The sequence below is a fragment of the Melanostigma gelatinosum genome (genome assembly GCF_949748355.1).
Source record: "Melanostigma gelatinosum genome assembly, chromosome: 15".
NCBI lineage: Eukaryota > Metazoa > Chordata > Actinopteri > Perciformes > Zoarcidae > Melanostigma > Melanostigma gelatinosum.
The window spans coordinates 15619263-15730085 of NC_136648.1; the positions used below are offsets into that span (position 1 = coordinate 15619263).

A 110823-nucleotide genomic window follows, 5' to 3' on the forward strand; every position below is an offset into this window, starting at 1 on the left:
TTGGCGAGATCTATTTATATTTATTCCTACATCACTAAAGGAAATGCTTTGTTTAAAAAGCAGGCTGCATTTGGTACATACTTGGCATTTTTCTGTTCATGCATTACTTCTAATAGGATCAGTAACTACTGGTTCCAGTAAGTCCAGGGCCATGTCATGCTCAATGGCTGCAATATGTCCATAACTAATGTGTTTCTTCCTCCTCCTTTTGCTGTGTGACGAAAGAAGTTCACTCAGTTCAGGTTGGAACCCTCTTCCTATGAGGTAACAGCTGAGTTTAAAGGTCTTACGTTGATTACACTTTGGATATTGCGCTTGTTTCATGAATGCAAAACTCGTGCGACTTCTAATAGTCATGCATATGAACACACGTCTTCAGAAGCTCAGGTAAAAAGGGTGACATGTTTCATGTGACATTAGCAACCCACAAGAGACTCTGTGGCGTAGACCTTATATCCTGGATAGTTGTGTAGAGACATCCAGTTCACTCACTTAAATACTCTGTTTGGTCATCTCACTGTGTGAAATGGAATCAGACAGTGGGAGATGCTTTTTAAGGATTGTTTGCGGAAGGCGATGCCATCGCACATTATCGGAGTGACACACGGAAAAACTCCAGTGCAGCCTGAAATAACCAGCCGTCACTCGACAGACAGACAGACAAACAAATGTAGGAAGCAGAGGACAGAAACGAGAAAAGACAAAGAGAGAGGGCGCGAGACACGCATGGCAAGCACAGTCATTTACCTCGCAATCATTCTTTTTATGAAGGCAGCCATTGTTTATGAATACATTAGGAAATGTTACCCTGTAATTAGTCCGTTCCACATGACTGGATGAGTCCAAACAAAGAGGACAGCATCTCACATATCACAGACAAATGGCTACACCCGCACTCTGTTATTACAGCTCTGAAGCGAGCAGGCATGAATTACACCTTCGCTCCGCGATGTCAAGTGTCTCGTTCATTTGCATCCCGTGCATGTGCGCTCGGGCAAAATCTGGCACAACGCCGTCTTGCCACCACTTCGGTTTTCTTGTTGCTGTGGGGGAACATCGGCCAGTTCGACACATGTGGCCAGAGGTTAATAAGTCGAATGGCCTCAAAGTGTGTGTGTGTGTGTGTGTAATGAAATGTCTGTCGGTATTATAAATGGGTTTGTGTACCTATGTCCATTGTGTGTGTGTCTGTGCACAATTCGTCAGAGGCAGTTAGTGTGTGTGTGTGTGTGTGTGTGTGTGTGCGTAAGTTTATGTGTCTGTCTGTGTCTCACATGTGGCCATAGGTCGCCAGTGCTGCTGGAGAAACTGATTGGCCCTCCACTGTCTGGTGCGGAGATCATATAATTAACGCTCAGTAAAGCCACAGAACAGCCATGTTTTCTCCAGCCTGCCTTCCATTGAAGTTTTATGGGCTCTGACCATGAAAGGCTTTCTAATGAGCAGCAGGATGCTGGGGGGGGGGGAAGTGGGGGAGACCGGAGAGATTAAAAGAGGGGAGGCAGAATGGTATAGCAAAGGGAGAGGAGAGTATGGGGTGAGAGGCCGTACAACTCAGCAACTGTCAGTTTAGTGTACACATGCAGCAATTGTGTGGGGCGTGATGAGGTTTTCTGGTGAAAATGACATTGCTTCTATAAATACTTCAGATGTTTTACCACTCAGGCAAAAACACTCACACTCGAAGCAGAACGATGGAAGAAAATGTCAACATAACACAGGCCTATCTTTCTCAATGTTGCATTAACTTCACCACACATCGGTGGGCTTATGCACACTACAAATGTGTATGTTTAATAATAATTAAATAACAATTGAAAAAGTCTGCTCTTCCTGCACCGGTTTGGTCACAACAGCAGGCCTTCACATGCAGCGACTCGTGTTGCTCTGGACTGCAGCAGTGACAGCCTCTGCTGTTGGGTAAGTATTTGTAAGCCTAACTTTTAAATTGCTGTGCAAATTAAAATGTGTGATCTGATGACAGCTATTACTGCCCCTCCTTTTGATTGCCTCCATCGCAGCTGTCTTCCATGTTGGTATTCACAGAGTGACTCCCACCGGCACAGAGTTGTTACAAATGTCGATCCACAGAGACGTAATTATGACTCCCACTGCTCCTCTTGGCAAGACCGCTCTGCATAGCGGGTTGAGGCAGAGGCCACTGGTTAAGGTTATGCATTGATCTAGAAGGTCAGGAGAGTCACATAATGTGCAAACAAAACACATTTGGCCCACTTTTGCCTGCAGCCTGAACATAGCCTTTCAATATAATCAGTGTGACTTATTAAACCAATTCTGCAACAGAAGAATTAACGCTTTGATTACTGTGTGTCTATCCTTTGAAGGCCTCAGGAGATGTACGTAAACTCAAATTTTACCCATCATCAGTCGGATGTTTTCCAGGTGAAAATATTCACAAGACAAACTCAGCAGGATTGCAACACTCAAATGTAGCACGAGCTGATTAATTGCTGATTGCGCCGATTCACTGCTGTTCAAACTAGAGATCTCAGTGTTTCCTAAATGTATCTCTGTTGCTGTGCAATGATTTGGAAACCTGCTGCTGTATTAAACATTGTTACAGCGAACATTACACTTTTTCCCAAGCCGCTGGAATGGCTTTATCGTGAAGCAGCTACAGGAAACGTTGAAGGACTGGAAACCTATGGTTGAATACCAATGAATCCACATCTAGATTTGGACAATGTAGGTGCAGATGCGAACAAATTGAGGCGACAGCAAAAGCTTTTACGATGTCATTCTTGTCATATACTGTAAAGCTATTTGACATGAGGGCATTCTGCCTGCTCAGCTATGTTTCCATGTGATTTCTCATACATACTGTATATGGAGACATGCAATCTCATCCCTCTATTGAAACTCATGTAACCATATGACAATGGAGCAGAAGGATTTCTAGCATGTTAATAGCGTGGCATTGAAACGTAAAAGTACAGAGTGCTCCCACCCATCAAACTCACGAGTACAGTTGTATGAAGGCATTAATGACTCAAAGAACAGGGTACAGCCAGATCTGATAGAAGACACACACACACACACACACACACACACACACACACAGTGACGCAGGGAGGGAGCAGCAGGATTGGCCAGCTTACAAGGCCCACTGCCGGGCATCAGCAGGGTTTCCATGTAAATATCAGTGTGCCGTTTCAAGATGTAATCAGCCTTTAGAGGGAGATCATTGTGTCCTCTGCCTAAATCCAGTCTTATCCGGGGCTCTTACAGATAGCATTGATTCTGCCTCTTTTTCTGGGTTTTAATGTCAACCATTAGCCTGAGATCAGCACATTCACCGGAGTGCTCGAGTGTGTACACATTCCTCACCGGGTCCATCTATTCCCCTTCTCGTTTATTGTCTCTTTTTCTTCCGTCCGTTTCGTTACTATTTTCCCTCTTGTGCACGCACTCTCTTCTTTCTCCCTCTTCCCCCCCCCCTCATGAGAACATATGGACATGCCTTCATTGCTACTGTTCGAACGCAGTCATGCGTAAAACTTCCAATTCAGAGTTGTTTTTTAACGACTGCCTTCTCTTCTTGCCTGTCCCTGCCTGTTTGCCGTTTCAAGATGATACATCTTCCCTTGATCCCTTTTACCCAGTGTCTGTCTGTGCAAACACAGCCTCCACAAAGAGCAGATCTGCATATCTCCACACGCATAGCCCTCCCCAGCTGCCAGAGACAGATGATGACAGAAAAAGGCGACATTTTGATGGTTGCTGCGAAAGGGAAGACAGATATTATTGTCGAGAGAAATGAGAAATAGCGAGGGAAATTGGGGGGGAGCTTATGAGGCAAGATAAGGAGGGAGAGAATATGATGATGAATGACATAGGGAGCATGGCAGAGAAGTGCGTTTGGGGGGGGGGGGGAAGTAGCAGGGAGGGATTATTCATTCAAAGTGGAAACCATCCTTGAAATCTTGGGGTCGTTCTTGCAAGCAGGTGCGGTCGTGGATGAGAAACGCCCCATGTGGTGAGTTGCGTTGTCCTTTTGTATGTCTCTGTGGGCATCCTGGCGCCTTTTCTGTTGAGCATTCGGCGTACATTCCAGTCTTCTCCGAGCATGGGCGCAGGAGGAGAAGAAGACATCTAAAGGTACATCTTACAATATATTGAAATCCCAAAACACCCCAAACTACTTCCTAAATGAAGAGGAAGAGAGGAGTGCATGAAATCTAATTAAGACACAACTTAAATCTGAATGATGGCCAGTGTTTTATTATTTATTAATCTACAGTAGCTTATGTAATCACTGATATATCCTGCATGTAGACTTATCAAGGCTGACCTTTAACCTCATCTCTGTCTCTCACATACAATGGTGGACCGTACCCTTCCAGCGGTGGAGTCTCCTCATTCCTGCACCAACTTCATCCAACTACTCTGTCCATTTGCCCGCATGCTGTTCTCATATAAATACCCCCCCCCCCCCTCTATTTGTCATATGTCTTAGAGGATAAATGAACCACTCTCCCCGTCAGCCTCTTGCTGTGAAAACTCATAAACTCATGGGAAGCGATGACAAAACCGAAAGACCTCTCATGACCGACTCTCATGCCGGTAATTGTTTGCTGAGCACCAGTAAGTACAGCCATATAATCATTACAATCATGTGGTAAGTTCCATGTCCTGTGCTATAAAAATAATACGTTTGGTGGAAAATATTTCCCTGAGAGGAACCTTGACTGTGACCTTGGTATTATAACAGGAATTAAAACACTTAAACTGGCCTCGAGTCGAATCTGAATTTGTACGCACGCGAGTGGTCCGGAGTCAACTAGCCTCAACTTTCTCCAGCTTTTTTTTCAGTCTGGTTCTGAGGCCGATTGTCCTCCAGATTGGCAGCGTCTCCCTTCGAGTGGACCTTGGAAACAGCGGGAGGCCACGTCTCCGTGTGGTTCTCAGCCCCCTATGAGGCGACGTTCATTATTTTCCCACTGGCACTTTAGAATATCCACACATTCCTTCCACATTCCTCAGCCCTCCCCTGTACAGAGGCACTTTCATCACATTACTCCTCCTCCTCACACTTCTCCAATTTGTTTTTAATGAGAGAGACGGTATAAAAAGTGTAACGCATCAGCGCTGACTCCGTTTGATCACCAGACACCAATACATTAAGTGACTCTGAGTATTAATTCTTAGCGCTGATATAAACTGCCAGCTTTCACAAGCTGTTACAAACAAACCCACTTTTGAGAGCTGCCCAGCTTTGGTATACTGACATGTTTTTTTGGTCTGAAGCCTTTTCCATCTCAGATCAGAGTGAAGCTGCTAAATGGGGAATTTACGGATGGTTCTCTCGGCACTCCTCTCATATGGCGCTGTAAACTGGATTATAAAACAAATCATGCTTGTAAATCTGTCGGCGAAGAAACAGTCCGTCTTCGGTCGGGTTTCCGAATAAAGCTGTAATGCCGTGCGTACATTTCCTGCAATGCAAAGTGGGAAAATGGCACGCTGCGTGCTCATTGATGTATAAGACCCTCTTGATGGTGCATTATTTACAGCAGCAAATGTAACAAGGGTGTGCGTAGCATGTACGTGTAACGATAAGTGGTGCATGTTTTACAAGGTGCCTGTACCACTGTAACACACTGATGTCAGGTATTCAGATGACAAATGCAAAGAAAGAAAAGGAGCGAGGCGGAGAGAGAGTTGGAAAGGTGGAATGGCACCCAAGGGAGCCATGGGACATTCACACCAGTGCTCATCCATCTCCAGGACATGAGGAAAGAGGCTGTCTGTAGCATGCCAAACAGAGGGAGCCTGACAAAGAATTCACCATGAGATGCTGGCCAGCCTTGAACATGTGTGACACACACACACACACACACACACCAATGCAGACCGCAGCAGTCTAATTGGAATGGGGGCTCATACTAGTGGGGCCACATTTCTCCCCGGCTGGGCATTGTCATGTGGCGACATAGTTAATCTGTTTTCCTAACAGGCAGACTTTCACGGTGACTAACGTCCGGGCCCCTCTGCATAGCCGCATTAAGACGCAATACCTTCTAATGACAACTCGTGCTCACCCAGCACTTGTGTTTCTTTCGCGGGCCAGGAAATAACTTTGAGGTCTTTTGTGTGCAATGTGTATGACTGTTTGTGCCATGTGCACGTTGCATACATCTGTTGGTCTAATATAAAGACCAATATGCAGGTTTATTTGTCTGTTGCTCACCGTCTCTCTCTCTCTTGCCATAGCATCATCACTGTGGTAGCTTAGTCAAGTGAAAAGTAGACTCGAATGGATGACGACAGACAGACATGTCATTGTGGACGTTATGTGGTCAGAAAGTCTTACTAATAAATGTAGTAATATGAAATCAGACAAGTGCAATGCGGTTCCTTGTGGCAGGAAACATAACTACACAGCGAGTATGAACAGACTGGGCAAAAATGGAAAGCGTTTTTTTTACTTCTGCAAACAACCTATGCGGAGCTGGCGAATGAGGAGACATTACTGGCTTCGCTACTGTCGTATCCTCTACAGTGGAAAGATACAGGGTATGTGTAACGTTTTATATTCTGCTTCATCCAAGTTGCTTTCTTTCTTCTCTCTCTTGCATGAGTCATGGTCAGGGACACATAGGAGTACAGTGTCTGGTAGGCAGCAAAGTCCAGAATACCTCATCACCTTTGGGGCTCCTTAGAGCGGTTAGAAAAGGATCCGTGCCAGACGTCCAGTCCTCTGGCTGGCGGTGTGGAGGTTCATGTCTGCAGGATAAATTGTGCAAACCTTTACAATTGTTGGTATGCATGGATGTTTTGTCCTGCACATGCCTGCTTCTGTTTATATGCCAGTCGTCAGTCAGCAACAAAATGTTGTGCATTGCCCCCACATTTGTTTTCCAGAAAGAAAATGACAACAACCTTATGGTAGCTGACAGGAGAGTAACACCTCCCAACACTGTTTACCTGCCCTCTGCTAGCAGCAGTGCATGATGGGAAACAGATCTGACAAGTGAGGCCAATCAGTGAGTAGGAGGAATCCAGCACAAGTTCTTGTGTTAGAGATTTGATTTGTGACACTGTTGCTGAGGCTCCTCTTGATGGTTGAATATGTGTTTAATTGGACCGAATTAGTCAGCTCAAGAGCTCATTGAGCAAAATGCTAATTGGCCGACGGAGCAGGGTGACAGAGGGAGAATTGGCAGTGACAGCTTGTGTTATCCTGTTGTTGGGGCATGGGGAGCTCTGCGCAGAGGGGAAAGGATACAATTGACAACTGGAAACTCAAGACGGAGAGCTGTGGTTAATAGGAGCCGCAGGTCCCCCTTCGTTTCCCCTTCGTTTCCCCTCTACCTCACCCAATTGTTCATCTTTGAAAAGCTATTTCCAGTGCCTCCCTCCTCCTGGTTCAAGCATGTCTCTCTGATCCCCAGGCTGAAAAGGTAAGACAATCCGGAGGGGGGGGGGGGGGGGGGGGGGGGTTGATCCTGCACTGCTGTCACCCTGCTACCGCACAATCAGGTTGACTTCAGGGAAGATCTGTTAGAAAGTGCAGTCATTCATCTTGAGGCATTTTACACGGTGTGCGTTGCAACTGATCTCTCTGAATGTGTGAATTAGCATTAGATCTACTCCTTACCAATGAAAACAAAATGTCAGTGTGTGTGTGTGTGTGTGTGAGGGTGTATAAGAGTAGACTTGGCCAAGCCAGTGGGACAGAAGCGCTGATGTGTGCTATACCGTTTAAAATAGCCCAGACAGACAGCTGAGCAGCTGTGACCTCAGGTCGCCGGAACTCTGTTACACTCAGTGACCACACTGCTCCTTGCAATGTGTGTGTGTGTGTGTGTGTGTGAAGGTGTGTGTGTGTGTGTGTGTGTGTGTATGTCTGTACCTACAGTAGGATACACTAAATCAGTGGTTCTCAACTGGTGGGACCCGTTTTCAGTGGGTCGCGGGCCTTTCCCTATAAAAAAACAAAAAAAAACAAAAAAAAACTATTATTTTGAAGGGGATTTTTTATGCAGCGGAGTGCCGTCTATTCACACTCCTGAACAATATTTGTTGTTAATGCCTTGTAATGCTCATATCAGCAGAGGATAAACTGAAAACTATACCTCTGTCAAATGACACAAGTTGGCGAATTGAAGACATGTCGGATGACATCAAACAACAGACCACAGCTCGAATTTAGGCAAGTGGTCATTTTGCATTACAAATGGACGAATCTACAGACACAACAAACAAGGCAGTTTTACTCGTTTACGTGAAACATGTGTGGGACGGGGACTGACAGGAACAATTTATCTGCAAGAGAGCGCCCTACTACTACGACTGCAGAGGACATTTCCAGCTCAGGTTCAAACTGCACCATCTTTTCATTAAATACATTTGAGAAGTTGAAAATGTTCCACGATTTGGGTCGCGGCTTGTCATTAAGGGGTGATGGTGGGTCCCGCAGCCAGACCAGTTGCGAAGCACTGCACTAAATCATTCATACCCTTTTGCCCATCACACTGTCTTTAGAAAGCTAACTTCAGAGAGAAGGAACGGATAAAAGTCATTTTCTGACTAATTCACTGTCAGTGTCTGAGTTTCATCCCATTATTCCATATTTTAAATTCATCCATGGCTTTCCGCGTCAGCCACTGGAGGTTATTAAAGGACGACAGGCGGCTTTGTTGTTTTTTTTCAGGCGGGGACAATGCAGTCCAATTACAGTTCAGGCAAAGAGAAGGCACGATATCCTTGGACTGGGCACTCTCCCTGCTCTCGTCTGCAGCCAGCCAGACACTCAGTTTCACAGCAACAAGCATGAAATAGGCAAGGATCAAGTACAGACTGCGTGCAATTGGAAGAGTGGAACTGTGGGACGGGGTGTGTGTGTGAATGAGCTCACCGGTGTGTCTTTGTGATGATTCTGGTGTTCGCAAAAGTGTATGTGTGTGTGTGGGAGAGACAAAAGAGAGTGAGAGGGAGCTCATGGACATTGTGTGCTTTAGCCAGGAAAGTGCTATTAGTTATGTGCTCCCAGGCTGATGGCTAAAACAGTGGGAGGTGTGGTGAGACTCGGAGGGCCACTGTCGCCTGAAACATTGCCATCAAATGCTTTTATAATCACTGTGGAGGGGAAAAAAAGACCAGTGTTACCCTGAAGACCAATTGTAAGCTATACTGCAAAAGAAATGTTGCTTCTGTCCCATTGTATGGCTTTATGACGCCTCTGGCTTTGCCTGGTGATGCTAAAAGAATCCATCAAACGTGACATACACCTACTTTACTCCATAACGTCACTTTATTTGAATCTCATTGTGGGCATTCTAGCAGTTTGTGCACCACCCCGCCAACTTGTTTCTGCTCTCACTCACAGTGGCTCTCTTCGCGCTTGCTTTGTGTCTAAATGTGTCCAACAGTAGCTGAGCTGGGCTAACAGTGATGCTAGCACTGCAGCTGACAGCACAGAGTAATTCAGGGAAATTATAGCCCATGAATAGACAAAGTCCCCCTCCCCCCCCCCCCCTACAGGAGCAGCCAACAGGTCAGCGAGCAAACGGTCACTGTCGACACTGCTGTCATCACGGCTGACTGTCCTTTCCAGCAGCAAACCTTTTCCTGTCTTCTGCACTCTCCCCTCCGCGTATATTCCTGGTACAAACACGGACCGATATGTTTAGCAAGAGGCTTCCTGGATGCAAATAGAGAAGGTCAGACTGAGACGGCTTGCCCTGCCTACCCCCTCATAACTCGCAGTCCAGTGTGGTCAATGAAACAGTGGTGTGTTCTCAGGGACAGGAAGCAATGTAATCATAGTTACTAGGTATTGGTTTTGAAGTAGCTCAACATTTTGGGAAGATATAATACTCACCTTTTTTGAGTGTTACATGACTCTCATGTCTGTGAGCGATCTATGGAGCAGAGGGCCAGGAGGCGATTAGCTTAGCATACGGACTGGAGGCAGAGTGAAACAGATATAGAACAAAAATACACTTTGTAGTATCATCCAATGCTGCAGGCAAATTGAATTTGTTCCTCAAATCAGATTTATCAGACAGACTGTCGGCACTGGTATCTGCAAGTGATGAGATCAGATTTATGTGTCAAGACATTGCCAACCTATCCCCATGGGTTGCTAACGTTGGTGTCAGTAACTACGTAACTTCGCTGGTGACGCGTCTTTTCAACGCGAAAGCATCTGTCCTCTCGTGCTGTGATATGGCGGTGCAGGACTCCTCTGTCGCACCGGACAAAAGTCAGCGATGGAGCCGACTGTTAGCACGACATCTTTAAGAGCCTTCACACCTACAGCTGTCAATCAAGCACAGTCTGTGCAAGCCCACACAGTCCTAGGAAGAGGACTATTCATGAAAAATAAGTACGTGCGATAGGTGTGCGGGGCCTTTATGAACATATTCTCCAAGCAGTCTGCTGTGACGGATACTCTATAAAGGAGAGGCAATCGAGACAAGCAAAAAAAAAGCAGAGCTCAGCTATCGTACTGATCCAAAAGAGAGGAAATGAGACACAAAACAAATGGCGAGTGACTTAAAATATGTACATTTATACACATGCGAGGGTAAAGGACCGTAAGTGATCGGTGGGTGCAATGAACGACAGTCATGAACAGAACGTACATGGAGGAAATCATATGAACTAAACAAATGTGGTTACAGAACACATGGTGTGACACAGTAAACAGCTAAAATCTCCATTCTCCATTCACTGCAACGCTTTAATGTATAATTGTATGTACGGTATATGCAAGTAGTTAAGCGGGTCATCCTTCTTCCACTTTTAGGCAGAGCCAATGGTGAGTTACTTTTCAACAGGGAGAGGAAGACTTGTTTACAATGCAGGCTTGTTAATGGAAGAGGTATTTCACTGCACATGCAAGTGTATAGACCTATTCAGCTTCGATACTGCTTCTGCATTTTAGGCATAATCAGGTTTAATACCGTGTCTGCATAGCATCGACCAAACATTCAAAATCATTCACACAGGTACTTTTCCACACCAGTACATAAACCATCCTCATCTACACGAGAGAGACAACAGGTATACAGAGGAAGCCATTGTAGCAGTTGCACAGTTTCTTTGTTGAACTTCCCCATGAGGAATCATTTAAAACAAAGAAGGATTTGCTTTTATTCTGATGGAATTCAAAGGAATGGTCTGCTTAAGAGTGAGTGAAGAGACATTCGAGCTTATTTGGCAAAATGTATGACAAATTCATGAAAAGGGACTACTATAAGGGCGACCACTATACTGGACAATAGATGCAACCAACTTTGTAAAAAAAAACATTCGACATGTCTTTGTGTGTGTGTGTTGAATTGTATTTGAATCTGCTTTCCTTATGATTTCAAGCACCAAGCCATCATTTGAGTTTGGAAGATAAAAACCTGATGTCCCGTAAGATGTACTGAAAAAGGCTTTTGAGAGTTTTTGAGGCTTCCCGGAGAAAGGCCTGACCCTACCATAATAATTATGATAACTTGGTCGGTCATACATGCATTAATGTGCAATTCAACGAGCAAACACACAAAACTGGATGCACAATAAACATTAGTAAAATCAACAATGTACAGGCTTTGTTCAAACACCCAAAATGTGTCCATTTATGTCAATGGCTTCAATTGGAAAAATGTGCATTCCCGCTTTATTTTTTTGACAGAAATTAAATCTCTATACTTTTCTTTATATGTAGTATGGAGCAGACAAGTACATAGCAAAGGGAAAAGAAAAGATAACGCCATTCAGCTCAATCAGTTAAGAGCTTTTTGTTGAATCAGAACCTCATACACTCCATCAAATCTTTCCACTTATATACAGTTACATACCATAGACACCTAGTTTCTCTGCACAATGTGTTCAGCCATGCCAGTGCTCTACCTGTGAACTCATTACATTCTAATCCCCGCCAGGGTACACAGTCATTAGAGTACATCAAATCTGCTGTTCTGGGCCAGGCACCTGGGATCGATCTATCAATCTATCATGCATTCCTTAATCCTCGAAAAGAAAATGAGTAGAGTTTTCAAACGAGCTGAATTCTTCTGCACGACTGGCAAATGGTGCAGTGGCCATGATGAGTCTTTTTTTTTTGTTTTTTGTTTGGCCTCAAAGGATAAGTAAAAGCCAACCGCAGAAAAAGAGGATGGCTGTGTTTGTACTGTTCATGGGTAAACGTGTACGTGAGTCTGTAAATTTGTCAGCGCTTTTAAGTAAAGGTCCCGTTCTAAGCCACAAAGGGTATGCTTGTGTGCGAGCGGTGGGGGCTGCACTGGTGTCTGTATACGCAAACGTCTAGCACCGAAACAGCCTAGAAGAAGCGGCCTAATCTTTGTAGGTGAGCGTGCATAAGATTAGCTTCTGAAAACCACCACATTGGTGATGCTGCAAGACAACAGGTTCCTGCGAGAGCCCCCCCCCCCCTCCCCCGTCCACAGTCTCCTACAACGTTGTCCCTCTTCTCTTCCACGCCTTGTCTTGCTTGCCAGTTCATTTTGTCCAGCATTACCATCCAATCCAAGTACATTGAGGACAGGAGTAAGGATGCCATGCTGGATATGTAAATGATATGAGTGTCTCTGTGCATGTGTGTGGTTCCTAGAAAGGGGGGCAGTGGGGGATTCACGGAGGGTGCGCTATCATCAGAATAGGGTCCACCGCAGGCAAAGTGCAGCAAAGAGCAGTGCAAGGCTCCAGGGCCGTGCCCAGCTGGCGGACGGCGAGCCCCCTATCACCTTCACTGAGGGGGGCTTGGGAGGGTTCTCATGTGGGCTGTCACTGCCGGGCTGTCTCCCAATGGACTTTCCTTCACTCGAGACGTCTGTATGAGCTGTAAGTGACAGGAAGAGGGGAAGAGAGAAGCAGACAGAGATGAATGGTTTGGCTCATCAATGTAATCATGATAATCCTCTTTAATGTTCAGAGTCCTTTGGGCATGTAAAACTGTAAGGGGCTTATCATCATCCAATCACCATTCCCACCATCTCATCTCGAGGGTTTTCAAAAACAATCAGACATGAACAATTATCTACGATTATGTCTGTTACATTTCAAAGAGTTCATTTTGCAAATCAGAAGAAGCACAGCTGTGGGCGTTTTGAGTCGAAAGCGCCAATAATGTATTTTGAAGAGTGCTTCGAAATGTTTTAAAAACGCATTTACAGTGCCACATCATTGCTGTTCAGCAACCAATGCACGTTTATATCTGTTCGACCAAGTTATACACAGCAAACACGTGCCGCCATGGGACACGGCGAAATAAAACCTGAACTCCCACCGGCGTCATCATCATCACACACATGTCATGATGGAGGGCCGACTGGGTGTCTAATCTCCAGCAGCAGATGGCGGACAGCCCGAACTGTGTCATTACTGCCAATCAGAGATAAATCAGGGTGATGAGGGCAGGGCGGATATTAAGCACTCATTCCAATCACAGTCCCCGCAAACACACACATGGAGTTACACACACAAATGCTTTTTCTGCTGACATCGGGTGAAATCTGTTCCTTAAAGTGGACCTCACTCATGTCTCTACACCCCACTGCTCTCCCAGCCTCTCTCGAACTTCATCATCACCCTGGCACTGAACGCAACTCGTCCCTCTCTTTATCTCACTTCCCTGTGGGGTGTGGCATTGTCTTGATGTCTCTAAAATCCAAAAGAAAATGACTCCTTCTGCTCATTACCCATCCTTCTTCCCACTCCTCTTCACAGGATCCCAGCCGGACCCAGCCCTGCCCAGCTATATACATCAATGAGACAGATTAGCACCCTCAGCACAGCAAAGTGCACCGCACACTCTCCGTTGCCAATAAAGTTGACCTGCATGACTACAACCTCACAAGTGTCGTACATGTAATGTGAGCCCCATGTGTCGGATTTACAGGCTCTCGCTGCAGGACTTGTGTGAGTTCCTCGAGAGGGACGGGATGAAATACAGAAAGAATCAAATCGAGACAGAGGTGAACGACAACGTGGCCGTGTGTTATGATTGCTAGTTATCGCTAGTACGGACAGTGCCAAAGCCCAGTGTCAAAAAAACCTCTCTTTAAGTTGCTACTGTCACAAAAACAGGCCAAGTTGTGTGTAAAACCGTTCTGTTTGGAATGCAGTTGTCCAATTAAACAGCTTCTCCCGTGTGGTGACTTAACAGCCAGGTGTGTGTGTGAAGTTGTCAGATATTACAACCATATCAAAAATATAAACCATGAAAATGTATAGCAGTCCACGCAAGAATTTTGAACACCTAACTAAATCCCTTCTTCACCAACATCGAAGTACAACATGTATTGCTCTTTCAAAGCTGTCACCCGATAAGATTCTTTTTTTTCTTTCACACCTGGCATGATCATAACGTGTAATTCTAGGAATACATTCGTCTGTAAAAACGCACATCAGCCCATCCCAACTGTGCTCTTGGGTTTGCATGCGTGCATGTGTATGCCTGTGTGAACAGGGCTAGGCAGGGCTCTAGACAGAGGAGTGCGTTCCGAGCCAATGGTTGTTGTTGTTCCGTAGACAATAGACAAAGACATCATTTATCCCAAATCAGACTGCTGTTGTTGTTTCAATGGAAATTGGCTGCATCTCATCTGGGAGATGTCAGAAAACAGCATTTGAATGGGCCAACACAACACCAACGCTACCCGACTGCAGGCTAACCAACTGGCTAATTAATGAAGCAGGTCTTTGCCAGAACAGCCAATCACGGCATAGACGACGGCACTGACAACTTGTTTTACATTTTTAAGTTCATATAAAGGTAGGTCTTGTGGAATGCTTTGTGATCTTTGAAAATAAATTGGATGCCATAAAGTGAATTTACAACACTGACAGTCGACACCCATTAAACTAATCATCCAACGAGGTCCGTTTTATGGCAAAGTCAAACGAGATAATTGTGTAGAGTGCTGCCAGCTGGGAGGGGCATAAAAGAGAAGAAATAAAAGAGATATCTGTGCAATTTACTTTATGTCTCAGTTACTTTCAAATGCCAATACATTCATTAATAAACCAAAGCTCACAGAACACCACACCCTAAAGAAGTACTCCACAATGAGATGGGGGAGAATACACTTTAAGATATATTTATTTAGAACATGTAGGTAATGCAAGAATGCATTGTGTCATATTTATCTTGGAAAAATAACTTTAAAATAACAACATCTTAAAAAGGTTCTCTATACGACATAGGGAGCTGTAATCCGAACTTCTGTGTGCTTTGTCAACGTAGCCGATTCAGCCGTGCAAACATTTTAGTGCTTTTGAGTCCCAATGAGTTTTGTTTTTCAAGAGTTTTTGCCATATCACCGAGCAATAGTTGAAAATAATGGGATTGTTAAAGTTATAAAATGGAACATTAGAATCAGTAGAAACTTGACTGAAAGAGTATGGTATTGTATTAAGTCTTAAGTATTTTTAACTTAAGTTATTAAGTTATTTTTAACTTAAGTATTAAGTTAGGAGGTACAAAGAAATGAAAAATCAGAAGGGCAGGAGGATCATGGAATGCGATGTTGTTGTCACAATGAGACAATGTTAGCAGTTAAGCCGTGCTTCATAAACTGGCTCTTGTGTAAATCCCCCAAATATGGTGGTGGTGGTGGGAGGGGGGGAACAGAGGGTGGGAGGGAGTCAAAGATGACGGAGAGGGTTCGAGGAGGAAAACAGTTAGTTTGCCTTTTCAGTGTGAGGATGAAGATCCATCGTCACTTAAAGTAGATCGAGGCAGATGGAATCATTCACCCCGGGCCACGTCAAGGCTATGCGATGGCACATCAACATGCTTCTCCCATAATAACAACAACAACAGTCACTGACATATGTTCCCCCACCAGTTAAAGACAAATGCGATTTGATTGGTAAAAAAAAAGCTTTATAACAGGAGAGAAATAGTGACAGAGATAAACAGGGTGCCCGAAAGCTGAGAGACAAACCGAAACCGGGGTGCTAAAAGGTCTGTCAATACGACAGACCTTGACGTCTGTGAAGTGTGTAAATATGTGTGCGTGGGCCCTATTCTCGTACAAAGAATGGATTGTGGTCTCATTTACCATTAAAGCCTGCAGCGAGCAGGGTCAAGGAGAGGAAGCGGATGGGGGATCATGTGACTATGGACGTCTGAACATCCAATCTGATATATATATAAACTGCAGTAACTACACTTACAGCACAAACACAGCTCAACCCCGGCCTGTACATTGTTAAAGAGGGATGTTCTGTCTTCTGACACCTCGTTGACCTCAGTGTTGGCCGTGAGTGTGAGAAATGGCTCTCAGTGTCCTCTGCCACTAATGCCTCTCCAGATGGGCAGATTGTGTGTTTGGTGGAGCCTCCATTTCCCATTGGCCAAGGAGCAACAACAGCTGCTTCTAACAAGCCTGTCAGTGCAGTGAAGACGAGGTGGACCTCGGGCTCTGGACAAGATGGAGGGATGGGAGGGGAGTGAGAGAGGAAGGGAGGAACAAGGGTTGGAAGGTGGGTGGGAGGAATCACGAACGGCGTTGGCCATCGCATCTTTGGAAGAATTCGGAGTGACAGAAAATAGCATGAAGGTTATTTGGGCAACTTGTCAGTTTTCTACTGCTACTCTCCTCCCTCTCCCTCTCTCCTTCCTTCTCTCTTCTCTTCTGTGTTTCTCTTGGTTAGCCAGCACACTGCTGCCGCACAGATTAAACTGTCAAACCAATGCAAAGGGAGGAAGCAAACAATCCTCCCTCTGTCTTCAACTGATAGGATTTAATCTCTCTTTTCCTCAACATGTCATACATGCTGAAGACAATAATATACGCGCACACAAACGCACACAATATACATGCAGGCACAAAAGCATACTTATACGCTCATTGGGAGGAGCAGTACAGGGGCAAAGAGTTTATTTCGACGAGTTAACCCAGGAAACTGTAAGCTTGCATGGGACTCTTGGGTTGAACACTGGCTGCAGAGCTGTAATCCAGTGAGGAATGCTGCTACTGTATAGTGGGGCTTAACAAGTTGACACACTATCTACACTACACTATACAGTCATTACAAACATAAATCTGTGGTCCACTCAAGTCAATTGACAATACAAAGAATCAAGATTATCCTCATTACATACAAAGCTCTTCACAACCCTAAACCCCTTTATACCTTTCAGACCTTCTGCACGGACACGCTCCCATCCGCAACCACAGATCCGCCGACGCCAACCTCCTTACCCCCCTACTCTGTCCAAGCATCGGACCTGGGGGGACAGGACATTCTCCATTGCTGCCCCCCCCCCCTCTGGAACTCTCTCCCACAACACCTCAAACATTCTCCGTCACTCGCCACTTTCAAAACTGCACTTAAAACTCACCTATTCAAATCTGCTTTTAACCTGTGATGCTAGTTATGTTTGTTTTTGTGCTGTTCCTTTCTGCTTTATCATCTCTTTTGTTTGTTTTGTAATTGCTTTTATTGTTTCTGTTTTCACCATGTAAAGTGCCTTTGAGTACCTTTTAAAGCGCCATACTATTAAAATGTTTTATTATCATTGTGTTAATTTCTTTTCTATTTCACTGACTCAAAATCGGCCCAGAACTGTGACTCCGTTTAATTAACATACTGCTGTCCAGTGTGACTTGACCACCCACATACATTCGGTGAATAGAAGACTTTGTCCTGTTTATCATATGCCTGAAAGCACCGGTGGCAGTTTTCACTCTTCTGGCTGCTTTGTACAATTACAGAGACGGTCAGAAAGGTGGAGGTTTGATTTATGGCACATCGAGGGAGTGTGGTGTAGGTCAGTAACTTCCTCCGCATTCTCATTCTCACCATCTTCCTCTCTCCCTGCCTTCACCTTCAGGGTCTTCTCCCTGCTAAGCGGTTGATGGGAGACCGGAGCGGGGGGGGGGGGGGGGGTTTGGGGGGGTTGTAAAGCAGCTCAGGGGCCTGCGTTTTGACAAGGATTTGCCTCGCAGCGATGTTTCAATAAGTGAGAAGTGACATTTTCTTTCTTTTTACCACTCACGCAGGCAGACACGTAAATGTGAGCATGCACATGTAGGCACAAAAAGATTTACTCATGCCCATGGTGCATGCACATACACTGACGGACGTGCTGTTTGAAATTAGCAGCGAGACGTTATGTGATTGGCGAGTCGGCCCTCTCCACATTGTGCGCTTGGTTCCGGCATGACTTCAAGACTTGTGTGCATGAGCAACTGTTCCTCCCCTGTGACAGCTCTGCCAAGCGGCTGAATTATGACACTGTTGATTTGCTAGATCAATCCTTATTTGCTGCAAAACTAGATCTTTATGCAATATCCAATATGTCTGTGAAGCGCAGGAGCCAGCTCACCGTTTTCTCAAACGCAGGGAAGTCAGTAGAAATGATTTCTACCATTACTCTCTGTCATTAACAGGGACAGAGCAATTTTCCTCTGATCCAACCTGATGTGTGACCTTTGCCAGATATTTGCTACCTGCCATCCATCCCTTTGAGAGCAAGAGGCTCTCTGTTTCCCAAATGGAAGACAGAGAGAAGACACAGATACAAGCACATATTTCAAAGACATTGTAAAGGTTTATGATCGTAGATTTTCCCCGAACAATTTCATACACTTATGCCACTTTGTGTAGATACAGTAAGCTGTGTTGCTGGCCCTCATCTGGGCTTTAAGGAGTTATACAATACTGATACATAGAGGACTTAAACAGGGGCCATTCTTACTCCTTGGTTGAGCGCTATAATCTTTTTCCGACAACACAAGACTTGAATGCATGAGGAGTCCTATGCACACCAAGGCTATACAAGTCCCTTCTTATTCTTTGGTAAAGCCGGCATTACAAGGACACAGAGCTATCAGTCAGCCTCCAATCAGACCTTTGGACACCAATAAAAGGCCGATGCCGCTCTTGGAGGCTATGGATCATGGGTGTCCATACATTGTTTGGTGTTTGGTAGAGCTGGAGAATGCTAAAAACCCTTCTGGGTCACTTTGTTTATTTTAAGTCTCCCACACACTCACAGACATTCACCTTTCTAAGCAGTCTCTCAACATTTCCTTATCTCCTTTCACACATACCTTCTCACAAAGAGGGGTAAGGTTGGAGGGTGGGGAGAAAGGGAGGATGCATTCACACAGTTCATTACTAGCCATCCATCTCTGTGCTGTTTTTGTCCACGACTCGCTCTTTATGTGGTGCCATGTCAGACAGGGGCTCCTTGCCCCGTCAAACTAATCTCCCTATTGCGTATTCAGAGAAACACACACACACACACACAAACTAATTTCTCTGGGAACTGTCCCTCTGGTTCACAGGCAACCTATATAGGGCTTGGTACAGGGTCTCCAATGGGCCACTCATGGGGTTAAAAGGAGCAAAAATACAGGGGCACCAGTAGGGTACACATTAGCCTGCAGCTAACCTGGCAACGGGCATAGCAGCATGGCAACTCCAGAGCAGGGATAAGTGCAATGGAATCTGCCCAGTGCGATTCTTGGCTGTGCTAGACTATTAAGCTCCTTGGCAAGATTAAGATTTACTCCCCTATAGACACACAAAAACACATACACGCAGAAACAAATAGGCGAAAGAGGCCCTGGGAGGACAGTGACCTCCACCAGTCAATGTGACAAGAGTCTCAAGATGGAGGGGGAATCCTGAGGAGAAAAGCAGCCTCTATGCAAGAGAGCAAGCTGAAGGCCCAGTACAAACCCCAAAGTCTGACACACAGGATGTACCACTTTCCCCCAGCACAACACTGATTTTGGACGGTAGCCTATATGCGCTCGGTCGCACACAAACACACACACTTAACACTGCACCTGCGTGCACTCGAACACCAGATGCTTCATCGCATCGGCAGTTGTCAGGTCGTCCTTGCAGACAGAGAAGCGTGAAAGACGCAGAGACAAACTCGCGTTCACACTCTTTTGCGCACACACACACACTTCATAGCTATCCATTATAGTCAACGGGAAGCGCACATAGCAGTCAAGAGACGCTGTCACCGTGTGTGTCTCCTGACGTAGCATTTCACACATGGATCCCTCCGCTGCCTGCTGGAATCAGCCAAGCAGTACAGAAGTCTCGAGCTGGATGCTTTCCCCCGTTTCTCTCTATGATATTGTGTGCGGTCTTGCCTTGAGCAATCAAGAATCCAATGACACGTTCAAACCCATTGAGGGCTTGCTGTTGATGTTCAAGTGACACTTAAGGCCGTAACGGCGGAAGTAGGGAAAAGAGGCTTTAGTGTGCGTAAACTGTCTTTTACGCACTGCCCACACGAAAAAGTAAAATGCAGAGAACGGAATGCAGTCTTGTGTTGCTCCATGTGACTAGCCTCCTCTGAATTAAACTGATCTAAGTGATACTTGCCTTTTCAACTTCAAAGTCAGAAATCTGTGTGGGATAGGGAAAAAAAGTTGTGATGTTATAAATGTTTGATTTCGAGGGGGCGAGTCAAATACTTTGATGTAATCTCATGGTTGCGTAACCGACTGCAGTTTCAGAATCGAATTGCTCAGAACGATGCATAAGTGTATACATCTTCTGTCAGTGGCCCATCCCGTCTGATCTGTAATCAGCTGAAGCAGTGAAAGGTCAGCCCCCTTCCAGTCCTCCGGCCTGACAGTCTGTCCCAGGTTCAGCTCTAATTGCCACATCAATTATGGATAAGGGAGAGGGGCTTTGTCTCTCTCAACACTGGTCAATAGGATAGGCCTTTAATGAAGTGACTTGTCCTGCATGCATAGCGCTTTGATGCATACACACATATATATATATACGGCCGCACACAGACTCACACTGCAGGTAGTCGATGCTAAAAATTGGCTCATTGCTACCAACCTCCATTATCTGACCATTCGTGCAATGCTAATGCACCTCTGCTATCTGAAACAGATACTCTGATCGAGGGTTTTCTTTAAAACCAAAGTTTGCTTCTTTTTAGTTTGAGATCGAAGTACCTGTCTGGGAAAATCCCTCCCCAACTCCTTCCATGCGCTCTCTCCTAGTCTGTATTTCCCCCTGCATACCAGGCTGAGCTGAGACAAAGAGGATCAGACTCATCCCTGCTTATCCTTCTACTGTATTTTTCAATATCAGTGGAATGTCTGCCTTTATTTGCTCAGTGCTGTGTTACAGAAGGAATGTCAGTTTCTGTGTTAGTAGCCAGGGCTGGGCTCCAGGCGAGTCAAGAAAGTCAAGCGGATCACTCACGCAACTAGGCTCCCACTCCCATCCTCCCACCCATCCCCCATCCCATCCCCAGCAGAGAAGCCCAGATACGGACATTAATGAAGCCCAAATAACACAGGGCCATCACTGAGTCGCTCAGCTGTCGGTCTGCCTGTTTAAATATTTCCAAAATGAATTGAGTACTGATTAAATCAGTCCCAATGACAACCCAAAGATTTGGTCGAAGCCTGACTGGGGGCCCAGGGTGGAAGGGTGGTGTGCAAAAGTGTTTTGTACACAATAACAAGTCATAGCCATTGAATTTGCAGCTTTTAATAAAGAACACTTTATGAGTCTGGACACGATCTTTAAAATGCCATTTACTGCTTGGAAACCTCCACATGTTGTAAGGATTTCTTGTTATATTAGTGAACAACAGCTACTTCTGTGCTCGTGTAGTTAAGACTTTTATGTGGCTACAGTATCAGACCACTGAGTCTCCAGCATTCCTTGCTCCTTTGCTGGTAAACTTCATAGCAACCATACAAAATCCATTTTCACTAACATCCGAGGCAGTAACTCCCACCGCTTCCTTTAGTTTATAACCTGTTGCCACACCAGAGATCCTTAATGTTTCCAAACGCCCCAAAGGTGTGCTGGAGACGTTCAATCATAAAGGCCTCACTGATACTGCTTAGAAAGGAAGTGATGATGCTGGCTAATGAGAACCACTCTCCTCTGATGACCACGCGCCTAGGGAGCCCTTCAAGCTAATATGCTCTCAAAGTGCCATAAAAACCACAGGGCAGAAAATGCCAAGTAAGGAAGAAAAAAAGTAGATCACTGAAAAGAAAGGTAGAAGATGATATAAAACGGGATGGATGTGCGCAGCAGGAAAAGGGAGACGGTTGATCACAATTGCGGATATGTACAATAAAAATGTGCTGTACAGTGATTATAATAAAACAGAATATCTTGTTGGGTACTTTAAGTGCTAACAAATGGGTTTGGGCACATATTAGTCTAAAGGATTACACCTCTATTACTTCTGTTTGGAGAATGTCTTTCCCTATATTAATTTCATAGGGAACGATAATGAAATTTCTCTAAATCATTCACAGATTCTGTCAAGACACGTGTTGAGAAAATTACGCAACGTCACACAGGACAAATAGATGACTCTGCATATCCGAGTGAAAATGTGACTCACTCCTCCCACATCCATCCGCAAACCAGACCATCTTCCTGTCCAGCAAAGCCGTCTCTGATCCTCTTGTTCCTTCTTCTCCAACCCTACGCTGACCTTGAGCTCCAGATGAAAGGCTGAGGGAAATGGCAGTCCTAATGGTAATATCCGCACCGGGACAAAGCCGATACATCTGCTGGCCAGCCGGCCTCTATGCACGCCAGTCCCAAGGGGACACGGCTCAGTCCAGGACCTAGGATGGGAAGATCAAGGGGTTGGGATTGGTTCGACCCAACTTGGCAGGGTACACAAGCACCAAATCCCCGACCCACCCTCTTAACTCCTGTCTCTCACGGTAGATTGAATCATAGGTCTGTATGTTGCAATCGTCCTCTCTGAACCGAAGCCCTAAACATCACATTCTCGTGTTAGCCGTACTTCCAGGCCTCTTGTTACATCTTGTACTGTAAAATCCCATCATAATGCTCTATGGTATTACCCCCTCCATTGTCGTAACTGTCTCAAACATTTTCTTTCACCTCTACCTCTCACCCCGTGTCCTCTCTCAGACCCCAATTTCGCTGCACATCACCCTTAATCTCCGCTCGTCTCTCCGTCATGCAAGTTTTCGCACATGAAAGGCAGGTGTGTGTTGTGTCCAGGGCAACAGCAGGCTGTAGCGGGCTTGGGGCCGATCCAGTGTAATCCGGTTAACGCTGGTGTAGGTTGGCCATATCCTGCCCAAGCAGCCGTGCATTTCAGGAATGCTCTTCCCCAGACAGGGTGAACAGCTGCCGCACACCTTTATTCCCTTTTCGGCTTTGGAGAGAAGTTCTCTCCGGCCCTTTGACATTCGGGTGCAAGGCAAGGTTCATTATCTATACAATACTATGAACAGCCAAGTGGTAGAATGGAGTTCTCTACAGGAGTGTTTTATACAACTGTGCATAGCAGAATATAAACTGCATATTACAATGGACATTGATAGATGGGGAGAGCAGATTTTGCACCGGTGCCCTTCAGCCTTAAATTCAAAATCTGCTGATTGGAGCCTTCTTATGCCATAGAATCCCACTTCTTTAAATGTCTTTGAATGTATGTGTGTGTGTCTGTGTGTGCGCACGAAGAGTATGTAGAGGAGAAATTCACAACTTACATTACACTCCATTTTCTTAGAGAAACATTCCACAAAACTAGCAGCTGTGAATTTAAAATAGCATTCAGTTTACTTTCCCTTGGGGTCAGGTTTACACACATTTGTCCGTCTGCGCAGGAATAACAGAAGAACACTGATCGACTGGCGAATCCTTCCCTCTTGTCATATCTAGACGATTATGTTCTTTGACAGGATGGCAAAGCACAACAATCATCGCTAGTGGCTTCCTGCTAATGGAGAGGTTTGGCCACTTGAGTGAAGAGTGTGTGAGCAACGCCGGAGGTGTCTTCACTTTCTTGATGAGCTCACGAGTGTGCCTGACAGATGGTGTTTGTTACCAAAAGAGAGCTGTACTTTCGTGGCTGTGTGATTCACACTTCTTCGCAGCGCATCCCTCCGGCTCAATGGCAGGAAGTGTTTAGCCATGCATTTACGTCTCTTCCTCCTCTTGTGTTCGTGACTCCTCACACCTTTGTCAGGCAGATTGCCTCAACAAGCAGCACTAACAATACAGGAGGAGTAGCAGTGCCGAATGCTTTTAAATCTCCCACGTTTCATTCGTAACTCTTTCCTGATCCGAAAGGTTTCACAAAAACCAAAAGCAAACTTTTACTATGTATTCGCTTTCAGTAACAGAAAATAAAACAACATCTCTTCTCTTTGATCTGTTTTCTCAGATAAAAGGCCAGATAAAAGGCCAGAAGAGAAAAGACTGCGCCTACTCTGCCAGATACTCAGATAAGGCTGCTGGGCTCACGGAAGCAGACAGACAGAAATAAAGCACTGATCTACCTTTTGATGCACAGACGTTTGGAGTCTCCTCTCTCTCCCTAATGGAGAGATAGTGGTATAAAGTGCCACTGTGGGTCTTTTAGAGATTAATACGTTAATGAGCTAGCTACAAATGAATAGCTCCTTTGGAAGGAGCAGCCTTAAGTGTTCCCGGGCTAATAGAGTTAATAAGCCATAGTCACGCCACAAAATGCAGTTAGTGCACAGAGTACACAAACATGTCTTCAGGCAAGAGGAGCAGGATTTGAACCGTGATCAAACAGGCATGAATGACATCATGCAATCTGACAGCTAATTGGAGTATTTGGAAAATAATGGGACTTTTACAACTCTTGTCTGGAGTTTTTTGCCCATTTGTGATCCCTTATTTAGCCGGACAGTGTCAAATATTAACAATGTGCTCATTTTCCATACGGTTGCCTACTTAGGTACTGTGCGTATGTAGAAGCCTTTGCATTGTTAAACATGCTTTCAGTATGCAGGAGGCTACACGCATGCATCCTATCTCCTTAGTAAGACTCGCAGAAGTTCCATCACATCTGAGTGATGATGGAGACACGAGCGTCTGTTCTCTGCTGATTAGCGCTGTTCATTAGTTCGGTAATGAAGTCTCTCTGAGCACAACAGTGGGTGGTCATGCCCCCTTTTAACATGGACCTTGGGAGCTCCGCCACAGCTAAACAGAAGCAAACAAGTACACAGACAGATGGGAGGTAAAGTATGCCTCTTGGCCCGATGACTCATTTCAGCCTCACTCAGCTAATGAATTCCAATTTACAGTCAAAGTTGATGTTTGGATAATCAATAACAGTTTAACCAATATTTGCAAAGTCATAAGAGAATGAGAGACATTTGGATTCGTTTTTTTTAAAGATGACTTCCCCTTCAATATAATGTAAATCCCATTGAGATGCCAGTTAGAGAAAACAAAGGAGTGTGTGAGTACAGCATGTGACTGAAAAATGGAATATAGAATGCTTATTACCATCGTCGTTATCTACCAGAAACCTTTGGAAATTGCAGCAGCCGAGTTCAAAAAGCCAGCCTTGGCTGGTGTAAATGAATTACATGCCAAGCGTGAACCAGGCAGCACAGGACAAGTGTTGCCCAGCTCATGGCATCCGTCAGAGAAGTGAATGACTGTCTATAGTCAGTGTTGTCTAATACTAAGGCCAATACAGTCATTTGTCTTTATAGATCCCAATAAGACAATCACACCTTTCCAAGAAGCATGAATTTGTTACTTGATGACAAATATTCTTTTGGAGGCTAAAGGACAGTTGTGCAGGCGACGGGGCTCACCAGGATATGGATTTATACTTTGAGCACAGACGAATGGGTTTTGTTCTGTAAATCGCAGACAGTGGTCTTGATTGATTATCCCCTGCTGTTGGGATACTGCTGCTGCTGTCAGAGCTCTAAGAAAGGCTGGTATGTTTTATCCACATCACAACAAGGAGCAGGGCAGAAAGGACCTGTTCAGAGCTGTGTGGAACAAGGAATGTAATGGCTATTGATTGGTGTATTAGCTACATTGTGGTGTGGATAGCCTTCTCGCTACCCTTTGGTAAAACTAGACCTGTAGTTTTAAGATATGCTGACTGAGTATTATTTTTTCACATTCGTACATTTGCAGTAGCTAATACCTCATCATAGGATTCTAGTTATTGGTTCCAAAACAGTTTAAATCATTTGCATTGTCTGTTGCTGTTTCTAATTTACTTTTAGTACTAAATTCCACTGCAAGTAGTCAAGTAAAACTGCATCTGGCATAATGCATGTTACATAAGTCAAATGTAGATTTCATATTTAGCCTGTTACAAGTGAAATGAATACGTAACACAGGATTAGAACTTGAAAAATGTTCATTTCACAAGTGTTGAAAATATGGCCAAAGAAAGGCTGTTAAAAATGTTCATCGACGTACACCAATACCTTTTGAGTCTGGTGATCAATACTCACAATGGCGAACATTTCCAAAATGTTTTCTTTGACAGTAGTCAAAATGACAGTTAAATGATGGAGCAGGGATTAGTTGATGCTGTGACACAAGTAACTCAAGAAGGATAAATGGTTTGTCGGTATGTGAAAAAGCTGTCTGATGTCTTTTGGATCTTTTTATTTTGGGGCATTTCTACCTTTTATTTTGATAACCGAGAGTGGAAATGTGAGAAAAACAGCACTAATGACATGCAAAAGAGGTTCTCGACCAAATTCCAAATGGGGTCGTGATTACATGGTCTTAAACACTCAGGCCAATCGTATTAAATCGGGTAATCATCAAAAGGCACCTCAGTTAGCCCTCTGTGGAAAATGTGCTTGTGTGCATTTGTGTTGGATTGAGTAAACACGGTACATGCTACGCGTGGAGAGACTGCTGAATCAGTATCTGGCATTTCTGCAGTCTTGCAGAGTAATTGGGGAAGCCAAAGAGGCTCGGTTTACTCCAGGTGGGATCTTATCACCGGGCCACTCTTTATTGCGGCTGCCTGTCTGCTTGCTTGGACATGTAAAAATGTCATAACTCTCATAGCGAGCTGGGCACCTGCTGCTATTGTATGCATGTATGTGTGCATATTTGCTCCTTCAGGTTGCTCCCTACTCCCTCCATGCGAGCAAGACAAATGCTTCACAGCCAACAACTTTGTTTAATTGTGTAAGTGTAAAAAACAACATGATAATTAGGGATGATTAACAAGAAGCTTCTGCAGGAGATCAGATCATTCTCATTAAAGCCGACACAAGCCCCAAAACCTCCTCACTGCCTGTGTGTGTGTGCTTGAACAGCTGTCTTTGTGAGGACCAATTTGAGTTTTAGACCTTTAGAGTGAGGACATTCTCGGAAAGGGATGACATTTTGGCTGGTCCTCACTTTGGGACAGACCTTCAATGGGCTGTTTGTGGGTTCAGGTTAGAATTTACGTTTAGGTTAGGGTTAAGGTAGGGGGCTAGGGAATCCGTTATTCCAATACGTGTCCTTACAAAGATAGAAGTACAAGGCTGGTGTGGTTGTATGTGTGTGTGTGTGTTTGCCCCCTGAACTAAACTGGCTTGTTGCTCCTGAGGATCTTTGGAACCTCATGTGCCACAACCTTTGCTGTAGCCTCAAGGGGACACAGTGGGCGAGGATGGCAGTGTGAAAATGTGTTCCAAAGTATACTTCCTCTGCCATGTAGGAGGGTGCATAAAAGAGTGACCTTTGTGGGAAACAATTCAATGCATACTGAGCTAGAGAAAAGAGATACTGCCTTGTAAGAGGCAGTCCTTGGTGATACATCGCACAAAGGCAGGTGATTGAAGGTAGATCACAATTAAAATAATAACGGAGATACGATAAAGCATCACAAAGATTGGTGTTGACATCATGTGGAACGTGGGCGATAAAAAAAGGGTAGGGTTCTTATGAGCAAAGTAAAGGAATCATCAGTTTTGCCAACAATATGTGAAAATGTGAGTGTTTGTGCATGCGGACGTGGGCAAGTATTACTTACAGGTCTGGTCTTGACCGTCTCCTGAGGCTTGACATCCATCTTCATCATCACAGTCTGTGGTGCTGCCCTCCTCTATTTCCCCACTGCCCAGCTCATCCCAGGCCTCCACCTGGCCCAGTTTTGGAAACCTCTCCTGGGTCTCCTGAACCGCAAAACACAGCAATAGGAGGTTTATCACACACTGGTTAACACTGAATGTCCATTTGGCTGTGTTTACAGCACTGGTCTTCAAGACTTCTTCAGTTATCAGATATAACTCTGTAGGTCACACAGACAAACTGAAATGCAAATGTGAAATACATTTGCATAGCAAGTTATAGATCTGGCCAGGTGTTTCCCAGTGGAACGTTATGGCTCTGTATGTATGTGTGTGTCCTGCTCTGAAATATCAATCCCTGTAAATGTCAGCAAGGGCCCAACAGATGGTGGTGTGTGGAGCAGTGTACAGTGACGACCCTGGGTGGGAAGATGAAGCTTTGCATTTAATTACAAGCCATTTTAAGAGGAGCATTGATTACAAGGTTGAAAAAGAGTTTTTATACTTTACTTGCCGAAGTTTACGGGAAAACAAATAAATTACACAATACTGTAACACGGGTCACCTTTTCGGTGTGCGGTTTATTTGAATGGCAATTACAATGTCTTTTCACTTCACTCGTGCATTTAACTTTCTCCACCTGCAGCGTGGAGGACCACTCCTTATGATGTTCGCCCCTCTCAGCATGGGCCCAACTAATTGGACCACCTGCAGGTCTTTCCTGCAGTCAAGGTGGTCTTTGTTCCATCGCACCATGTTGGACAAGAAGCTCGCGTTGACTCAACAACAAATGATCCTTTTGGAGCATGAGGCTAAGGAAGTGGCGTGAATACCAGATTTGTAGAATATGTGGAACTGTAGAGATACGTGCGCACACACAAACACTGTTAAACATTCATGAGAAAGCTGACCAGATCAATCCTGGTACACAGCTGACCTTCATGTGGAGGCAGCAACCACTAAAGGCATGTTGAGAGGTGGGAAGGCTAACATACTTTCCTTTGAGTTAAATGTGAACACCAGCATGCCAACATGCTCACAATGACAATAGTAACATGCTGATGTTCAGCTGTTATCATGTTTACCTTGTTAAATATCGTAGTTTAGCACCTAAACCTTTATTAAATAGCACTAACAGCCGAAGCTGATGGGATTATGCCATTAGTTTTGCCAGTGTTTGGTCATAAACTGAGGTATTGGACGAATTTGAATTTTGACCAGATTTTTCCTGCGCAAAATGAAAGGTGAGGGGAGCACCGAAGTTAGGATACATCATCTGGGGACCATAAATATCTGTACCTGTATGTCATGGCAATCCATCCAATATTTGTCATGAAATTTCAAACAAACCCAAAGATATCCTCCACTTGGTGGTACGAGAGGAAAAGTTAGGGGATCACCAAAGGTACAAAGGGTGATCCTCTGAGAACCAAGAACATGTGTACAAAAGACCATGGTGATTCATTCAGTCGTTGATGAGATACTTCACTCTAGACCTTTCTTGGAGAGAATATTTGATAAAATATAAACCCAGACAGTCAAGGCCTTAAACTGACAAGTAGAAATAACGAGGATTCCACACAGAACATGGCCAGTGTTGGCGTATGAATGTTTGATTGTCAGTGGTAATTCTGGAGCACTTCAACTGGTGTCAAAGTCATCAGAAAAGCTTTCATGAATATATTTGTATTCTTTCTGTCATCCTTACCAGAGCAGCGATAACCATTATCTGCAAGCGAGAGGAGACGAGACGGATCCTGACACAAGCGGGTACTTTTGTAACTCATTACTACATCAGTCGCGCATTCCGGTTTTAGTTAATGTGAAAGCGCCCCCTCTCTCACACTCAGGCCTGAGTGAGTGAAATAAGTGCTACTGTGAAATGAATCTTGTACAACCATAACAGAAGGCCGGGCTTAATGAAACTGGAGAGGGCCTTTTAGTGGAAGCAGCTAAAACATATTACTTTTGCTCACCGCAACAAAAAAGGGAAAGAAAAGCCATTGACAATAGCAGGAGAGCTCAGTTTTCATAGATGGACAGTTAGGTACAAGAGGATTACTTAGAAGGAATGAGAACAATATTACATGCTGGTTACAGCAGTGCATTTTATAGTTATGGATTGGCTCACATTACAACCTGTTGACAGGCTCTTTGTGTGGCCTGCACTTGCTCTGCCTGTTTTCAAGCTGCAATGTGATCTGTGTTAAAAGAAGGATACAACTTTGGTTTGGGGACACATTAGGAGATACACTAAAAATCCTCGCTTTGTGAATTATATGAAGTGCAACGAGTAATGTGCAAAAAAAAGGTGATCTAAAATGTAAGTATCCATTCACTGCATCAATCCAAATATTTTAGCAGAAGCCTGCAAGGGAAAGATAAGTAATAATGGAGGATAGACAGCAAGAGAGAAAACATCTTCCTTGGTTCTGAACAGCAACCATGATAAGCCCATTGACCTTTTTTATTGTGTAAAGCAACTAAATATATGCAATGAGTTGAGGAGGAAATGCTCTGCTGAACAGCACAATGTGTGTACTCACACCATCCAGATAACCGTTTGGGGTATTGAGCTAATAACCGTGCCGTTCAGGGGACGTTTAACACAATGCTGCTTGGCCCAGCTGTCCTTAAAGCATGTTAATTAGAGAAGGAATCAATTAAGGCGTCGTCGCTGTGGAAACCACACTCGGGTCGTTGTGGAATTGTTGGATGGCTGCTGTCCAATGCAGCCTGTTTTGACTATATCAGGACTGCAAAACTGCCAGAGATTTTTTTTTGTTATTTCTCTCTGTTCAAAATTTCAACTCTACTGTGGTCTTTTCAGAAGTAACACACAGGAAACTTATTAACTGTGGTATTCCCACAGCATAGTGAAGAAGCAAATGTCTAATTTGTCTATGAGCTAAAGGAAGAGAGATAGGCTACATGTATATTGTTACATATATTCCAATATGAGTTCTTAAACAGTGTTGAATGCATAATGTGCAGTGAATATTCTCTCTCCCACATGCTTTTTGATTGACTGTTGCTGCACTGAGGACTAACTCTGGGTTTCAATGAGTTCCTTGACTGTGTTTCTCTCATTGACTTTTTTTCCCCCTCAGTTTTCTATCTTCTTCAGAGTATAAGCAGGATATACATTCAATGCTGAGCTGTGCAAGTTAATTTCAAATATAAAATGCAATGTATGAAAGGTCAATGTGAAGAAGTGGGCAGAATATTTTAATAAAAGCAGACGTCTCCTGTGCCTTTAACCCTCCAGGGACAGATGTCTTCGTTCTCACATGCCGCTGCCTTCTCTCACTCTGTCATGTAAAACAATGCTCACTATCACTAGGCTGCTGAATTAGATAGAGCTTTGCTGTATCAGAACAGGCGATTGATAGAGAGAACAAGCTTTAGAATAAAATAAACGTGTAAGCTCTTAAAGGGGAACTGCGTCCATTTTCTAAATTCATACATGTTATTCTAAGACAGTCCAAAAATATTACGAAACATGAACAACTCTCTCCCGAATCCAAAAACGTGGGGGCTTAAACTCAAATTTGTGATATCGTCAAGACTGGAATGGCCCCATAGAGAATTAATTGGGAGAGATGACAGTGAGAGCACCCAGGGGGGATGTTCTGAGTATATGGGTACATTTTCTATTTCACAACTGAGAAAACTACAGCAGTATAAAGCTCATTTGGTAATATAACGTTGCATTGTGGGATATTTAATGCTCCAGTGGTTGCATACTGGAATATTTCAACGGATATAGTATGCTAATCATGTTATATATGTCTCATACTGAGGTTTCTGACAGTTAGTATGTTAGTATGGAATTTGGGACACAACCACAGTATATGAAGCAGCTCCAGACTCTATACTTGATCACATCACAAGTTTGAGACGAACATCTCTGTCATGAGAGTAGCTCATGCTCACAAATATTGATTTAACTTTCTTCAGTATTGGAAATAACATATTGGAATTCTTAATTTAGGTGGTTTTCCCCTTTAAAGGCTAATTAAGCTATTTCCTTAGTTTTTAGAAAACCGCTCTGAACTTAACTTAGTTGAAGAGTAATAAGTTCTTTCAAATATGATGTACGCGGGTGAACTATATTTTACCTGTTTAATTGATGTCTTCATCATCCCAAAAGACCTGTTTCTGCTGTTACATGTAGAGTAAGTCGAGTGGAAGAGAGTTGATTTTATGACACACTGTTTGTCCTCCTGAATAAATATCATTGGCAGGTGTGAAGTGAGACACAGAAATCTGACATTTCAGATCATCCAAACATTTTGTATCCACTAACAACACGAGAACTGAATCAAGAGCAATGAGGGGAATGTGTGGGAGTGTTGCAACTTCGGCTCAACTTCTAACTAAGGTTGGCAACTGCACGTGCCAGGTAAAACAAACAAGATAGTGACAGACTGACAAGAAGGAAAGAAAGACAGACCAAAGCAGAGAAGGGGGGGATATAAAAAAGGAGTAATACTAAACTCGGACCGGAAGACTGAGCTTGTAGTTGTGCAAACAGGTGAGATGGCTGAGGGTGGAAGAGATGAACAAAAAACAAGATGCCAGCCTTTGCTTTCATATTACCCTGGAACCCAAAGACAAATCAGTCATTCCAATAAGGCTTTGAATAAAATCCCCCAAATCATGAAATATTTGCCAGTTCTCCTCTCACCCTGCCAACTCATTCCTCTCTCTCTTTCACTTCAAAAGCATTCTTCGGTTATAGGATGATGGGGCAGATTTGAGAGCATCACAAGCTGAATTCCTGCATGTATTTGAGTCCCTGCTGGTCACACGGAAATCAGTACTGCCAGTAGAAACCAATCACCTTCTGAAAGAGCTTGGAAAAGAGACAAGGCTGAAAGACCGTGTGTGTGTGTGCAGCTTAACTAGGAAGCTATTGTGGAGGCACATTCCAGTTTTATGTGGAAACAGAAAATCTGATTATGAAATATAAAAATGTGAAATGTGGTCAGCAGGGATGAAATATGAATATTGCAACTGTCGCAGCCGTTGCGTAAGCGTGTCTGTGCCCGCGTCTGTGCATGTGCATTATGTGGGATACTGCTGTCAAACTAGTGAACTGGGATCGTAAGTCACAACCTTTGTGTGTAACAGTATCACCTCATTGAGGCCAGTCCTGGTAAAACTGCATATGTGGACGGGGGAAAAAGGAGATGGGAAGGAAAGCCTGAAACGTGACAGCAGCAAAGTCTAAAGGTCTGCTGAAGGAAGTCCTCCCTACTTTTAAATCAACATTCTCTCCATTCTCTCACATACTGTACAGGCTCATAATGCTTATGTGTCAAAGCAAACATCAGCCGAGAGACAGAGTAAGCATGAACTGTATCTATTTGTGTCAGTATGCGTCCCTGGCTTCAGAGGCAGTAGCTGCAATTCTCTGCACATTGCCGACTGCCTGACCAGGAAAAGGCGAGTGTAATTCCTGAGGATGGGTGTGACGGTGTGTGAGAGAGAGAGAGAGAGAGAGAGAGAGAGAGACTTCCAGGAAAAGGGACAGGCAGCAAACAAAAGTATCTGTAGATAACAGCGCTGCTCAGCCATCCATATCTGCTGATTCTGGAACAGATATGATGTATTGTTTGTGTGGATTAATAGTGGACGTCATGGCCAACCAGTTTCCAGACGGTTCTTAATTATATACACTTTGACTGGAAGATTGAGTAAGTTTGGGACTGGACACGAATAGTAGTTTTGGAGTCTGGACTGCAAGCAACAAACCTGCATTGCCATCCAAAACATGGAAAAGGGAACTGATTCAAAAGTGAATTTAAAATCAAAGGCGTAACAAGTGAGCCAAGTGCTTTTTTGTCCTTTCCTATGGTCAAAGACGAAGCCAATAAAAACCCTTCAACCAAAGCTGACGGACAGATCTTTTGCCTTGTTGCCTTTTAGATCCATATTCCTCTGTAGACGACGAAAATATGAAGTTTAGTTCTCAACAGATCACTGACCACCACCAACCCACAAACACACAGACTTCATTCAGTTATCCTATTCAGACAACATGTAAGCTCATTAACATATGCTAACTATTAACATATGTGTAGACACACGCAATCTATGACCACATGCACCTCTGCCAAGGCCACACAAACCTAACACGTCTCAACATTTCTGAGTTCACTTAATAATAACATGTACCATCAAAATCTGCCAGATCTTGGGGTATAATGACAGAATGGCAATGTAATGTTTGGTTACAATTGCAGGTTGGACATCATTTAAAGGAGTGTTGAAAGAAACTGTTTGAAATGTATGACTATTTGTTTAAGCAGAAATGTTCGTGGATGAAGGCTGCAGAGATTTGTCTTGAACCAAGGAATGCAGTAAAACTCTGCTTCTTCATCTCAAAAACAAAAACAGTGGCCATATGGTTGTGTTTTCAGTAACAAAAAACAGTTCTGACTAGTTTCGTTTTTTGTTGGCCAATGACCTAAATTTTAATTGGATTTCATGAAATCTGTATGAAATCTGGGAATCTGCTTGTACTTTCTGAAAATAAACGATGACATTTCCCACGAGCTCTGAGTAATTCTTTGACGTTTTTACAGATAACGGCAGAAGTCTCACGCCCCTGCACTGCAAGGTCGTGCAAGTCGATTCTCTTGCTAACGGTTCGTGACACTTTTTTGGCGATGAACTCATGCAACACTCAATCACAGCAACACACTGTGGCATTGGGCTGCCACACCCTGCTCCTGTCAGGCACCGACTCAGGCAGATAGTGTTTGAGTTATGTAGGCTACGTGTGAATAAACTTTAGCTTGACAGATATGTCGTTTAAATAGTTTGACAGTTTGAGTGACATCAGCAGTTTTCTCAGAGCATGTTCCAACAGCTACCTAGCTGCTAAAGACTGTGTTGTGTGAGATGTGAGGGTAAACAGATAGTGAAGACTGCTGCCACTGTGTTGCTAGGAAGCAAAAGCCTTTTCCAGACTTCCAGCTGGGCTACAGAAGTCCTTCTAAGGCAGCAGGAGATTGATCCATCCATCCATTCATCCATCCATCCATCCATGCATCCATCCATCCATGCATCCATCCATTCAACCATCCATCCATCCATTCATCTATCTGTCTATCCATCCATTCATCCATCCATCAGTCCATACATTCATCCATCCATCCGTCCGTCCATCTATCCATCCATTCCTCTATCCGTCTATTCATCCATCCATCTGTCCGTCCATCCATTCATCTATCTGTCTATCCATCCATCCATCCATTCATCTATCCGTCTATCCATCCATCCATCTGTCCGTCCATCCATTCATCTATCCGTCTATCCATCCATCCATCTATCCATTCATCTATCTGTCTATCCATCCATTCATCCATCCGTCTATCCATCCATCCGTCCGCCCATCCATCTATCCATCCATTCATCTATCCGTCTATCCATCCATCTCTCCGTCCGTCCATCCATTCATCTATCTGTCTGTCCATCCATTCATCTATCCGTCTATCCATCCATCTATCCACCCATCCATCCATCCATTCGTCCATCCATCCGTCCATTCATCCATCCATATATCCATTCATCCATCCATCCATCCGTCCGTCCATCCATTCATCTCTCCGTCTATCCATCCATCCATCTGTCCGTCCATCCATTCATCTATCCGTCTATCCAGCCATCCATCTATCCATTCATCTATCCGTCTATCCATCCATCTATCCATCCATTCATCTGTCCGTCTATCCATCCATCTATCCGTCCGTCCATCCATTCATCTATCTGTCTGTCCATCCATCTATCCGTCCGTCCATCCATTCATCTATCTGTCTGTCCATCCATCCATTCATCTATCCGTCTATCCATCCATCTATCGACCCATCCATCCATCCATTCATCCATCCATCCGTCCATTCATCCATCCATCCGTCCATTCATCCATCCAGCCGTCCATTCATTAATCCATGTCTGTCAATCTGTCAATCTATCGGAAACTGGACAAAAAATAAGTGTTTTCAGATTGACTGTGATACATACAGTACAGTTACTTGTTATAAAGGGTACGGTTAAGAAGTCACAGTGAGTAAAATGTTTGATTCGTGGAAATTTTGTTATTTCAACATACACTAAAAAAGTTAAAGAATGTATATGACAGACACTTACGGTAGTTGTGTAAAAAGAAATATAACTTCTGAGAAGTGCTTTCATATTTATACAATATTGGTGAAGGTTTTTCAAGAATTCAACTGAAATTGAATTGAATTGAATCAAACTGGGAGTTTTAGAATAAAAGGTAATTCATTTCAGGAACTCAGTGCCGATGTACAGCTCTAACTGAAAACTTTAACAAATGCACATCATATCACATTGAAAAGTGGGGATTTCCATAATCGTGTGCCAGTAATAGCAATGGGTCCACGACAAGAATCACTGTCTGCATGGAACTGACACCCATTGGGAGAGTAAATATGACCCAATGTGGAAAAACAGTTCACTGTATTTTTATGAGCTTTGCATCTAATTATGACGGTAATGTTATGCTGAAGTTAAGAGTCTGGGTTCACAAAGTCTGGTTGCCAAGCTAACAGAGAGACCTGGGCGGTGAGACTTGTTGCTGTATCGTTGCCACAGCACCAGCAAAGAGCAGCAGAGCTCCTGTGAAGGCCAGCTCCACCGTCTTCTTCAAGTGGAAAGAATCTGTCCCCTCCCTGTGACAGGCTGCCAGCTCAGCCCGAGCTCTTTCTTCATCCCTGGACTCCACTAACTCTCTAAAGCTCAAACACTTTCTGACTGCTGCAGGCATTGCTAAAAACATAAAAGACACATTCTGTGAAGGCATGCAGAAGTCACAAAACCAACTTTTTGGTTTCTCATACTTTTCAGGAGGGAACATAAAACATGTATTTTGTTTGTGGTCTTCTAAAGAGCATGCACAAACCGTCCTCACTAACTCATTCTGAGTCGCGGCAGTAGCCGATGGATCCGAGGATCGACTGGATCCGCAGAGGGGATGTGCTGAGTGTGTGTTAAACACGAGTAAGGCGTCTGTGATGTGGAACCTGGCCGGGCCACTGGCCAAACCAGACAGCAAAGCCGCAATCGATCTCATCAATCACACATACAACTGGCCTCGCTCTGGTGGATTTTTTATGCTCGAGTCTTTTCCGACTCTCCATCCACCACAGCTTTCACCATTTCTTACAATGCTGTCTGCGCGTATGTGCGTGTGTAAGTCCGACAGAAAAATTGAGACGAAAAACAAAGCGTGTGAATGAGTGTCCAGGTTCTCCTGCACTGCGTGTTGCCACCGACTTTTCATTTACCGGAGTGCAAATTGACAAATGATCTGGCCTCAGTACTCGCATGGAAACAGACAGACCATTGTGAAAAAGATCCCCACCCAAAAACAGCTGGACGGATGGCCGGGAATCAAAAATCCACTCTGAAACATTTATTGTCCACATTAGTAATATTTACAGGCAGCGCGAAGGAGAGCGAGAAAGAGGATAGTCAGAGGAGATACACAGGGCAGGAACATAACTTGGGCCTACTCACTTAATGGACCGTTTTATAGGAGGTCAAGAGATTAGGCTTGTCCTGTGTGCTTTTTTTTGTGTGCTAATACCAGCTTTTATATATTGGATTCTACATGGTGATGTGTTGATCCAAAAGTGTAACTGCGTAGGATTCTTCTTCCACTTTGAAAAACCTGCCTACCACATGTTGTGGATGTCTGTGAATCAAACGGTATAGTGCATATAACACACACACATTTGCAGCTCTGAGTGCTTTAAGCATTCAGATTTAAGACACCCATGCCATGGGTAGATGAGGGGTTTGTGATACATCAGCAGCAGTTTCCCAATCCTCTTAGTGCCACAGTGCTCTGGGTCTAACTACTCTCCACGAGGTAAAAATATACCCGTCTTAACCTCACTAATCCTGGAAATGGAGGTTATTCAAAGTTGGGAAAAAACTCAGATTAGGGATTCATTGAAATACCTGCAATAGCTTTAAAGTAAAAAAGTAAATTCAATGAATCCAGTGTGTGTATTACTTTAAGCGAAAACAACAATCCAAACTAGCTCCAAGGATGAAAGAACAAACATCCAGAGACACATAATAGTACTTCTAACACTGACATAAAATTCAAAACTTAACCTCAAATAGATCCATTCGTATTAGTCTTCACTACTTCAAAGGAATAACTTCTCAAAGATGTCCTCGACGTGAACGTCTACAACTCAAAGTGATTTTCGCAAGGATAAAGGTACAGCAACACACACAGACAACCAACATGAACAACCGTTGAGACGTCAGTGTTCAACGGTGTCCATGGGATAACAATGTTCCTTCCTGTTAAGCTTTTTCTTGCAGCCAAGGTCAGGTTTTGTGGCGGGTTGCCCGACTTTGAAATAGTCTTGCAGTTTAATAACAACGGATCAGATGTTCAGCAGTGGGCGACGGTTGAAGGTTTTGCTGATTAAAGCATTGAGATTTAAGACACCCATGCCATGGGTAGATGAGCACTTTACCGCTACCTCAACGGCCGCTAAGATTTCAAGCGTGCGAAATAGGCAGAGCCAGGCCGGCTTTGTATATTTGCTGGTATTGCTCCATACTCCCAGTCCCCCCTTCATCTACCTACTGTGTGCAATGCACTTCTCAAGAATCAGAGGGAATAGATGTGCAGCATTGCAACAATGAGGGGTATTTTCTGGTCCACTAAGCCAAAAACTGCTACTCTCATTAATCCACAGAGTGATTGCTAATTAATAATTGTCATCCACTTGTCAATATTGTTTAAGCTTAACATAACCAACACATTATGTCCACAATCACTGAGCTAAGTCAGTGCCAAGTTATGGAGTCTGCACAGACAAACGTAAACTGTATGGATCAATGCTTTATATCCGTAAACTGCTCCCTCTTGATTGAACTGCAATTAACTTTACAGCCTAAAAGCACCAAGGGCATCCAATAAAGTTTGCATTTTGGAGAGGGAACCAGATGGGCTTGCCAAATTCAATCTGAATAGGAACTTCTTTTGTGAACTGACTCGCCCACTTGGAAGAGTCTTATATCACGGTCCTGTCTCCAAACATCTGTTGAGGGCTCTGGAGCGAGGATAAAGAGAGCCGGGGACAAGTGATGACCTTGTTTGCTCGAAAAAAGTAGACCACAAGACAGGTGACATCATTGTGCTGATATTTGCTTTGCGGCTTGTATTGAGGCATTTTTAACAGGATTGTGATTTCCACCCACTTCAATAATGTTAAAATAACAATTATCGAACTGAATATCTGACTAAAGGCCAGGAGGGAAAGAGAGACAGAGATAGAGAGAGATCATGACATTTAGATTTTAACAACTGGTCAGTTAAAAAGTAGTTTAAAGAAGAGGCAGTTAAACCTGAGGCAGGCTTTTTTGAGACAGAATGGTATTATCCCATCACAGGTGTTGGCGAAGGATCTAATACCTAAACAAAACCACTTTGATTGATGTGAATCATTTTGGACAGGATTAGTAGTTGTCACAGGTGATTTCCAAGAGTTAAAATGTTTAAATTCAGAAATTAACTAGATTTTAAAAGGTGCTCAATACGAAATACCGAGCATATCTGTTGCCTCCACACCACTCTTAATGTGGCGATGGCTGAGCTGGTGGCTTGCAGCTAACAGGGCTAACAGCGCTAACAGTGGTAATCTGAGGGGAAACCAGAGGGTTGGTCAGTGGGGCACTTTCACGTGCACTAACATGCACTATGAGGCACGCGAGGTGGCCGAAATGGGGAGTGACTTCATCCTCTCCGCATTACTCTAATATATCTTTACATTATAAACAGTTTTTTGATGCTATATTGATGCTCTGAATATCTATAAAGAGAACCTTTAAGCAAACTTCTTGCAAAGAAAGTGTGTGCATGTAGATGCGTGCGCACACGCACGACTAAATATATCCCCGCGCTTGGTTTAACTGTTCTGGATGTACCTTGGAAAGCCTGCCACATTATGCAGTTAAACACTCTGTGATCCTTCGCTCTTATCTGGCACAAACACAAAGCTCAGCCAAGCTCTGCTGCCTGGTCTAGAATCAAGGTAGGCCTTTCAACCCAGTAAATGTCAACGGGACACCCGCTCGACACTGCATAGTTACCATGACAACAGGACAGCCTGACACCTGACAGCCACCGCACCGCGCACATAATGGGGTGTTGTGGTCGGACAGAAATGATCTTGAGCTGTCAGTGGCAGACAGGTGGACAGGCTGGCTGGGAGATATACACGTGAGATACGAGGCACGCGTAAACGGAGATGGAAAGTAAATGAATGGGTGTGCGAGTAAAGATGGAAGGGGATAAAGGAGGAAGTAACGATAAAGAATTATCATGACGTACGGTGGAAGATTAGCAAAACGGAAAAGTGGCAATGACGTTTTCTGGTTGTATTAAACACTTTAGCAATCAAATAGGTACATTAAGGGGAAATACAGGGGAAAGAAAGAAGGATAAAGAGATGCCCGGTGTACTATCTGTGGACAATTTTTGGGGCAACAAAAGGGGCACACAGGCAGAGGGGAACCGAATCCTGGTCCGTTTGTCTCCTCTAATGGCCTCTAGGGACTGTGTGAAATGGCCCTTTTCTTCCTGGTCCTTTTCAGCCCTAAACCCCATCTACATGACAAACAGTGTCACTTTGAAGCTGCTTGTGTCATCTCTGCCTATCTGTCACTCATTCCTGACCTTTTGCTCCCGCCTCACATCTTTCTTTTTCTTTTTTGTCTTTCCACAGCAAATCGCTTTTTTTGTTTTGTTTTGACACCGATTCCCTTTCACCCTTTATCCTTTTCATTTATCTTTGATATCTTCCTCCAGCGCTCAAAGTCTTTGGATTTAAGAAAAATGGCAATGTCATTTCAGCACTTCTGTCAGTAAGTTATATTGTTTGAGGCATGCTAATGAGACAAAGCCCCCATCATTTAAGACTTCAGCGCTTTTGACGACATACTACTTTGGTTGACTAATCATTTTTGACCTGGTGTCACTTTTAATACTGGAAACAATTGTTCTCATACAAATAAAGACTCTTGACGTTTTATTAATCTGACTGACTCTTGTTGCTGACATATACAGTAATTGTAGCAAGCCCCCTTGGCATTAGGTGATGTATCAGATTATGTATGACATGGATGACTTCAGAAGCCTGTATTCTTTACATGAATATACATATGTGTACAAAAGTACATGCTACATATTTAAATGTGTTGATGAGATATGTCTTCATGCTGTGCAATGGCCATCCTACCTGGTTGAAGAGCTCCAACCTCTCCTTGACCTCAGCCAGTGTAGGGTTTGGGCTGCGAACTTTGACCTCCGGGTTTTGCCTCTGGGCGTGTAGACCATTTCCTACAACTCTGCCAGTATAGCTGTGAGAAAAAGAGAGGAGGGAGTCACATGTTTATAGACAAAAATGGGTGTCAAATAGATATCCAGCTAGTTGTCGTAAGACTGAAAAGAAGTGGTTACTTGACAAAACACCAGCCATGTTCTGATGTTTTTTTGCTTTATTCCACTTGTTAACAGGCAGTAGTGTATGTTTTTGGTATTGTGGGATTCTTTATTGTTGTAACAAAGTATAGTTCTACTATATCGAGGACCACAGTGGAAACTACAGAGCCATGCCAGGAGCGCAGACCTCCGCCAAGGTCAATCGGCTCCAAAATGTAGTGGGTTGTAGTGGGAAGAACCCATTCTTCTTTGGCTCATGAAAATTGGGCCAGTCATTTTTCCTTAATCCTGCTGACAAACAGACAAACACACCAACAAACCGAACCAAAAACATAACCTCCTTGGCGGAGGTAATATATCTTGGACTTTGCGTGAGTTATGCTTGAAAAATGAGATGAGATTTCCTGTCAAATAAACTAAACTAAAACCAAATGTTTCTGTTTGGTTTACAGTTTAGTTTATCGTGAAGTGAATGTCTGCATTTACAAACTTGCCAAATGTACCGCGGCATTTCCACAACATCAACTCAAAACCATTAGCGCCTCATCTGTCAAAGGCGAAACAGAGAACATGTTGCACGGAAAACATTAAAAGCTCCATTATGCAATCATTTTCGCATCAAATGTGGTCAAAAGACCTTTGATGCAGCTTTTATGTTCCTGTGTGATTGAAAACATTTCAAATAAAAATATGACTGAGCACGGCCTAGTAAAAATGAAATTGAGACACATGGTGAGCTGGACCCCTTTAATCCGTGCCATGCTCCGTGGGCCTGCAGCGCGGCGGGGATTATAGCTGTTGATTTTGTCAGAGCTGTTGTTGAGCTGATGTCAGTGAGGCTAACACTTCCAGCAGCTGAACCGACGTAGCGGGGGAGACTTTTAATTTAGTACAAAGGACAGAAAAGTTGTTTTTGGCTGAAATATAAAAGTATCATCACACATCAAGCTCCGGAATGAATTGATTTGAGGTTTTATAGTTTTTCCGGTAAAATGGTTTCAACCATGGAATGGATTACATTGCTGTTTATTGTTTTGAATTGATATTTGAAGAAACGGTACAGTCAGATCCAGCTTTGTGTTTATAGAAATAACACACACACACACACACACACACACTCACATAATCACTCACAGACACCGAGCCATCGTCACTTATTTCAAGCTTTCAGAAATTCGGCACACATTTGTATTATTTATTTATACTATTCTCTCTGTTAAAGACCATTGAAAAGTACCACCATCAATCAAAAGTTAATAATAAAATAACGGGACGAGTAGGTCCCCCCCATCGTCATTATATTATTATCTATATTAATAACAGAATTATATGTTGACGCTAATCTTCCACAAGATGAATATTGATTGATTCTTCCACAGGCAGTACAAGGCTGATGAAGTGATTATGGACGGTGTCAGCGAATGTGTGTATGTGGACGTCTTTACGGGCATGTGCGTGTATTCGTATGTGGTTGTGCATGCACACACTTATGCATCAGCATTGTGAATATGAGCGGAGGTAATCATAAAAGTGCTGAACTTGACAATCTCTTGGCTTGTGATCTAAGCAATGTCTCAATGAGGTCTGTGTTCCCTCCACTTTGCTGAAACGGCACTTTACCGATCGGGCCCATACAAATGCAAAAATGTCTCTCTTAACCCTCTGCTGGTTCACATAACTTTACATCCCCTTCTTGTTGATTTCCTTCAAATTGCTTCTTTCTCTTTAGTGTATTTGCAAAGTGGATACCCCCCTTAACCCTTCCTCGAGCCTAACACACACACACACACACACACACAAACCGTTGTCTGCTTTGACGACAATTGAAGCTCTTAATTGCCAGAGGCTCTGAATCTTCTCTTGTCAAGATGGGAACAATCGATAGCTTTCGGACTTTCAACTTCCCCCTCACTGACAAAAATGATAAACTGACGAATCAAACGGCTCCCCGAACAGTGGGTGGAAATGTGGGGGCCTGTGTGTGTTAGGCAGCATATGCGTGTCTGTCTCCAGGCTTGGCTCGGGATAACAGTGTTGGCGTGGAAATGAGCTCATCAGATGGGATGCTAATGAAAGGGAAGTGTCAGGGCGAGCTTGGCAGCGTGTTAGCAGGCCTGGAACGTTTCACCGCAGGCTATGTTTGATATCATGTAGGGGACGGGACGACTGACACGGCACGACATCCCGCAGCAGATTACCTTGATAGACGGACAATCAATGCCGCTAATATCTGGGACGTATCTGGAGCAGACATCTGATGCTATGATAAGATTCCAGCCAATGGCAATAACGTCCTGTTTCAAAATAGTTCTCATTATAGTCTCCTGTCCGAATTAATTAAAGTGTGACTGTGAACATAGAGCTAGAAGACGGTGTAAGAAGAAGAAAAAAAAAGACTGCGGGAGCTGAATGATGTCTCTGTGAATAACAGCTTTCTGCGATCAACAGTCCGTACTCTCCTCTGGCGGTCTCAAATGTTCAACCTCAACAAACATTCAAACCGACTACCTACACATGCATGAGCGTCTGACTCATGGCTCTCTGACTCCTTTCTATGGAATTTACTCATTCCCCTGTGAATGGCCAATTGATGCACTGTCCTGAAGGCAGCTTTTGTCTGTTCTCGTCTTTCTCTCCGCCCGGAGCGCAGACCGGCGGCGACCACCACTCCCCGACGCTGACCCCAAACTGAACTGTTGTAATCTTTCAAAGGCCTGCAGGAATGCTCGTGAGGCTGTGAGGCAGAGAAGCAAAGAAGGCAATATTCATCTTTCAAGGTATACAGGGAGATAACAAAAGAATAAAAAAAAACATGCATGTATTTTTGAGTGCATTCATGTGCCTGAACTGTCCGGTGTATATGGTGTAAACAAAGCGAGGATATAACATTTCAAGATTGTTTATTACGTGTGGTATAGAGAAGGTTGGTCGTAGCCAGAGTGAGGGCTTGTAGATTGGCCTTGGGTTAAGAAGATTCTGGTTGTCTTTCATCGGTGCTCAGTTCTAACTGGAAGGTTTAACGAGCCCACTCACCAGGGATTCAATTAGCTCGATGTTTTCTTCTCTCTGTTTTCTCTCAGGTAAGGTCTCATCTTGCCATACATTGCTTTTTTTCTTTTCTGTGAAACTCATTACAGCTCTCTGCGCTCTCATGGCTTGTTCACATTTCCCTTTGAAACAAACACAACAACAAACACTCGACTAAATATTTCTCATCCAGCTGAACCTTTTCAGTGTACATTAGTTTTTCCTTTCGTTTAACCTACAGCACCATGATCACTGGAGACAATAATCATAAACATACAGCAGGTAGGCCTGTTGGTTTGTATAATATCTAATTTCTTAATTGCATTCATACCACAAGCTGTCAGCAGAGACCTTTGCCAGGATCCCAATGGTTAATGAGATTATGCGCTCGTATCTGGCAGGGAAGCGAACTGGTTGTACATCATCTCTGAGATGATTAAAGGCAGTTCTGTTGATGTTTTGGATGCGCTTTTAAAATTCGCATCTGGATTAAAAAGCTCACACCAAGGTTACATGGCGCGCTCGGGGGCTTGACATTGTGTGCCAGGAATTTCAAATGCACTGTTTATCCTTTGCTTCTGTAATTAGAATCAATACTCATCTCGTACCAGCTCAAAAACAGCAGCACATTTCATGAAATCCTCAAGTTCATTAGATTCCTTATCGACCGCCCGGTGCGGTGTTTCGATAGGATAATATCATTGAGTAATACAGACATATACTGAGCAATTATTGAGAATCATCTCTGAAGCAAGTCAAATAAATCTTGCAGACACTTATATTATTTCCCATTGGCAGAATGTACAGTGAAGACTGAACAGTGAAGACAGTGAAGGCATTACAATTAAAAAGCATGATTTTTAATACAGAGGCCTTCTGTGCCATGTAACTGAACTACCACTGACTGACAATACAAGCCTTACTTCTTAACAACGTAATCTTCAATTCATTCAGTGCAGTACTGAATGATTGATATTTGTTTGACGAATTGGACTAAAGTGTGTTCTGCACATCCTAAACATAAGACCTGAGGCATCATTGGAGGTCACATATCCACATGTAAATTGATTTAGATAAACGATTCCTCTGGAACAAACATCAGGCTGAATCACAGCAAACTGAGGAGAGCACACGTGTCAATGAGTCATGATGAAGAGGAGATGAGATTGCTTTCATCTGAGTGTGTGTGTGTGTATTTTTGTGGCGGAAGGCGGTGCCATTCCAGCTGCGGAGGGCATTGGATTAGAGCTGGTGGGGCTGCTGTCAGGGTACACAGCAAATTGATGGTTCATCATGATTAATAAAGCCTCTCCCCAGCCTGTTGTGGATACAAGATTGAACATGTGTTGAGTCCTGGGATTATTAATAAGTATTGGGGCATGCCAGCTGTAGCTTTTTATCTTCAAGGCTTTGGTTCTCTTTGTGACATCTTTCGTGACATTTCTTTTTTTGCTGCTTTCACAAAGATGATTTCACATTCGAGCAGAGTCACCGTTACACTTTTGATGTCTGATCTAGCAAAGTGGCAATTAACACAACACCATCATTACACATGCAACTGAAAGAGTTCAGATTCTCGCTCTGCAGCTCTTTCACTTAAAACACGCAGCAATAAAGTAGCAATAAAATGTACCCGTATCTTTATTTAAGCTAATACTCATGTCACATATCCACAGTGGTAGATTCCATATCTTTATGTCTGTTGCTGATTGGATTTCAGATGTCTACGTAAGATGAAAACACTCTACTCACCATAACGCTTCGCTCATGGAATTGTAAAATGTAGCATTACAACGTTCTCTTCCTGGAAGGAGAGGAGCCGAAGTCACGAGTGACTCCGGTAGTGAGAGCAAGGGCTGAGTAGATGTCTGCACTTTACGAGCGGGGCTTGGACATGTCGAAATACTCTGAACAGGAGGTTTTGTTCTGAAAGGCCAGTCTGTTCTCACACACTGTGTGACATTAGCAGTCACTGTACCAACACTGCGCTTGTGAACGTGCAATTAGTCAAAAGCCGCTTCGCGAACGCTTAATCAACATGACATATGTGCACATGTGCAAACACGTTTGAATGTTTCGCAAGCCGGTGCCTTTTAGTGCAATGTGAAAACACACACACACACACACACACACGGCGCACTCAGACTTACCACAAACCCTTGTGGTAGGCCTGAGTTTATCGTAGGTTCCCAACGATAAACACAGTGAAAATAAATATTTCAAACATCGAGCTATATACAAAATGAAGCACCAGCAAGATCTTTGGCCGTTCTTATATAGACGATGTGTAAACTGCAGTATGAGGTGAAGCGTGCTGTGCTTTAAAGACAACTTTATTGGAGAGGAAATACTCAAGTCATAAAATGTGCAAGGAGAAACGGCAACAGATCGCGAGAGTGCATCTGCAGGGCAGGCAAAGCTCTAAACAGTGTGCTTTTCTTTCTATGCTCTATTTCTCTCCTTTCCCTCCCCTCCACCTATTATTTTGTGTCTCTCAAACTCCAACCGAGAGGCCACGTCTTCGGGTCAAGTCATCTCTCTTCTTCCCCTTGGTTTCTGTGCCCACTACCGCACTCTCTCTTTGTTCTCGTTGCCGTCTTTTGTAACCCAGCTGGTAACCACATGAACACGCTGAGCGCCACCAGTAGCTGCAGCCACATGGAAGTCTCAGCAGTACCTGAGCCATGCAGACTTGGCTTCATTTTTACTCTGTTCACAACAGCTCTGTGTTTTTCCCTCTCTGTGTCTGCCTCCTTCTATCTTTTGACCTCACCTCTTGTTCGTGCCAGCTGACAGCGTGGGGATTTGGAAAATAAACAGTTCTATGGCCGGTATTGTCCCGCTGAGACAATGCGACCTACCGGATGATGAGAAACACTGCGACACTGTGGATAACGAGGCCGACTTTGAGAAAAGTTATTTCAAGTTAAACTATGAGACAAATTATTTGAAAAAATTGTTGTGAAGCTCCCAGTTCGTCTTATTCTGTGGACGTGGCCGGTAGCCCAGTGGGCCCTCTGTCATGCTTCGTTGAAGCCTGGCAAGCTTCTGCATTGGATGATGAGTCAGACATGTAGGCAGAGTCAGGGAAGGTCGGAAAAATAAAGCAGCACAGGCACAGCCGTGATGTTGTTGGCAACTCCAAAAACAAGATCAAAAACTTAAAGTCAGCTGCTGAAACCCAGCAAATCTCATCTCTCTTGTTTTGGTTGGAAGCTGTTTTGATGATTTCATACTGACTAGCTGCTCCCTGGGTTTGGGAAGTGTCTGCATGACTAATCATGAGATGACATGAAACTCTTTAAACTTGTTTTGCCAACAATTATTCATCTTTGGTTCATCCGCCCTAGTCCTCCTCTAGAAGTGAATGCTGATGTCAATGATGGCCTCAAACTTACAGTATGTTACATAGAGCAGTGGTCCCCAACTACTTTGACCTTTGACCCCTCATAACTCATTTCGTGTAGCCGTTGTTGTTCTACTCTCACGTCCTATCATCTTGCGACTTCTTTGGGGGTCCTGGCCCCCTAGGTTGGGAACCAACCACCTAGAGTAATTGCAGTAAGTGCAGAAGGCATGTCTCTTAACTCTTAATGATGGCGCTTCACGCTCAAACACAAACAAGTCCACAGGCTCCATCTAACTCCGGTTACGCTAACTGCGGGGGTTATGTCATTTCAGCTGAGATGAAACATTTCTGTCCGGGACGTTTACATTAATGAATCTTCATAGTTTTTGTCTCGGACTTCACCTGAGGCGCGGCACCTGTGCTGAGCCGGCCGTATATCTGTCTTTGTGGCGCTGCAGAACCAGTGAAATATGGCTGTTTATGGCTGTGTGGTTGGGTTGGAATTACACACCACTGTGTTGGGCTCAACTGCTTTGCCGCTTCTTTAGAGGTCCCAGGGTGATTTCACTAAGACCAGGCTTCTTTTTGAGTGGCTGCAGTGTAACAGCTATATGGTTGAAGGTATAACGGCTCACATTACTCACGGCTATTACGCAGGGAAAGCCTGTCCTCTACAGTCCAGTAAAATGTGTTACTGCACTTATGAATCGCTGCCTTCATGCAGTATGTTTGCTTTCTGTATCCTTTTTTTAATGCTATCAAATACACATATATGTTCAGGTCAAGTATCCAATCAATACCCCCCCCCCCCCCTGTTTTTAATTTGCCTATTCAACTACCAACACATATCTCTTTCACTGAGCACTCCTGAGGGGAATACAGCGTTCATGCACAATCATTGCATTCAGATTTCCTTTCATTTGTGTCATGCACATTTCCCTCTTTCTTACAGTGACCAGAGCTCCATGTGGTGAAGCAAAGCGGATTGTCTGAATGTTTGCTTGTCTCTGTGTTTTGATGTGTTTTGATGTGTCTTGTCAGCTTGTTGGGGGGGGGGGGGGGATTATGGAGATGAAAGCTGACCCCAGTGCCCTCTGGGACAGTAGACCATGGCGTGTGTGAGAGTTGTGGCACATTGCTAATAGCAGGCTGGAGCTCTCTTTAGAATTGGGATTTCCAACATGCTCAGTGCCAAATTAATATAAGAACAAAAACTGCTGCTGAATTTCCAGAGGGAGATTTGGTTTTGGGTGTGCACCGCTGACCGAGGTGACATTCCATCCATTTCCTGGATGCGTCAAGCCAAAAAGTTTAAATTCAGAAGTTGTTTGTGGTCGGCAACAGGCCCAGCTGAAGGCGACCTCAACAAGCACTCTGTCTTGTGGGCTACGGCTCAGCCCAAGTCTGGTCCTGCCTTGGTCTGCTCTCTAGGTCACTGTGACCCGGGCCGATGCTGAGGAGAGAGCAGGAACAGAGACCAGGCAAGAGGGAGGGCAGTGAGATTAAAGAGGGACAAACAGAGGTGGGGAAAAAGTGATCTATGACTAGGCATAGTGATTAGCTTAGCATGCGAATACACTTACGGGTAATCACATACTGTGATTATCTCGTACCCAGGAGGCGTTTGATACTCATCATCGGGGCTATAATTCTACTCGTCTATTTGCTATTTCCGTCTTCGGGCTGGGCGATGTCTACAATATCTAGTTTGGCTCATCATTAGTCCATTATAGGCCTACACACAGCCAAGCATGTTTCATTTCAATGCTACTCCAGGCTAATGAACAAGTATCGATGTATCTAACAATCATGGTAAAGAGCTGAATTAATTCAGTGTAAGTGACTCGCTCTTGCCAACAAACTGCTCTTCCACCCGCTATCTTCCTTACATCCTCTCTCTCTCTCACACACACACACAGACTCAAACACACACACTCTCGCTCTCTTCTTCTCATCACTGCGGGGCGGTGTAAACAAATCCTGACATTAGCAAATCAAACGTTGCAGCACGCTGTGATGTATATACCCTCCTACTCTCTGTACAAAGCCACCGGATCCAACACAGAGTTCTGCCTCCAAACATTGACATAATGGTGAAGGGATAAGATATCATGCAGGAAGAACATCACAAACTATAAATGACTGTAATTTGACTACATTTCAGGATAGTACAAGGACGATACCTTCAGACTTGGTTGCTGGTCTGACGGAAGCACAATATGCTTCCACACTGCGCCCGTGTGGCCAATATTGTGTACTGAAAAGCCATCGACATCGTCTGAGTTTGAGAGCCATCAGGCGAATATACTTTAAACACCATAAGGTCATGTTAAGCTTGTATCTTAAGTGTACGATATGGTTCTCGTGGCTGACAGGCAGATCTTTCTGATACTAGTCTCGTACAAAACTTGACTGTTCAAACCGTCCAAATTAAGAAAGGTGAGATCACTAAACCTCTCTGATAATCTCAGTCTGTCACGATAGCATTCAGGGGTTTTTGGCAGTTTCGTGCATTGCAGCATTGCAACTCGTCGCAGTTGCACTGACTTTTGACCAGTTAAACACGTTTTTCAACAATTTGCTGAACATGGATGTAATTCACCTCAACTCAAATCAGTTCCCACCTGGTGAGCTGCTAGAGTACTGCCAAATGGTTAGGATAAAGAAAAAAATACACATTTTCAATCATTTACAAAGCTAGTTATTTGTAAAACAAAATCAACTAAGAATTAAAAAAAGCATAGTCTTCAAACACAGCATAATTACAATGACCATCACCTTTGAGTATCACCACACTAATCATGACACATCTTCAGGTAGAGACAAACCGTTTTTTGAACACTGTAACACTGTAAGCTAGCCACTGAAATAGTTCTTCACAACTTTAATGTTAAGCTAATTAAATACACTTTCTTCATAGGAAGTGAGGGGAAGCAGATACCCTCGCTCCCTCGCCTCAACTACAAATCAATGTGACTACTTGGTTACAAGAAAGTGAAACAGATTACTGGAGAGCTTCTTTCTCTGGTGCTAGAGACAGACAGAGACACATACGATATGTCTATAGATTTATGTGCAAGCTTTAATAGGTGGCAGTTATGTAGCTTACAGCTGTAATTGGCTCGTGGTTTGCTTTGAGGACATTCCCAGGCCTGTCCCAACTGTCTGTCACTGGGTGTAACTGATCCCCACCTCTCTGTGTCGCCTGCTCCGATCTACCAGCAGACTTACTGCAGGCCGACTCAACAGACCACACAGACTTCTGGGAAAAGAGTATGCGGCCCCATTAGATTGGCGGAACAAGAACAAGTCATGTCCGCCTTGCCCCACACCCGCAAATCACATGCAGGCAAGCATCATTTCCTGACGAAGACAACTACTTTTCTCTTGTGCATGTGCTCCCCACACGCCTCTATTCATCACAAACATGCACAAAGAGCCTCCTCTGTGTTTGAATCCACAGATTTAACTACACAGGCGTATCTTTAAAATGTTAAAAAAAAGTTGAAATACAAATTTGAATATCCCGAGTTAGAAGAGGATGTGTTATTTTCTGCCACTCTGCAATAACCGTGGCTGACAGCGAACCCATTGCCAGAGCCGAATTTAATTAGAGGATGCAGCTGCTCTATGTATTAATTTAAATCTAGTGGTGGTTAATCCTTTTAGACCTCAGCCCAAAAGTGTCCGTCTGGGCCTACATATCTTATTTTAGCATAATTGCAGCTTTCAGTGTTTGCAAATTACCAAATCTACAGCACCCACACATAACTTTAGCTCAAAGAAGTCAAGTTGGCAAGATTCAAGAAAAAATTCACAGATTTCCATCCCACACCAGCACAAGAGATAGCGTTTGCTCTACGCAAAACTGTGTGGCATCAATTTCACTTATTTGCACTCATTTTTCAAACACATTCTGAAAGCTCATAACGTCTTGTGTGAATTGATTAAGCATAATCCTCGTTCAATGCAATTTGTTCCCCAGTAGATGGCGGCATTAGCCAATTTCTACAAAGTTTCACCAGACAACTCGCTGCTTTCAACTTTAGTGCCTGTTTGTTTTAGGGACAAAGGGGGATAAGTGATGTACGTAAGAGAAAGTGACAGAGAAGGGAAAACAGATGGGGACAGCCCCCCGACTGAGATGCGATTACAGCGACAGAGCACGGACACTACAGAAGGGAGGAGGGAAATAGGAGAGAGGAGGGGAGCGAGAGAGAAGTTACAAGATGCTACCCCCCCCCCCCCCTTTTTCCAGCCACATGGCCACATGCCCACATGCCGAGGAGGGCATGGATAACTGAGGTTAGAGGTCTGGGGGGAGCTGGAGGGGCAGTTGGTGTGTGGAAGGCAGACAAGGGCAGGCAGGGGCAGAGCCAGGAGAGTAAACTTTGCTCCGGAGCACAGACGGGTGGAGCGGACCGTGATCCTCTGGTGTGGTACGACCACCTGTTTGTCTGTCTGCCTGATTCGGGCCAGGATGGCGTGATCTAGTGCTTAGGGGCTGACAGCTCCAATGTAAACTAAAACACCAGTCAAGTGGTTCACCATGGATAAAACTAAATATATACCGCACGTCATGACATTATGTGCTTCCAAAAATGTGTAGGTTCTGGCTGGTTTGGGCAATTCACAGATTGACTTACAGCAGAGTGTACGAAGTGTATCATAAACAGGGACGAACGCGGAAAGAGGGAGGCGTGATGTCACATCTGGACTGCACTGTATATGCCGCCCGTGTAAGCAAAAGAGCACTCAAGAGCAAACAGTCCAGTTTCAACTCAAACATCGAGTACATTTGACTCGAGGCAACAAACATTCGCAGGCATCCACATACTCAGACATATCCGCACAGAGAGTGGAGAGGGCTTGCGAGGGTGTTGAGTGAGTGGGGTCAGGGGTCAGACTCTCTGCTGCTGCAAAGGGGCACACACACCCATCCTCTGCCAGGAACACATGCGCAAACTCAGACAGTCATGCAGTGCATCTATTACACTTGTATTCAATCAGAATATCGGCATTCCCCCCCGAACACTCACACACATGTCGAAAATAGTCCCCAGGCGCTCAGTCAGATGGACATTTGAGAGCATATTGTAGATGGAGAGATATGGAGGCAGCTTAACTACAGCTACTTGACACCAGAATAACATATATAGGATTATATCAGGCAAGATTGTGCAAACTTCTGTTAAGGTTAAGCAAAGGAGAGAGTGACTGTACCGCCGGCAGAGAGAAGGGCAAAGGTCAGCCATCCAAATGAAGTCAGGCAGATGGTTGCATTGACAAACACACTGCCAAAATGGCTTTATTGGCAGAAGTCCCAGTCATTAGTGTCATGTTTTTTCACGATCGGGCATATCTGTCAATCAAGTCTGGGGTTTTGGGTTAAGAGGTTAACTGAGCAAATTTGTCCCTATAGTGCAGAGTCACTGACAGTGTCACTTTTTATAGACTAGCCCCTCCCTCCCTGGCATTTTATGCTCTTTACCCGTTCCAATAAATTACAAAGCATTTGTCATTTTGCCAGGCCTCTCATCTAAAGGGATTATATATGCAGCTGGTGATAGTTTGAGGCTATAGAAAAGTCTCATTCTTGTAGAACTATATAGTTATGTTGGTGTGCTTGTCATCAACTATTTTTAGCTTCCCTGCTGTCATTTTCCCGTATTTTTTTTTTATCTTTAGTTTCTGGTTCAAATCTGAAATTACATTTGTTTGACTCAAAAACACTTTCCACATATGGAGTACTGCTCTCCATTGCCTTCCACGTACAAAACCACAACAATAAAACTGACAGTAAAACATTTCATAGACAGGTTATTGTCTTCATGAACTGTCCAAATAGGGTTTGTGCATCTCTCTCTGTCACTCAAATACACACACACACTGCAAAATACAAGCCTTCACATCCCATCAATGCCCGGATTCTCATCTTGTATTTGTCCGGTACCTTTTATAATGTACACTCATGCTCCGTCAGTTCACCGACACTTCAGGAAACTACCTGTTTGTGATGAGACGCTTAGCTGCTCTGGCCTCAAACACACAGGGGTACTTTCCCTTCGTTCTCCAGCTCTTCCGTGCGGAGGCCGCATTCCCAGCACCACTCAGGGGGCTCCAGTGAGCGAGCCACGACACCAAACCCACCCGGAATTCTAGGAACGTTTTCCCCGTGGTTTCAGGTTACCACGCACACACACACACACATACACACATACACACACACACACACACTGAGCACAGTTCACAGGCACACACACACACACACCCTCTACAGTAGTGTACTGTACTTTTGTTGTTTGTACAGAGTTGGTTTAGTTAGCTTTCCCCTCTCTCCTCCCGTGCCTGTCATTCATTTTCATTTTAAACTCACATACTTGCCCGTTGGGTCGGACAACAACTTGGACTCGAACGCTTAAACTGGCAATTGGATTCAAACCAGACTTCTTGTTCGGAATCTCACTCCGATGGTAAATACCACACACTGAAAACCTAAACTGGTACACACATTCTCTAAAACTCTACAGGGAATCTTGCCGATGCCCGCCGCGGGCCCCAAAAATTTAGACTTTGAGGTATACATTGCATCACACAAAAACTCGGACAAAAAGCTGCACTCAACCAAGCTCTAACTGACATGAGCAAAGTCTGCTGTATCCCCCAGGAAAAAGGATAACGCTGTCCCTAAAAATAGTCATTACAGAGAGAGGTTCAGCCTCTGTAAGTCAGACATGATCATGCTGTGTGGGCATTGATGTGTGTTGAGTGTGTGAATGTGTTGGGGTGTAGAGTGTGGCACACAGAAATACGTGATGGTCTATGAGGCCATGATCCCGTGTCACCGCGGCTATAGTACGTTGGATCAAAGCCGAGGGTTTGAAAGTGGCTTTTCTCTTCCTTTGAGGAGTGTTAAAATGCACACCGAACTGACTGAGTCAGTAAGTGTGTATTTGTGATCTGGTAAAAGTACAATTTATGAAGCCTTTCTCATACCGTGGGATGTTTAACCTGAGAACTACATTTCTTCTTTGTGTTGACAATTCATAACTGCAGCAAGTGGCAAATGTGTGGTTTCCTTTGTTAGGCACATTGAATCAAATTCCCCCCTTTTAGAAATTACAATCGCAAGAGATTGGATGTATAATGCAACCTCATTTTGCATGTTTATAAAAACAAAGAAGCAGAAATTAAACTGAAAGTCTGAAATAGGAACCAGACTGTTGACACAGAGACAGCGCCAGCATTACGACACCGTGATAAGCAGCGCGGAGCGTGTGCCGAGCACTTTCGTTGCATAGCTGTGGTGTCTCTCAGGAGCAATTTTATGACAAAAACTGCCTCTAAAATCCAGGGTTCGTCCTGGAAGGCCTCATCGTCGACTGTTCTGTTTCACACGTAATATTTCTGGCAGTGTGGGTTGCATGTAATCGGTGGTGCCGACATCATTTTGGGTTTTGTCCTTTGTTCACTTGCGTGGTGCGTCAGAAATTCGTGTCAAACTGAAATACAAAAAATGCTCGAGAGGCAAACACAACCCTCCGGAATGCACGCAGACCACACCGATCGCTATTGGCTGCCACCCAGACACGCAACAGTGAGGACTTCAAACAGGCTCAAAGGGGCAATTAAGTCCCAAAGACAGAGGGCTCTCCTAAAGCCACTGCTTCCTGCTGCCACTGACCTGCATCCCTCATCCCTCAGTGTATCTCTCCTTCTACCCATTGTTTTCACATCCACACTTCCTTTCCCCCTCCCCGGCACGTCCATCCCTCTCTTTCTCGTCCTCTCCACTCCTGCTATGAGTTTGATGCCTTGCCAGTGGGCAAGCGCAGAGGTTAGTGGGTGCACTTTGTCTACCTCGCCCAGTAGCAACTGCTCCAGTAAAACATGCCGGCCTATTGTGGCATTTTAATTATATTAGCTCAACCCACTCCACCGGCTGGACACACAACAGAAGGGGGAGGCAGTAAAACTGTGTCCCTTGTGTAAAAGTGACGAGGACGAGACTGGAAGGAGTTGGAAGGATATTTCCCAAACATACAATCAGGCACGAGGCACACCATAAAACTTAAACTTGAGGAGGCCGAAACACATAAACACTCTTCACTCAGAGGCACGTTGAGTCTCACATTGGCAAAGGAGTGTACAGTGAGGCCAAGAAAATCACCCCCATATTCTCGTGTGCACAGCAACCGATTTAGAAAAACCATAACTCCAAACTCTGGCAATCCAGAGAAAGAATAAACAACGCACAGTTACTGCAATATGATCGCTGTTGTTTTCTTTTTCTCTCACTTGCGCGCACACACACACACACACACACAACACAAGGATGCAGGCCCAAAGAGAGACAAGTCTAAGCAATGTAGTAATGTAGAGCGGGTCATGCCGAGGTCCCAGGCATCAGCCCAGGGTTATGGGAAAGGGATGGGCCGCCGAATCGGAGCTAAGGAGAGATAGAAAAAAAAGGGATTGTGGGAGGGAGAGAGGAAGGACTGAGAGGTCTGACGCAGACGCCAAATGCAAATGGCAGAGGTGAAAGGGTAGGTTGAAGCAGGAGAAAAAAAGTATATGAAGTCAATGCATGAATTTCCACACCTCATTATTTCTCTGTCAACTGTTCTCATGACTCCACTGTGCCACCACTCCATCATGTCTGTCCTAATGTCTACATAAAAAAAAAAGAATACACAGACTTGTACACACTGAAGTGACTTCTGCCCATAGACATGCATACACAGCGCACGCAGGCTCTGAGCAGGGAATGTCCTTCCTCTGCATAGTAATTCATGTATTGCCTCCTCTGCTGGAGTTTCATTATCCAATTCCTTTGCGTTTTTTTGGAACTGAGCTCCTCTGACCCAGGAGACCAACACGGAGACAGCAGCGAAGGGGAAAAAGGAAGAAAACAACCCCCTCTTGACTTGATGGGACTGGAAGAAGGAGAGAAAGTGAGTAAGAGTGAGAGGGGTGAGGGCTTTGCCCGGCGCAGCGCTCTCCCTGCTTCTCCCTGCAATAACACAATGGATTCCAGATGTCAAAATGATAAACAAACGGATTGTCATAACCCTATAAAAATGCAAGGCATTCAGAAGCACTCACACTGCCGTGTTGTCTGTCGGTCCATCGCCCTTGAGCCAATCCAAAACTGAACAATCCTTCCCGAAGTATAGTGATGAGTTACGAGTTCTCCTTTCTGACTGGAGAACATACACACACACACATCAGACAATACACTCTGCCTATATATGCTGTGTGAATCATCTCAAAACAAAGTGAATCGCAGAAGAGTTTGTGGGTCAGCGAAACGCTGATACAGTGCCAAAGTCTAAATCTGAGTAATTTCTTAACACATGCAGTGTGTATGCAGAGTTAGGCGGTTCAAACCGGACAAGTGGCCGTGGATGCCATCTAAATCTATAGCTGGCACACCCAGCAGTATCATAATGCACGAGTAGCAGAACCTTCCATGAGCGCCGGCCAAACAGTCAACGACACATTTAAGTCCATGCCAGCTACTTTATTATGTTCATTTTTTGATCTAATAAAATAGTTTTCATCCGTTGCGTTTCGCTTTGCGCGTATATTTTTCCATTCACTAGCCTCACCTTCAAAACATGCAAGCGTGATGATGGAGAAACGATCTGTCTGTATCAGTACCGCCGCCACATGCTCTATAGATGTGTGTGTGTGAGAGGTTGTGTCCTGTCGAGTAGCATGCGGAGAATCGTCGTCTTCAGTTTTTGACGATACTTAATTACAAAAGTTATAATCATTCAGGAATCGGCATGGTTTTAAATATGAATAACTATTTAAAAACGCTGTCGGCTAAAAAGGCAAAAGAAGGCTAATTATCCTTTACAAAAATTCATTACAAAATTGAACACTTACAGCAGGTGCGAATACTCTATATTTGAAGACTGTCCGGATTTGCAATGTTACCCTCGATTTACCATCCATGCCCAATTGTTCTGGGTTTGGCTATGTCTGGGAGGAATTTAACAAGAACTTGTTGTCTAATTAAACCCTCATTGAGGTTACCTCCTCATGTGTTTGGACTAATAAAGTCCTTACGATGCCATAACTGTGGCTACACAGCCTGCAGCAAGTGTGTGTCGAAAAAGAAAACAGCGATGGTAATTACAGTGGAATGATAACAGTGTAGCAATGAATTCCCTACGTTTGTGATGAGACCATTACAATAGCTGTCCAATAACCGCCTCATCTAAATAAAGAATGCGCTCATTTTGGTTGATCTTATCTTTCCAGGAAAACATGGTGCAAAGTATTCACACATGTGACGCTGTAAATGTTCAGAGATGTTTGAACGCATGCCAACACGCATTTTTTCCGTCGCAAGTACAACTGTTTGCCCCTCGCTCGCCCCTCTGTTAATCCCCCAATGCCTTTCATGTGCTTTGAAGTATTACAACACACAAGTGTGTGTGTGCGTGTGTGTGTGTGTGTTCTCACATGTGGATGTGTGCATCCTTGCCTGAGCGCTGTATGATTGTGTCTAAACGAATAAGCTCTCCAGCTGTTGAATAGCATATGGATCCTGTGTGGATTGATATGCGAGTGTGTTTTGCCTTTGTGTGTCTATGTGGTCGTGTGTGTGGGGAAAACCCACAGAGCCCTCAGAGGCGTTGTGTGCCCACCACACAGGAAGTCAGACTATGACGCGTGCTGACGCCAGAGCAGCTTAGCATGTTCCCGACGATACTATTGGTGTCTTCTTCACACGCTTTGCTCTCATCTCTCCTCATATTTTCTCACCATCCACCCTTCTCTCATCTGCTGTGCTGCTCTCGTGCAACTTTTCCCAGGCACGGTGCGGTCAGTGGCAGTAGCAGCGGCGGCGATGTCCAAGTCTTTCCCATGCAGCCTCATAGGAGGGTCTTTGTTCCCCCTCCAGGCTTTGGGGGTCCCCACGGCAGGGCTGTGCCCCACTCTGCTGACTCCACAATGGGTCTTTATGCTGCCAAGGCCCTCCACCCCCACATCACTCTATCATGCTTCCCTCATCAGGGGCACAGGGGGCACCACGGCACCAAAGCGCCTTCCCTTTTCATGCCCTGTCCGGTCCCTCTCTCTCTCTCGCTCTCTCTCTCTCTCTCCAATATGTGCCAGCATAATCAGATACAGTGGAAGAGGTTTGCTGAACAGCCACAAGCCAATCCGAGCAGTTTATGAGTGGTGCCAAATGTCTCAGTCGGGTAGTCTTTTCTCATTCAGCCCAAGAACACTTGACACCACAAGCAAAGGCCTGGCTCTCACCAAGGGAGTGTGTGATAACACACCGTTACAATCCATTAGCACTGTCGACAAAGTGGCACACACTCACTTACACGCAAACAGGGTGCAGAAATAAAGAACTGCTTTTTGAATACCGACAAAGAAGGCGTAATCTTGACAAGATTGGCGAATTCTTGTGTTCTAGGGCGCTGACTAGTTGCCTCGCCCTCCGTTTACTAGCCCACATGCTCCTGATCATGGACCGAGCACACACACACCTTGGCTGCCTACTGTACTTTGTATGCTGACACAATGTGACAGGCCCTGATGAATGCGTGGTCTGCTCAACATGTCTCAGCCACTGGCAGATCCTCTGCAGTGATGAAGGGTAGGAGAGTACACCGAGCCAGGACGTGAAGAGAAGAGAAGAACATTTTGAAAGCTAACTGCTTCTGAGCTAATTAAAGCCTAACTTATTCATGGACATCGCTTTTGCCTACCACTGAGTTTAATCAAAGGGTCTTTTTTCGGAATCAGAGACATCTGTTCATGTGCCTAATGTTTTCCTATGTACTCATGTAAAGCATAATGTATGGCTAAATCAAGCAAAACGGACACGGGCAAAAGGATCTGACAGACTCTCAGGGCGGATGGCGGGGAAAAGTCATCCACGGACCTCCGTTTTTCCTCTCAAAGGGCCAATGCCGGCAGTGCCAGGAGCTGAGGGTGCCATGGTAACGGGAGCCACTTTAGGGCCACCGCAGGAGAAGGAGAGCATAATCTTGTCATAATTGTGGACCGAGCTTCTGGAGGGTTTAAGAAACGGATCCAGCAGGGGGAATCAGTTACAGAGTCGCATTGGCACAGTCATCTGCATCAATTCTCTGTTCTTCTCATGCGGACTGAGAAAGCACATAACCATAACCACACACACACACACACACACACACACACAGACACGCGCACACACACAGACAGACAGACAGAGACAGAGAGTAAGTACTGCAGTCTCTGAGAGATGCACCCAAAACCATAAGCAAGAAAAAAGTTCTAGGGCCACACCTATAAATCAGCACAAAATAAAAAAAACCTCATGAATATAAGAAAGAGAATGGAGTGGGAAAAAGAGAGAAAGGCACAGATAGCAGCTCATCAACATAATACACAGGAGAGTGTAGCAACTATTTGTTCTGCCTGCATTCACTCAATGTGGAGATGGATTTAATCGCTTCCTTATTTCCCAATTGATTAACAACAGCCAGCCACACTGGCTCACAGCCTGACATTATCTAACACAAGCAAACAAATATGCAGAGGGTTAGTTACTTTTTTTTTCTGAAATCTGAATGTATTAATGACTTGTACTTTTCCAAGCAAGGTATTAAGAGTAAATAAATATCGGGGGGGATCTGACCTGTTTGAAAGGATGCATACCAGTCAGCATCTACTCATTTAGAGAAAATGAAAGTTCGCAAGTGCTGCCAAAAGAAATGTTTTTATGCAACAACTGGCCATGGCAAAGTAACAAGATACAAAAAGTTGCCTCATCCCAAAGAACAAAGTGCTGTCACAGCAGCGCAAGTCAAAATACCAAAATCAATCTTTGCTGGCCTTTTTAAATATGAAAAGAAAATCGATTTCGGACGTACAAGTCAATAAAGAGCCAGCTGAAGGGAATGAGATTGAAAATCGGACAATTTTAGCTAAAAAGTGCAAAGTAAGTAAAAGCAAGTTACATCAGTAATGTGATTGCCCGGGAGAGAATGATCTTTGTGTGTCAAGAATTTACTTTCCACAATCTCAAGTTCGCAGTGGACGGAGGGGTTAAAGGACTGAACGCATTTCTCTCACCTCTCCACCACGTCGTCTCCGCTCCAGCACGTGGAGTCGTCCACTACGTTCTCCCCTTCGCACAGCATCTCCGGCAGAGCGGCAAAGAATGACTTGTAGCGCTGCAGGTACATCAAGAACTCCCTGAGGAAGAAAAAAAAGACACATGGGGGAAAGGACACAGAGCGATTTTAAAACAGGCCACAAGGCAGATTAGAAATGTACTGAGAAATAGATAGAAATATAATATGTTGAGAAATGTGCTGCGTGATTGTGGCTGTGAATTTGGTGTGGTTGCTGGACACGCTACTCGGTACTTTGGTACCATACCACCAACCGTATCCGCATTCCAAATACACGTGACGATATTGATGGCGGCAGAAAAACGAGCGGCTTTAAATGTGACCGCTTCCCTGAGTCAGCACATTTTTCTCAATTACGCCGTGCCGTGAAGTGCTTGCTTCATCAGATCTGCCGACACATGTTGTCGATATAAACGCTGTCATCGCCGGCAAAACAATGACATAACATTTTGATCGGCCACACATTGATGCCACCCATGAGACAGAGCAAAAACCGCGGGGGGGTCATGGGAGGTCATGTGCTGAGTCAGGAGACCGTGTTCGAGAACCACAGGCGACATGAGCGTGGATCGGTTTATGTGAGACGTGAAAAATGTGTCGGTCGCCCAAACGACAATCAATGATGATGAAATGTGACGGGTATGTATGCAAGTCCCAATATGGGAGAGTGTGTGAGAGAGGGAGAGTAATACGTCCCCTGGGTTCATGCTTACCTAGAGAGTGTTCTCAGACTATGTTTATTGTTCTTGGAGGGTTTCAGGGGGAACGAGCTGGGAATGATGGGAGTTGGAGTCCAGGGGAGATTGTTGCAAGCAAGGAGGATGCGGGGATGTGAAAGGTGGGGCGTGAGAGAAGGACAAAAAGAAACAAAAGGATGACAAGACAAGACACATGGGGAGGAGGGAGAAAAAGATAGTCAGTCGACCCTGGAAGAGAGTTATTAATCATGCACATGCAGAGACTAGCCACACCGCACATGAATCAATAACCCTTTCTCCTCACACCACACCAACAATGAAACAGATATTTGTAATGTATATGTTAAATCAATAAACAAACACCCAAGCAAACATCTGCACATGTGCATACACAGTTACATATTCAAAAGGAACGCTGCAGAAAGTTCTGCTGAGCTCCTACATTCACATTTTCCCCCATTAAAGCGAAACATAAATGTTGCTTTACTGTGTCACGTTTCATATTTTTCAGCGGCACACTGTTCTCCCTTTACTACGGTGGGTGCTGCCGCGTCTCTGAAGTGGCCAGCGCTCACATGTGCTCTGGTCAGGGCTGGCAGCAGGCGGGGAGCTGGATTGTGTTGCCATGAATGGTGGTGGCAGTGCCAGGCCAGACCTGTCAGCTGAGGCTGGCATCAGCGCAGTGATTCATGGTTTTGGGACAAGGTCAGGCAGGCAACGCTGCGAGTGTGTGTGTGTGTGTTTTCGTCTGTGATGCTATTTAAGCTCAGGCCCGGCTGGTGTGCGGAGTTGGTGGTATGGCCGTCTGGGTAAACAGGAAATTGTTGGTCCGTCGCGATTAATCTCCCCCCACACCTCGCCCTCTCCTGGCACATCAGTGCCAGCTGCTGTGGGCAAAGGATAGCTGCCTCAGAGGCCAGGTGGAGGGCATGGACTTTAGTGCCAGGCCCCACATTTACATACTATGTGTGCGTGGGTGTGTGTTGGGCCCAACTAACCATGTGAAGAATAGAGAAGTGATGGCAGCTGTGAAGAAACAATGGCCAACCCCCTCAGGCTATGTCATACAAACCTGACCAGTGTTCATTTCATTTACATTTACTTTTCATCCAGCTGACCATTCAGCAGTCAAACTCATTTAACGAGCAAAATAAAATCTGCAGCCGAAAAACAATTTGCATTTTGGCATTCTGATTTACAACAGGCGACATCAAACTTTGGAAAGTGACTGAATCAATCCTAATTCAGTTCAATGCTTTGTCTTACCTCCTCAAGTGGGCCAGCTGCCCCAGCCACTGCTCTGGTAGAGGTTGGGACGGGGCGGCAGATGGAGGAAGAGAGGAGGAGGTCACGGTCGAGGTCGTGACCTCTGGGCTGGTAGGTTGCATGCTTGTAGACTCCCTGGTAGACAGGCCACACACCTTGTCCACCTGTGGGGAGGATAGAGCAAACAGACACACACCTGTTGAGCTCAGGAAAACATATAACAGCAGGGGTGGAGCTGCAGGGGGACCTCCATAAAACCACCAATTGACACCTGCGCAGTTGAAAGCATATAAAACCAAAACAAGTTATTCAAAGTAACCACATTTTTTTGTTTGTTTCTTTCCACAGTGATGATGCCATCAATTTGGAATGAGGAATGACTACACTGCAGTTGAATGATTGTGGGTTGAAGAGAGGCGAAAAGAATTATGGGGCAGAGAAGTTGGACAACATGGGAAAATGGTGGGTGTGAAGTGAGGGGATGTGATGAAAGAAAATGCCGCGATGAGTGAGTTATTGCCGTGGAGGGCTGACAGTGAATGTAAAACATTCCACTACCTCATGGAGGTGAGCGCACGTGCGCACGGTCGGCAACGACGGCGAGTGTCTCCAGCGGCTATTAAAGCCAGCAGCGGTGACAGCGGGGTCACGGGAATGAAGGGGGCGTGTGCTTGAAAACCCGAGACGTAAAATCGATGACATCTCATTGGCTTAAAAGCTTATATACGCCGCTTTAGTCTCGAGGGATGAGTCATTGTACCGCGTAAGGACGTCCAACAGGACTAAGTGATATTTAGCAGCACCACTTATCCATCACTGATTCAGGAAAGGAATCCTTACAGTAAGACGTGGCGAGAATTAGGAGTGATTTTTTCATAATGTATGGCCAAGAACAGATGGATGACCACATTTTCAAGTATTTTGTATAGGTACACAGAACAGAGTGCATACAGCAAGTGACAATCAACAAAAAATGAGAAATTGGTCGGGCTACATACAGTCTGTACAAAACCTATTAAGCAATAGAGTGGTCGACTCAGGATGCTAATCCTGCTGATCCGCTCTGGACATCCCCTACTAGCTAACACCTCAAAGCAATTATGTAAACTTACCTCACACAGCAATGCGAGTGTGAAGGGCAGACCGTGGGGGGGGGGGGGCAAAAACAATGGAGTGCACAAACAGATAGATAAAGTTAATTTGGGCAGGAACTGGCAAGCATCTGTGTTTAAATGGTTGTCTGTCCACATGCTGGGAAGAGTTTGGATAAGCAAGTCTGGAAGCAGCTGAAATATGTGTTGGCGCTCACAAAATGTGTCTTGCCAGCCTGCTAAAAATACACTTTCCCTCCGGGGGTGAGGCAGGTCAGCTATCTTGTGTGCCTTATAAATGGGAGTTTAAATGGAGGTTTTCACATAGCAGGCAGCTATTCCCGGGGCAGTGGAATTGTCCAACGGCTCAGGAGGCGCTTCCATAACTAGCAACATAACCAAGCCACCTGAACATGTTTTATCTTCGTTGCACCGTTTGCGCTTCACTCTTCACTCTGGCCTTTCTCCCCTTTCTTTTTCTGACCACATTCTCAGTCTTAAATTCTCTCTGAATGCAGACGTTGGGCACGGGGAAGGGTTGTTTTATTGCATTAACCTTAACTCCCTCCAGACCAATAAAACATGCTCACATGTGGTAGAGCGGCCCACAGTCACACATGGACATAGCCACACACACACACACACACACACACACACACACACACACACACACACAGGCAATAATGCCACACACACATTACATTGTGATGGCGAGAAAAGACAGAACATAGCAACTGTTTTAGCCATGGAGCCCTCTCAACATGCTATTTGCATGTGCTGCATGTACCGTCTGCACAACATGACGTAATCAGACATTCATTCGAGCAATTATACATTTCAAACCTGTGAAATGGGTTGTTTATTGAAATGAGGTTTGCCAAATTAAGAGCGTCTGAGCAAGGGTAACAGCAAACAAGGATATTCTAACATTTACAGTTCAGTGTGTGTGTTGTTGATTAGGCCACGGCTTTCAACATTGCTCAATCCAGCATTATTAACACGAGCAAGTATGCGAGTGTTTGTGGCAACAAAACAAAGTGAGTAAAAAGTCTGATAATTCCAAGAAGCAGCGAAGCTATAAATGTCAAAGCTGATTCATTTTACAATGTAAGCATGCACCATTAAGTACTCAGCCAATATGGCAGACTGAATTGAACCATAGGCCTCTACATTTATTGAGCAAAATACATTTCTGTGACATAAATTCCAGAGATTCAAAACAGATATTTGAGACAACATACAGTCCCATGACATCATTTCCAGACCACAGCGTTTGGGAGGTCTACAGTGCTGTGAGTCTGTTTGTATGAACGTGGTGAAGCTGGCAGGCTGTGCAAGGAGCAGGAGAGATGGGCAGTGAAGTGAAATGTGTGAATGTTGTGTAAAAGAGCTTTGAGTAGTCGGAAAACTGTAAGGCGCTATAGAAGTACAAGTCCTTTTACCATTACTAGTTAGTAATAATAGTTGTTGTTTTTTTTGTCAGAGGAAAGGAAATAGTGTTGAGGAAATAATGTGTTTATATATAACATTATTATATATTTTTATAATATTCTTCTTTTCATTGATTTGGGCCATGTGCTAAATGAACTTCAACAAATCTAAACATATCATAACATACCCAAGCATTGTACAGAACAAGTATGATGATCAAGTATCATCAAAAGTCTATTGTTATGTACAGTAAGATACAAATAGTTTAAAAGAGCAGGAACGTACTTCCTGGCTGTACATAAACTTTTAATTACATGGTATGAGGCTTAAGTCGATTGGTTCAATTCAGGACATGAGACACATCCAAAAAAGCTCAGAGCTTCAGGTTATCATTTCTCTGCAGCAGTGAAAAATGGAGGATTAAGACGGGATCTGATCCCATCATTGTGAACTTTTCAAAGAGGCAGACTGAACTTTTAAATCCAGTGCCATTACTCACCTGCCTTTGTGTGACTCTTTGCTATTCTCCAAAGACAAAAAATGTAAACATCCGTGTCAAATATGAACATCAAGAAGAGGTCACCCACAGTTCTGTTTGTATTACCCCGATATTTCTTAAAAACCAAACCACAGAGCTACTTTTGGAGAGACCGGAAAGGATTGAACCAAGGCCAACATTTCAAACCAAAACAAACACTGACGCAAAACATTCTTATGCCTAACTAAGCATACAACAGCGTAAACAGAACACAAAGTCACCGTAGGGAAAATAAACAGCATCCTCGTTATGGATCCTCTGGAGGAATGGAGACGTGCTCTTAGGTTGGATCTTGTCACCACATGCTCCTCAGGGCCAATCAGACAACAGGTTGAACAATAACATGGGCTAGAACCTCTTCCACAAATTGATTATCTCCTGACCTGATGATGGCGTGAGAATGAAAATCCCATTCGGGCACAGTATGAGTACTTGGTTTTGCATGTGTGTGTGTGTGTGTGTGTGTGTTTGTGGGGGGGGGGGGGGAGCACCTGTTTGTCCTTGTTATACCTTCACAATTTCAGCTATTTTGCAGCGCATTCCTCATATGATTGCCTGAGGACAGAGTCTGATGGAAGGGGGGGGGGGCATATTTTTTTGGGATGCGTGTAGTCCTCATGGAAGGACTTCAGGGAAATATAAGGCATGTATTCTATGTGTATTTGAGCTCGCCAATGAAATTAGATTGCTACTGCTAGGCCCAGGACGGATCACTGTTTTTACAGCTATGTCTTCTACTGGTTTGCATACTAGTAGAATAGACATTATTCCACTCAAACCAAATCATTTATTTTGACCATAAATGTGTGTAGCAGGGTCTATTCCAACGTGTCCAGCTCCAAAGTGCCGCGTGTATCTGCGCCTTGTGCACATATCATCGGCTCAGAGCTAGCCAAGCCCAGGGCCATCCCTCCTCTAGGGGAGTATTGGTTTACAGATAGCAGCGGTGGTCTTGTCTTCCCAGTTTATTTATCAAGGGATTACCCAGTAAAGCTGAGGGAACTTTCTCAGCCCCCCCCAGTTACCTCAGGCACATTGCATTGTGGGATGAAAAGGGCTTGTTTGGTGAGTGAAGAACCCCTCTCTTCCACTTTTACACTGTGTGTGTGCTAAATATGAAGACACACATACAATCTGCTCGCCTAATGCTACGCACTGTTTAACTCTTGGAACAGAAGCACATCTGTCAGCTCGGCCAAACGACTAAATGTTCTTTCTAGAGATCAGAAATTCATAACGTTCAAGGTACGGAAAAGTCACACACTGAGATTGTGTTGTATAACAGTTCCTGACTGTAGCTAAATCAACATCCACTTGTCAACCTATCTTTAGGGATTGTTTTCATGTATCACAGTTATGACTCATGAGGGTGAATGGCCTACACTGCCCAGAGAAATGCAGACCACTGGTTTGTGCCATTAGTTGTATTTTTGGAAATGAATCCCAAGAATTTGCTTCAAGATCATTGCTTGCACTGTCTCAGTGCTGCACATGTGTGTTCATGTATGGTTCAAGTGTACAGTTTATCAGCAAAAAGATCATACTTGCAAATCGTCTCAGTTTTCATTCATATCCTTGGGAATAGCTCTCGGGACTGCTGCTCACATCCGTTATCCAAACCACAGTCCCTGTCATCTCAAGACATCTCATAACCATGAAAAATTCCCTAACCAGTAACAATTAGGGAATACAATGAAGTGCACAGTATAACATACTGGAATCAAAAGTGTCAACAGTGCCCTGCTTCTATATTTGGGTTTAGATACATGATGCACTGACAGAGTCAGAGAAGAGACATCACATAACACAAGTGCCTGTTCAGTACCAAGCTGGACCACCTTTAGAGTAGGAATCTTATTCAACATGAATGTCACTGGTTTCCATGAGTTATGTAAAGTAACCAACCACCAGGCTGACAAAAGAAAGCGATGGAATGAAAGAGCAGAAAAGAGAGCAAACACAATTAGCTTTATTGGTATTTACTGCATTGCGGTTCCCAACTAAAGGAGAAAAAAATGCGGAAGAAAAAATGCAATGAGTCGCCAAGTAGCGACATGAGTAGCGGTTGACATTCTGGTGGGCTCTCTAGTCCACCGCACAGGAAGATGCTTGATACTTTGGCAACATAAGTTGTTTACGGTGTTTTCTCCAAAGAAAACCAAAGGCATCAATTATGTTTCAAATGACTGGACTTTTTTGCCGTCGGGTATCTCGATGATCCAGTTTTTACAAGTAACAATTTCCGTTTTACTAATTGCGACACATGAACACGCAGTAGAAAGGGAGGGCCTGCTACTCGCCAGGAGAAGGCTTTCCGTTTCTATTTGCATAAAGTGCATTTTTGCATAAAGTGCAAGAGAAATCCTCTACAACCTTAGATGTACTGTTACACAGGCAGTCTCCCATGTTTATATGTATAGCAAGGCTTCAGCTAGATAAAAACACGTTGCCCCTTTATTTAAGTATTAAGGTGACTACCAGAATTTTGCAGGACTCGCAGTGTTGTGGTGGAGGCCTTGAGGTTAAGGAAGCAAGCTTGTGCCTGGAAAGTTGCCAGTCCAAACCCTGGACCATCTGGGAAAAGCTGGGTGGGTTAAGGGAATAAGGAAGTCTCTCTCTCCTCCCTCAGCAACACTATCAGGCTGTGTTTTATGTTCAACCACACAAAGAGACAGATGTAGGCTTCAAGGTGTTGAGTTTAATCAGACCATAATGGCCTCAAACAGCGGTCAGCACTAGGACAGTATAATTCAAAAGTTTCATCTTTAATATAGACAGCAAGGTAACTGTACAGTCTACTTGGATATAATAACATGCCTGGGTTCCCAAAGATCTAAAGTGGTTTCGGGTGGCGGCTCTGTGGAATTCTGATTCTCCACAATGAGAGGGTTTCACTGTAAACGATGGAGATTTCGCTGTGTGTAGAGCTGGTTATTGACATAGATTTCAATACATAAATTAAAAGATGAGTTTCTTATACATAGCTACATACATTCCATTCATTCATGACGTATGATTAGACCTGTTGATGACAGTAGGTCTTGAGTGAAGGCGAGAAAGCAGCCGTCGCATATGTGTGACTCAAGGCTGATACAAAGACGTGGGTGACCAGGTCTTTGTATTCATGCACATTCAAGTTAGAGAGCAATGTTTCAGGTGATGAACGCGTTAATCAGCCCCACATCCTCTCTTTAGACGAGAAACGTCTTAGCTCTTACATACAGAATCAAATATATCTATTGCAGCCTGACGTTACATTGTTTAATGGAACTGCTCATCAATAACTCACTTGTGATTGAGTAAATGTATTTTTTATTATACTAGACTAAAAGTGGAAGAAAAGTATCGTCAGAAATTCTTCTGTCAAGCACTGAGATTATACAATCATGATGCACAAGGTAACAGATGCCCCAAGTATCAGATATGAATGACTAAAACCACGAACTGTTGACTAATAATGGTAAGCTGTGAACACTTCAAATAATTGAACTAATCCATCCATTAATTACCCATAACCGCTTATCCTCTTCAGGGTCGAGGGGCAATTGAACGAATGATATCCTTAATTATTTTCACATATACTGTACTTCAGTTCTTTTGGTTAAGAAAGATTAAAGCTGGTCACTATCACGGACAGATGTGCGGTCATACGTATGAGCTGGAAAAAACAAACAAATTCCTCATCAACTAAGTATTTACTGAATACAAAATAATAAATAAATAATATCCTGAAGATAATAATGTGTTGTAGCTTTAAATCAAACACTAAAACGGTCTGAATAGACTATAAAAACATTCAGCATACAAAACGCCCCCCCGAGCCGCTCGTATAAGCGAATAGTGACAGTCTTCCACTTGGCCTTGAGCGAGAGAGTGCCGCTGATTTACAACATTACTCTTCCCCCCCTTGGCTTCTTTTCTCTCTCTCTCTCTCTCCTCACCAATTGTTCTTTGCCGTCTATTTAAGGTCTCCCTTTATTCTTCCTAAATCACTTTGCCTCCATCTTTCTCGGCAGTGCTTCACTCTGCAGCCTCTGTCAATCACTCCCCTCCCCATCTGTTTCTCACCCTCTTATCCGAATGATGTCAGTGCTAATTAAAGAGAGACTCAGTCACTCGTATATCACGGGGAAACGTCCTTGAGATTCCAATTGGGGGGGGGAAGAGAACATTGAATTTCACACTCCACATTGGGGCTTGTTTACCCTGATTAAATCGCTCGCAGATGATCTAAAAAATGAGAGGCCCCTTATAAATACGGGTGTCGCTTTGGAGTTTGTTTACGACGTTCGTCCATCCTCGTAAACAAATTCCCGAGAATTACAGACGCAAAATGTGGCGACATGTCTCGGGAGGATTCAAGTGGTGTTGCACCGCAGAGATGGAGGGGAAAAAAAGACGAGAGACAGAGGAAGTTCAAGTGAGTTCATCTCGTCTGTGTCTACGTTATGTTGGGTCAAGACGCGCTCGTGCGAAGAAAAGGAGCCGGCGGACAGAAACTTTGAGAGTCCACGTGTCCTTTTGAAGGCTTCCAGTGAACCCGCAACTATACCACGAAAATCATAACACAGATTCGGGTTAACGTCACAGCAGCACCTGCCTGATGTTAGAACGCCAGCTAGCTCCCGTCTGAAGGTGCTGAAACAGAAGGCCATGTGTGCATCCAAGCATCAAGTGAGGATGTTGGGAATATGAGGACGCACATGGGATGGCAGGGGCTATTTAAAACATTAAAGGAGGGCTCACAGAAGAGGAAAAATACCATGTGGTCAGGGGGTGCTGACGCAATGGTGGTATGAACACCACATTTAATCTAGATGAACCATTAACTAGAAACAAATGGTCAAAAAGAATCGGATCAAACAATCCCAGAGATGTTTTTTTTTTTCCTGAACGAGTTGTGTGATCGTGAAACTCCTTAAAGTGGACAGAAGCAATATTACATACTGAGGTGTCCTGATTTACAAGACAACAGACAAAGAGGCACAAACTCCTCGTCATGTCACGGCACGTTCTCCGTCACAATTTAAATTCACTGCTCAAATCAGATTCAGGTCTGATTAACATATTTGTACTCTTGTCAGCCCTATTTTCTTTTCCTTGTCGTCTCTCTACCTCCCGTGTGAAACAGCCAATCTGAGAAGCAGACGGCATGCTCTGAAGGAAAGCCCCACATGGTTTAGTCTCCCCCTCTCTGTGAACATGTCATCACCTTATAATCAACTGCACATCTGAGAAATTACATCATTTCTATAATTATACGATTCCACCAATCCCCAGTCATGGCTTACAGAGGGGAAATAATATACCAAGGACCACTGCTTCATGGTCACATCCAAATGCATTGGCCCAGCAATCAATCGGCATGGCGATTGCTGACTTTTACATCTTGGCTTTTTTCAGAAATGCAGGATTTCGCTCGTGGTGTTGAGGGCTGCAGCGTATTATCAGCAGCAAGGCAAACGCTAAAAGAGGGAAGAGGAGCTGGAAAAGAGGCACATGAGTGGCTGAGGAGAAGAGAGGCTGCACCCCCCCCCATCATTAGCTAATGGAATGCTGAGTCAGTCAGTCAGCTTGAGGGTTGGACACCGTACCAAAGGCGCACCCAACTCAGAAACATGGGCTGAAGCGTACAGATTGGGCCATGAGCGCATTTTGCGTCAGCTCCATTCTGCTAACGGCCTCAAATATTACAGATACAGAAAGCACACCGCGTGTGAAGGCTTGAGGCTGCGCAGCGAATCCTTTTAGATCAGGTGACCTCCAGAGGTGGGCTCAGCAGCTGACGTCAGAATGTATCTCAAGTACAAAATGTAAAACGTGAATTCAATTACACATCACATTGCATGTCAACACAATGATACAATACGCAATTGATCGACGTTAAAACTGCAGGAATGCAATGTCCCTGAACCTTTCACAACGATAACTGGTAAGACGTCAGCAGCATTCAGCTATGCTATCGCCTACAAGTACCGGTAGTTTTGTCAGTAATTCTGACAAATATCTGGTTACTCTATTTCCTCTGGTCTTCCCCACTTAAATCATCTGGGGAGAACTCATTTAAACAGATTAGTAAAGATTAAAACAAATCTTGATCTATCTGTAAGGGCATGTAATGTCTTTAACTTAGCTCTTTATTAATGCTTGTAATCTTGATGTCGAATAGATTTAAGTACAGCTGTTAAGTGGTCATATATTTTATGCATACAGTTATGAATACCTCAATTTCCTTCCCCTTTATATTTATTTATTTACAGTTTCTGGAAAACATATTGGTAAACTGTGTATTACATTGCCCACACTGGCCTGACACAGTGTTAACGGTACGGCAGAAATATCTGGTGGTGCACATTGTTCACTGTACATTATCATATTGCATCATATAAAACACAAGGTTGCAGAGGTGGGATTGGGAAAGCAAAAATAAAAAGTTTGTTTTCACACCAACGATATTCCATCTTATTGTGGGATGGAGCAGAAGAATGTAAGCCCCTGCAGTCTGTTGAGGTGCCGCCGTGGTGAATGGAAAGCTTCCAGTCATGCCACTGGCCCTTGTTTCCATTATCTACAGGCCCAGGCTGCTATTACCATTCCTCCATACGACTGTAATGAGAAGCTGGGGTAAAACCAGCAAGCGGATAAGGTAGACCTGCATATAAACTGCTCTAATCTGGACCACGGCGACTATTTTCTCATGAGCAGACTATGAAGCTCTCAGAGTGAATGAACGAGTGAGGGCGTGACGGTGTGAGTGAACGCATGCTTCTGTGTGTAGGCGATTTAAAGTCTACTCATCTTTGGCAAGCAGAAGACATAAAGTTCCCCTCTAGGTCATATGAGCCATATCATTTTTTATGGCCGTGTCAATAAGCAGCAGCCTGCGGCCTCTCCGGCACGGTTGAGGGAGAAACTCGAATGTGAATTCAACAGGGCAGCATTCAGAGGGAGAAAGCCCCTCACTTAACATCGGGGGCTACCATTGGCACAGGGGCCCAATAAGAGCGGCCACTTTTACAGGATATTTTTCGCTTAATTGTGTCTACTCAACATAATTCAGCCCCCCCCCCCCCCCGCCCAATATCCATAACCAAAACCACTTCCCTCCGCCCCACGATCGCGCGCCATCTCAATAAGAGCAGGAATGTGTTCAAACAGAATCTATCCTCTTGCTGCCCCACATGACTATCAATGGCTGCCTTTCACGCTTACGCGCGCCGCTGGTATTGTCACAGGGTGGGCCGCACATCCAGGCTCCTTGCAGGACTTCTAAAAACCTGATACCTGCACACGGTGTGGTGGTAAGTGTGTGTATATGTACAGTATATATATATGTGTTATGACCCGGGTCCTACCCTATGACGTACTGCAGCATATAGTGCAGACTCTGTAGTCTGCAGTGCTCTAAGTGAGAGAGAGAGAGAGAGAGAGAGAGAGAGAGAGAGAGAGAGAGAGAGAGAGAGAGAGAGCGCAACCACAAAATGGTTTGGGATAATATCCCAGTGTAAAACCACACAGTCACAATAATTCCTTTAATAACAACTCTATATAATATTCGGACTCGGCATAAAAGTTACAAAAGAGTTACTTCTTTGTTCTCGACTTCACACATAGAGTGCAAGTACTAACAGTAGGTCAAGCAAGGTATTTGCACTTTGTTTGTGCACTTTGTTTTTGCTCTGCAGTAAGATAGTAGGGATAATATGTATGAAAATAACAAAAAAAGGTGTTTCAAATTGAGAATTCATCTGGGAGAGGGGTTGGTATATATGGAGGTGTAAGGGTGAAGGCGGCTACGCTGACACAGTAGTTGTGCACTGGAGACTTTACGGCTTTCCTTGACAGGCCACCGCGGCTTTATAAAAACAGACTGCGATTTTAAAAGGGCCATAGGTTCCAGGTAATACATGCCAATAGAACTTGTGTGTTATTCTGTGTGTGGCTACGTGTGTGTGTCTGAGCGCCTAAAGTGAATGAGTAAACGTGCGTGCTCATGTTTGCCCTCTAGCCTGCGTGAAGCGTCGAGAGCGCAGCAAACGGGAGCCACCAGTGTCCGACTGGGGGCCACCTCCTTTTCCTGCAACAATTCTCTTGACCCTTCTTTTTTTTTCCAGCTGGCTGGATCTAGTTTGTATGGCCTAGCTGGAATCCTTTCAATTCCATCCCATTTGTCCCCGCGCCGGGCTCCCTGCTCCAGGCTTGCCTGTCACCCCATGAATACCAAGCAGGCACACACACACACACACACACATGCGTACATACACACATGAAACACAAGCTGCGTCTCTCTCTCTCTCTCTGCATAGCTGTATGAGGTCAGTCTTTAAGCCTGGCAACCAACCCTCCTCTGTCTGCACATGCATGTCTGTGTGTGTACAGTAAGTGTCTACGCATTTGGATGTGTGTGTGTGTGTGTGTGTTTAATGGGACCACACCAGTGCTTTGCATGTTGAAGGCCATGAACTACAAATTACTTACATTTTGATGTTCCTGCCAACCACTTTCCGAATTGCATGTCTAAATATATTTTCCCACCTTCCAGGCAGGCATTTCTTTCGGTTAAGTACAGTAATGTGATTACTTTTCTTTCAGTAATGAGTAATGTAAGGGAACTTGAAATTCTGTAATTGCATTACAGTTAGTAATACCAGGGGCTAGGGGTCTGCTTGTTTGCTTGCCAGAAGTTGGATGGAGGGATGATATTCATTTTGTCTGGACCAGTGTGTAGGTTTTCGGGGGATCTATTAGCAGAAAAGGAACATAATATTCAGAAATGTGTTGACCTGAGTGTATAACCACCTGAAACTAAGAACGATGTCCTCTTCATGTAGCTCGCCATATTGCACCGCCATGTTTCTACAGTAGCCCAGATCGGACAAACCAAACACTTGCTCTGGAGAGGGTCATTTGCATTATTTGTGACTTGAAGGCCACCGTAGTTCTGCGAAACGCTCAGGGGTAATCACTCGACTAATTGACGAGTTCATTGGAAGACTGCACTGTCTATTAAGTCAAACTAAAAAGCCAAGTCAAAGTTGAATCAACTAACAGCTTGCACATTATGGCTTCTATGGTGTTGTCTTACCGTTTAATTCCGTTTCTGGAAACAGATTCAGTGTAGACTTGTCAACAAGTGGTCCCATTAAAGATTAGGGAACAACTGCACCGTAAATAGGCCTTACCCTATCAACATTTAAAGTATTGGTCTTCATTTTTCCTGATCCCATATTCAACACAGTTCATCACAGAGTTCAACAGAGTAGCTCAAGGTGTTGAAAGGATATATAAAAAATATCTGTAACCCGTCATGGAGAGAGGTGGGGACGAGGATAATCGAGACACAGACTGGGAGAATAAAATAAATAAATAACACAGATCTTTCCCACAACTCGCCAAAGTCAAGTCCAGCCACCTACTCAGAACTGCAAGGGGGCCCACTAAAGGTAGTGGAACTATGATGTCCAGAACTCTCCAGCTCGTGCCCAGGGGGGGAGAGACATGTGTAAGTGCTCTTATAGATTCCACTGTATGTGCATGCACTGTATCCACAACCATGCCTAAACGTTAAGGGAGAGGGGGAGATGCAATGGGGACTGAATGCAAGTGATACATTTGTTATGGTCCTCTTGATGATGCACATAAATCTCTGCTAATCACCTTCTGCTCCTCGGTGTATGACTCACGTTACCGTACACCCACATGCACGACCCCACCTTCCATAGAGGAAGAAGGGCATTGCTGAAAATGTGAAGATAGAGAACACGGTGTACTGTATTCACAGGAAAAGCTGATTTCAGAGGGTCTCTCAAATAAAGCAAATGACATGCAAACAGAACTAGTACTCGGCCTACTATATATTACCTGTATGCAGGGATAAGTGTGAGACGAGGACACTGTCACAAAGATTTAATATTGACTTTTACAGCCATCTCTAAACGGATTTTTTGTTTATTCAGTGTAGTTTAAAGGCTTGCTGTGAACAAGAATATGAATCGAAGATACGTTGCTGAACAAAGCAGAATATGAACTCTCGATTTCACTGCACTGTTCAGTTTTAGGAAATGTCTGGCAGTCATCCATGGAACCCTCTGTGTTGTGAACATCTAGCTCAAAATCATATATAGCATGAGGCACATGGTAATACTCACAGCATGCAAGTGCACCCGGTCCCCATTTTAACCACTACTTTTATTATTTTCATCATAGTCAATGAGGAATTCATAATATCCGCCCACAGTCAGATCCTAAACAACAACGGTGACTTTTAGCTGCCGTGCCATTTTGCCAAAATTAGTCCTTCTCCAGCCTTTCTTTATTAAAGGCGGCTGAACTTTTTTTTTGTATAAATATTATTTTTCTCTGAATAGTTTAAAACACTGTGCAAACATTAATGCTGTGTGCAGGATTCTTTGTTGCACTGGTGAAAAAAACTAGTTCATAACCCACAAGCAGCCCGCGAAACCTTTCCAATCAATACATTGAATATTGCCAAAGTATATGTATAAAGCAAAGAAGTTAAACAAAAAAGGTTTGGAGGCATTTTTGCACGTGCCATCGAAAGCTGCTGATGTAGTGCGTGACTTACTGTGGCCGTAATGAGTGGACCATGGAGCTGTGCGTAGAGCAGGGCCTCGTTAACGTGCCCCCTGACCCCGAGCAGGGCAAGTTCCAGACTGTGGTGCCCGGCCATGGCGTGGGTTAGCTGCTCCAACAGGCTGGTGTACCGCCTCCAAGGCTGATCCAGCTCGGACACGCTGGCCAGGCAGCCTCGCATCACGTTCAGACAGTAGCCCACACAGGGCTTGATGAGCGTCAAACCTCTGCAGTGGGAGCAGTACACCATCTTCACCAGGCCCTTCACGCACTCTTTGCTCATGCCGACGTGTTCGGTGGCGTTCATCACTTCCAGACCCTCCTCCAGGGCCAGGCCCAGTTGTCTCCCGGCTCCCAGTGCCCCGGCCAGCTCCTGGGCCATGACGGCTGGATGAGGCCCGAAGGGGTTGACGTCCTGCCTGATCATGCGGAGACAGTCGTCCATTTCGCTGCCCATCGTCATGCTGCTTTCTAGCCCGGGATTGATGAGCCGCGTGTAGACGAGCGGGAAGAGGTCGTTGAAAAAGTGGTGGATTGAGGCCTCGACGGAGACGTTGGCCCCGCGGAGGTAGAGGGAGAGGGAGGAGAAGAGCTGGTTGACGTTGGGGAGGGCCTGGCGGGACACGGAGGAGTAGGTTCCCTCCAACAGAGAACTCAGGTGGCCCTGAGAGAAGGATAGAAGGTACTGGAACATGTCTGCAAGGAGAGCAAAAGAGAAACACAGAGATAAGATGTAGAAAAGACCTGGGCAGATGACATTTTATGTCAGAGGAATATTGAAAATCATTGACGACGTGAAATGCATGGGGAAGGCATCCGAAATGCAAACGCGTATCCAAACCCCTATGTTTCCCTATAATGCTGTTGGATATGATTGTGCATGAAGTCATCACCCCAATAAGTTTGTCTTAAGAAGACAGTCCCTGTCTGTCTACCGAGAGAGACAAAGACAGAGAGAAAGACAGAGTAAAATTAGAAATCATGAGAAAGACACACTGGATGGAATAAAATAAAAAATGTATCCACACAACAAATAGCTTAGAATGATTTGTATTGCTGTGTAACGTTTCAAGGACCAGGCTTTGTATTTTATATTGATATGCTACCAGCATACATGCCTGTAAGTGCACTGTGGGTGTTTAGGATGGTGCTACACAGCAATTACACAGCAATAAACATTCTTCTTACGGGATCTACTTGGTGCACGGATGTATCTGTTTTGAACCCTGCTATGAGTCGCAGGCAACTGCAATCAGTTTTCTCTGCTAAATTGTAAACACTGTAAATTCCAGATTTTACAGCAATGTTTGACATGCCACCAGCCCACCGCACACACACACACACACACACACACACACACACACACACACACACACCAGTTGAGTCATCCAGTTCTTATGTCATTTCCCGGAGAGCAAATGAAGTTGGAAAGCAATCAGTGATGTCAGTGCAGAGGCAGAGATTAGTGCCAATGAAGTGCCACTTCTTGCTAAGCAAGGTACTGTAACAGAGCGGAGAGACAGAACGACAGAGGGTAGAGCAAGGGCGGGGAGGGAAATAAATGAAATTTGGAAAAACTGTTTGACTCTCTTCCCTTGCCATTTTCTCTCCCATTTTTAGTCTACTAGAAAATGATGTAACTATTACTTTGATCAGAAATGATCCCATAGAAACAGAAAAATGGGCGATCTTGATTGTTACAAAGGGGCAACATCCCAGTTTGAAAAGTAAAGCCAATGCCGAACAGCCTGAAACTGTATTTTTTCTACTGGCCTTTGAGAAAATGACCGAACTTCTCACTCAATTTATTACCCTCAGTTAACATTTCAAACATGAGTTGATGCTCTCAATCACTATTTCAAGCACTGTATATAAGAAGTGGACGTAGTCACCGTGACGTCACCCATTAGCTTCTGGACGGCCGTTTTAAAGCCTCCTGTTCAGCATTTTGGCCGTCGCCGTCATGTTTTTTGGCCATTGCCGTGTTGTTTTTTTGAAGTGACACGGGAGGGTGGAGCTAAGTACAACCCAACGCTGAAGAGAAAATACATTTTAAAGTGACCAAAATGTTACGCCTAACCTTCATGATAATTGAAACACATTGTGAAAGGGGTTGAACGGGGTCGAAAACACGGACGTAAAAGTAAAAAAATGCCTTGTTTAGTGTTAGTGTGTGCGCGCGTGTGTATGTGTGTGCGTTTGTATGTATGTATGTGTGTGTGTCCTCTGTCCTGGACACAACACTCTCCTCTGGGGTGTGATGTCAGCTTAAAAGCATGACAGGACATGAAGGAGCAGTAGCAACTGTACAGAAATTGAGACAGGAGAGTGAGGGCGCCAATGCCACCCCACCCCCCCAACATACACACACATCCATGAAATTAAAAAACCAAGGATAAGCCCACAGTGTGTCACAATTCTGCATGTGCTGACTGCCAACCAAATTTAGTCAATCATGTAGTTTTTTAAAAATACGCTTGCTTGACGTTAACACTAACATATTCATTCATAAAAGGACCTTTCGCGTAGTGAATCTATTTCAGCACAGTGATCGTTACCAAATGAGTGTGTGTGTGTGTGTGTGTGTGTGTGTGTGTGTGTGTGTGCCTGTGTGTGCGTGCAGCCCCTCCCAGCACACAGACAGAAGGATAACAACAGTCATGTCCTCCTCAACAGCTGCACTAATATGACCGCTGTCTGTGACACACGGGGACTCCCCACCGGCCAGCAAAAGGCACAACTCGTGTGCGATGCAGCAGAAAGCTCCATCACCGTGATCAGAGCTGCTCCCGCTCACATAGCATTCAAAGTTGCGGCCCATTCGCTGGGCTTTGGAGAGCGTGGCCGCGTGTGACGGAAATAAGGCCGACAGACACGGCAAGTAATGGTCTGTTCGGGATTATTACTGCAAAGTGAAGGGCGACAAGCTGCAGTCTGACTAGCAGTCAGAAGGAGTCACTAGAGGCAGGCCATGGAGAGCATGACAAACAGAAGAAAATAAAATTGCATTTGATTTGTCGAGAAGTGATAGTTTCAGTTCCACCTCGGTGTCTCCTCAGCCTGTGGGGCCCCAGAGTGGGTACCGGTGTGAGGTCTGAGGCCTGCTCGCCTGCCAGTCAGACATTTACACCACAAGATGTACCCACAGGCTAAGGTTACACGGCATTGCATAATGTTATTATAAAAATGATCATGCTCAGAAATACCACGGTTTAATCTTACTCTCTGTGAGATGTGGTGGTGGTGGGGGGGGGGGGGGGGAGTTTTCTCAAGGAGGCAAATAAAAAGAAATTCAAAAGTTCTGTCTTATACTTCTCCAGAGCACCATGACTGGATGCACATATTTCAAAGGGTTTCTGACGGGATCATTAAATCTTTAAGACATTCCGTACTTGTTAAAAAATTGTATTTTTATTTGCCAAGAGAGTGACACAGAGCGAGAACACGAATGAGGAAAGAAAAAAAAGAAAAGGCGGGGGGGGGGGGGGGAGAGAGTGGGAGTCCGCCAGGAAAAATGGAATAAAAAGAAGCGACCGAAGAACCTTTGAACGAGGAAAAACAACTACTGTACAAGTGGACTCCACCTTGTGAACATGCTCGGACATCTGGATTCATTTGGCCTCTGGGTCCGGAGAACTTCCTTGTCTCTCCATGGCTGTAACTTCAAACACGTCTTCCTCTGAAAATACTGAATGTAGGACAAGAGTCCACCTTTCGTCCTCTCCACACTTCCTCTGACAAACAAAAAAACTGGATCCCCTGTTTCATTCATTATTTTTTTAGACATCAGTTATTTTCTTCTCCATCAAGTTCTCTCCCACACTCAAACGTATCCGGTTTCTCATTGTGTGATGAATCCAGAACAGTCGCTGTGTTTTTTTTTCTGCACTTTCCAACAGGGTGATAACAAAAAAACAAGAAACCAGCAGCTTTTTGATTCCTTAACTACCATCGCATGATAGTCAAATGAGTTTGATTGTTTCCGGCTGACCACAGTGTCTGAATCCACATTCGACCGCACTCCATTCAGACACGCAGTCGTGGGTGGCTAGCATTACCATCTCACATACACTCCCATCGGTAAGCCTCTTGGGAAATGAGGTCCTGGTGGACTGAGGCTATGTTGCATGAAGCAATTAACTTTAATTTCCAAGTAAGTCCTAAAAACGATGAAATTCAAAACACATAATTGTCAAGCTACGGGACTAAATGAACAGGCCGGCGCTGTGGGGCTGATGTGACACGCTCTCTGCATTTCTCTCTCTGCATTTCTCTGCATATCCGTTTGATACAAGATATCAAACGGATAAAAAAGCAACAGTGTCAAAGCAGACGAGGCCTTTGCATGAGTATGAATTACGACTTTGGGATGGGGTGTTATACCATATCTTTCCACCAATGCTATGCCAAAGCCAAGTCTCTGAGATCACCGGGTTTAATCATAAGAACTTATTTCCACTTTACATTCTGCATGGCAACCCAGTGTTTTACTGGCACAATTAGTCACCATGGTGACGCTTCCACAATAACGGAGTCAAAATAGGCACGGCGGCATGCTCTGTGATTTAAGTCCCAGCTCGAGTGTTTTTCGCCATTGCTACCCAGCGGCCCCCTGGTTTCTCGGGCCACTCTCACACTGAGAGAGATGCATGTGTGTGTGTGTGTGTGCTTAACTGAGAGAACCAGAGCACGGTATTTAAGGCCAAGGCAACAATGTGGCACGTCATCATCAGATCAACATGGCAAGTGTGTCTACAAGAGATTGTACTGTATGATTAGTAGTAGTCGTAGTTCTACAGCAGTGAGAGTGGTACTTGTTGCGGTAGAAAGTTATTTGAACATATTTAAAGATTATTTAAACATATAATATTTAATGCCCGTATAACTAACACTTAAAAATGTCAGACTTTTGGGCCTCTTTGTGGTGGTGGTATCAAAAAAGACACACTGGCCTTGTCTTATTCTCTGTTTCTATGTTCTAAGTGAGACCGCACCTTTTAACAAGTGCAAGTAAGAGTACATGTACAGTATGTCGTGCATGCATGTCGGCCTGTGGAGGTGGGCGTGCATATGTGAGTGCTGGAAGATGCGGTAATATTGTGATAATGAGGTAGCAGACACTGTTCTCACACCACGAGGCCGTGGGCCCTTCCTATCTTGGCAATCAGTCCTTATACTGGACCTCATCAGGCTTCTTCTCAGGCGAAGCATTTTAATCCTGCCACAGGCTTGGGTTTCAGACAGGTCACCACACAGATATATGACACAGCGACACATGTGTAGATTACATATCCTTGTTTTAATTAGTAGAAATACTGTACATAGGGCAATCTCACACTCGGCACTGGTCATCTTTGGTTACAGGGGAGGGCTGCAATGTCATACAATCTCCCCGCCTCTAACCTTTCAGGCAATAGTTTAATGGTAATAAACTATTAATAAGTCAATGAATCAATCTGTTGATTCCAAGGATGCACCGATCAGACTTTTTCCAGTCCCGATACGATGAACTGGGCTTTGGATATCGGCCGATACCGAGCACCGATTCGATACCAGTGTTTAATTAATAAGCTATACGTCTCACTGGGAGGAAGAGACTGGGATCATTCTTTTATGTGTAAGGCAACATCTGGCTTGACTTTAGCATTGCTTTCTTAACATTGTTAAACATAATGTAACTGATGAATATATTATACAAAAATATGTACTGGATTGTTATTTATTATAATAATGGCATCCGATAGCAGTTCAGCCTATAGTCACCGATACCCGATACCGGTATTGTGCATCTCCGGTTGATTCGTCATACTTGTGGGGTAAAATCATACGTCTAACGTCTAAAGTGGGAGTATGACTCATCTGTGCGCAGACATCCTGTTCACGCAAACTGGACCAGCAAGAACTCCTGCCAAAAACACTGTGACTCCACAAGCCTAACCCACACACAAATTTTAGCAAACCCTGCTCCCCCCCCCTCCCCCCAAATCCTAATTTGCTTGTCTTGTCCTATCAGGGGGCTAACAGGTGGGATAATGAGCTTGATAGAGAGACATGAGGGGGAGTGTGTGTGTGTGTGTGTGTGGGGGGGAATTAAAAAGGACAGCCCAGCTATATCAAAACTCAGAAACGTAAACAATTCCACAGATGCCAGGGGCGTTCGGGTGGAGATTGGGCAGAGGGGGGGGGGGGGGGGCACTGCTCTCTGCTCTGGCCTAAGTAGGGAAACATGATCGAAGGCAGGGGAATGAGTGGACGAGAGAAGGACGGGGACAGAGGAGACAGAGCACGGGGGCTGAGGGAGGGAGGGTTGTTCAAATGGCTCATGCCATAAAGGGGAGATGTGGAGGAACTGTTGACAGGCTGATGGACAGCACCTCTGGTCCTTGGCATTGAGGGGGCCACAGGCCTATAGCGACCCCTCATTGCTCTTATGTTTATTGGTGTGTAAATCACAGTGTCTCTTTTGATATAGTGTCGTGCTAAGGAGCAGCAGAGTGTCGAACACAAACAAGTATTTGCACTCATAGGAAGCAACAACAAAACCAACAAGTAGGAGCGTTCTGACTCTTGAGTACAGCATTACTCATTACTCATGTCCCATGTATGTTCATATCCTTTTTCACATCTTACAATGACTTCTGTGTTTAAATTCAGGGAGTTAGTTGTGAAATATTGTTTTGATCTGCAGATTGGAGAAAAACAAAAAAAAAGCCCACCCAATAAAAAAAAGACTCAGGAAAGAAAGAATATGAATAAAAAGTAGATTCATGCAACAGTCAACTAGCTGCCAGTGGCTTATTATTCTGCAGACTGGAACATTAACAAGTGAATCTAAAAGAATGGAGGCATTTTCTCCAGAACCAGGCTACATTGATGACTAACTGCCTGTGGTTTTGTGATGAATAAAAAAGCCTTGTCATGGTAATAAACCGTTATATAAGTGGAAACTGAGAAAGAGACTGGGCACCAGGTTATCATGAAAAAAGGAAAGGAAAAGAAAGTATTCGTGGCCCCCGGTTAAATATTTCAGCTTTATTATGAATCAAACATACGAAGGGTCACTTATGCATCGTTTCTATTATGAGCCAAACCTACATTTTGATAAGGCCTGAGCCATTATCCTCATGCCATGGAAAACAACACAAAAAAACGCTTCAATCCATTTTGTGGGCTGAAATGAATCAAAGGAAAATACTAAATAATCAAGATAAATGTACAAACAATATTTGTGAAGCACAAAGTCTATCATTAGTTCCAGAGTTTGCCGGCGATAGACTGTATTGTGGTTGATTTAATAGCAGACCCATGCCTGTTCATTTTGGCAGACGATACAGCAGATATCATAATCCATCACGGATCACACAAACAGGACACGGCTGATGCAGGGTCAGAACTTTTCTTTTCGTCTGTCCTTTTTTCTCTCGTTTCTTGTACCTCCTTCTCTGGAACACAACGGATGAACGACTGTGGGATCGGTGAGTAAAGCCTGCCGTGGGGACTCCTTAATGGTGTGCTGGGAGCCATAGAGGCGAGGAGGAAGAAGGAGAGGAAGCAGAGGAGTGTCCGGCACAGGGCGTATAATGAGGAGAGAGGGCCGACTTGAACGAGGGGAGTGATGAAGTGAGTCGGAGGTGAGGGACGGGAGTCAGAGAGCCAACTCCCGACGTGCTTTGGGCCGAAAGTAACAGCGTGAGTCACAGAGACGTCTACGTCGCGGCGCTCATCCACTTATGCATCAGAAGCACATATTAACTACACACCCTGATCTCCCAAAGGCTCTCCCTCACAGACACGCAAGTCTGGCCAGTTTTCGGATGTGCACGCCCCCTCTCCCTCACGCTCATGAACAACACTTCCACTATTACTCTCAGCATGACCTTATTTCCTTATTAAATCCTTTGCCTTGACAACATCGCATTAGTTAAACTGCACAAAAAGGTAGATGTGTGGCAATTACACCAAAAAAGGGAAGAAGTCTCTTAATTGTGTTGGTTGTCAGACATTTTATGATGAAGATTTTGACTGCCAGCTGCTATCTACAGAGATGTGTGCACACAGAGATCTATATCTCAAACTTAAACACACACACACACACACTTTATGGCTTGTGGGATCATTCTGGGAAGGACGGCAGGCTCAGACAGGACACAGGAACAGGCCAGGCTGGACCAATCAGCAGCTCTGGAGCACAAATCCCATCAGCCAGGCAGACAGATTGTGTTCCAGAAAAGCCAAATTCTCTTGGACAGAGAACAAGCCCCGGGAGACGCGACTTTGTCTTATTACCAAGAAACTTCCATCAAGCTTATTGTGCTCATACGATCGCAGTGGAGACTGATGGAGCTTAGTCTACACCGAGAGCGCTTGTTGAGGCTAGCTGAAGGGCAGCATCACTCATAGTGTTTGCAAAGTAGGGTCAGAAAGTCATCCCGTGAGGGAAGAGACGGTGTTGGCGATAAATAAAGAGGTATTTATCTCAGTTTCATTTCACGCCACGTCAAATGATGTGCCGTGGCGGCTGGCGGCAAGCTAATCTACACAGACCTCGTGTTTGTTTAGCCTTTGGACGCAATGTTAGGGGAGCATGGGTGGTTGGTGAGGAAGACAGAGGCTTGCGGGGAGCCAAATAACAACGACGAAGAAAAATGAGGGGAGACTTTCGGGGGCGAAGAAGAAGACGGAGATGTATTTTTGTGTTTATGGTGTATATATATATATTCTGCGGAGCGCACTCTTGGCAGCCGGGTTATCTGTGAGACGTGAGGGTTCCCTGCAGCGCACATGCCAACACGCAAGCTACTGGCGTCGTGCCCACCAAAGACCCAGCATGCTCTCGTTGAGCAACCGATGGCGGCCGAGCATGGACCACAGACGGAGAGAGACGGAGAGGGAGAGGGAGGGAGAGCAGCGGTACACAGTGAATATATACAGGGCAACAAACCTGTTTGTTGCATATTCTTCAAAGGCAGACCAGATCACACACACACACACACACACCTGATAGAACTATACTCAAACACACCTGTGCACACTGACATTTTGTCTTCAACCACAAGCCCTCCCTCCGTCTCATTTTTCTGTTCTGTCTCTCCAGGCCCAACTCCCTTCTTCTCTGGATTCTCACATATTCATGCTGATGTGAGGGGGGGGGCAGATGAAAAGCAGAGGTAATTAGGGAAGCTTTGAGTGTGATTTTATGACTGCGAGAGGCTTTGAGCTTTTCCCCTCTCACCTCCTGCCTTCCCTTTGTCACCCCCCCCCCCTTTCCCCAGCGAGTCCTGCAAATTCTGAGGCATACACATCCTGCCTTCATGTGGCATGTCTACTCAGGAGACTCGAGAGGCGTAGATAAAACATAAACACGCTCAGGACACACAGACACACGTACACACTCAAATACGCAATATATTCACCCTCGCTATTAGGTCCATAAACACGTTCTACCTCCTCCCTGTATGATTAAATGAGACGTGTCGGGATGGATTCCGGATATCCTCCCTAATTTGAGCATGAGCTCATGGTGCAGCGCGATGTCATCCTGTGTCCAAGCGCCAGCCTCCAGAGCAATAACCCTGTCGGTCAAAACATCTGCACAGCAAAAAAAACATGCAGACGCAAAGTGAGAGAGAGAGAGAGAGAGAGAGAGAGAGAGAGAGAGAGAGAGAGAGGGAAAAAAACGATAATGATGTGAGAGAGGACCGGGCCAAAAAAAAAGATGACAAGCAAAAATAAGTGAGAGAACTTCCAGAGAAGTGAGAGATCGCAATATAGATAGAGGGATTTGTGTCTGATAAAAATAATGAAGACGAAGCCGCCTGCACACAAAAACACAGATAAATCATCAGCATTTTCATCATGAAGACAGTTGCCTTCACGCAGGGTGTGCTGTGTAAGCCACCCAGGAAGATCGGCCCTGGCAGTAAAAGAGAAGACAGCGGAGGAATTTGCAAAACAGTTTCATCTGCGGTGGCTTACGAACAATAAGGCTTGAGGCTAGAAATCCTTGTCTGTCTCTCTGTGCCTAGAGGGATTGGGGTTACGGTTGCACGGAGCAACAGACATGGTGAATACTGTCTACTGTATGCTAGCAGGTAATTGGGGGGGGGGGGGACTGAAAGTCTAGCGGGACATACACCAACAAACCCTACGGCCTTTCTGTTGTGTTTCTTGTCTTTCTTTCACAACTCGGCCTGAGGCCCTCGAGTATCCCTGAGCCTCAGGTGGTGGTTTACATCACTTTGTCTCGTACACTCGTGCATATGCTGTCTCCTAGGATGATGGGGGGGGGGGGGGTGGGGAGCTAATTATGTCGCCTCAATGAGGAAAGGCACCATCCTTGCCGCGGCCTCTTTCTCTCTCTCTCTCCCTCGCCGTCGCTCCTTCTCGAATGAACCCCCCCCCCCATCCCTCCTTTGAAGGGCACCTGAAACGTTCACTGCGCTGCACTTTCATCGATGATAGGGAGCTATCTAGGCCAGCAGCATACATCTCTCTGAAAAGCATTTGTCAACTCCCGCGAGGACAACTTGAGCCCCGAGGTGGTCATGGTGACTCGCAAGGGTGGTCAATATTGTATTCTTCGGGACACATGTATGCACACACACACACACACACACACACACAGAATAATCAAGATGCACACGTACAAAATACTCGAACACCCACATTACACAGACACACACACGCACTCACACAAACACAGATGTCATGGCCTTTAGCTGTGGGCCAGGTCCCCCTCATATCGGTGACACTAGTGATTAAATGTGTCAGCATTTCCTTGACATCTGCTCCCCAGCAGCGCGAGTATAGTATACCCAGATATTTACTCTCCTGCCCATCACTCCCACCTGTCATGTACACACAAGCAAATTGGATTGCCTGCACAACAATTTGCCAACAAGCGACCGCTGCACAAGTAATTTATATGAGGGCATATTGGAGCTAACTAAAAGTAAGGCTCCAGCTCCTCAGATCAACTAGTGGCAGAGCCAATCAGACAAAGATTCAAGTGACCAGTCCATCTGTTCGACTTTCTCTCGGCCAATCAGGAGGCCACAGAGAGCTGTCCAGCCACTAAGATTACTCTAGATTGGCTCGTGCGGACCAGCGCTGAGCTAGCTCTGTGGTTGACACCTACCAGTAGTCACTATCTATCAACATACGTCATGGATTAGGAGAATCAGCCTGTTTGTGTGTTGGGGTTGAGAGAGGAGATCTAAGGGGGGGGGCTGTGTGTGGGTTTTAGGAAAGTTGAAAGGAGGGAAGATGAAGAAGAAGGTATACCTCGGGGAAGGGGGTTGTTATGCAAAAATATGGAACCTGCTAGCGTGATTTAAGGCGTGGCAGTAGCAGGGTAAAAGTGGACAGCAATCTCTGGAGAATCCCAAAAGATTATTGGTGCTGTAAACTTTTGTCTTTGCAGCCCACAATTGAACCGGTTCCTTCATATATTACCACAGTGTCAGGAACGTTTTGCGGATAAAAACAATTATTTCAGAAATGTGGTCTGTGTTTATGGGGTCACACTCATGACATGGCAACTCCCACACATGACAAAGCACAGTAGGGCCTTTAGGCCTGTCAAAACAAAGGCAGGCCAAGGAAAACACTCTCACACACACGCGGACACACTCCTTAAACACACACACACACCATCTCCTTTCGAATGGGCTCGTCCTTTTGGCTAAACTTTGTCAACCAGCAGTGAGTGATTTGGAGCGAAGAAGCTACAGTGGGTTAAAAAAAAAACAACGCAGACAGATAGGACTTTGTGTGAGTTGAACGACAGACAGATAGAAAGCTGTCGAGAAAACAGTGGCCACATCATGAGAGGATTACCAAATAGATGATTAGCAACAGAAGAGCAGAGTTTTCCAGACAACTGGCTCAGCGGTGAACTCTGTGTGGTGCAATTGGATAGATACAGTACGAATAAAAAAAAAGGGCGCAGGAGAAGAAAGCTACCCACAAAACAATTTTCCACCATCCAGCGTGTGAATAACGGCACCGAGGGCATCGGCCAAAATCATATTCTCATTACTTCATGCGGTATATGAGCCACTTGCTACTTCACATTCCACTTGAGGCGCTCAGACAGCACAGAGACTGTCCTTATAAGGCCTCGTAAATTGAGGGGTAGTGACATCATCATTTTCGGCACCACCGTACTCCAGTTCCCATTGTTATTCCATTGTTATTTTTCCACCGTGGCCTTTTCTGGATATGTGGAACACCTGATCTTCGTTCTCCAGACGGGCTCAGACATGAGGTAAGAAGGGAAAGATCCAAACGATGACGAAAAGGACAAATACCAGGAGCACCATTCAAACACCATTCAAACTCGTAATGTTGGAAGCGACTGGAATTGAATATGGCGGCGGTGTTCTACAACATTAAACAGTATGTGACAGTAATATATACTGTCCAGATGACATTTAGAGTTGAAACACAACCGTAACCTAATTATTTCCATGAATGTTCCACTAGCCCGTTTCATTCTCTATTACATCATTTGTTCACATATCATGCGACATCCACATCCATCATAAAGCGGGACTTAACCAACATGGCGTCCAAGCAGTCCATTGTTTTATAAAAATGATTGCATGGTACCATAAATTCCTGTAACGCTTAAAAAACATCCAGAGCAGGTCTCCTTCCCTGTGGGATGGTGTTTGGAGTTTTCCGGGAGGGAGAACTTGGGTCTATTTCGGAAATTGTACAATTTTAAACGACACTGCAATCACTAGGGGAAGAGGAAGGACAAGCTTGGGCAACTAGTGCACGGCTTGATTCAGCTGGGCGTAGTACAAAACCCTTTGGCAGGCAAAAGACCCAGTCGAAACAGGCTTTGTATCTACAGCAGGGCTTTGTTTATCCGGAACTCAGACATCTGAACTGACCAGGCTACCAAAGAGGCATTGCGACAACAACAAAAAAGAAAAAATACAAACCAAACAAGCAAACCAAACAAATTACTGTGCACTCTTTCACTTCCCAAAACGACTGTAATGTGTTCAAGGGTTCCAGTAATTGTTTTGTCCTGAGAGCAGGATTCGATAATGACAAAGCAGACCATCATCCACCAAATGCTAAAGTCTGAGTAAAAGGCCTCTGTACCCTCTTTTCCCCCCCGCTTACCCTCAGTGAACCCTCTTCACAGCACTTTTGCTGCCAAACCTACAGAAGAAGGGGGGGGGGGCCCTGCCCAGTTCCTGACTGCACATTTTCCTGCACGCCAGCTTCCGTGACCCTGGGGGAACCGAATTAAAAACGTTCTTTTTTTCCACCAAACACTGGATAAATAAATATTCTTTGGAAGAAAGAAAACAAATGTTTTTTGGGTTGTTTTTTATTGCTGCATTTGGATTCAAAACGGGTGCACAAGTTCAGGTTCAGGTCAGCATGAAGCTGGGTCAAGTTTTTTAAAAGAGCCTGGCACCCTCAAGTCCCAGCACTTACCCTGGAAGGCATCCGAGTGGCCGGAGATGAGGTGCTCCAACTCGTAGCTGTACGACTGAATGTTGTGGAGGGTTTCCCTTTTCACAGCCAGCTGGTAGCTCTCCTCCATCTTCCGGGTGCAGCACGACGGACCCTGGTGCTTACAAACCAACAGATCCACATCTAGGAAAGTCAAGCAGAAACGGACTTACGGTTAATTATCTTTCTGATTTCTCTTTCTTTTCATTTTCAAGTCAGAGGCAACACATAAAGCATATCAAAGGAAACGGAAGCTCTAGGAGAATTACGGTATCTTTCCTTTGGATGAGATAAGATAACGTCTTTTATCCTGTGAGGCAGATATATGATTCTATATATATATATATATATATATATATATATATATATATATATATATATATGCTCTGCAAATATGTGTGAGTACATGTATAGTGTCCTGAGTATGCACATAGATAGACGGGCCGTAACTCCATTGGGAGACAGAGGAGCCACCATGGGAGGGTGAGAAAGTCAACCAAGAATCCATCCACGTTTCCTGCTAAAAATACTGTCTCTGCTGAAGACATAAATATTAGGGGTGTAACGGTACGCGTATTCGTATTGAACCGTTCGGTACGAGGCTCACGGTTCGGCATGATGAACCGAATACGTTTGAAAAAAATAATAATTATTACTATTTTTTTATTTTTTTAAAACCTTTATTTAACCAGGTCGTCCCATTGAGATTAAAAATCTCTTTTGCAAGATGTAAGTAACAACACTACATAACATTAAGGAGCAGTTTTTGTTTTTTATGCTTATGTGTTGCTAAGAAGACACACACACACACACAGTAATCAGTATGAAATCACCTCTAGAACTAGACGGTCATTATGCGACTGCAGCTCAGGACAACCACATGAAGGCAATGACCTAACTGCAAACACGGTGATCCAATGAACCGCTCAATCAGGCACAATTACATCAGCGGAAACCGAGTCCGCCCCGTCCTGCCAGTGTCACCTGCTCCTCACCCTTGCTACACATATAAACACTGTCATGACATCGCCGGGGCGGGACTGCTCGCAATTAGCATGGCCTATTAAAAAAAATGGTTCTTTCCCACACATTTCCTTGCACAGGGACATTTCCATAATGCAGGAGTCTGATATGATAACTCATTTTACAGCGGGGAGGGGGTCGGGCTGGACGGGGGTGGCTGGAGGCAGGTGTTGTAACCGGAGCCTAAAGCATGGCCTTAGGACAGATCGCAAGACCAGTGCCTCACTGTCCAAATCCCTCCATGAAACACAATAGGGTTGCATTCTCAATCCCTCTTTCCCTTTCTGCTGCCTCTCTCCCGTTTGCCTGGCATAGCCCAGTGAGGCCTGGGTGTCTCTTAATTACCCAGCGAGGCTCCATTTGTTCCCATCCCAGAGCCAGGCGAGTGAAGTCATAACTGGCTGTCCTGCCGCTCACAGCTCGTTATCTCCATCTCTGTAGCGGTTCCACTTTTTGACACCATTTCCCTGTTGACACTGTTCCTGTTTGTCTTTTTGTGTGTGGAGAGATACCATTCTGACCATCAATATGTCAAGTTTGCATATGAAATTTAAAAAGAAAATACAATGCTACAATTAATATTGTTTAGGTCACTCAACAAATAAAAGTGCACACACAAGCTGATTCATGAAACACATGACCTAAAAACGAGCTTGACCTGTCCTCTCAGGATAGTGATTAAGTCTTAATATGGAACGCTTAGCTAGAAATGTGTTTATTTAATTTAAATTCAATTAAAGTGTAATTTATTAGAGCCTAATACGTTCTGAACTTGGCTCTTGGAAAGCTGTAGACTAGAAGGGAAACGCGTGCCACTTGTCAAATATCCGATGCCTGTTGAAGGCGTGATGTACTGTCTTGATTCTGCTTTAATGTTGTTATTTCACCATATTTGGTGTGCGTCCCCCCCCCGCCCCCCTCTCTGTCCCTGACCCTTGTTCTCCTCCCCGGCTGGCTCTTTCTCTCCTTTGTGTTTGTGTGTTATCTGTGATATGAAACTAATATCCAGGGACTCACGGTGGAATCCGGCCTGGCCTCTCCGTCCCTTGCGAGTAGCTGCGTGGAGTAAGTGATACTCAGAGAGACTTTGGCTGTTAAAGCCACCACAGCAGTCGGGAGGACAGGCCGACTGTGTCACCAATATATCACGCCACTTTCTGGACTCGTCAGAAGCCGTGTCACTATTTGAGTTGTCCGACGGGAAACATAATGCTGAGTCCACTTTTTTTTAAATCTTTTACATACAGGATATTTTGTTTGTGGCGTCTGCCTGAAGGGTGAGCTAAAAATATGTATTCAGGAGTCTTCCAAGAACTCTGAGAGTCATTGAAGTCTACAATGTAGGACAGATCTATTAATATCTGACTGCCTTGTTTATTATTTAAACCATGCTTCATATGTCTTCAGTATACACCGATCATACAACTTGTAAAAGGCATTGACTTCTCCTTAAACTTTCACGTTTCATTGTCAAATGAAAGTAAAGTATTTGAGGTGTTGAGGGTTTCAAAGGGTTTTTTGATAACTACGTAAAACAAACAAATATCTGCGTAGATTATTTTCGTCAAAAATGTTTTGACGAATATCGAACGACATGACATGTAGGTTTTGAACATCTGGACAATTTTTTCCCCAACATTCTGTGCAAAACTATACTCAAGCTCTGTCAAATTGCTCGGGGACCATGACTCAACAGCAGTTTTCGGGTCCCGGTACAAATGTTTCATTGCATTGATTGTAATGGTCTCTGACTTGACTCGGGCTCAGATTAGCTCGTTGCTTTTATGACATTCCTGCATGGATTTGGCTTCATGTTTGGATTTGTTATCGTACTGGGAAAACAACCCAAATTGTTAGTTGAATGTCTTTCTTTTACACTCTGCCATAAGGTTATTGAGTGTAGCGTTCGATGAGAGCTAAGGGTCCCTGTTTACTTTCTAGGTTTACCTTGCAGTGCCTCGTTCTTGCATCACATAACTGGTCATTTTCAACACCATTGTTGTGGAGTTTGACTCCATGCTGTAGTTTTTGGCAAGAAATTATCAAATTAACGGTTGGACCCGCACGGGCAGCTAGCTGTGCAAGTGAAGATTAAGGTGTGTCATTACTGTAAATACTTAAAGGGACACCCCAAAATCTAAAATAAAATAGTCTTTGAGATTTTGGGATGAACTGTCCCTTTAAGCAATAACTTAAAGGTCACTATACCTGTGCCCACACTTTAGGTGAAATGGTCAAAATAACTGTGTTTTTAATATTCTGAAAACGTGAGAACAGATAAATGGCAGAATATGAGGGTCAGCACTTTTGTAGCAGCATTTGTTACAGTGATTTTATCTTATTTTACAAATTTCAAAGTTTCTCAAGAACTGTTATAACATGTTATTTTGTCTACAAGCTGTAGCTTGTAATCTGATTCCAAATGACAACTCTTGGCTTTAATGTGACTCAACATAGACTCCAATGGGCAAAGAAGGACAGAACTCTACGGGTCCGTTGTAATTAGTGTCCAATGTGTGTGCCACTCATTCTGCCTGGCTAAACCTTAACACACTTTGCTCTCCAAATTGGACGTCAACTCTAAATCCTAATTCCCCTAATCGTCCTCAGGTGACAAATACCTCTGGAGTAATTTGCCGTATTAAAGTCATGGCTCGGGGGGTCTTGCCTTGTCAGCCACAATCCCTTCAGCAACACCTCAGTGCCCTTCATTGCACAAGTCAAAACTCCTAAAGCGGAGAAACTCCACCACTGTATAATCACCCCGCTAGCTCACATGCCAGTAACAGAGCAGAATGCAGAATATACTGCAGAGGAGATGTTGAGTTGAAACTTTCCTTTTCAAACACTCCTGCACTCATGAAATGATTTATAAACTGCTCACGTCTCCTCAATACGGTATGGAAATTTATGTTATGATTGGGAATGCGTTGATGACCGTGAGGGTTGCAGTTTCCTGATGCTGCTGTTTTGATATTTCTCGGAGAACAAGAATAACTTTGTTGGAGAGTGGGCAATTAATGCAGTTGCCCTTCTCCTGCCTCAGGAAGCCGGTTTCACTTTGAAGTTGCCAGATCCTCTGAACATGCGGGATATTTACTCGATACAGATTTGCAGTGTTTTGGATGGACCGCGTTGAATGAAAACACATCTCAAAGGGTCTTTGCCGCATACCTGCATTTTTTTTTTGGACAACCTTGAAACTCAACTGGAATGTTTAGCTTCCCCAGACCCACGTGCTGCCGACAGTGATTGGCACCGGGTCCAAAGCCACGCAAAGAGGGCAGAGGTTGGTCGGACAGAGCTAGAGGAGAGAAGTCGAGGGCTGGTGGGCAGGTAGATGCAGACCTGATCAAGCAGCGTGGTATCAGAGGGGTGCTCGGCCCCGGACTGGCAGAGCAATTGTGTCAACATTCAAAATAATCTGCTGAACACTGTCTCTCAGAAAGCTCCCCTCTCATGTAATACTTCTATCCCTAAAGCGCAAAAAAAGGCCCATCTTTTCTAAACGTATTATTGGAGAGGTACTGCAGACGATATACTCTACTGACCTCAGCCTCTACCACGGTAGCAGGCCGGGAGGGTAAGGTAGCATGCACTCAACTGAAACGCAAGGCAGACTTAGGCTGAAATCCAATAAGAGATGCCACGTAGAGACTAGAGACCGACTCAGACGGAGTAATCAGCTTCAGACATGGGGCAACACCGGTAAGGCTGGAGGGTTTTTGGGGTGGGCTGGAGAGAGAGAGAGCGAGAGAGAGCATCCGAGGTGCTTGTCAGTTCAATTAGCTGAAAAAGAAAACACAGATGCTCAGTGATTTTAAGTGTGCATGGCGTACGGTAGGTGTGTGTGCACCATGTTCCTGCTCAGTGAGCAAGGGCCTGCGTTAAAAAAGGGAATCAAAAATAACTGCAGCCAATCAAAGAACACGCCGAGCTCCGAGAGCTTGCCAAGGCTTTAGATGCTGTAGCTGGTTAAGGACATGGCGACATGTGATAACGCACTGTGATCCCCATTCCCTCGCTATTAACACATGACCCTGCTTGCCTTGTATTTCGAGATATGAGACACTTTCTCTTTCACTCTTAAAAGAGCTGTTAATGACTGAGCACAGCAGAGAATGGCAGTGAAGTAATAGGTTCAGCAAAGTGCTCCGTGTGTGGTATACGCACGCACGATTGGATAAGCCAAGCTCGATCAGATCGTTTTTAACTTGAGCTGGAAAAATAGGTTGATCATATCTGAGGACATTATCTAAGGAGCCAGCTGGAGGATTAGTGCGTCCGTGAGCAGCACCGCTAGCTTCCAAAATGATCTATCTCCGAAGGGCTATATCAGCACCCTGCGGTAATCTCAATATGGAGCAGTTGGCTGCGTACCGCCGTACATAAACGGTCGTAACTCTTTCGGAATAAGGATATGCAACTGCATGTCTGATTACCTAAGTTCCCTCGACGCTGAATCTGGCGCGGAGATAAAGTCGCTCTTTGTAAAGTGCGGCCAGGGAACAAACATTTAATGCCTGGAAGACAAATGTCTTCAGTCTGAAATGATTCAACACAAGGAAATACAAATCTATCAAATTGGAAATAAATAACATTAAGAGTAGGAATGAATTCAAATGGGACTTTCATTTGGAGTGAGAATTATTTTTACATTGAGCTGCTGCTACAGTTCTGTATTTTCGGACTTGCTTAAGTAAAGAAGCTCTTGATAATCATAAGGCACTATCACTACGTGTTGCACTTCATGTTTTCGTAGGATACCAAACAAAAAAAAGAGATGTTCAATAAAATATCTGTAGCGTAGAATAGGATCAGGTCCAATTGGCTGGCTCTAAAACTCCCTGCTGCCACACTCCCGGCGCTTAGCGAGAAGTCAGTTCAGCACACACGAATGAAACGCAGCACTGTATCCGAAGAAAAACATCAGACTGTGAAAGGGGCTGAAGTTTTGCCACTTCAAATTTCAAGAGTTGCTTTTATTGGCATTTGATCTGAGAGCCGAAGCAGAGTAGCATAATTGTGTACACACACCTACACACACACACACACACACACACCACATCTCACACTCTCAACACCCCCCCCCCCCCCCCCTTCCATTGGTCAGCGCTTTGAAGACAAGATTGCGCCTGACCCAAAACAACCTCTCTGGGACAAGTGCAAATAAAAACAAAAAATACGATAGAAGCCCAAAATGTAGTGAAGCTACAGCCATGTTTGATTAGCTGCTGAGGGGACGGGACAGCAGAGTGCGAATGCACAGGAACGCAGTTCAACACACCTTCTGAACAAACACAAATATTTATATCGATTAATAGTTCGGACCAAAGAGCCCACATTTATGGATCTGGATCATACCTCCCACATTTTTACAAAAGCGTAGATAGAGGGCCTATAGGATACTTTAATGGGGAAGCCATTAAAAGGAAAGACTATTATAGCATACCCTTCACACTCTTACTGTGTGAATGCTGCTGTTCGCTCACTGTCACTGATACAAAAGCTCATCAACAGCTGCGATTGCAGCCTGAGATTCTCACATGTAGCTCCTGCCAATGCTGTCTACAGACAGTAAAAGCCAAGGTCCTTCCGTTGTCTTTTACGAGCCAACCCAAAACTATACCGCGCGCGGTGCAATCGACGTCCCCTGTTGCTAGTAGTGACACCCCGCTAAACAAACATATCGAATGGTTTGGATACATCTCTGGGTATGTTTCCCACTCAGCTGTCTGTCGCTCCTCTCCCTGTTAAAGCTTGCAGACTCAGACCGGGTGATACTTAAGCTGCCACCGACCTGCATGTGACACCATTGCTGCAAGGATTCCGGCCGGTCACATACTGTAGATAGCTGTGCACTCATCGACCGGCATGGGAGTATTTGCCAGGAAAAAATGCACTTAAATCTGAGACTAAGAGGACTCACAATAAAGGAAAAGAGAGGTATAGGTTTAAAAGACTAAAAGTAAAGGACAAAGGCGAGAGAACGGCATGATGGTGCACACTGAATAGCTTGATTTCTTGTGTTCATATGACAATTAAAATGGCCTCACGTTGGAGAAGCATGACATAATTAGTTGCAATTGATGGAGTCTCTTGCTGTGCTTGCAGAAAAAGACTTTCAGGCAAACCTAGCATAGTTGAACCAAAGCCTAAACCCTCTAAAAATACATTTTGCCTCCAAAAACAGATTTGGAACCAATGTTTATTCTCGTAAAATAATTTCTCGTCAGCGTGCAGGAGGAAAGCACAAACCACAAAACCTTCAAGGCATTTGAAGTTGCTTCCAAGCATCGCTCTGACAAAAATCGGACGAAAAAGACAACTGGGAGAAGCAGAGGAGCTAAGACTAAACTGTGGCCCCTGAGCTCAAGAGCACGGACACTTCGGGGCCTTTGCCACCCCACGAAGCTAAAGAGGCCAATAAAGACTTGGTGGTGTCTGACTTCTACAAATCAATCACTGGCCCCTGTGTGGACGCAACATTGTCGCCTCTTAATCCACAGAGATTAAACCATGCGAGACCGTTGCATCACGCTTTGCCTTGTTCTTGCTCAGGAACGGCCGTCTCAGCAATTTGTGAACCCGCCGGGCAAGCTACACTCATTGTGGCAAACATCAAGAGGCGCTGACCTTTTAAACCAGACGGATGAGATGTTGCCTTTCTGCTGGCTGTCTTGAACATGTCATATTGCCCAGACCTGGACCATACCAATACACATGATACATGTTTTTGACGGTGGACCGACATGATGCCTGGAATTTACTCAAACGGGTACTACCAAATACATTAGTATCATACAGACTTCACTTCCTTTAAGATCATTTTAGAAACACACATCATAACCAAAGAGCATTCCCCAACATCAGACGGATACTTGACGGTCAACCAGTTAAAAGGTCTCAACAACTAACAGGACTAATATGAGAGACAACGTCCTGAAAAGTGAAGACAGAGACAAACATTTCTGCTGTCCCTCAGCCTTTCACTCTGTTTGCTGTCACTTGAGTGCAGCTTAAGGGAGACTGACCCACGTGTGCTTTTGACAGAAGCACAGAATAGTTAAAAGCATTGGACATGAATTAAAAGACTGTCGAGGTAGATATTTATAACTTTTCAACACATTTGCACATCTGATTGCTGAAATCTCTAACATTGTATTTAAAGCTAAATGTGTGACATGTGTCTGCCGATCCACGAACGAACCGTGCACGTTTTTGCAGTGCGCTTTATCCAAAGTGCTCCTCACTGTTGAGGCGCCAAAAACAACAACAACAAAAAAAACCCGCTGGCTCACCTCTGCCAGGTGTCTCCGGCACGCGGTTCGGCGGCCCGACCTGCCGCAGCTGGAAAGCGGTCCTCACTTCATGACAGCTGTACGCGTCCGCGCCGATCACGTTCACCGCAAGCACGAGCGCGGACAGAATCCATGCGGACCCGCAAGAAGAGTTTACGCGTGGGCACAATCCTCGGGACATTGCCGCATCGCCCACCAGGTATCCCTGTGGACAGCCTGTACTGTAGCCCCGACTGCGTGACCTGTGTGATGCTGTTGGAGGTATAGGCGGCACTCGAGCACAATGAAGCGACTTTAAACATCTGACAATCGTTTCCGTCTGGCTTTTTTTTCACATTGTCGGTGGAGATGAGTGGGAGCAGCGCATCACGGCAAAAGGTTTTGGGGGTCTTCCCTCGGACAGAGGAGGAGTGGTGTGGGCTACAGCCAGTCCGTCCCGCGCGCAACACTTTCGCAGTGGTCGGCTGTCTGCATGTCTGCTTCCAAAAGCCTCTCGCGCGCACTCCCCTCCCTCTCTGTTTACTTCAGTTAAGTGCCCCAACTAAAACACACTGCTACCCCTATAGGGACTTGCAGTGTCAGTCGCCTTATGACAGCATGTTTAAACCCCGACAACTAAACATTTCCCCCTTTGGTGTTATTACAACAAGCAAAAACTAAATGCCCCATGAATATTTTACCCACAGCATCATAACTGAAAGTGTTGTTGTGACTTATGTTGTGCCTTTATAGCAACAATTGAATGTAAAACCAATATTGAATCATTACAAAATGTAATTTCAAAACCTCACTTTTACTCAAAAGTTTATTTTTTCTGTTTATGTTTCTTGGTTTGTTTCTGTTCCACAAAATAAGGGAGATATTAACTGCGACTGCGACAAGAAGTAGGATTATTTTCAAAATGTTGGGAGGGCATCAAGTTGCTACATGGTTCTCCTTCTTCTTCATATATCAAGATTTAGGGTGAAGAGTAAATGAATTGAAGGCTAAAATACTTTTTTAAGGCAGATAATTAAATATGCACGCTGGTTGGGGTAAAACAGGACAGGATATTTTCTTCATTTTTCCAGAGTCTGGTCATTGTGGAGTTGCAACACTCATGTGCATTCTTTTTGCTTTAACTGTATAGCCATTACCGCCATCTACTGGCGAAAAATGGCGAGTAAAATCATGATTTATTTTTTCCAGATTGATTTGCATGTCACATTATTACACTCCTAAAGTGGAGAGTTAAGTTTTATAAACCGATTTTTACCATTTGTGGTGTGTCCCATAAGAGGTCTTGGAAGGTTCATATAAATTTAAAAAAAGATCAACTGTCATAATGAGACATTCTTCAGATTTGGTGTTCAATAATTTCGATTAAAAATGTAGACAATAAACCCAGAGAGAGGGCACCGTAGGGCATGACCCTTGTGACAGCAGACATATTACCAACTATGATTTCTATATCAATGTAATCGGCCTACAACGCAATATTTTCCAACAAATAACTGTTTTCATTTGACCTGTTTTTGTCATGCAGCATGACAGGGCCACTTTACATGTGTCACACATTGAAGTGTTTTGCAATCATTTTGAAAGTGTTTCGCCACATTTCCACATTCTCACTTCATACTGCAGTTGCTTTAAACATTTTATGTTAAAATACTGCCCTCTCCTGGACAGACACTGTACTACATCAGTAGTCAGTTGTGGGCATAGATTATAGTTTGCAAGCTGATTTATAATATAACTTTTTCAGAGCAGGCAGAGGAGAGTAGATTGTTCTTATTTATTTAAGTAAGCCAAACAAAACAAGCAAACAAACAAAAGAACAAAAAAAACTCCTGTCTTACGCTGTCTCACCTGTGCTGGTAAAAACTATATAAACCCACCCCGGTGCATGCTGGTCCTATCTATCTACTCCTATATATAGCCACAGGTGCCCACAGTGTTTACCCAAACAACAACAAAATACTAGAACTAAACAAATGACTATTAAAGAGAAAAAGCAATCTTAATATATCAAACAATCAATCTAATAAAAATAATTAAACAATACCACTTATTAATTTAATAACAAAATACGAATATCAAATAAATAGCTCCAACAAGGTTAACATTTAATGTGATAGTAATTCGTGTATTGCTGTTGTAGTTGGTTTGTAGGCCTGCTATGGCAGAGATTTCCATTCCTACTGACCTATCGGGAACTACTTGAACAAAGAACACACAACAACATAAGAAGCAGCTGCTGCCACAATAAACACATGGAGCTTTAACAGGGAAAAGACTGACTTAAGCACTCTGTGCTTCTTACAGTGGTTTTGAGGCAAAAGCAGCAGCAGCTGGTCTCATAGAAATAAATGAAGGGTATGTTTTTTTTAATTGCTATTTATTGGGCCTTTCAGACTTCATGATAGTAGCTGAAGACAGGAAAGGAGTGAGAGAGAGAGAGAGAGAGAGAGAGAGAGAGAGAGAGAGAGAGAGAGAGAGAGAGAGAGGACGACATGCAACATATGAATGAATGAATTTTGAATGAATGAATTTTATTTATATAGCGCTTTTCACAGACAGTAGTATCACAAAGTGCTTAACAGAGCAGACATTTAAAAGCATAAAAAACGAAATGTGACCCAAGGGTCAATAAATTATCTACACAGAGAAAATTAAAAAATAAAATAAAAAATAATAAAAAATAAAATAAAAATGTAAAACATATTTTAAGAGCAGGTCATGGCCATGGCCTCAGATTCAAACCCCGGCCGTGTCAGTAGCCTCAGTACATGTGGCGCCCACTCCACCAGCTGAGCTACCAGAGCGCCTCAAAAGTCTGAGTGTCTAGTCCAGGGGGTTAAAACTGTGTAATCCGCGATGCCAGAGCAGGCAAGTATTGTGGGGACACCTGTAATACAACATTAAACTAATAGTCTTTAAAACTACGTAGATGTTATAAAGTTAACTGAGAGGCCAATATTCAGCAATAATGTCTATAACAACTGTAAGTACAACAGACTGGAGCGATGCTCCACAGTTTCCTCGCTGTACTGCCTGCACCCATTGGCAAAAAGTTTCTACTATTACAAGGCTTTCCAGTAGAGTAGAGGATGCTCTTGAGCTAAGTATAGTGATCACAGATGTGATTCTGATTAACACATGTGATTTCTTTTTTTTTACTGCTGAAGTAAAACATAGCATCAGATCATCTGGAAGGGGAAGCCAATACTGAAATCTAGCCTCTGTAGAAGGGCCCAGAGCATGCTGTCAAGCTGTCTGTGTGGGTACCACATCCTCCCTGGCTAGTTTGGAGGCACCAGCAGCAATGGCTCATCCTGCTTGTTTTATATAGCATCATCGAGATAGCAGTCAAAGGCTATTATGCCAGATATAAGCTATTGGAGCAAGCAAAAGACTTACTAGGGGCAGTTCATGAAATGATTCTGAGGCAAAGCACAGCAAACAATTTATTAATCAATGTAAGTACACGTTTTATTTTTAGGGATTGGGCCGGATGTCTGCTTTTCTTGCCTATTAGCGAACCCAAAGCGATCTGTGGGACAGCTGCTGGGTGAGAGATCTCACTTCTGCACAACAGCGATGTGGAGACAGCATGGACGGTCAGTCAGAAGGGGCTGTGGCTGTCTAACGTGGTTTGAGAAAAGGACAGTTGAAAATCCCAACTCGGCGTTGCAACTAAAGTTGCTGTCAGATAAAACAGAGATGCATGGCTCCAGCAGGACGAGTGATATGAACATCATGTATACAATGTCTGGAGAACAGGAGAAACAAAACTCCAACCATTCAACTGCTGTTAGAGGTGATTATCAACGTCATCAAAGCTATGCCAACAGAAATAAGCATAAACAACTTATGCAAGAAGAAAAGGGAGCCATTCTTTTTCAAGGTTTAAAGTGCAAGACACAGATGCTGGCACAGCACTTAGGGTCTGGTTGTTTGTTTGTATATTTTATTGACGTTGCACAACAAGGCATGCACATGACACAGACCAAGCAAGAGTTTTATTTTGTTTTTAACTTCTTGCTGCAAAAGTAATGCTAATAAGTTTGAATGAAGCCATATTATCTAACACAGCGGTTCCCAAACTTTTTAGGCCGCGCACCCCCTTCTACATCCCGACCGGGTTCGCGCACCCCCCCCCCCCCTTAATTAAAAAAAAAAAAAAAAGAAGCAACAGAGCCTTTTAAGCCTTCATAGCCGCATAAGAATCGGACCAATGAGAGAACAGTTTGCTCGCGCGTGGCATTTGTTTACAAGATTTAGTCCGCTGTTAAATGTTGCAGTGTGACCACAAACCGAACAAAGGAGCAACTGCAACAAAGCAAATGAACTGAAGGTGTGAAAACGCCCTGAAACACTGCAACAAAGTTTCAATAACTTTCAGTGACACAAGGCGTCACTTTTAAAGAGCAACACGGATGCGAGCACACACGCACAGGCTCAGAGGCAGATTATCACATTTAACTTACAATTAATGAGCGACTAATGCAGCCAGGATGTCTTCGGACAAAGCATCGATGCGGCGCGACACAGTGTTGTTGGACACCAGGATCATGCACAACTTTTTTGCTTCTTTCTCCCCAATCATACATTCCACCATCTCTCTGGCAGCTGGCAAGCACACGTCTTCGGCGATTGTGTGCGGTAGCCCCTTTCTCGCTATTCTGTAACCAGATATGAAGCCCGTAGTGCGTCATTTATAGACCCAACACATGAATGAGACTGCAGTTGTTTTTGGCTGTTTTGTAACTCCTCCAATTTCTATATTAAAATATGTAAGGGGCTCTTGACTTGCACTGGCATGCTTGGTGTTCAGGTGGCGACGTAAATAAGAGCTTCAGACTGTTAGCCAGAACCTCACTGCACACCACGCACTGTGGCTTTGGGGAATCTGCGTTGCCAATCCAAGTGAAGCCCAGACACACATACTTCTCATCATATTTCCTCTTTTTTTCCCAGTCTGCGCCGTCTCATCTTCCTCTGACTCTGGCTCGATTTCTTCTCCCGGTCTCTCCCCAATAACGCACCTCTCCGTTCCCCTCGCCTCCGATTCCTCTCTCTCTCTCTGTCCCTCTCCTCTTTTACGACTGATAGCTTCAGATGTCCCACCTGACAGTTTTTAAATTAAAATTACATTTTTTTTTAATATTTAATATGATTACACCATCAGACCGCCATTACACTTTTCCTCTCGCGCACCCCCTAGAGGCAGCTCGCGCACCCCCAGGGGTGCGCGCACCCCACTTTGGGAATCCCTGATCTAACAGAACCAATCTTTTTTTAAATGAAAACACTCGACCTGCCACAACCCACCACCTCTTGAGCCTACAGACCACGGTGACGTTAGCTTCTCGCTTAAACTGACGTTAATACCGAGCTAGCGCTAACTGCTAGCCCCAGTTTGTTGTCACTCTTAGTACTATTAGTAAACACAGTCACAGTTTATGTTACTGGTGTTGCCAAGTATTCGAAATGATGGAAGGTGAGCGGGGGTAAAATTACGTTTCCTGCAAAAACGTGTGGTGCACTAGTGTCCAATTAACATCAAACTTAAAATACTAGTTTTAAACAAGTCTAACTATAGACGAAATTTGCCCGGAATTCTTCAGGGTCATCTTCTCAAACTCATGTCTAAACTGTCTCAACAGAAATGTCAAAATAACAACATTTAACAGCAAATTGGGGCTTCTGGGTTGCATTCGGGTCCTCTTTTATTCCTTCCACTCATCCCAGCTAACACCCCTCTTTTCTGTTTTGTGTGTATCTTTAGTGGTCCTTAAAGCAAGTAGAGCTTTCGCACAGTCGACATTTTGACTTGTGATCGCAGCAGAAGCACAAGAGGAATTAATAACATTAAAAATGGCTAAATTCCATAAAGTGTCCAAGAGTGAGGCCAGCATGCACAATACCGGGGAAATCGCTCAGTGTAATACTAATACTAATACAGCTGTGCTTTTCCTGCTATGGCATGTCACAATGTCCGAAATGAAGAAAGTCATCACTGATATAAGAAACCACAAGTCATCATCAGTCATTACTGTATACATTGCCCACAGCAAATATTAACTTATTTACAAATGCAACAGCAATATGATCAACAGCCACAATTATGTATGGTTATGTATGTTAAATATTCAATGTACAGTAGCCTACAGTGTGTGTGTGTGTGCGTGTGTGTGTGTGTGTGTGTGTGGGGGGGGGGGTGTTTTATTGTTATATTGTGCAACTAGGACCCGTGTTAGGATCCAACTATTTCAGGGGAAATAAAAAAACAACAGTGACATCTTTCTTTCTACAGAAAGATTTACAGGCTACAACAGACACTCCTGATCAGTGTCTCTGATGTGAAGAGAAACGATATTCGTTTGAATGTTGTGTGCCTGAAATGCATGTAATTCAAGTGTTGGTGAACTTGGTCAGTAGATGGCACCAATAACCCTTGTTTTGAGAGTCCTCACTCAGACACCCTTGATGCTCATACAGGCAGGTTACGTTTTCCTGTAGACTGGAGGTATCATTAACAGAGTTCAAAGTCAGGTCAATAGGAGCTGACAAGGACGTGTTTTCTGTCACGTGTCTGATGTGACCGGATGTTGCTATTGTCTCTCCAGTCAAACCTTATTTCAAAGCCAGACCTCATTTTGAACTAAAATAATCTCCTGTATGCCTAGTTAGAGCTTGGTAGTAGGTCATCAGTCACCGCTAGCATCCTTCATTTACCCATATGATCATATGATTATGAACATAACTGTGGCACTTCCGAAGTCAATTAAGCCCGTCAAATCCTTTGACTGCGGACGGATGAAGTGGCTGCTGTAGTCATGACAAGGGATCTTTCATTCTGTTTGCTCATGCTGTGTCCGAGTCCAGTAGTTAGTAGACAATCTCTGGAGGCTTTAGCCCATCAGTTCTGGCCCTCTAAACCGGGTATTTAAGGGGCTTACAGGGGGTTAAACCCCCAAGATTGGAGCCCTCAACCGCCCGTTTGAGAGATTACGCTCTTCAGTCTCCCATTTTCACCTCTCTGTTTTGGCAGAACAGCGGGAAGTGTGGAGGGTGGACATTAGAGAGAGAGAGAGAGAGACATGCCTTAGCTTGACATCTCAGGAGGGAGGAAGTGGTGATAAATGAGTTCGGTGAAGCTCGATTAAGTAGAACGTTGCCACATGCTGGGCAGCTGAATTCTGAGGAACTTGTGTATACAATTTTGGTAAAATATATCTCCAAGTCATTCAGAAACCCCTAGATAGGGTAGCTTGATTGAGATTGAGCGGGAGAATGAATACGTTACAGTGTACGTGCATGCATACATGAAAGGTGGAGTGGTCAAATGTCTGCAGAGCACCGGTCAGAGCAAGAACCTGATGCTCCATTTCTCCCGGGTGGAGATGTGAGGAGTGGAAGTAAGCCGTGCTGCATCTTTAATGAGAGTCTGCCATCTTTCAGTGCCACTATCAGTCCCCCCCCCCCCCCCCCCCCCAGTGCCGTCTTCATCCTCACCTGCATGGCACTCCCAGGGTGGGACAGAAAATAGAAATGCCACGAAACCTCACGGACACTTTCAAGAATCTGAATGTCACCGCACACCCTCCTTAAAAATCAGATATAGCATTTACAGTAGCGCCAGAAATCACACTTCATAAAACCCCGTCAAGCAGAGTCCTTGCTCTATTTATGATGAGCCTGTTTCATCAGCGGCATTTCGTCGATTGCTTTAATGGTTTAGACTCTTCATGAGCCTGTTACAGCAGGGGATCAATACGACATTATCGCATGCATGATTGAACCAAGCACCAGGCATCCGCTCCAGGGCACATTGGTTTGGTAAACAGTCATTAATGGCACGATGGCCCACCGCATACTTGCACTGGCAAGATTATGTTACTTTGCCAATAACTTAGACTGATGAGACAAATTTGCTGAGTGCATGTTATTGACTTGTTAGTAAAGCTATATCATCTACCCACACAATGAACAGACACTGATTTAATTGTGATCAGCCACCCCGGTCAGAATGAGCTACCAAATAAGTAATGTGTTGTTTGTTGAGACAGCCAAATTGGTGCAAAAATGTAATGCGCCAGTACCAGACATCTGTTACCTAATGTGATCGGTCCCTAGATGGTCACTAGAAGGTGAGAGGATTGGTTTCTAATAACCCCAAGGTACCCATTTGTCAATTGCAGGCCATATACTCACTCTAAATGTCCTAAATTGAGTAGTATCATCACACAATATGTTTCATTTGCTTGACATATACAATAGAAAAACAATAATTTCATTCCTCCAGCTACAAATGAATTAGAATGAAATAAAACATGCTTTTAATAATGTATTCAGGCAGTTTGGATGCCTTTCTCTTTGTATGCAAGTCGTTGTGTGTGTAAGTGTTGGTGAACTGAAAAGTTACCGCCATTGCTTATTTCACCCTCCATTCTCTCCCAGAGGGAGCGTCCTCCGCTGTTCACAAAACAAAGTACCGTTGTGCACATAGGTGGAAAAATGTGTTTAACCCATTCACCCCCGGGATTTCCTCACTGTCTGTGTTCATTGAACTTGGATGGGATCTAAACACCTCCTTTGAGATCGTGCACACGGGCCCGTGCACCGGGGTCAGGCCGGGGCCCTTGTGTATGTGCATGTGCATGGGTGAGTGTGCCGAGTTGGGTTTTGATCGAGTGAATTGCTTTGTGCGTGACCAGTCGGCCACATCCCTCACAATAGGCAGAAAAAAGGGGGTGAGCGCCTTTTGACAGAGCATTTTATCTCAGTGAGCTCATAGCAGTTGTCTGTTCGTGTCATGTGGCGGGCTGTCATGAGAGGGCTGTTTGAACTGGGTGCAGAGAAACATGGTTTAGTGTCACCATATTTACCTTTTCCATTCAGCTGCCTCTTCAGATAATCATTTGCAATCCAGCACAGTGGTGCATTCAAAACCCCGCCAAACCCGCAGTGCATTGTTGCTCTTTTGCCCCCCCCCCTTCCTTTTTTCTTTGTTTTTAAACAACCCCCTTTATCCCCATCTCTACTCTAAAGCTCTAAAGTGACCATTACATGTTTGTGAAAAGTGGTTTTTGGTGCCTCCGACCTCTCACGCCAGTACCCCACCCACCATGCTAAATGTGAGCCAGAGCCTGGCGCATAGAGGGACGGGGGGCGGGGTTAAGGGAAATGGAGGGAAGGGTTGATGAAAACAACAGATCTCTGCTCCCTAATCCTTTTGTGTCGACAGTGTTAATCCAGTCCAGCCCCCCCCCCCCCCCCACTCACCCTCCCTCAGCCGTGCTTCAGCACAATATACCAGGCGCTCCCGTCACATAAACAACCAACAGCGCGACTGAAACCAATACTCGCCCCCCCCCAGACAGTCAAGCAGAGGTATACGACAGACACAGTAGCCCCCCCCCCCCCCCCCCGCCATCTCATCTTTGTGGCCACTGGGAACAAGTCTCTATTCTGCATAGCTTGCTTTGTTTGTCTATGCAAACACTTTTTTTTTTTAAATCTTGCATCAGCATGTCAATATATGTGTGTGTGTGTATTTGAAATCGCAAAGTATTGTTTTCCCCTTTTTTTTTGTGTTTTGCTCTCATGCGTTTGCTCCTCTTTGTTTTGGCTCCTGTACATGCAATGCACTTGAGAGCAACACGGTGTATTCGCTGCAAGTGTTTTTTTTTGTGTCGTGGTCTTGTTTACGAGCTGTAGGAGCGTGGGGAGGGAGGAGCGGGGTGTCGGGGAGGGGGGAGCGCAGTGGTTGCCAGGGGAAGAGGAGGTTGTGTCTAATGAGGTCACGCCCTGGCAACCCAATGACTCCTCCCACTCAGTCCCCCCCCCCCCCCCCCCCCAACCACTACCACCTCTACCATCTCTCCACTTGGCCCCCTCTGAGTGTACCCACTCACTCAACCCCCCCCCCCCCCTCCTTCACCCTCTGACAGAGAGAGAGAGAGAGAGAGTGCTGAAAGCAGAAAAACACATTCAGGCTCCAAAGGGGAAAGGGACGGCAGGCGGGACACATGAGATAAAAATAAAAAAAACAGAAAAACGACCAAATGGAGAAATTAACTAGGGCATGAGTGCTTATGCAGACAAGTTGAAAGGCACACAGGAAGATAAATAGGAGTGTGGGCAAAGGAAGGCGGGAGAGGGAGAGAGGATGACGCTCTGGTAGAAGGTGGCTACAGTAGACAGTGGGCGTGTTCTTGTTGTTGTGATCTATAGCTGGGAAGCCCGGTGTCATCCTGCTTAAGCACAGACCGACTCTACAGACCTGTGTGGACGAGCAGGGCAGAGGGAGCCAGCAGGGAATGCCATACACACACCGCTCTGTCACATCGGTCTCAACCTCCAGGGCACTCTGGAGCGGGATTCCTTCCACCTGTGCAAGACATTTCGTGCATTCGGACATATCAAAAGCAGGAGGAGAGACATTCTGGGAAAGAAGCACCAGAAAGACTCTGAGCGCCTGGTCTGCAGCTGCAAGAGGAGTTTTGACTGTTTCGAGAGTGCTCGTGTGAATTTGTGTCATGCTTGCGGGTGCGGTCTGTTGCTGCGGCGCATCTTCCTTCTGTCCCTAGCAAGAGCAGACGCGTGGAGCGGTGAAGCTGGCACCTGGCAAGGAGTTCATCACCATCTGGACTGGAGGGCTCACATCTCCCTTTTCTGCCCAGGGGAGGGAGCGTTGGGCCAGGGCACCCGATGGCCCTGCTCCCCCTCTAGCCCACAGCCTTATCCCGGGTCACAGTGACTCCTTCTAGCAAGTCAATCAGGCGGACCATACAATGGATGCAAGTGCATGTGGATTTAAGTGGAATAGTGCACGGGTGCTCCAGCATAGGTCAGAGTTCACTAGCGTGCACCGGACTCATCAGGGGAACACAGAAGACACGTTGGTCCACAAACCAGCAGGAACGCAGCCCCATTGTGAGTATGCATCGCAACGCTTGCTTTTACACAACAACGACCCGTAAACCCACGAAGATGTGTGCCAGCAAATGCTCATGCTATAAACATCACAATGCATGCAAAAGGGGCGCTGTCTTTACTCACATCCACATCAAATTCACAAACGCCCCAAAATGCCAAGTGTTGCACCTGTGTGTGTCTGCCTGGGTTTCCAGTTTAACCTTTACTTGGTCCACTGTACAGCATTAGGTGTGTGTGTGTGTGTTTTTGTGTCTGTGCACGAGCGCCCACGCATGTTGTCACCAGACTATTGGCCTTGCAATCTTTTTGACATTGTGTCTCTAGGATATCCATGCTGCCCTTCTCCTATGACATGGTTGCCTGGAAACAGAAACGGTGTGCCACATTCACTTAAAGCGAAGTGCACCTCGATGTTACAGCGGTTGCAGCCCATGTCATCTGGGGGGGGGGGGGGGGGGGCAAAGCGAGAGAGAAGAGGTGAGATGCCTAAAAGTGCATAAAGTGAAGGGGGAAAGTGAGAATGGAGAGGGAACATAATAAAAGCTTTGTTGAGAAAAATGGGTTGCTCAGTATGACATGACAGGCTTCAGAGAGATTAGCGAATGAATGGCATTTTACATCGATGAGTTATTGGAGGACAATCCAATGTGAAAGGCTTGGTTGGTAAAAACAGTGTGATAAACAAGCTGATTCTAGTGCAGAGTGCTGCTGCAGGCTTACAGGGATTAGGCGGGCAGGCTTAATTCAGCTCAAACACTGTTTGAACTGTGCTTTCCTATTGCTGCACCCTTAACACGTCTAACCGGTTGCACCTCGTTTCTCTTCGGGAACCAAAGATTTATTTCCTTTGTGCAGCTTCAGATCTCCGACTGGGCCTGTGCATCGGAGATAAGAAATAAATAAATAAATAAATAATCTCGACACCAGGAAACTGTGCCCTAGTTTGAACTCATGCTCCAAGATGGTGATTCCATCTGCTCTACTCGTGCCTGTACAAACCTATGCTCGAGGGTCGAGAAGGCGCTGTAGGGAGTGGAGGATAAACCCGGTGACCCAGGCGCCATGCTGGACTCATTGACAGACACAAGTTAGAGGGACAATTGAGGACGGCCAGACACTCTGTTGGCCCTGCAATCTCCATCTGGCAAGCCCCCCCCCCTCCGTTGCCCTTGCCTCCCTACACACAAACATACATCCAGTTATCGCAAGCCCCCTCCCCACGCACACTCAGTGCTTCTCTCACACGTAAACAAGCATGAGTCTTAGGCTGATCTGAAAAACATTGACCGACATGGACAGTCACATTCGACTGTTGCACACGTTGCAAGCGGTTGCACGGGTTTTCCGGCAAATGCCGAATGTACATGCATGTTTGGCTGCTCCACGCTCTGTTCGGATCTTAACTGGCTGCAGACACATTATTCACATTTACGAAAGAGTGGATCATGATTGCGCCAATGTGGATGTTTCATTGAAGAGGCTTCTTCCTCACAGAAACATCTACACCCTCCCTTATGACAACGATGCCGTCAGTAATAGTCTTTTTACGGAATCAAAAGGCAGCAGGGACTAATTTTAGATCTTAAAACATAGGACTGACGATGCTGTCCGCATATTCATCACAGTCTAGTGAGAGTGGT

General features: G+C 44.6%; 1 protein-coding gene across 3 annotated transcripts; it reads right to left on the minus strand.

The window, feature by feature from the left end:
• Positions 1-10515: 10515 nt before the first annotated feature.
• On the minus strand, positions 10516-98696 carry gpc5c (glypican 5c). 3 transcript variants are annotated; one of them, XM_079285429.1, is made up of 9 exons: positions 98258-98696; positions 89916-90077; positions 76447-77150; positions 62802-62965; positions 61551-61607; positions 60776-60898; positions 41108-41228; positions 27770-27911; positions 10516-12820 (listed from the first exon to the last, which is right to left on the minus strand). In XM_079285429.1, the coding sequence occupies exons 1-9, from the start codon at positions 98436-98438 to the stop codon at positions 12633-12635; spliced, it is 1842 nt and encodes a 613-aa protein (XP_079141555.1). In that variant the 5' UTR covers positions 98439-98696; the 3' UTR covers positions 10516-12632. The 3 variants fall into 3 exon arrangements, with proteins under 3 accessions (XP_079141555.1, XP_079141556.1, XP_079141557.1); XM_079285431.1 differs by lacking the exon at positions 10516-12820 and adding an exon at positions 22413-22583; XM_079285430.1 differs by lacking the exon at positions 61551-61607.
• Between the last annotated feature and the right edge of the window lie 12127 nt (positions 98697-110823).

What these genes read in the sequence shown, in the direction of transcription:
- gpc5c (XM_079285429.1), bottom strand. Translation starts at nt 98,438, where the DNA reads ATGTCCCGAGGATTGTGCCCACGCGTAAACTCTTCTTGCGGGTCCGCA. An exon ending in CCACTCGGATGCCTTCCAGG is followed by an intron (nt 77,151 to 89,915) that starts GTAAGTGCTGGG and finishes CTCTCCTTGCAG; the next exon opens with ACATGTTCCAGTACCTTCTA. An exon ending in GGAGACGACGTGGTGGAGAG is followed by an intron (nt 41,229 to 60,775) that starts GTGAGAGAAATG and finishes TTTTTCTCACAG; the next exon opens with CTATACTGGCAGAGTTGTAG.